Source organism: Sinohyriopsis cumingii, chromosome 18, assembly GCF_028554795.1.
Source record: "Sinohyriopsis cumingii isolate HCF-2022 chromosome 18, ASM2855479v2, whole genome shotgun sequence".
Taxonomy (NCBI): Eukaryota; Metazoa; Mollusca; class Bivalvia; order Unionida; family Unionidae; genus Sinohyriopsis; species Sinohyriopsis cumingii.
This window is the reverse complement of record NC_142978.1, coordinates 54,438,035-54,582,213: the sequence shown is the minus strand read 5'-3', so window position 1 is coordinate 54,582,213 and position 144,179 is coordinate 54,438,035. Positions and strand designations below refer to the sequence as shown.

Below are 144,179 nucleotides of genomic sequence, written 5' to 3'. Positions count from 1 at the left end.
CATCATGTTGGGTTTTAAAGAAAGGCAGTTCATACATGAGAGGGTTACACTTTGTTTGTTGGACTGTGGGAAAAGTAGCCATGTTTAAGATACAGAAATAAGTGTGTTTTTTGTGTGCCAGTAGAAATGTGTTTCTGTGAAACCTTCATCTATCTACTGTGGCTAAAATCTCTGGCGAAAAAGTTCCTCTTTAAGAGATACGAGTAACATACTTTTTTTGGGATTAAGGGTCATTGTTTTTGGAGTGCGAATAGCCGTTTCGTAGTGTCTCTTACTCATCCTAACCTGTCAATCAGTAGCGAAATTAAGTGTTTTGTCATGTTTCATGAAACAAAGATCAGTGATTATTTTAATTTGAGATAATTTATGAGATGGATTAAAAAGTGAGCAGGATACATTAATCTTACGTGGAATAACATTTGGAAGAGAACAATACGTAGATGGATTTTATGAATTTGATGAATAGTGAACGTAAAACAATCTTCATAATGCAATAATAATAATTTTCATCGCAAAGACTTTGCTCAAATATCAGTTTTTAAAGTAAAACATGTGTACAAAGACCAGTTTTGCATTTTCTTCTATGGGTGGCCACTATTATATACATGTATACATATATAGTTTCAAAGTTATGACCCTGAACCAGTGTTTATGGGGTGCGAATGTATCCTGCGGTCATTATCATCTGTATGTATAAATGTATTGTTTCATGCTCAGTAGTTTGTATGGTTTTGTGTGGTATGGTATTGTGTGGTACTGGGTGAGGATCAAATGTTAAAAGTCCTTGTGACAAAAATGGAACCTAAGGGCCAATGCCAGTTCATAGCCTGGGTGAGGATAACAAATTTGCAAAAGCCAATACATTGTGGTAGGGACGGACCTTATGGTCAATTGCAGTTCATAGACTGGGTGAGGATCAGAAGTTTCCAAGGGCCAAGACATTGTGGTAGGGACAGACCTTATGTTTAATGTCAGTTCATAGATTGGGTGAGGATCAAAAATTTCCAAGGGCCAATATATTGTGGTGGGGACAGACCTTATGTTCAATGTCAGTTCATAGATTGGGTGAGGATCAGAAGTTTCCAAGGGCCAATATATTGTGGTAGGGACAGACCTTATGTTCAATGTCAGTTCATAGATTGGGTGAGGATTAGAAGTTTCCAAGGGCCAATATATTGTGGTAGGGACAGACCTTATGTTCAATGTCAGTTCATAGATTGGGTGAGGATCAGAAGTTTCCAAAAGTTGATATCTTACACTGGACAACAAATTTTTACAAAAGTCATGTTACTGAAATAAAATTAGTCAATTCTTATCAATTTTTATGTGCTGAACACGAATATGACAGTCAAATTGCAAAATTGGCTCTAGTTTTTTTGTAATCTGCAAGAAATTAATGTTTACATAACGAAATGCATTCCAATAGTAAAAGGTCAACTGTAATAGCCTACCTATAAAAAATCAAGTCATTGACTACATCTTAGATTTCTTCGCCTGTCTCTTGTACAGCTGTTCGGGAGCATCTCTGAGGAGTGTCCAGCAGTAGTCAGCCAGCATTGTAGTAGACCATTTTCCCTGGTATCTTTGTTCCATTGTTGCGATATCTTGATGAAAACGTTCGCCGTGTTCATCACTAACAATACCACAGTTGCTAGGAAAGAAATCCAAATGGGAATGAAGGAAGTGAATCTTTAGAGACATATTGCAGCCAAGTTTCTTATACTTCATCAACATGTCTTCTACTAGTTCCTTATAGTTTTCTGCCCTAACATTTCCGAGGAAGTTTGTAGAAACTAGGCGAAAAGCATTCCATGCTTGTTTCGCGTCACCTTCCAGCAAGTTGTTGAACCGGTCATCTTTGAAAAGCTCTCGAATCTGAGGACCCACAAAAACTCCCTCTTTAATCTTTGCTTCGCTGAGTCGAGGGAATTTTTCATGCAGGTATCGGAATGCTGGCAAAGTCCGGTCAATGGCTTTCACGAAGTTCTTCATCAAACCTAGTTTGATGTGAAGGGGTGGTAGCAAGATTTTCTGAGCCTCAACCAGAGCTGGGTGTTGGATATTCTTCTCTCCAATGGCTACATTCTGCCTGTGAGTCCATTCCTTCCTCATGTAGTGCATTTCCCTCGCTCGGCTATCCCACTCGCATAAGAAACACATGTATTTTGTATATCCTTGCTGCAGTCCCATTAAAAGGGCAACTACCTTCAAATCACCACAGAGGTGCCAGCTGTACTTGTTATACTCAATGGAATTCAGTAGCTGCCTTAAGTTATCGTATGTCTCTTTCATGTGGACAGCATACGCTACTGGAATAGATGGAAGAATGTTTCCATTGTGCAAAAGCACAGCCTTGAGACTCAGTTTCGAAGAGTCCACAAATAGTCTCCATTCTTGTGGGTCATGAGTGATTTTTAAAGCATTCATGAGGCCCTCAATATCGGAACAGAATATCAGATTACTTTCCTTTCTGAAGAAAGGCTCCAATTGCTGGTGGCGCTTTCGATATGCAGTAATTGTGACATCTTCTTCTAGAAGATTCCATTGTTGGAGTCTTGATCCTAGCAATTCTGCCTTGTTCTTTGATAAGTCCAAATCACGAATCAGGTCATTTAGTTCTTCCTGTGTTATTCTGTGTGGGGTTGATGATGCACCACAGTGAAAATCTGGATCACTGCATGCTGATGGACCAGGAGAAGAACAGGTCGACTCACCTTTGTCTTCGTCAGATGAATCAAGAGAATATTCTGCTGGAGGTTCTGGAATAGGAAGTCCCTCACCATGTGGAACTGGTCTCAATGCAGACGGAATGTTTGGGTAGACTATTCTCGACTTCTTTCGCTTCGTTATTCCGCCGGAAAGAGGAGGAACCAAGCAGAAGTAACAGTCATTTAGGTGGTTGCTTGGCTCTCTCCACACCATTGGGACTGCAAACGGCATTGATGACCTTTTGCAATTCAACCACTGTGAAAGCTGTGTTGTACATGTAGCACAGCATATATGCGGAGCCCAAGGCTTGTCTTGGTCACCAACCTTGCATCCGAAGTAAAGATGATATGCCTTCTTCACTTGAGAATTGATACTTTTCTTCTGGTTGGCAAATGTCACTTCCCCACAAATATAGCAAAAATTGTCCGCGGTATTAACACACTTTCGAGGCATTACTGTTCTTTATTGTACGTAAATGGATAAAATAATAAGTTTTATGTAACAGTAGCTTGAACTGTCTCGCACAACGTCTAAAATATTTTAAATGCTGAACCTATCTGATTGGGCTTTATATAGTACACTGCTTACGTCAGCTTCAGCAGCCGCCTGGCATTAGTATAATAGGCCTACACATGTATAGTACACTGCTGACGTCAACTTACTTCAGCAGCCGCATGGCATTAGTATTGCATTGCATCAGAAAATGATGCAATCAACTGTGGATGATGTGAGCATGATGGTATTATGCAATGTTACATCATTATTCCGGATGTTGCTGCAGTCCTACTGGAGAAATTTACACAGTGAAACATAGAAAATGAGGTATATGAATATCTTCAAAACGAGAGCCAATACAAATTTTTCACGGTTATATTCGTGTTCGGCACACCAAAATACTACAGATTAGGGCCTTTTCAAGTCAGTAATGATTTCACTGTTGACCAGTGTTATTGCAGTGGTGGACCTTAGGGTCAATATCAGTACAAACATTCTTTTCTTTCCATGACCAGAAAGTGTCTTGCTTAACAGTGCAATGAGTATATGACACATTTTTTTTTCAAAAGCCTTGGGATGATCAGGTGGTCAGGTTCTGTGAAAGACACACTGAACCCTTCATGCCATTATCAGGGACTTGTGCAGATCATTTTTAAATTACAGATTAATTTGGGGATAGCCATGCTATGATTGAAGTATATAAAAACATAGTATATAAAGTGTAGTTGTTGGTGTTGTTGTTGTAGTGTTTAACGCCATTTTTCAGCACACGATAGGCTATACATGACGGCCAGTATTAATGGTGGAGGAAGAACCCGGGAAAACCCCGGAAAGAACCACCGACTCACGAGTAGCTATAGCAAACTTTCTCACATACCGACATTTGCTGAATCGGAGACTAGAACCCACGTAGGCAGAGGTGAGATGGCAGTGATCCGTAAAGGAGAGAGCTTTAGACCACTCGCGGCCCCTATACGAAGTGTAAGCCTTGTACACACATTATGTAATTGCAATTTTAAGTAATAGGTATCATATTATTGCGTTCAATAAGTGATCTATTAATGTCATTTCTCAAATAAATGATATAGCTATATTGATGTGTGTCCTTGTTGACAATGAGAAAGGAATTTGTTTGCTTGGGCAAGATACAATGTTTGGCTAAATTTACAGGTAAAAAGAGAAGAGGAAGTTATATGGTAGAATGCTATGCCTAACGTATTGATGCGTAAAAAAATGTCCAATAGAAAAACATTGTCATAACTTAAATACAAAACTTCTTCCTTGTCAGGAATGACGAAAAGATCCTGAAAAGTAAAGGATTACGCACCAATTCTGTAAACATGATACGTCCAAAAGATTACCCATCAATTCTTTAAAATGATATATTCAACATGATACGTCATAACATATACGTCTGTACAATTACCCATCAATTCTTTAAAATGATACGATCCATATGATATGTCTAAAAGGATAACAAACCAATTCTTAAAAAGTATATATTCAACATGATAGTCTGAAGGATTACCCATCAATAAAATCAGCATGATAGTTTCAACGTGATACGTTTAACGTCTAAAGGATTACCCATCAATAAAGTCAGCATGATAGTTTCAACGTGATACGTTTAACGTCTAAAGGATTACCCATCAATAAAGTCAGCATGATAGTTTCAACATGATACGTTTAACGTCTAAAGGATTACACATCAATAAAGTCAGCATGATAGTTTCAACGTGATACGTTTAACGTCTAAAGGATTACCTATCAATTCTGTCAGCATGTTTTGTTTGACATAGTACGTCTAAGCCACTACCCATGAATTCTGTAAACATGATACATTCATAATGATATGTACAAAGGATTAATCATCAATTCTGAAAACGTGATCGTTCTACATCAGTATTTAAGAAATATGCACGTGTGTCACGTGATGGCCGTCTTTTGAATACGTACTGAAAAAAGTGAAAACCCTATCTGGCATGGTAGTTTAAGCGCACCTACCTTGTGACGTTTGCACGCATTGGGGTGGGGTTCTTCCAATATAATTTAATTAAATTATGATGAAAGTTCCACCCTGGCTCGTGAGGTTAGAAAGTTAAATTAGTGACGAGGTAGATTTACAGCTCTGAGTCCCCAGTCAGCAATGCCGACGGTTAAATTATAGAGAACAAGAAGATGAAAATTCAATCAATAACAATTTAATAAATTCGATAAATTAAAACGATAACTTCCAATCACTCGTCTTTCCCTCGACCAAGTGACAGCCTAATTCATCCCGTGATTTACAGTGTGAGTTCGATTTTACCCCTGTCCTTGCATCTACTCATCTCTTTCTTTCCCGCTAATTCCTGCCTACTTTCCGTTTCTCTAACTCCTCCTTCGTCTCCGTTTCCCTCTCTACTATCTCCTCCTCCAATTTCGCTCCCAGACTTCAACTTCTCCTGACTTCTCTTCTTTCTTCTCCCTTCCTCCGTCTCTCTATCTGAGACTACGGGACCAAACTGTAACTGGTCTGTCCCTCAAAGCTTCCTGTGAAAAACCACAAGGCGTTAACATATGCTTTATCGAATCTCACCTCACACTATATCGACAATTAATCATCAGATAAGGCCATCACGGTTTCTGTCACGCATGCGTACACATCGAAATTCCCACACACTTCTTGCAGGGTAAACAATGGCGTAATAACACGGTATCAGCGAATTGTCATACAGACATCAATACATTGCGTTACGCCAGTATATACACATATATATTTAATCTCATTGTACTACAATCTGACAACAATCAGACGTATGTCTGTACATTACACAAATATTCAACAATGGCAAAATCTATAATCACATGAACACATGTGTTAGTCTACAATAAAATACCCACATAGCGAATTACAATATTAAATCTTACGACGGCTAGCAAGCTATATAATTCTTTACAAATATCAACTCATTTCTTCAAAATATGCAAACATATTAACAAAACAAAGTAATTATTCGTACTAGGATTCTAGTAATAATAAAGTATACATACGACCTACAATTAAAATGCAGTCGCATTCCACAAAGACCGAACAAATAGCTCACTGACCTTATTTGAAGCTCTCTGTACTTAGAATTTCCTGCTCTAAGATTTTCCCGCCAATAACGAATGGCTATTCTGAGTTACGCTAACCTCTCCTCTGGGTAATTTCTCTCAGCGAACTAATTCTTGCCGGAAGACGCGGAGATATCATTCTACCCAAATCATGGTCTCTCCTCTATCTCGATTTTGATTGGGTGGCGCTGTGACCCTGTCCAATTGTTTTAGCCGCCAGTTCAACCTGTCTGTCTGTCTGCAGGGAAAAGAAGTTAAGACACTCCCACTTCTTCAGGCAACTTCTTTTGATCTTGGAAAAACATTTCCACACCTAGGTGATAATTGGCTATCTGTGGCTTCGCAACTCCTAGGTCCGGCTCTCCACTTCTAACCAAGGCAATCTTACGTAATGGATTAGTGGTAGCCTGCGGCAATGTTTAACATCAAACAATGGCTTGTCAGAATTACTTTGATTATACATGTTTCAACTGGGCTACTCTGGGTCGGGGTAAACATGACATACACTGGACAACAAATTTTTACAAAAGTCATGTTACTGAAATAAAATTAGTCAATTCTTATCAATTTTTATGTGCTGAACACGAATATGACAGTCAAATTGCAAAATTGGCTCTAGTTTTTTTTGTAATCTGCAAGAAATTAATGTTTACATAACGAAATGCATTCCAATAGTAAAAGGTCAACTGTAATAGCCTACCTATAAAAAATCAAGTCATTGACTACATCTTAGATTTCTTCGCCTGTCTCTTGTACAGCTGTTCGGGAGCATCTCTGAGGAGTGTCCAGCAGTAGTCAGCCAGCATTGTAGTGGACCATTTTCCCTGGTATCTTTGTTCCATTGTTGCGATATCTTGATGAAAACGTTCGCCGTGTTCATCACTAACAATACCACAGTTGCTAGGAAAGAAATCCAAATGGGAATGAAGGAAGTGAATCTTTAGAGACATATTGCAGCCAAGTTTCTTATACTTCATCAACATGTCTTCTACTAGTTCCTTATAGTTTTCTGCCCTAACATTTCCGAGGAAGTTTGTAGAAACTAGGCGAAAAGCATTCCATGCTTGTTTCGCGTCACCTTCCAGCAAGTTGTTGAACCGGTCATCTTTGAAAAGCTCTCGAATCTGAGGACCCACAAAAACTCCCTCTTTAATCTTTGCTTCGCTGAGTCGAGGGAATTTTTCATGCAGGTATCGGAATGCTGGCAAAGTCCGGTCAATGGCTTTCACGAAGTTCTTCATCAAACCTAGTTTGATGTGAAGGGGTGGTAGCAAGATTTTCTGAGCCTCAACCAGAGCTGGATGTTGGATATTCTTCTCTCCAATGGCTACATTCTGCCTGTGAGTCCATTCCTTCCTCATGTAGTGCATTTCCCTTGCTCGGCTATCCCACTCGCATAAGAAACACATGTATTTTGTATATCCTTGCTGCAGTCCCATTAAAAGGGCAACTACCTTCAAATCACCACAGAGGTGCCAGCTGTACTTGTTATACTCAATGGAATTCAGTAGCTGCCTTAAGTTATCGTATGTCTCTTTCATGTGGACAGCATACGCTACTGGAATAGATGGAAGAATGTTTCCATTGTGCAAAAGCACAGCCTTGAGACTCAGTTTCGAAGAGTCCACAAATAGTCTCCATTCTTGTGGGTCATGAGTGATTTTTAAAGCATTCATGAGGCCCTCAATATCGGAACAGAATATCAGATTACTTTCCTTTCTGAAGAAAGGCTCCAATTGCTGGTGGCGCTTTCGATATGCAGTAATTGTGACATCTTCTTCTAGAAGATTCCATTGTTGGAGTCTTGATCCTAGCAATTCTGCCTTGTTCTTTGATAAGTCCAAATCACGAATCAGGTCATTTAGTTCTTCCTGTGTTATTCTGTGTGGGGTTGATGATGCACCACAGTGAAAATCTGGATCACTGCATGCTGATGGACCAGGAGAAGAACAGGTCGACTCACCTTTGTCTTCGTCAGATGAATCAAGAGAATATTCTGCTGGAGATTCTGGAATAGGAAGTCCCTCACCATGTGGAACTGGTCTCAATGCAGACGGAATGTTTGGGTAGACTATTCTCGACTTCTTTCGCTTCGTTATTCCGCCGGAAAGAGGAGGAACCAAGCAGAAGTAACAGTCATTTAGGTGGTTGCTTGGCTCTCTCCACACCATTGGGACTGCAAACGGCATTGATGACCTTTTGCAATTCAACCACTGTGAAAGCTGTGTTGTACATGTAGCACAGCATATATGCGGAGCCCAAGGCTTGTCTTGGTCACCAACCTTGCATCCGAAGTAAAGATGATATGCCTTCTTCACTTGAGAATTGATACTTTTCTTCTGGTTGGCAAATGTCACTTCCCCACAAATATAGCAAAAATTGTCCGCGGTATTAACACACTTTCGAGGCATTACTGTTCTTTATTGTACGTAAATGGATAAAATAATAAGTTTTATGTAACAGTAGCTTGAACTGTCTCGCACAACGTCTAAAATATTTTAAATGCTGAACCTATCTGACTGGGCTTTATATAGTACACTGCTTACGTCAGCTTCAGCAGCCGCCTGGCATTAGTATAATAGGCCTACACATGTATAGTACACTGCTGACGTCAACTTACTTCAGCAGCCGCATGGCATTAGTATTGCATTGCATCAGAAAATGATGCAATCAACTGTGGATGATGTGAGCATGATGGTATTATGCAATGTTACATCATTATTCCGGATGTTGCTGCAGTCCTACTGGAGAAATTTACACAGTGAAACATAGAAAATGAGGTATATGAATATCTTCAAAACGAGAGCCAATACAAATTTTTCACGGTTATATTCGTGTTCGGCACACCAAAATACTACAGATTAGGGCCTTTTCAAGTCAGTAATGATTTCACTGTTGACCAGTGTTATCAGCACCCATGTAGCCACTTTGACCAATCCAGATGATATCAATGACAAATTGTTACGAACGTCTAGAATCTCTTATTGCGGAAGTACTAAAGGCAGACAAGCCTTATGTGACTTCATTGCTCTATTTGGCACAGATCATCAGACATTGTCATAGGTCATTTGCAAATGCAAGAACAAAGGACTCGTTATACTGTGGAAATGCGCAGACACGACCTCCTAATCACCAGCACAGTGTTCCGCCTGCCTAACCACAACAAGACGCACTGGATGCATCCACGCTTCAACGCACCGAAATCTTATTGACTACGTTATCGTCAGGAGAAGAGAGAAACAGGATGTCCGAGTGACGAAGGACATGATAAGTACAAAATTCTGTACTGACTGCAAGCCCAAAATCTCCAGACTCAATATCCGGGCAATAGCATGATTTATTTTCTTGGCGTGGCGCCTGCATCCTGCCCTATTTCGTAGGCATTCAGCAGGGTCGGGACCACAAAGCCTTTGAATGATTTAAGTTTCACCATACACACGAACGGTGGAAATCTCAGAACTACAACATGTCCTCTATTAATCCTTTAAATACACTCAACATCTGTCAAGTGCGCCACAGATAATTCAGAACACAGATTGTCTTGTTTAGTTATTCATGTACTCGCAGAAGAAGGACCGCTCCGGTGGCCTAGTGGTTAGAGCGTCCGCCTCGGATGCGGGAGGTCGTGGGTTCGATCCCCGGCCGAGTCATACCAAAGACTTACAAAAACGATACTAACAGCTGCCTCGCTTGGCGCTCAGCATTAAGAGGTTAGTGTTAGGACTGGTCGGCCCGGTGTCAGGATAATGTGACTGGGTGGGACATCATGCTACATGTCTTTGGCATGATGCCCCAGTGCTAGACATCACTATAAACTGCCACATTGCAGACATCGTAGCGATATGACTGAAAAATTGTTAAAGCTACGTTAAAAATCCAAATCACATCACATCACATTACAGAAGAAGGATTGGCATTCTTCAATTACACATTTACTCCAAGAGCTAATTGGTTAATCATAAAACTTTACACACATTTACCACAAGACCTATTGGATTCATCATGAAACTGTACACACATTTACCCCAGTACCTATTTGATTCATCATAAAACTGTACACACACTTACCCAAAGAACTAATTGATTCATCATGAAGCCTTACACAAACATTCACCCCAAGAACTAATTGATTCAGCATGAAAATGGTGTCCCGCGAACATTTATTTTGGCCACTATTCCATTCACGAAAATACCATTATCACTGTCCCTCCTGAATCTAGGTTCACATCGTCGTACGGTTTTCACTAAAATACTTCTTATGATGTCTAGTTGTCGCTAAATGAAAATGGTGCTGTTCTGAGGTCAAATAACAGTCTCTTTGAAAAGAGTGTTATAGCTCCTCCTCCTGAACTGATGGGGTTTTCACTTTCACTAAAACAATTCTTAATGGTATCGTTGGTCTTAAATGACAGTGATCGATGATGTGTCACGAAAAATGCTTCCTATGACGCGTAGTAAAGCCTTAAGGAGATGCATAAAAGTTTGTTGGTTTGTTGTGACTGATTCTTGTAAAGAGATGGTCATATGTTACCAATACGTTTTCGTGTTATTCTGATAACTTCCTTTTGTCACATATATGGATATTTAATTTTACAAGTGGAAAATCTCCAGTCATCGTGAAGGATTCACATATCAAGAAAGAATTTTGCAAAATGCACATTCTACATAAAGCGAGTGCAGCGCATTGAGTATAATTTTAAATTTATAACTGTTATAAGATTTTATGTTTTATCGACGGTATGTGTCTATGTTACTATGCAATTAATTATTAAGATATCACTGGTCAACAGTGAAATCATTACTGACTTGAAAAGGCCCTAATCTGTAGTATTTTGGTGTGCCGAACACGAATATAACCGTGAAAAATTTGTATTGGCTCTCGTTTTGAAGATATTCATATACCTCATTTTCTATGTTTCACTGTGTAAATTTCTCCAGTAGGACTGCAGCAACATCCGGAATAATGATGTAACATTGCATAATACCATCATGCTCACATCATCCACAGTTGATTGCATCATTTTCTGATGCAATGCAATACTAATGCCATGCGGCTGCTGAAGTAAGTTGACGTCAGCAGTGTACTATACATGTGTAGGCCTATTATACTAATGCCAGGCGGCTGCTGAAGCTGACGTAAGCAGTGTACTATATAAAGCCCAATCAGATAGGTTCAGCATTTAAAATATTTTAGACGTTGTGCGAGACAGTTCAAGCTACTGTTACATAAAACTTATTATTTTATCCATTTACGTACAATAAAGAACAGTAATGCCTCGAAAGTGTGTTAATACCGCGGACAATTTTTGCTATATTTGTGGGGAAGTGACATTTGCCAACCAGAAGAAAAGTATCAATTCTCAAGTGAAGAAGGCATATCATCTTTACTTCGGATGCAAGGTTGGTGACCAAGACAAGCCTTGGGCTCCGCATATATGCTGTGCTACATGTACAACACAGCTTTCACAGTGGTTGAATTGCAAAAGGTCATCAATGCCGTTTGCAGTCCCAATGGTGTGGAGAGAGCCAAGCAACCACCTAAATGACTGTTACTTCTGCTTGGTTCCTCCTCTTTCCGGCGGAATAACGAAGCGAAAGAAGTCGAGAATAGTCTACCCAAACATTCCGTCTGCATTGAGACCAGTTCCACATGGTGAGGGACTTCCTATTCCAGAACCTCCAGCAGAATATTCTCTTGATTCATCTGACGAAGACAAAGGTGAGTCGACCTGTTCTTCTCCTGGTCCATCAGCATGCAGTGATCCAGATTTTCACTGTGGTGCATCATCAACCCCACACAGAATAACACAGGAAGAACTAAATGACCTGATTCGTGATTTGGACTTATCAAAGAACAAGGCAGAATTGCTAGGATCAAGACTCCAACAATGGAATCTTCTAGAAGAAGATGTCACAATTACTGCATATCGAAAGCGCCACCAGCAATTGGAGCCTTTCTTCAGAAAGGAAAGTAATCTGATATTCTGTTCCGATATTGAGGGCCTCATGAATGCTTTAAAAATCACTCATGACCCACAAGAATGGAGACTATTTGTGGACTCTTCGAAACTGAGTCTCAAGGCTGTGCTTTTGCACAATGGAAACATTCTTCCATCTATTCCAGTAGCGTATGCTGTCCACATGAAAGAGACATACGATAACTTAAGGCAGCTACTGAATTCCATTGAGTATAACAAGTACAGCTGGCACCTCTGTGGTGATTTGAAGGTAGTTGCCCTTTTAATGGGACTGCAGCAAGGATATACAAAATACATGTGTTTCTTATGCGAGTGGGATAGCCGAGCAAGGGAAATGCACTACATGAGGAAGGAATGGACTCACAGGCAGAATGTAGCCATTGGAGAGAAGAATATCCAACACCCAGCTCTGGTTGAGGCTCAGAAAATCTTGCTACCACCCCTTCACATCAAACGAGGTTTGATGAAGAACTTCGTGAAAGCCATTGACCGGACTTTGCCAGCATTCCGATACCTGCATGAAAAATTCCCTCGACTCAGCGAAGCAAAGATTAAAGAGGGAGTTTTTGTGGGTCCTCAGATTCGAGAGCTTTTCAAAGATGACCGGTTCAACAACTTGCTGGAAGGTGACGCGAAACAAGCATGGAATGCTTTTCGCCTAGTTTCTACAAACTTCCTCGGAAATGTTAGGGCAGAAAACTATAAGGAACTAGTAGAAGACATGTTGATGAAGTATAAGAAACTTGGCTGCAATATGTCTCTAAAGATTCACTTCCTTCATTCCCATTTGGATTTCTTTCCTAGCAACTGTGGTATTGTTAGTGATGAACACGGCGAACGTTTTCATCAAGATATCGCAACAATGGAACAAAGATACCAGGGAAAATGGTCCACTACAATGCTGGCTGACTACTGCTGGACACTCCTCAGAGATGCTCCCGAACAGCTGTACAAGAGACAGGCGAAGAAATCTAAGATGTAGTCAATGACTTGATTTTTTATAGGTAGGCTATTACAGTTGACCTTTTACTATTGGAATGCATTTCGTTATGTAAACATTAATTTCTTGCAGATTACAAAAAAACTAGAGCCAATTTTGCAATTTGACTGTCATATTCGTGTTCAGCACATAAAAATTGATAAGAATTGACTAATTTTATTTCAGTAACATGACTTTTGTAAAAATTTGTTGTCCAGTGTAAGATATCAACTTTTGGAAACTTCTGATCCTCACCCAATCTATGAACTGACATTGAACATAAGGTCTGTCCCTACCACAATATATTGGCCCTTGGAAACTTCTAATCCTCACCCAATCTATGAACTGACATTGAACATAAGGTCTGTCCCTACCACAATATATTGGCCCTTGGAAACTTCTGATCCTCACCCAATCTATGAACTGACATTGAACATAAGGTCTGTCCCCACCACAATATATTGGCCCTTGGAAATTTTTGATCCTCACCCAATCTATGAACTGACATTAAACATAAGGTCTGTCCCTACCACAATGTCTTGGCCCTTGGAAACTTCTGATCCTCACCCAGTCTATGAACTGCAATTGACCATAAGGTCCGTCCCTACCACAATGTATTGGCTTTTGCAAATTTGTTATCCTCACCCAGGCTATGAACTGGCATTGGCCCTTAGGTTCCATTTTTGTCACAAGGACTTTTAACATTTGATCCTCACCCAGTACCACACAATACCATACCACACAAAACCATACAAACTACTGAGCATGAAACAATACATTTATACATACAGATGATAATGACCGCAGGATACATTCGCACCCCATAAACACTGGTTCAGGGTCATAACTTTGAAACTATATATGTATACATGTATATAATAGTGGCCACCCATAGAAGAAAATGCAAAACTGGTCTTTGTACACATGTTTTACTTTAAAAACTGATATTTGAGCAAAGTCTTTGCGATGAAAATTATTATTATTGCATTATGAAGATTGTTTTACGTTCACTATTCATCAAATTCATAAAATCCATCTACGTATTGTTCTCTTCCAAATGTTATTCCACGTAAGATTAATGTATCCTGCTCACTTTTTAATCCATCTCATAAATTATCTCAAATTAAAATAATCACTGATCTTTGTTTCATGAAACATGACAAAACACTTAATTTCGCTACTGATTGACAGGTTAGGATGAGTAAGAGACACTACGAAACGGCTATTCGCACTCCAAAAACAATGACCCTTAATCCCAAAAAAAGTATGTTACTCGTATCTCTTAAAGAGGAACTTTTTCGCCAGAGATTTTAGCCACAGTAGATAGATGAAGGTTTCACAGAAACACATTTCTACTGGCACACAAAAAACACACTTATTTCTGTATCTTAAACATGGCTACTTTTCCCACAGTCCAACAAACAAAGTGTAACCCTCTCATGTATGAACTGCCTTTCTTTAAAACCCAACATGATGCCCTAGAGTTGTACCGAGTGTCACTGGAGAATAGTGCAAACAGGATATGAAATGTTTACACATCGGTATATATGGTGCGCCATTATGTAAACAATACCCTGCTTATCAAGCAAAAGTGTAATTTGCATGCATAGAGCACCCTTTTGATGTGTTCCAGTGACCAACTTAAGACATGGAGATGTTACTACTGTTTAGGACAATGGCCACTAGGAAAGCATGTGATAATTACACTGGACATTATAAAGGAAATTCGTTGTTTGCGGGGCAGGGGGGAAGAGAATTGTAATTGTGACCACTAAATTCATGTGACCATTAGGACAGGATTGACTATCGATCTATCTATCTATCTATCTATCTGTCTGTCCGTCTCTCTCTGTATATTTATACATCTATCTATGTATCTATCTGTATGTCTGTCTGTCTGTATATCTATCTATATATCTGTCTATCTATCTATCTATATGTATGACTCTCTCAATATCTATATTCCACACAATAGCTTTATTTTTGCACCATGAACCTTTATAAAACAATTGTTGGATGGCTCACACATGAGTCTATTGACTTGAGGTATAAAAAGAAAACAAGTTCATTGTGAATGAAAGAAGACTGTGTGTTATGTACAGTAAATTTAGTTAAGGACCACATATCTCTTACAAAGGTACAGGTCAAAGAAACCGTTTGGACAATAATCTCCAGAGCCAACCATTCCTTAAAAATGCCTACATAGATGCCTATTAAATATGAAGTAGGCGTATGATTCACTATTCACGTCATTCTTGGAGGGGTTGTTAAGAACTTTAGGAGGGGCAGTTGTGTTCATGACTAATTTTACTAAAATGCACTTCACTTGAAATTTGTCAATGCTATTAAGAAATACTTAAATATTCATAAAGAGCAACATTACGAGCTCAATGCTATGCTCTACCCGTCATAAACAAGTATAATTTGTGGGATGTCATGTCATTCATAATACATCTGATGTTGGTTTTGCCATCAAGTCTCAGCTAGTTAGCAAGCTCCCAAATCTCCCTAATGGCTTACATGATAGGCAAATGCAAACGAGATTCTGTCTGTCAAGAAAAGGACATGCAACTATTGCAGTGGTGGACCTTAGGGTCAATATCAGTACAAACATTCTTTTCTTTCCATGACCAGAAAGTGTCTTGCTTAACAGTGCAATGAGTATATGACACATTTTTTTTTCAAAAGCCTTGGGATGATCAGGTGGTCAGGTTCTGTGAAAGACACACTGAACCCTTCATGCCATTATCAGGGACTTGTGCAGATCATTTTTAAATTACAGATTAATTTGGGGATAGCCATGCTATGATTGAAGTATATAAAAACATAGTATATAAAGTGTAGTTGTTGGTGTTGTTGTTGTAGTGTTTAACGCCATTTTTCAGCACACGATAGGCTATACATGACGGCCAGTATTAATGGTGGAGGAAGAACCCGGGAAAACCCCGGAAAGAACCACCGACTCACGAGTAGCTATAGCAAACTTTCTCACATACCGACATTTGCTGAATCGGAGACTAGAACCCACGTAGGCAGAGGTGAGATGGCAGTGATCCGTAAAGGAGAGAGCTTTAGACCACTCGCGGCCCCTATACGAAGTGTAAGCCTTGTACACACATTATGTAATTGCAATTTTAAGTAATAGGTATCATATTATTGCGTTCAATAAGTGATCTATTAATGTCATTTCTCAAATAAATGATATAGCTATATTGATGTGTGTCCTTGTTGACAATGAGAAAGGAATTTGTTTGCTTGGGCAAGATACAATGTTTGGCTAAATTTACAGGTAAAAAGAGAAGAGGAAGTTATATGGTAGAATGCTATGCCTAACGTATTGATGCGTAAAAAAATGTCCAATAGAAAAACATTGTCATAACTTAAATACAAAACTTCTTCCTTGTCAGGAATGACGAAAAGATCCTGAAAAGTAAAGGATTACGCACCAATTCTGTAAACATGATACGTCCAAAAGATTACCCATCAATTCTTTAAAATGATATATTCAACATGATACGTCATAACATATACGTCTGTACAATTACCCATCAATTCTTTAAAATGATACGATCCATATGATATGTCTAAAAGGATAACAAACCAATTCTTAAAAAGTATATATTCAACATGATAGTCTGAAGGATTACCCATCAATAAAATCAGCATGATAGTTTCAACGTGATACGTTTAACGTCTAAAGGATTACCCATCAATAAAGTCAGCATGATAGTTTCAACGTGATACGTTTAACGTCTAAAGGATTACCCATCAATAAAGTCAGCATGATAGTTTCAACATGATACGTTTAACGTCTAAAGGATTACACATCAATAAAGTCAGCATGATAGTTTCAACGTGATACGTTTAACGTCTAAAGGATTACCTATCAATTCTGTCAGCATGTTTTGTTTGACATAGTACGTCTAAGCCACTACCCATGAATTCTGTAAACATGATACATTCATAATGATATGTACAAAGGATTAATCATCAATTCTGAAAACGTGATCGTTCTACATCAGTATTTAAGAAATATGCACGTGTGTCACGTGATGGCCGTCTTTTGAATACGTACTGAAAAAAGTGAAAACCCTATCTGGCATGGTAGTTTAAGCGCACCTACCTTGTGACGTTTGCACGCATTGGGGTGGGGTTCTTCCAATATAATTTAATTAAATTATGATGAAAGTTCCACCCTGGCTCGTGAGGTTAGAAAGTTAAATTAGTGACGAGGTAGATTTACAGCTCTGAGTCCCCAGTCAGCAATGCCGACGGTTAAATTATAGAGAACAAGAAGATGAAAATTCAATCAATAACAATTTAATAAATTCGATAAATTAAAACGATAACTTCCAATCACTCGTCTTTCCCTCGACCAAGTGACAGCCTAATTCATCCCGTGATTTACAGTGTGAGTTCGATTTTACCCCTGTCCTTGCATCTACTCATCTCTTTCTTTCCCGCTAATTCCTGCCTACTTTCCGTTTCTCTAACTCCTCCTTCGTCTCCGTTTCCCTCTCTACTATCTCCTCCTCCAATTTCGCTCCCAGACTTCAACTTCTCCTGACTTCTCTTCTTTCTTCTCCCTTCCTCCGTCTCTCTATCTGAGACTACGGGACCAAACTGTAACTGGTCTGTCCCTCAAAGCTTCCTGTGAAAAACCACAAGGCGTTAACATATGCTTTATCGAATCTCACCTCACACTATATCGACAATTAATCATCAGATAAGGCCATCACGGTTTCTGTCACGCATGCGTACACATCGAAATTCCCACACACTTCTTGCAGGGTAAACAATGGCGTAATAACACGGTATCAGCGAATTGTCATACAGACATCAATACATTGCGTTACGCCAGTATATACACATATATATTTAATCTCATTGTACTACAATCTGACAACAATCAGACGTATGTCTGTACATTACACAAATATTCAACAATGGCAAAATCTATAATCACATGAACACATGTGTTAGTCTACAATAAAATACCCACATAGCGAATTACAATATTAAATCTTACGACGGCTAGCAAGCTATATAATTCTTTACAAATATCAACTCATTTCTTCAAAATATGCAAACATATTAACAAAACAAAGTAATTATTCGTACTAGGATTCTAGTAATAATAAAGTATACATACGACCTACAATTAAAATGCAGTCGCATTCCACAAAGACCGAACAAATAGCTCACTGACCTTATTTGAAGCTCTCTGTACTTAGAATTTCCTGCTCTAAGATTTTCCCGCCAATAACGAATGGCTATTCTGAGTTACGCTAACCTCTCCTCTGGGTAATTTCTCTCAGCGAACTAATTCTTGCCGGAAGACGCGGAGATATCATTCTACCCAAATCATGGTCTCTCCTCTATCTCGATTTTGATTGGGTGGCGCTGTGACCCTGTCCAATTGTTTTAGCCGCCAGTTCAACCTGTCTGTCTGTCTGCAGGGAAAAGAAGTTAAGACACTCCCACTTCTTCAGGCAACTTCTTTTGATCTTGGAAAAACATTTCCACACCTAGGTGATAATTGGCTATCTGTGGCTTCGCAACTCCTAGGTCCGGCTCTCCACTTCTAACCAAGGCAATCTTACGTAATGGATTAGTGGTAGCCTGCGGCAATGTTTAACATCAAACAATGGCTTGTCAGAATTACTTTGATTATACATGTTTCAACTGGGCTACTCTGGGTCGGGGTAAACATGACATATCTTAATAATTAATTGCATAGTAACATAGACACATACCGTCGATAAAACATAAAATCTTATAACAGTTATAAATTTAAAATTATACTCAATGCGCTGCACTCGCTTTATGTAGAATGTGCATTTTGCAAAATTCTTTCTTGATATGTGAATCCTTCACGATGACTGGAGATTTTCCACTTGTAAAATTAAATATCCATATATGTGACAAAAGGAAGTTATCAGAATAACACGAAAACGTATTGGTAACATATGACCATCTCTTTACAAGAATCAGTCACAACAAACCAACAAACTTTTATGCATCTCCTTAAGGCTTTACTACGCGTCATAGGAAGCATTTTTCGTGACACCCCATCGATCACTGTCATTTAAGACCAACGATACCATTAAGAATTGTTTTAGTGAAAGTGAAAACCCCATCAGTTCAGGAGGAGGAGCTATAACACTCTTTTCAAAGAGACTGTTATTTGACCTCAGAACAGCACCATTTTCATTTAGCGACAACTAGACATCATAAGAAGTATTTTAGTGAAAACCGTACGACGATGTGAACCTAGATTCAGGAGGGACAGTGATAATGGTATTTTCGTGAATGGAATAGTGGCCAAAATAAATGTTCGCGGGACACCATTTTCATGCTGAATCAATTAGTTCTTGGGGTGAATGTTTGTGTAAGGCTTCATGATGAATCAATTAGTTCTTTGGGTAAGTGTGTGTACAGTTTTATGATGAATCAAATAGGTACTGGGGTAAATGTGTGTACAGTTTCATGATGAATCCAATAGGTCTTGTGGTAAATGTGTGTAAAGTTTTATGATTAACCAATTAGCTCTTGGAGTAAATGTGTAATTGAAGAATGCCAATCCTTCTTCTGTAATGTGATGTGATGTGATTTGGATTTTTAACGTAGCTTTAACAATTTTTCAGTCATATCGCTACGATGTCTGCAATGTGGCAGTTTATAGTGATGTCTAGCACTGGGGCATCATGCCAAAGACATGTAGCATGATGTCCCACTCAGTCACATTATCCTGACACCGGGCCGACCAGTCCTAACACTAACCTCTTAATGCTGAGCGCCAAGCGAGGCAGCTGTTAGTATCGTTTTTGTAAGTCTTTGGTATGACTCGGCCGGGGATCGAACCCACGACCTCCCGCATCCGAGGCGGACGCTCTAACCACTAGGCCACCGGAGCGGTCCTTCTTCTGCGAGTACATGAATAACTAAACAAGACAATCTGTGTTCTGAATTATCTGTGGCGCACTTGACAGATGTTGAGTGTATTTAAAGGATTAATAGAGGACATGTTGTAGTTCTGAGATTTCCACCGTTCGTGTGTATGGTGAAACTTAAATCATTCAAAGGCTTTGTGGTCCCGACCCTGCTGAATGCCTACGAAATAGGGCAGGATGCAGGCGCCACGCCAAGAAAATAAATCATGCTATTGCCCGGATATTGAGTCTGGAGATTTTGGGCTTGCAGTCAGTACAGAATTTTGTACTTATCATGTCCTTCGTCACTCGGACATCCTGTTTCTCTCTTCTCCTGACGATAACGTAGTCAATAAGATTTCGGTGCGTTGAAGCGTGGATGCATCCAGTGCGTCTTGTTGTGGTTAGGCAGGCGGAACACTGTGCTGGTGATTAGGAGGTCGTGTCTGCGCATTTCCACAGTATAACGAGTCCTTTGTTCTTGCATTTGCAAATGACCTATGACAATGTCTGATGATCTGTGCCAAATAGAGCAATGAAGTCACATAAGGCTTGTCTGCCTTTAGTACTTCCGCAATAAGAGATTCTAGACGTTCGTAACAATTTGTCATTGATATCATCTGGATTGGTCAAAGTGGCTACATGGGTGCTGATAACACTGGTCAACAGTGAAATCATTACTGACTTGAAAAGGCCCTAATCTGTAGTATTTTGGTGTGCCGAACACGAATATAACCGTGAAAAATTTGTATTGGCTCTCGTTTTGAAGATATTCATATACCTCATTTTCTATGTTTCACTGTGTAAATTTCTCCAGTAGGACTGCAGCAACATCCGGAATAATGATGTAACATTGCATAATACCATCATGCTCACATCATCCACAGTTGATTGCATCATTTTCTGATGCAATGCAATACTAATGCCATGCGGCTGCTGAAGTAAGTTGACGTCAGCAGTGTACTATACATGTGTAGGCCTATTATACTAATGCCAGGCGGCTGCTGAAGCTGACGTAAGCAGTGTACTATATAAAGCCCAGTCAGATAGGTTCAGCATTTAAAATATTTTAGACGTTGTGCGAGACAGTTCAAGCTACTGTTACATAAAACTTATTATTTTATCCATTTACGTACAATAAAGAACAGTAATGCCTCGAAAGTGTGTTAATACCGCGGACAATTTTTGCTATATTTGTGGGGAAGTGACATTTGCCAACCAGAAGAAAAGTATCAATTCTCAAGTGAAGAAGGCATATCATCTTTACTTCGGATGCAAGGTTGGTGACCAAGACAAGCCTTGGGCTCCGCATATATGCTGTGCTACATGTACAACACAGCTTTCACAGTGGTTGAATTGCAAAAGGTCATCAATGCCGTTTGCAGTCCCAATGGTGTGGAGAGAGCCAAGCAACCACCTAAATGACTGTTACTTCTGCTTGGTTCCTCCTCTTTCCGGCGGAATAACGAAGCGAAAGAAGTCGAGAATAGTCTACCCAAACATTCCGTCTGCATTGAGACCAGTTCCACATGGTGAGGGACTTCCTATTCCAGAATCTCCAGCAGAATATTCTCTTGATTCATCTGACGAAGACAAAGGTGAGTCGACCTGTTCTTCTCCTGGTCCATCAGCATGCAGTGATCCAGATTTTCACTGTGGTGCATCATCAACCCCACACAGAATAACACAGGAAGAACTAAATGACCTGATTCGTGATTTGGACTTATCAAAGAACAAGGCAGAATTGCTAGGATCAAGACTCCAACAATGGAATCTTCTAGAAGAAGATGTCACAATTACTGCATATCGAAAGCGCCACCAGCAATTGGAGCCTTTCTTCAGAAAGGAAAGTAATCTGATATTCTGTTCCGATATTGAGGGCCTCATGAATGCTTTAAAAATCACTCATGACCCACAAGAATGGAGACTATTTGTGGACTCTTCGAAACTGAGTCTCAAGGCTGTGCTTTTGCACAATGGAAACATTCTTCCATCTATTCCAGTAGCGTATGCTGTCCACATGAAAGAGACATACGATAACTTAAGGCAGCTACTGAATTCCATTGAGTATAACAAGTACAGCTGGCACCTCTGTGGTGATTTGAAGGTAGTTGCCCTTTTAATGGGACTGCAGCAAGGATATACAAAATACATGTGTTTCTTATGCGAGTGGGATAGCCGAGCAAGGGAAATGCACTACATGAGGAAGGAATGGACTCACAGGCAGAATGTAGCCATTGGAGAGAAGAATATCCAACACCCAGCTCTGGTTGAGGCTCAGAAAATCTTGCTACCACCCCTTCACATCAAACTAGGTTTGATGAAGAACTTCGTGAAAGCCATTGACCGGACTTTGCCAGCATTCCGATACCTGCATGAAAAATTCCCTCGACTCAGCGAAGCAAAGATTAAAGAGGGAGTTTTTGTGGGTCCTCAGATTCGAGAGCTTTTCAAAGATGACCGGTTCAACAACTTGCTGGAAGGTGACGCGAAACAAGCATGGAATGCTTTTCGCCTAGTTTCTACAAACTTCCTCGGAAATGTTAGGGCAGAAAACTATAAGGAACTAGTAGAAGACATGTTGATGAAGTATAAGAAACTTGGCTGCAATATGTCTCTAAAGATTCACTTCCTTCATTCCCATTTGGATTTCTTTCCTAGCAACTGTGGTATTGTTAGTGATGAACACGGCGAACGTTTTCATCAAGATATCGCAACAATGGAACAAAGATACCAGGGAAAATGGTCCACTACAATGCTGGCTGACTACTGCTGGACACTCCTCAGAGATGCTCCCGAACAGCTGTACAAGAGACAGGCGAAGAAATCTAAGATGTAGTCAATGACTTGATTTTTTATAGGTAGGCTATTACAGTTGACCTTTTACTATTGGAATGCATTTCGTTATGTAAACATTAATTTCTTGCAGATTACAAAAAAAACTAGAGCCAATTTTGCAATTTGACTGTCATATTCGTGTTCAGCACATAAAAATTGATAAGAATTGACTAATTTTATTTCAGTAACATGACTTTTGTAAAAATTTGTTGTCCAGTGTAATAGTTGCATGTCCTTTTCTTGACAGACAGAATCTCGTTTGCATTTGCCTATCATGTAAGCCATTAGGGAGATTTGGGAGCTTGCTAACTAGCTGAGTCTTGATGGCAAAACCAACATCAGATGTATTATGAATGACATGACATCCCACAAATTATACTTGTTTATGACGGGTAGAGCATAGCATTGAGCTCGTAATGTTGCTCTTTATGAATATTTAAGTATTTCTTAATAGCATTGACAAATTTCAAGTGAAGTGCATTTTAGTAAAATTAGTCATGAACACAACTGCCCCTCCTAAAGTTCTTAACAACCCCTCCAAGAATGACGTGAATAGTGAATCATACGCCTACTTCATATTTAATAGGCATCTATGTAGGCATTTTTAAGGAATGGTTGGCTCTGGAGATTATTGTCCAAACGGTTTCTTTGACCTGTACCTTTGTAAGAGATATGTGGTCCTTAACTAAATTTACTGTACATAACACACAGTCTTCTTTCATTCACAATGAACTTGTTTTCTTTTTATACCTCAAGTCAATAGACTCATGTGTGAGCCATCCAACAATTGTTTTATAAAGGTTCATGGTGCAAAAATAAAGCTATTGTATGGAATATAGATATTGAGAGAGTCATACATATAGATAGATAGATAGACAGATATATAGATAGATATACAGACAGACAGACATACAGATAGATACATAGATAGATGTATAAATATACAGAGAGAGACGGACAGACAGATAGATAGATAGATAGATAGATCGATAGTCAATCCTGTCCTAATGGTCACATGAATTTAGTGGTCACAATTACCATTCTCTTCCCCCCTGCCCCGCAAACAACGAATTTCCTTTATAATGTCCAGTGTAATTATCACATGCTTTCCTAGTGGCCATTGTCCTAAACAGTAGTAACATCTCCATGTCTTAAGTTGGTCACTGGAACACATCAAAAGGGTGCTCTATGCATGCAAATTACACTTTTGCTTGATAAGCAGGGTATTGTTTACATAATGGCGCACCATATATACCGATGTGTAAACATTTCATATCCTGTTTGCACTATTCTCCAGTGACACTCGGTACAACTCTAGGGCATCATGTTGGGTTCCAAAGAAAGGCAGTTCATACACGAGAGGGTTACACTTTGTTTGTTGGACTGTGGGAAAAGTAGCCATGTTTAAGATACAGAAATAAGTGTGTTTTTTGTGTGCCAGTAGAAATGTGTTTCTGTGAAACCTTCATCTATCTATTGTGGCTAAAATCTCTGGCGAAAAAGTTCCTCTTTAAGAGATACGAGTAACATACTTTTTTTGGGATTAAGGGTCATTGTTTTTGGAGTGCGAATAGCCGTTTCGTAGTGTCTCTTACTCATCCTAACCTGTCAATCAGTAGCGAAATTAAGTGTTTTGTCATGTTTCATGAAACAAAGATCAGTGATTATTTTAATTTGAGATAATTTATGAGATGGATTAAAAAGTGAGCAGGATACATTAATCTTACGTGGAATAACATTTGGAAGAGAACAATACGTAGATGGATTTTATGAATTTGATGAATAGTGAACGTAAAACAATCTTCATAATGCAATAATAATAATTTTCATCGCAAAGACTTTGCTCAAATATCAGTTTTTAAAGTAAAACGTGTACAAAGACCAGTTTTGCATTTTCTTCTATGGGTGGCCACTATTATATACATGTATACATATATAGTTTCAAAGCTATGACCCTGAACCAGTGTTTATGGGGTGCGAATGTATCCTGCGGTCATTATCATCTGTATGTATAAATGTATTGTTTCATGCTCAGTAGTTTGTATGGTTTTGTGTGGTATGGTATTGTGTGGTACTGGGTGAGGATCAAATGTTAAAAGTCCTTGTGACAAAAATGGAACCTAAGGGCCAATGCCAGTTCATAGCCTGGGTGAGGATAACAAATTTGCAAAAGCCAATACATTGTGGTAGGGACGGACCTTATGGTCAATTGCAGTTCATAGACTGGGTGAGGATCAGAAGTTTCCAAGGGCCAAGACATTGTGGTAGGGACAGACCTTATGTTTAATGTCAGTTCATAGATTGGGTGAGGATCAAAAATTTCCAAGGGCCAATATATTGTGGTGGGGACAGACCTTATGTTCAATGTCAGTTCATAGATTGGGTGAGGATCAGAAGTGTCCAAGGGCCAAGACATTGTGGTAGGGACAGACCTCATCTTCAATGTCAGTTCATAGATTGGGTGAGGATCAGAAGTTTCCAAAAGTTGATATCGTATTGCAGTGATGGACCTTAGGGTCAATGACAGTACAAACATTCATTGCTTTTCATGACCAAAAAGTTTCTTGTTTAACAGTGCAAAGAGTACATGAATTTTGTTTCTCAAAAGCCTTGGGATGATCAGGTGGTCAGGGTCTGTGAAAGACACACTGAACTCTTCATGCTATTATCAGGGACTTGTGCAGATCATTTTTAAATTACAGATTAATTTGGGGATAGCCATGCTGTGATTGAAGTATATAATAATAAAGTATATGAAATGTAAGCCTTGTACACACATATATAAAACAAAGTGAAACCCAGTCTTAAAATAAACTTTATTATTTAATGTGCATGCATAAAATCTAAATATGAGAATGAACTGTGAATAAATATTAAAAGTATATGTAATTGTGTATTTTTAAAAATTACAGTTGAGCTCTTAATTTTTGCTGTTATATTTTGGTATTATATAAAGAACTATTTTTCAATTCATGGCACATTTCAATAATGAAAAGATAATGTATACAATTTTGTCTTGACAAATTATTTACTCATGAATCCCTGTGCCAACAGATTTGGAGTAGGTATAGAAAGTATACCGAAGTCTCTGGTCTGAAAATTATGTCACAATGACCTAATTGTGGTATAAAACTGCTCATGATGCAAGACACTAAGGATATAATGTACAGGCTGCAAACATTATTTACTCAAGCATGATACTTAGGTTATGGTGTCACCAAGTTACCCTTCAGTTCCTTCCACCTGCCATGCATCACGAGTGACCCAAGTTGTATTTAAAATCAACATGAATGTTACAATCATTGAATCATTACAAGTAGATGTGAAGGTAACTTTTGGGGATGTATATATATTCCATCCTTAATAGCCAGGACTGTGCTGATGTGCCTATTAATTCTATACCTGCATACATTCCTGACGGTTATATGTTAAAGAAATAAATACACTGCATTGATAACAGGGCTCATGGGAAATTACCTGTACTTGACTAATCAATTTACCCTCCATGATCGTATTATCATCATTAGCTTTATTCAAAGTACATGAAGTATACATGATTTTCAGCTTTTGCTTCCATTTTTTGTCGAGAATGTTTAAGAGTATATCAGGCCTGGAATTCATACAAGAAATTGCAGTAGGTCAAAGGTTAGCACACTGGACGCGCAATCAAAAAGGTGAGTCAGAATCCTAACATCGGATTAGCTTGACTCATTTCTCATGACATGTCCATGTTCAAAGCACTTTACCTCGATTCTTTCTGTTCTAAATGTTTTTCGACGTGCTGTAAAATTCAACCAAACCATTAATTTATACAGAATTGGAAGCAAGTATTCATTGAAATGAATGCAGATTAAAAAAATTTGTTCGTTGTACATAAGAGAATAATTGTGAAGAAATTTGGTCTAATGATGATAGAACTAAAATATCACATATACAATGATGACAAAATTAAAATTCCCCAAATACATACGTACAAGAACAAAACTAAAATACCCCACATGCACTTATACAATGATGATAAAATATACATACACACAATGAAGATAAAATCTAATATTTAATGTGAATTTCAATAAAGTACATGTAAAAGCAACTTCAACAGCTCTATGTTGGTAAATAACATTCTCTATGGTGGAAAATCATACATAAATTTTATAGATTGTCTTTTTCCTTGTGGTAAGACATTTAGAGTTTCACATGTCACATTCCGATACACTTTCTGAATAAGCAATACCTGAAGCAATTTATGTGTAAAATTCAAAAATGTAATTTTATTTTCCAACAACTAACACTCATTGTTGAAGACAATTTTAGTTTCACACAACATGCAGAGATGCCACCAAAACAAGCAACATTTCGGCAAATTAGTGAACAAAACCAAAAAATGGATATGATGCATTCATGAATAAATATTCTTCAACGTGCTGTTGTAGACCATTTGTAACAACCGTATATACTCACTAATTGTTCCTTTCACACATTTAGGGGAAAAATTTAAACAAATTAACGAGGTACTTTTCTCCCTAGAACAATATAAATTCTGGAAAATGTATATACTAAAAATAAAAAAACACACGGTAAAGACAATGTAAACCGGGGTTTTAAAAGTGACCCTTTGAACCATTTTGTGATCCTGAAACAACAGATTCACAAATGTGCCATTTATTTTTGCATTTCACAGGTACTTTGTACAATTATAAAACAAAATTTTATTTAAATTTAATCTATTATTACTACTCTGAATTCCCACCCATTTATTTTCACGAATTTGCTTTTGTTGTGGGTTCAATGCCATTTTTCAATGCATGGCAGCCAGTATATCTGGTGGAGAAAGATCACAAAAAACCCCATGTAGAATCTCTGACCCATGGCAAGCTAGTGGCACACATTCACAATGATCAAGCCTGAGAATTGAAATCATGCAGACACAGGTTAGATGTCAGTGATGTGTAAAGGCAAGCACCTTAGACCACTTGGCCATCCCAGGGCCCCTTCAAGGATGTAACAGTTGCTAATAACCATGAATTCAAATTGCAAAATAAAAGATTTCTCATAGAGGTAGAATCCGGATTTTAAATACTGACACAAGTAATTGTTCGGAAGATGGGTCCAACTGCAAACTTAAACCCTGATCTGCAAACTTAAACCCTGATCTACCATCACAATACTGTGTGTGCATACCAAAACGGCTTTAAAATAATATACGGGAAGATAAAGTTTAGAGTAGACATTACACTTACATGATGAAATGTTAACGTGAATTTCAACTTCCCTTTAATGTTCAACCATGCATTCCAAAGACAGATAACATTTAACCTAGTTGATTTTAAAGAATGACAACACCATACCACCACCTTTTCTTGTGCAAAAAAAGACTGAACCTGAAACTAAATCTAATGTGGGGAAATAAGATGTGCTTTTCATCAGCTGAGTGAAACTTAAAAGTTCATAAATTAAAACGTTGGTTACATTTTGTAAATGATTACACTAAACTGGTGAAATGAAGATATGGACCAATTCCCATGCAGAACTGCCTGAACTGTCATGGGAAAATGTGTTCTCAACAAGTAACACAGACATTTCAGCATAAAAACTGATGTACATTTGTAGATCTTTCCATTTTCACACCTGCAGGTTAAAAAAACTTGACAAAACGTTTTTAATACTTGATATTTTACTTGCCATACACAGAAACAAAGAAAAATTGTCTCCCTTGACCAATCAATTGCTTCCTTAATACTTAGACCTCAAGTTTCACATAAAGAGACCAAGCAGCTTCCATCTTCTGATGCTGTGACCAGAAACTTGTCTAATTTCATCTTTATTCTCTTCCAAGTCCCTTGAATTGTCCTCACTGTCCACCAAGACATAGTCCAGGTAGATACTGGGCTGTAACAGGGTTCATACAGAATTCGGAATGATAAATTCAAAGACTTTTTCCAAACTTTCAAAGACCAGACACATAGATTTCCATGACCTATTTTTGCTAACATTTTGTATAAAAGTTATATTATATGAGAAAACAATGAATGCAAAATACTACAATATTGTTTAATGGCGAAATGAAACTGAAAGGGTCATCAAAAGAAAGAAACCTTGAAATTTCATCTATTTCCAAATCTAACAACCTTGGACAATTTTATCTGTGATTATGGAATGAAATTAAAATGTTTAGGTTCATTTCAATTTTCAAAGACTAACTAAAGACCTCAGGGTAATCTGCTCAATTTTCCCAAACCTTCAAGGCCTTGAATATGCTACCTTATTTTTCCCAAAACTGTCAAAGACCTTCAAATATCGTATGAACCTAGTGTAAAGAACTGTAGTCCCCCAAAACAGTATTCTCTCGTCACAACTTTTCTGACGTCTGAAAATCTGTTGTTCCTGATAAACTGTCGAGGTTCGTTTAGGATCCAGAAATTTATTTTCTGGAAAAGCTGGAATAAAGTGAGATTAGGTCTATCATTTTAGACAAACCTTCATGCATGATTGTGTTGTTATTGTTGTGGGGTTTAACGCCATTTTTCAGCACATGATAGGCTATACATGGCAGCCAGTATTAAGGGTGGAGGAAGTGCATGAAAGTGATACCTTATTTCTTTATATCCTCTCTCAAGCAAACATCACTACATTGATAAAAGTAGTAATTTCCATCAGTAAAACTATTTTCCATCCAATTTACTTCAGACCAGACTTGAGTTACCCAGCCTTCTTTAACACGTCTAGAGCAAAATGAAAATGCCACACAGAAATTTGCTTGGGATCAAAATTACAGAAAGCAATCACCTATATCCTACTCGTTCTATTTTGCTAGCCATCTCAAAGGTCTGCAAAAATATCAGGTTCTTGAACTAAAGAGGTGGAATGAACTGAATCAAATCAGTCTTAATTTTCTAGAACAATCTCTTGGTGTTTCAATCCCATCATGCTTGGAGGCATTTTTTTCTTTATGCTTTAATTAGCCTTCTGACTCCAAGACTTATGTTGACATAAGACATACATGAAGAATGATCACTGTCTTGGGCTGATACAGAAGGTTTGTCTGAATCAGTGGATTTAATGGTTATGCAAACAGACACTGTAGCAGCTGTGGGCTGCAGTGCACTCTGGGCCATGATGGTAACTGTCAAGAGTATCTGTCAATGGAACTTCATTATCCAAAACTTTGGTTATGAAAGCAGGTAAGGTAAGGGGGTTGGGGTTAAGTTTGTCTACCATAACATTGCCTTCCACAACACTTCTGTTTTCTATGGTCAAAACCCAGATCAACTGTGGGTAGCCCCAGTGAGCAAAGAGCTGATGAGCAACCAGCTTTAAGATTGTTGTTTTTGCTGAATTTTGATTCCTGACATTCTCTGCTAGGATATTCTGCCTTGTTTCTCACATTGTGATTTATGATAAATCCATTTTCCAGGTCATTTGGGAACTGAACATAATGTAGTAAGTAGTCTAACAAAACCTCTTTATTTTTAAATCTTTATTCCAATGAGCTTCTCATATTTCCACATGTTGTTTGGCTTTTAGTACACCATGATTCTGCCAATACGACAAAGTTACTGTCATAATTTTGGATTGAATCTGATGCAAACAGCTTTTTTGAGTTAAATTGTAGCTTCCACAATAAAGGATATACGTCACACTCCATTATGACATTAGAATAAAGAAATCGAACCCAAGGAAGCATATAATAAAAGGAATGATGCAACTGTCAAATATCTTTGTTACAGAAGTAAAATTGGAAATGCGGTAAAAGATTGTCCGTTTTCAGAATCTGAGGTGAGACAAATAAAGGGAAGTAAATCTACATGTACATTTCATCAGACAAGTGTAATCATTTACAAAATGAAATAATAAAGTATACAAACTATTATAAGGGTGTTATTATTTAAAGTAGTTACTATTTTAATGAGAACACACAGCCAAGTTCACTCTGGCAACATCTTAAAATATTTGAAAGGAAAGTAATTACCAAGTAAACAAGCAACATAAAAGTAGCTAATTGTTAAAGTTCTGTTTGCTGATAACGAAGATGTGTTCTAGTGAACATGGCCATGAAAAAAAAAAAAAAAAAAAAAAAGAAGAAAGCCCAAGTAAAAAGATTACCTGTGTTCCATACGTCAACAATATTTACTTCTTAATCCCTAGTATACAGTATTTACTGGAGATTCTGCTAAAAAGTAAATTCACTGCTTAATCCACAGATATTTACTAGTTATCCATCTGCACACCTACAAACCCAACCGTCGTCTATATGCAAGGTATTTAGTTGCCATGATTGGATGTGACTTTTGCCCTTCACTTTAGTGGAATTATTTTAATCGGGGAAACAATTTCAAGAGCAAACTACTAAGCAGTGATTACAATACAAGCCATCATCTTTCATTATAGTAATATTCAATGCAAAAGAATGAGTGTTGACGACATTATTACGGGAACAAATGCATTAATGGTAATTATGATCTTTAGCAGCCTTATCATGGCTACAGATTGCAAAGACAATTCTCCATGGAAACTGTGGCTTGCAGATTATGGTTTACCATATATACTCGCTTCTAAATCAAGCTCAACGGCAAACAGCACAGACCCAAATCTGCTGAAACATAATGTACCAGCAGATTGGGAACTATGCTGTATGTTATAAGCAATCAGTAGAACAAACACTGATCTGCCACAGCATTGTGTAATGGAAGATCAGGGTCTATGTTGTTTGCAGTTGGCCTTGACTCTTAAGAGAGAATATATGGTATGGGAGCATTTTACAGTGGGTATTTTCAAAAAATCATATTTTTATTTATGAAAACATTTTCTTTTGAAGTACAAGAATATACATAAGAAGATTTTAAAAAGAATTAAGTTGGCATCAATTAAGATGTAAATATGTTTATTTCTCACTCATTTACATGTTTGTTTGGCAACCTAAAGACAAGAGCAATAATTATATGAATTGAAATAAAAAGATTTATCTTTATAATGACAAAGTTGTTAAACTGACATGATTGGCTTGAATATAATTTTTAATTAAAAAAAGAGCAGATATTTTGGGGACTCATTCACACCACAACTTTGGGCCTACATTGGCCTTGGATGACCCCCCACCTATCTCCATCTATTTACCAATGAGAAAGAACAAGCGTATAGTCATGGAGATCTACCTAAAGGCTAATGGCACCGATATTAGACTAGACAATATGGCTACACAAACACTGTGCTGTAATCAAATACATTCATATTTCATATTATAAATAACAACAGATTGTGATGGTTCTTCTACTGAAGATATTGCTGGTGGCAACAGTTAATCTTCAGATTTATTCACAGAACACTGGTGGCAATTGTTATTCTCGGGAACTTTTCGTTGAACACATTGGTGGTGATGATAGCTATGCCTGTACTTGTATCTTCATTAATTCCTTAAACTGAAAGAAAATAAAATTAAAAAAAGCAAGAATATACTGAAGAATGAAGAGAAGAAAACATGGGGGGGGGGGATTGTTTCTAAATAGCGGAAAAAATCAATATATAGTCAACTCAAATGATTTGCTAATAACACTTCATACAGACATGCACATATAATGATCAACTCCATAGACATCACACAAAATGTTATATGTAGTGTGCATACTGTCAATATGCAAACTCTTACATTTTCTAAGCACTGTATTTAAACATTTATAATTTTCAAAAGTATGTACAATTTGTAGACATTATAGACATATTCAGAGTGGACAAAAAAATAAACAAGTACAGGTACTGTGAATGATACATTACACACCTGCCCCATGTTTAAACTTTTTTTTAGGCACTAGAAGGGCAATGTTGTCTCTCAAGATTGTTTATCAATGGGTCTCGATATACCTAAACATAATGTACATAACAAATTATTTTCTTACATGCGCTTACCCTGACTTTTGTATGTTTGACCCCAAAATCAAGAGATTTCTTGATTTCTCTTGGTCAAAGTCATCACGAATTTGGTCAATGAAATTATCAGTGTATCCCCTAGGGCTGCAAGACAGATTCAAGAATCTCCTTGGTGTGAGAACTGGGGTCAGACTGAGTAAAAAAAAAAAAAAAAAACAACTTTGGTATCAAAACTGGGGGTCAAATACAAAAGTTGGGGGTCTCTTAAGCGCAAATGAGGGTAAAGGGAAACACTGATTATTGCAAAACAAACATTAATCTGTACAATACCATTTTCCTTTAGAATCACAACTGGTCTGACGTATGCTTTTTCTACTCCAAAATCAACAATTAGACTGACCTATGCCTCTTCTACTCCAAAATCAACAAGCATCTTCAATATCTTAGGTGCAAGCCCTCCATATACTATGAGCAATGCACCTGGCATAGAGCCCTCCACAATCTTTGAGCAATGTACCTGGCATAAAGCCCTCCACAAACTTTAAGCAATGTACCTGTCATAGAATTAAATTTGTTATGCAGATACCAATTTTCTTTTAATCAGTGACCCTAACCTTTGGCTTTTGGCAAGTCAAACACAAACATTAGAGAAAGTACATTACCAAGAATAAAAAAAGACTTCTTGACAGCTACAGAACAGAATCATGACCATACAATAATTAGGTCATGGTGCCTTATGGCCAGGCTAGTTAAAAACCAGTTTTTATTTTTTGGGCATTTTTTCTTCTTTCAAAAAACTTCATAAAATGTTTCAGATGTGCCAGTTAAACTTGGTTTGAGTCATCGTATAGCAACTATTTCAAGCAAAGTTAATTTATTAATACAAATGCCTTGACTAGCAACTGCGGTGAAGGCCTTGCCTGAAATGTAGCAGTCCCCTCAATGGAGGCCTTGCCTGAAATGTGGCAGTCCCCTCAATGGAGGCCTTGCCTGAAATGTGGCAGTCCCCTCAATGGAGACCTTGCCTGAAATTTGGCAGTCCCCTCAATGGAGGCCTTGCCTGAAATGTGGCAGTCCCCTCAATGGAGGTCACTCCTGAAATGTCCCATGAATGACCTCAAATGTGGCAGTCCCCACAACCAATTCCCACCATTCACATGCACAATAAGCAGTGAAGCTGCCAAGGATTGCATATCACAATATATAATATACTGTCATTTTAATTTAATATGCTTTATCTATGAATAAACTAGTAGGGTAAAAGTCTGTTTTGATCAAAAAGGTATGGTTGCCATGTCAAGGCCCTAGTTTTTCCCATACAGCAGCATGACAGATGGGTTGAGGAAGAACTATCATTATTAAAGTCATGAAAACATATTTGTCTCCAAACTATAAAATGTTTGCAGCCTTAGACTTGGTAACCATACCCTAATGACCAACTACCTCCTGTTTTCTTACTACCTGTCCAAGTAATGCACCAGACTGGCACACACTAGTTAATTCCCTTGATTACAAATCTTGTTTTAGGTGCACAAATATGACAATTTGCATACACATATTGAATATAAAACCCAACATGTGTTTCAAAACTCCCCAAACAAGAGGTCACGAGTTTGATCCTTGCAGCATTGTCCACATTTTTCAATGCTTTCTTTTGTACCTTTATGCCCAGACTTTCTTTTCAACTCCTTCATCGCAATTTTGTTTGGTACTTTATTTATTTTTATTCTGACACTTTTTAAAAAAAATATTATTGATTTCATACTTTAGGTATAGCAGCTGATGTGAACACAGCTTCTTTAGTCACTGGAAGGTAAAATGTTATGGATGAACACATGATTTAAACAAGTCCAAGCCTGCCTCCGAAGCCATTCACACTAGTGACGTGGTGCAAGTGGATTAGCGATTCCAATCTGCTATGTACCTGCCGAGGAATTAAAATATTTAACAGAGCCATTATCCAGTTTGTGACCTGGGTTTTGGAAAAAACGTTTCACACTCAAATAGCTGCATCAGAAGAAGAAAAAAAAAAAAACAGTAGTGTTGCCAATAGCCACCTTTGCATATACTACCTGAGCATGTCTGCATATTTATGTTGTCTCTATTAGAATTTTCATAATGAGAGAAAAATAGACTTTAATATCATGGAATGGAGAGAGCATCCAATCTAATCTACAGTCTGTATGAATCTAAAGAAAAAATGTTTGACATCTTATGGCATAAAATCCTTACCCCCCAAAAATTAATGGCTGGATACTTATTGCAGTTGCCGACATAGAGCTGTCAAAAAGCGCACAGGTTTGTTTTCGAGTCTTTCAATGGTATCATACAGCAAACATTATTAATGATCACATGAATGGCAACAAGCCCGAAAACAAAACTGAAAACTTAGGGAGGCTATAGAGCTGACAAATAATTGGCACAGCATAGTTAGCAAGCATGAGAATACAGTCATGCTCGATATAAACAATACTGATTTTGGCCAACAAAAAGTTTTTAGTTCAAAGTTTAAGGATAAGAACTGTCAAGGTACTAGCAGTCTTTATATTTTATTTTGTTGTCATGAGATACAAATTAACTCTTATTTGCCAATCTCTGACTTTGACTATTCTCCTTCTTAACAGAAGCAGCACAAGGTTTTGTTGTTGCCTTGTATTATATCTGTGTTCTTTGTTTCAGCAAAAGGTTTTGTTGTTGCCTTGTATAATATATTTGTCCTTTGGTTTTTGGCCCCAGATCTGGTTCAGCTCAGCAAAAACATTTGGCACCATAACTTGTGCAATAACATTATCATCCTATATTTTGTTGTTGTATGCAGATAGCCCAATATTATTTAGTGATATTGTATTTAGAACTTGGCAATCAGACCTGAAATATTCACTTTGGCATATTGTTTTTCTTTGTTTATGGTGTAGGCAAATTTACAAAGTCCACTTCCACTAGCATTTACCAGTAACACGATTTGCTGACAAATATGTTTTCATGACCATGATCATGATTTTTCTTCATCATCTTGTCTACCCTGATGATATATGAGAAAATCAAAAGCTTTGATTTAATACCCATACCCTTGTGGCTAGAGCTGCCTTTTACCTTTTTACAAACATATGCATTCCTACTTTCAGTTGCATTTATCGAAAATGTCATTCTGTTTAGATTTTGATGCTTTGAGCATGGAATTATCTATTTACTGGCTTAAAATAAATATTAAATTTTAAAATTCCAGTCTTTTAAAAGTTTCTTTTGCTCTCAAGGTTTACATTTTATTTTGAGGTTCAAGACACAATACAGTTACAAGATCAACTCCTGATATAATAATATGTACACTGATGCGGTAAACAGAGAATGCCTCTTTGGTTTCAAAAATGTATTTAAAACAGAAAATTCAACTAAGTGAGTGAAGCATGGAATCTAAAGTTAAAGAAAGTGACATACTGTACTCGTCAAGATTCACTAATAAAAACTGATGAATTCCTGATGTAAAAGTAGGCATAAATGGTGCCTGTTGTCGTATGCTGATGCAAAAACTGTAACCTCAGCCAGGAAAACATGAAATGAAGGCCACAATGAATTCTTTTGCCGCATATACTTGAAAATAAAACACAAAATTTAACCAATGAAGCATGAAATATGGGTCACAGGGACCAACTATTATGATGAGCATATACTACTCATCAAGATGCATTCCCTCACCAACTTTCACGATTCCTGGTGTAACAGTATACACACGCAGGATACAAAACCTACAAGGTATTTAGATAAACTGGCCCAACACCAATAAAATGTGAAATGTTCCTAGCAGTGACCTTTTTTGTTGGTACTAACAGAGATGCATACAATCATCATCCATGAACAATGCTTGAGAAATAAAAATAAAAGGTAACAAAAATTAGTTAAATATGAAATATGGGCCAGTGTAACCCATATTGCAATGAGGGTGTAGTACTCAAGATGAATCCCATAAGCAAATTTCATAAATACAGGTATAACAATTTGCATACACTACTGCAAAAGACAACCAGGAATATAGGGGGTTTCACGGTTAGTATCTCCCCTTGAAAACACCCGAGGGCATCTCGGTGCAATTCACTTCCGGATAGTTCAGTCATGTAAGATGGCAGATGTAGATCAAGAAAATGTGACAGACTGCTATCTCACTATCTTAACAAGAAATTATATCAATATTTGATCAATTGTTTTTACATCTTTTATTTTTTTCTCACTAACTTGTGCTGCTCCCAGCTTTCAAATAAATATTCTCTGCCCATTTCAGAACTTCATTATCTTTCCATTACTACTTTATGTTCTAGTTTGTATTATTTGATTGTGCAAAAATGTATCGCTGCATAGAAAGTTACTGCAATTTATCTCGCTTGAAGAATAATGAAAATATGTTTATTTTTTACAGCTTCAATCATAGCAGTTAATGAAGGTTGATTGACGAGTCAAAAAGGAAATGAAACAAAAAAAAAGTCATGGACATGTTATTTAATCTGAAAATTGTACGATATTTACACCCAAATATGAATAAATATTCTGTCTGCATTAATTACACTCCTTTATTGTTACGATAGCTAATGTAAATATTGCTTTAACTTCTTCTGACTACATTAAAATACTGTGTTCCATATATTTTTTTAAAATTCTGGTTTAAAATATTCATCAATACAAATCAACTGACATATCAAATTCGTGTATTAATTTTCTTATCGAACTTGTATTATAATTTTCTTAACTACTGTTATAAACAAACTATTAGCCATGCGAAATTAACTGAGAAAGATGGATATATCAACATATGAAAAATGTAAATCGTTGAGATAGTTTTCATTAAAGAAATATGGCCAGAAATGTGCAATAAACGTTTAAAGTCGGAGAGCAAGGTGAAATGTTCCTACAAATGTATCTGAAATTATGGATAATGAATCTATATTATCAGGTATGGACAGTGTATTTAATTAAATTATTTGATATCATTTAAGTATGGAAAGTAAATATTATTTATTTATCTGATATAATGTAAGTATCGACACTGAATCTAATTATCTGATGTAATGTCTGTAATTATTCACCTAGTATGAACAAAAGATGGTAGACACATAATAATTGATTCATTGGTTTAATCATAATGATCTGTAGTATAGCTAAGATTCTTTCCTTTGTTGACTTTATGGTTCGCTAACCAAGTGTAGAATGGTGAACTATCTGGCACTGGAAATTTTTTGTGGGCATGCGCATTGGAGCTAAGGGAGGTAATTTTAGGCGCTACGCTCAGTAACTCCATTGCAACCATGAAACCCCCTACACAAATACTGTATATGTTCAAAGCAGCCTTAGCCCCTCTCCAGGGACTTGGGCTCTACAAAACCACACCATACTTCTGCCCAAAACGTGGGATCTACAAACCCACACCATACTTCTGACCAGGACCTTGGAAGAAAGAATGGTTGTAATGCACGTCGACTTTGCATATATGTATGCTTAAGATGTGCAGACATGGACAATAAGATAGTCCACTAGTTCTAATCAACTAGTGTGTGTGTGTGATTTGGATTTTTCACATAGCTTTAAAAAAAAATTCAGTCATATCGCTATGATGTCTTCAGTGTGGCAGTTTATAGTGATGTCTAAGCACTGGGACATGATGCCGCAGACATGTAGCATTATGTCTCACCCACTCACATTATCCTGACACCAGGTTGACCAGTCCTAACACTAACCTTTTAATGCTGAACGCCAAGCAAGGTAGCAGTTAGTACCATTTTTACAAGTCTTTGGTATGACTCAGACGGGGATCGAACCTAAGACCTCCCACATCCAAGGTGGATGCTCTAACCATTAGGCCACCGGAGAGGTCTCTAATCTACTTGGAAAAGGCAAGATAAATTACCTCTGCAGGTAAGAATTGACATCTGGAAATCCATGCTCCCTGGCAATATGAATAAGAATTCCAGTGCAGGTCTTTCCTTTTCTCTTCCTACAAAAACTGCAGTTACAGACACCTCGGCATGGTGGACAAATCCAATTCTGAAATATGAAAAGAAACTATATAAAGCTGTTCACAGTATTCTTGAAGAAATTTAAAAGAACTGATTATCAACAGCAATTTTATTTTTCCTCAATGGTCTTTTCAAGTAAATGTGATCCTACTAATGTATCATAAATAGAAGACATGTCTTACAAAAAATTTCAGTTGCTTACTTGACTTGCAGAATTTGTTACAAGCACACAACAGCCATCATTGGAGTACAAAAATAATGACTGCTTATGAAAAAGATATTGATTTTCAAGAACAAATACTGATTTTTAAAATTTTAATGTATGAGTAACTATTTACAACATCTACAACTATCTGTAAAGTAGGACATTACCTTAATTAATTATTTAATGTCAAAGATGTACGTGTTGCACTCTTGCACCTTTTGAATGGGCACTGTGTTCCATTTCAGGTGCCCATTTAGAAGGAGCAGGAGTGCAACACACACTCAGACACAGACCGTTTATTGGAGCCTTTTCCACACCTCGTTTCTTGTGTGTTTTTCTCTCAATCATTATCGATTCCAATGTACCATTTTTCATTCATGATCTAAATTCTGTGCGATTTTTTTTACTGAACCATTTTCGTTTTTTTTTTACATGAGTAATCCTTTGCGATTTTACTGTCTGGAAAACGTGTGCAAAATAAATCGCCAGCAACACTAGTAACTGAAAGATGAAGGTTCATTTCAAAACAGAAATTTAATAAGCCAAATTTTGATTGAAATATATCAAGGTTATCTCTGGTTTTTATACATTTCGTAAGTTTAGGCCGAGTTGTTGATGACGAAGCAGCAAGCCGATGTTTATTAGTTTTTTCATGCTCTTGTGATTCATGGGTGCTATGCCCTACAGCGAAATCACATTACACAATCTGCAAAACGTTAAGTTTTCTCCTTTACTAGATGGTTTCACAAATCTAAACAAGACGGCACAATTGCTCAAAGTCAGAGGATAAACATGTATATGTTGATGGATTGATGGTGGATACAGAGCCATATTGATAATTCATTTTGCCTTACTGTCAGGCGAGTTAATATATAACACTGTCCTTTCCAAAGATGGTAAGCATTCATTTCATACATAATTTCTTTATAAAAATGCACCTAGTAAACACATTATTTGCTCACATGGTTGCAAAGTTGTTACTCCAATGTATTTTATTTACCCTTTAAGTACAGCTATAGTGTGAACAGGAAATACATGCAGGTGGTTTTTCTTTCAATTTGATGGGACCAATGTGACTTTGTTTCAGACACTGGCACCAAATCATGCATCAGGAGATATCAAGTCAAGACTGGCATAGGCAGTCAATGTATTAGCCAATTTATTGCAAATTGTTCTGTTAAATGACACAAGCTACTCAGACTGTCGATTCCCAAGCAAGTTGGTTGAGAGGTAAAATTTTTGGCATCAAAGTCTCTTGTATCGGTCGATGTATATGTTGCTGAAAGATTGGCAAATGCAATGTATCTGCATTCGGCTCCCCCAAATCTGCTGGTGTCAAGAGTGGTTGAAGGCATCTTCCTTCTGATTTTATATTCGCTCTCAAACTACAGTTTCAAACCCCATGGAGCTTCATGGCCTCTTGCCATCTCTCAACTTATATTAAAAAAATTCCCACATTCAGGTTATTTGCAATTCTATGAGACATAACTCAAATCAAAACATAATTGATGTCTTTCTGTTTTTTAAAGGATTTCTTTTGTTCTTCTGTACTATTAACACTTTTTAAGACTATTATTTTCCCTTTCATCTTGAAAGCTTGTTGGATGCCATATTTTAGAAGCTACAGCTTGATCATACAGATGTTTTGTATGAAACATATATGTAAAGGTTGTCTGGTTCCCTGACCAACTCCATACGAAAGTCGGTATCTGGATTTCACTGCAAAATGCCAACAGAAACATCAGTGTGTTGATTATTCACTAGCATCCATTAAAAACAGGGTATGCAAACAAAAGACAACAAGTGCAAACATTTGAAAGTCAACATGGATTAATGAGAGCATGTTGTACAAGGCCATCTAAAAGGACCAAGTCTTTAGAAAGTGATAAATTTCACACATATCTGCCAAACGAAGTAAAAATAATTTATACTCCATTTATGAATCAATATTAGTCCAAATAAATTCACCATTTTTCATGAATGGCTGGAACTTCACACAAAGACCTGGATTTATTGGGAGGCTTATTCCACAGAAAGCTAGTGGTGGCAAGAGAAGGTAATGGATAAGAGTTACTGCCCTTTGTCTATATGGGCTGGACAGAAAAGATACATTTTCATCTTTTAGAAGGGTTGGATTTGGAGCTAGCAGGCTTTTATTCCTAATGTCATTCTGATCATGAAATGTATTCAAAGGAGAAATTTCCTTATGTTAGATTTTTCATCTATGACATCATATGTGATGCTGGGAGACCTCTGTCTTGGTAAAAATAAATTGAACCGATTACCAAATCATACTAAAGTCAAAAGCAACTACACTACAGTTATATTTCAAAACTGCACTAGATACAGAAAAATAATCATTTTCTGGTGCTGCTTTTATTGCTTCTTCATTGTATCACAACACTACCTGAACTAATTGGCTGTCATTGCATAATACTGCAGTCCCAAACACAATCATCAATATCTTGTACCTATTTTTCCTTGAATATTTACTAATTACCAGTAATGTTACCCCACATATTTGCTAATCACTCAATAATGTTACTTGCATAGTTACTAATCACTCAAAAAAATGTTACCCGGGTATTTGCTAATCACGCAATAATGCTACCCAGGTATTTACTAATCACTCAATAATGTTACCCGGGTTTGCTAATCACTCAGTAATGTTATCTGCAGTCAGCAGGAATACAGGCACAAATATTATAGCCAGAAGAAAAGAAAGAAAAAAAAACAAAAATGAAAACAGGCCAGGGTGCCCCCAAGGTGCATGGCCATGATATGGAAGGGAACCATCAAATCCCAAAAGTCAAGACACTTATTTGGCATTCCTACCTCTCTCTTTGTAACATAAAAATCCACAAAACATTATGTCATGTTACTTTAAATACATGCAACAGTCAATTCTATTGGTCTATTAAGGAATCCCAACCAATCAATTATACTGATCTATTAAGGTATATTAACCAATCAAGCAAATACTTTGAAAAAGAAACAACTATTATTAGGGTCAATTTGATTTGACCATTCAAACTGCTTCCACCAATAACAAAGAGTCTCTCCAAATGACTGATGCTGTTAGCTGAACGGAGTTTCCAGGAATTCAAGATAAAACCCCTGCGTTTTTAAATTACCGAGTGCTGAAACCATGTCTGATATTTAGAGAAAAAGCGAGATTTTTAAATTAGCCACTGAAGAAGTCATCTTGGAAAAATGATCAACACCAATTTAATTTAGAACCAAGTAGACATCATTGTGGTGAAAAGCCAAAGTAAACAGATAGTAGCAATAACAAAATTTTCAAGATGGGGACTGTGGTACAATTTTCATAACAAAATCTTTTAAAATGTCTCCATGGCAGCCTCAACTGCTTATCATAAATCTTCTGGTAGAATCTCCATGTCACGACTTTCCACTGAACAGGAGCAGTAATACAATTTTCACTCAGACCTAACTAGACATCATGACATCATTTGGTTAAAACCCGATACTGACAAAACCTTCCATCTCGTAGAAGTAGCATTTCAATTTTCAGGACGATCCCTGAGGAATTTATAGTTGAGACCAGATAAGCACCATTTTCACTTGGGAATAACTAGATGTCATATTGATATAACTATCCATTCAAAAGGTGGAGTCTCAGTAACAAATAGTTCCAAGATGGTAGCAATAATGGATGTCGAAGTCCCACCACTTGTCATTTATGGCCAACTAGACACCATATTGTCTCCGGTAATACCTCTTGCTGATATGACCATCCATTCTAAAGTAACAGCAATAACATTTTCAATATAGCTGCTGTGTTGGTTCATGTCCAACTTGTGCCATTTAAGTTTGCAATGAACTAGACGTCTTAATTAGTCTTTACGGGAATAACCCATGTTGATATGACCATCCAATCAAGAGAATCAAGTAGCAAGAACAATATTATAAATGAAGTAAAAGTCCATCACAGTATATTCAATTTCATGGAAAATAATTAAAAACGCAAAAGAACAGTTGTGTCAAATAGCTGGACAAGTGTAGTATTAATCGGAATAAGTAATTTTCAGAAGCCACTTTGCCAGTTTGGTGAGTACTCTGGAGATTTAAGTGTTTCTGTCCTAAATCCCAAATCTTGACGTTGTGCACGCTTTTTTCTCATGTATTAGGGAGAAAATCATAAAATCTACTAAAAACAAATTTGTGCTGAAGAACAATCATGAGAATGAATCTCAGTTGCACTAGAAATCCTCAAAATTGTGGAAGGTAATAAAGATGTTAGACTGCGATTCAAAAGAACAGATCTGTACGGGTGAAATGATAAGCCACATCATGATACACAATCTACAATACAATATCTACACTTGTATAAACTTGAAGGTCTCATCTTCTTTAGAATGACTGTCGATCATAGAATGGGCTGTTTCAGATATGATGACTTACTGACCATACTTCCAGTATGCATAACTAGACATAATCTGTTCAAAAATACTATTATCATCCTAGATGATAAATACTTCCAATAAGATGAATGGATAGTTTACTGACACAAACTGATAATAAATACCCAAAAAATAAATACTTCCAATAAGATTCAGGCAATCTGTTAAGCCATTTCAAGCAGCTTGATTTTATCCAATGCAAGGCTCATTTTGGTCACCATGTCATTTGTTTTGACTTGCATATCATGAAACCAAATCTGGAAGGCATTATCTTTAAAAACTGAAGAAATAAAGTAATTTCCTCATACAAGAAAAATCTCGTCTAGAACAATCCTAGGTGAGAAAGTGGTGATGAATGCCAACCAAATCCCTTACATATGACTTTCTGCATATGCCAAAAAGCTGCCCCAACCACATGCAATCATTTCTGTCAGTGAAATGGGAAAACTATGGGCACTTCAGGAAAAGATGCTGTGAAGTCGTCGTGCTACATCTGGGTATCCCACAATGTGCAAGTCAACAATCAATATAGCTGAGAGTAAATATGAGTAAATATTGCCACGATGAGGCGAAAGTACTGAAGGACCAGTTGACAGTGTAATCAGCAAAGCATAATTACAATTTGATTTTGCTACCATCTGTCACAGAATCGTGTAAATCCCTTTATTTGTTAAAGACATGTACTCAGGTTTTGTTTTTTGTGTACAACAAACCCTCGAGGGTGATTTAAGTATATTGTACAATACTTGGAAATAGTGAGGTCAGTTCATCCTATGCCACACATGCGAAGTGCTTTTGATGTGAAAAACATATATTCATCAAGCACACAGACAATGTAGGGCTACATTGTCTGTGTATAAATACCTCACCGTAGGATGAAATCTTTACGTTATGGATGTCTAGTCAGTGAGCAGTCTACTTAAAGACTTGCACATCTTTAGCTGTAGAGATATGTGAGTTACTTATTAATTTCTTATGTACAAGTTATAACTATTGTACTACCACATTTTATTTTTGTACATTTTCTACGTAACTCCGGCTTGCGTAGTACAATGCAAATATTTTGTACGTGACTTAACAGGATATCTACATTTAGCAATAGCGTTTTATTTTATTAAGGAACGTTTGGTACCATAAGAAACTTACCAGACACAGGTAGGTTCACTTATGAACCTGTTTCTTACTTTGTAATGTGATTTGTACAGCTTATTGTATATAACATCATTATATGTTATTGTATATGACCAGAGTGTTGTAACTTGACAGATGCAATCTTTTAGCCTATACCCAGCATTTTGGGACTGTAAAGATATATTGTATATCTGTCCCATTGTTTTCATCATTTAATATTTGAGTCAAGTACCTCATTTTTCACTATTTGGGTGAATACATTTTATTATACGAGTAAAACACATCATTTTTACTATTTGAGTAAAACACAATGTACTTTGTCATGTGAAATTATTGTGAATCATTAATCTTTGTCCTTGTACTGAATAAGGTCATATGCTTGTCTTCACATTTATGTTACCGTAATAGATTTGTGCAGATTGTGTCAATTTGTCCAATATTTGGATCTTATCCACACACATATTAATCATAATTCTTTTTTCATTTAAGTCATTCATCAACATTGTATTTGCATCACCATCAAAAGTGTCCTGTTATAAAACCGAAATCCAACCCGGTTATCTTGTTACACCATCTTCATCATTATCATCATCATAACCATCAATATTATAATGATGTTGCTGAAGCAAACAATCAGTAATGTCAGAGATCAACCATTTACGTTTCTGATGAAAAAATGTAAACTAAATAGAGCCTGAGAAAAGTACTCTTGCTTTGATTTGTCAGAAATTTAAATCCATGATATTATGTTGAAATTTTTATTATCTTGAGATAAAGGAAAAACACATCTTTGTCTCATCATTAAATAGTTGGTCCTTTTCTTAGTACTTAGTCGAAATTAAGGGTATGCATATTCCTTTATGGAGGTTAATAATAATATGGAAATTAAAAAGAAACAATATAAATATAATGCAATTCTTTTCAACTTACCAGTATGTATAACTTCCTGTAAAAGAAAATGCCCGTTCACTTGTTACGATACCGAAACTTGTGGATGAGCTGATGTAATGGCTATCTGTACACTCTAAATGCAACGAAAAACAAATATCATCCCTCAACTTAAGTCCACATTTCAATGCATCTTTTTCTGAAGCCATGGGCTATGCTAATGTGGTTTTTCTGAAAGGCATGTGCTATCCTTATAGGAGATTTTTCAGAAAGCAAGGGCTGTACTTAAGGTTTTTTTCCAGAAGGCAAGGGCTGTACTTATGGGTTTTTTCAGAAGGCAAGGGCTATACTTACGGGGTTTTTCAGAACTTCCTTAGCATCTTCTCCATATCTGTTTCTCAAGCAAGGTCCACAAAACTGTAAACAAGAAAAATCATGAAAGCAAATCTGCAATCCTCTGTTAGATATCCCTATCTTGTGGACATCTTTTAACTTATTAAAATGGGTAGCAACATCTGACTTGTTGGGCGACATTTCTCATTCTTGTTTTTCTTGCCATGACATGAAAAACATTGTCCATGAATATTGTTTTAGTGCAGAGAATTCACACTAGCTCAAAATGGAAGTGAACACAAATAAAGACGGAGGAATTGTGATGCACTGTCCTGGTTGTCCTTGAGATAAACTCTAGTTGTTCCAGTGATATTAAATGTGCCAAGGTCATTGGGATTTAGCATGAACTCTCCTGTATCTTGTACAGGTGAGATAAAAATTATATAAAATATTCTACATACAGAGGTAAGAACATGAAACATGTCAGCTCCCATTTCACAAAACTCAAACCCTGAAACTTAAAATCCATCTCAAAACTAATTTCTTAATTTTTTTTTACGTAAATGGTTCAATCATATACCTTTCAGGAATTGCTTAATTCTGCTTTCTCTACTAGGATGCTAATTATTAATGGTATTGATTTGCACCAGGATTAGTCTTTTCTTATATTTAAATACAGTTTTGCAATCAAAATGTTTGTAGAATGTAGGTACTGAGAATCAAATTATTTCACTCCGAGAAATGTCCGACTTAAAATGTTACCAGTGTATAATTATACCCCACCTGGCCTCGCACTCCAAAGCAATTTCCAGATCTGCAGACTGTCTTCATGTCATCTGTTTTCTGTCGACACTGATGACAAGTGGTACCCTGCAATAGGAAACAATTTAACAAAAGTCTTCAAAAGTTACACACAGTTGAACCCTGGTAATTTGGCATGAACTGGACCAATTTGGTGGCATGCAGTGTTCTAACAAATTCAAAATCATAACATGGAACATGGCAGGAATATTACCTAGCAAGTATAAAAACCATCCATTCTAACAAAGTCAAAACCATAACATGGAATTTTACCAAGCAAGTATAAAAACCATCCATTTTAACAAAGTCAAACCGTAACATGGAATTTTACCAAGCAAGTATAAAAACCATCCATTCTAACAAAGTCAAAACCATAACATGGAATTTTACCTAGCAAGTATAAAAACCATCCATTCTAACGAAGTCAAAAACATAACATGGAATTTTACCAAGCAAGTATAAAAACCATCCATTCTAACAAAGTCAAAACCATAACATGGAATTTTACCAAGCAAGTATAAAAACCATTCAAGAATAACCATAACCAGATTCTACAGATGGTCGCATGTGGCACCAATGTTCAAAATCTTCATCGGGGCCAGAGTGGTCTACAGCGCTCTCTGTTACGGATCACTGCCATCTCACCTCTGTCAGTGTGGATTTGAGTCTCGGATTCAACCAATGTGGGTATGTGAGAAAGCTTGCCAGTAGCTTCTCGTGGGTCGGTGGTTCTTTCAGGGGTTTTCTCGGTTTCTTCATCCACCATTATTACTGGCCACCATGTATAGCCTATCGTGTGCTGAAAAATGGCGTTAAACCCTACAACAACAACAAAATCTTCATCCACATATACATTTCTTGTCTTGAATTACAAGGACAAAATAGATAATAATCCGTTTCTTTTACCAAGAAGCGTCTTTTCCCCTAAAAACAGCATCACTCTACCTGTTCTAACTATATTCTTAAAAAGTTTAAATCCTCTTCTGTCTGGAAATACTGTCTTTAAATCCCAATCAGTTGTAACTTCACCAACAGCTGATTTATCATCACTTCAACACTGATAATGTTCATTTCCACAGTCAGACATTGTACCTTAAAGAACGAGGAATGTATCATTTCGGCCCATTCCAAGTGGGATTTGCACTCAACACGTCTCTTTATGTCGTTTCTACCACTATATGTGGCAAAAAAATCCAATTAACACACACCACAGATAACAATGAAATCCTTTGTAAAACTGTTTTATAAATTACCAATATCTGTACAAATCTTTAGAAACTTCTGGCTAGTACTGGACTTTTTGACTTTTTCCAATTTTGTTTCCACATGTAGTTGATACCCTGTTTTCAAACACAAATGTCAATTGCTCCCTTTGATGTCTGCAGCCGACTTAAGGTTTGAGCAGGACCCATTGAATAGCCATTTCTCTGACAATGATCAAATAATGTTTTTAACCAAAAATAATTCTCAAAGTGGAACAAAACGTTAAGATGTATTTTTTTGCTGATTCTGCCATTTTCCATAGTCTTACCATAAAGATCCATCATATTTTTCAGGTTTCATCCATACAAAATATGGAGAATCCATAGGGGTAAATAGGTATGCTACAATATTGTACATCAGATCAGCATTTTTTAAGCACAACTAGATATCATAATAAGCCTTTGTGAGAAAACCCATGCACACATGACATGACCACGTATTCATCTGGCAGCCATTCTAAGGTTAGAGAAATCCACTGGCCGTATTGTCCAAGTCAGAAATTTGTTCTTTCAGATGAGTAAATTTGCAAGGTTACTTGTCCAAGTACAAGTAAACTGTGGTCTATAACTTGAAAAGGCAGTACATGTAGAGTGATGTTTACACAAGTGTCATTATTACTTACAAGTGAGTACAATAATGACAGTGTTTTATCTACCCATGCGTCAAATACGCAGACTTTTCCAATTTGACGCAAAAAAGTTGTTGACGGTACGTAAATTGACGCACCCCAATGTTATTCTTTGCTGATTAACATAAAAACAAAGATTTGGTCTAAAAATCATTGCTGATACAGAAATCACAGCTGCCAACTTTCCAGGCTCACAATTAGTGAAAATAGGGATAAAAATGAGTGAATTTAGACATGAACTGATGAAAAATACCGTAAGAATAACTCCATCCACTCTGACCATCAATACTACACTTTATCAAGATCGCAATATAAAACTAAAACACTATATATATGCAGAAATATACCTGCATTTCTATTTATTACGGTATTCATAAACTACACTTGTTCTTGTGATTATTTATCAAGACATGATACTGTGGCAGGTTTGAACTTCAACTGCTTGATCGTAAATTTGTTTTCTAAACAGTTCAGACTTTTGCCTGCTGGTTGATCTTGGGGACTAAAATTGCTGACAAATTTTTTGCAGCTAAGGAGGCCCCAAAGTTTGTCTTATTTCTCCTCACTAGACAAAATACTCTTTCGCTGTCAATGTTGCCGTGAGGAATGCGCAGGAGCTGCAGTACTTTTTGTTCTTCCACAGGAAAATTTGGAAGTGATCTTAGAGTCTGGGAATATTTGTTGGAACAAATGTTTAGCATAGTCTCCAGCTGATAAATGTAGATTGTGTTCAACAAGAAAACTCACAGATAACGCTTCAGCATTGGTAGCTTGCAGGTCTTCTGCCGATGGCTTAAAATATTATAGAGCTGAAATCAGCAAATTCTTAATTTTCCCAAGTTCTATGTGATTATTGCAACCAATGTGCTTCCTCACATTGTCTCTGCCACCATGCCCAATACTAAAATTTGTGGCACACTGTGTGCAAAAAGCATGATGTATATCAATGTTCAATGGCAGAATGCACAGCCACATTTTGATATATTCCAAATTAAACTTCACTTTTTTAGAAATACATTTCTTTTTCCATGGTGGTGAAGACATTTTCAAGATCTTACATGCAATGCCGAACGGTAACTAAAATCAGTGCTGGTGACGCATGCGCTGAGCAAAATTCCGGTTAGGCCCCAGTTTCTCTCAAAAGCATTTGTAAAACTACTCTTATACATATAGATTAAAATAGGTTAAAATGCTTGCTTTCAGGCCAATTGTACCAACTGGCTGTAGTTCTACTAATATCGCTACCAGCAGTACCGGACCATTTCAGCAACTGTCAATATCACGACTAGCGCTTAATGGGAAATCAGTTATTTTATTAAAGATTTATAATAATTGCGAATTGGAGAATTCATGAATTTTTGGATTGCAGTATGAATCCGTGAAAAAGTCGTGAAATTCTCGCCAAATTCGTGAGGGTTGGCAGCTAAACATAAATTGACGAACCCCAATGTTATGTTTTGCTGATTAACACAAAATCAAGTTTTGCTGTAACTACTTTATTGGCTAGATTACAACTCTGCCAAACATGGAAAACATGTTTCTTTGCTGATGTTATAATACATAGCGTTACAGGTGAGTGTGGAGCCTGGAGCTGATCTTATCTCACTTGTAACTCTCACATTATTTGTAGCAACAGGATGTTAGTGTTTGTGTGATTTGGATTTTTAACATAACTTTTAAAAAAAATTCAGTTATATCACTACGATGTCTGCAGTGTGACAGTTTATAATGATGTCTAGTACTGGGGCATCATGCTGCAGACATATAGCATGATGTCCAGTACTGGGGCATCATGCTGCAGACATATAGCATGATGTCCCACCCAGTCAAATTATCCTGACACCAGGCCGACCAGTCCCTAACACTAACCTCTTAATGGCTGAGCACAAAGGGAGGCAGCTGTTAGTACCATTTTTGCAAGTCTCTGGTATGACTCGAGCTGTGATCGAACCCATGACCTCTTGCATCCGAACAGGATGTTAAAACTGTATAATCACCACACACAAGAGGCAGAAAAAACCCACCAGATTTTAAAGTGATTCTCACGAGGAACTATTACTGCATGCATATCCTTGTCACGCAACGAAGCATCAGTTTCCATTTGCTCAATTTTATGCATTGCACTGTTCCAAGATACTATCAGCATTCAACTGCAAATGGCATCCAAGGCAAAAAAAAATTGAAATGATCATTTCTACCACATTGCTATACAGGGTGGCCGGTATTAATAGTGGAGGAAGAATCCAGACCCCCCCCCAAACTGAAAGAACCACCTACCCACGAGAAGCTACTGGCAAGCTTTCTCACATACCAACATTGGCTGAATCTGAGACTCGAACCTACATAGACCAAGGTGAGAGATGGGAGTAATCCGTAACAGAGAGTGCTTTAGACCACTCTGCCACTCGGGGCCCCCTCAACCCTTATTTTTTTTTTACTAATGGCTGTCAATAAAATTATTGGTATTGAGCCAGTGGAGCCCTCATCATCTAAAGATGAGGTACCAGTTACTCATAAGAGAAAACGTAAAAATTTTTGCAGCAATAGTTGAAAACACAGCTGGCTACATTTTCAAAAAGTTAAGTCTAGTGAAGAATGTAACAGTAAAGATGCCTTTATGTTTTCCCATATATGTACACAGGCTAAAAATAAAACTCCATGACAAAATGTGTACAAAAATAAACTTTCAGAACAGCACACTGGCAAGGCATGCTTGGTTACCAGAACACAAACTGCTGATTGAAGGTCCACAACACCAGGCAGACTTTAATGCAGTTTTACAAACTAGACATAGCAGTGAAAGTGCTACTTCTGTGTGTACATTGGCAGAGTGTAGAAGACATTCTTTTTCTGAAATACAGATCTCTTCCTAATTTAATACACGATTATACGGCTGAAAAAATGAATGCCATTGGCACTTTTAAGAATTCCAACATTCAGTATGACTTGGCTACTTTCTGTTCAGAGTACTGGAGAGCCTATCAAATGTTATTGAGGATAGCCTGCAAAATTCGTCATTTGTGACAACAGTGGCAGATGAAAGCACTGACATAGCCAACAATAAATGGCTTGTCATATGAGCTCAGATTATTTCTGATGACATGAAATCATCAACAAGATTTTTAACAAGTACAGAATGTTCAGATGCTTCTGGCAAGGGAATTGCTGTTGTTGTTGTTGTTGTTGTGGGGTTTAACGCCATTTTTCAGCACACGATAGGCTATACATGGTGGCCAGTATTAATGGTGGAGGAAGAACCCGGAAAAGCCCGGAAAGAACCACCGACCCACGAGAAGCTACTGGCAAGCTTTCTCACATGCCCACATTGGCTGAATCTTAGACTCGAACCACCGCAGACAGAGGTGAGATGGCAGTGATCCGTAACGAAGAGCGCTTTAGACCACTCGGCCACTCGGGGCCCCCGCAAGGGAATTGCCTTATTGGCTTTAGTCACATTACATAAATATTTTTGTTGTGTATTTAAACAATATAATTATTTTTGAAAACTACTGAAGACTGATCATCGGCTTGAATAAGACTCGCTGTTTTTTGCCCAGATGTGTCAAATGACTTGCATGAAGCCATTTGTCGATAAAACACTAGTGTGTGCTGAAACTTTCACTCAAGAGTAAAACCAACCATAGCTGCGACAGAAACAATCACTAGAACCTGACAGTACTGGCTTAGGTAAAATCTTTTGGTGGCTGGATGGTAGGGTTTAAGCGAGGAATCTGTTGCTCTGACTCCTTGAAACTATTATGCAATGATGAATTTTCCCAGGAATGGATCAGGATGGATTGTTTTCTTATAAAGCATGGGGCAAATGGTGAAATATTTATTGAAAAGCCCACAAAATGGGCTAAAAGTAAACTTGACTATGACAGAAAATATGGTAAAAAAAGAAAATGGGAGTTCAAAAATTCTTGGCAGCAGGATCTTCCTTGGTTCCAGGCCAATGAAGACTGAAGAATCACATCTTGTAATATATGTAAGAGATACCCCTCAACTGCAGACAAACCAAATGATTATTTGCAGGACAGGTTATCACAAGGAGACGCACTGTTAACACACCAAAAAAGTGCAAAGCACAATATATATTGGTTTTACAAAAGTCCTGGAACAAGGCATCTAATGCATAAAGCCAAGCAGCCAAGTTCTCAGCTCGAAGCACAAACTTGTAAAAGCCTGTCTGAGCATGAATCAATTCATATAAACTTTCTGCACAATGTCTTTGATAAAACTTGGGACAGTAGGTCTAAGCAAAAGTGAAGCAGGCCTTAGCTTTTGATCAGTGTGCTCGTCAATAATCACTGTTGACTTGCGTTTGTGACCATTTAATTTTTTGCACAGTTTATTTTCTCCTTAATTTAATTGCCAGCATAATGACTAAACAAAATGACAACACTTACCTCAAATTTGCAAAAACTTTATTATTTTCTCATGTCTGAAATCTAAGTATACCTTTTCTGCAAAAAGTTGAAATATCAGGTATATTTTACATGTCACAGATCCACGATGCATGCACTGAAATGGCTCAGCTTAAAAAAAGTAAATGTCAACAGTCCTGACTATTCGTTTGAACTCTGAAAATATGGACATATGAGTCGTTTATATGGATAACTTTTTAATTTGCTTGTTTGTGGACAGCTTGATTTTCACAAAATTTCTGCACCCTTGCATGCTAGACATAAGACTAGCACATTTCAATTTTGACCAACTAGACATCATACAAAATCTTTCTGTGACAACCTAATACCAATAGGACTTTCCATTCTGATGGAGGGGCCCTGAGTGGCCGAGTGGTCTAAAGCGCTCTCCGTTACAGATCACTGCCATCTCACCTCTGTCTTGCGGCGGTTCGAGTCTCGGATTCAGCGAATGTGGGTATGTGAGAAAGCTTTCTGGGGATTTCCCGGGTTCTTCCTCCACCATTAATACTGGCCGCCATGTATAGCCTATCGTGTGCTGAAAAATGGCATTAAACCCCACAACAACAACAACCATTCTGATGGAGTAGTGATACAAATGTGGCTGTTGTTGTGACCATACTGAATGTTTCAGAATGGCACCTTTTTAATTTTTTACCTACTGGACTATGAGATTAATGTGTGTGTATATAGTTTTGTAGCAATCCTACAAGCAGTTTAGGAGTGGTGATAATAAACTTGTATGAATGGATGGATGAACAACATACCACCATCCCATAAACTCTTCAGTTGTATGACAAGAAGTGCTAAATCTAACAGGTGCTAGAGAGGATTTCATTAAGAAGGGACATGCTCAATTTAGTTTGCTAAGCACTGCCTTAAAGCTAAGAATTTTGTTTTGGGACACACAAAGGAAAGAAAATGGGCAATCCGAAGACACAATACCTGTAAATCAAGGACATATGCAGCATCAGTGGAATTTAAAAACATTCAAGGTCTCAAATGTTGGCATACCTATGAGCTACTTTAATGTCATGTGGCTGACATTTCTTTGGATATTGTACTTCTGGAAATTGTACATGATCTAAACACACTGCCAACTAAAATGACTGCTCCCTTGTGCTAAAAAATCAGCCTAAATTAGTCTAAAGTACACTATCCATAGTATCCAATAAAATTGGGAAAATGAATTTTGCAAGACTAGAAAATACCAACTTCTGAAAGTTCAATGAGTGAATTACTAAATATATAAAATGTAAACAAGTTATCTGCTCTTTTTAATACAATTTACCTTTGAATTTCAGGAAGTGAAAATGACCAAGTGGAGCTAGCACATTTTTGAAAGGTGCACATCTGGAGTAAGGCAAAATTGTGTACTCTATAACCCATATTACACCATCAATAATACACCAAAATAAAGGAAATGAAAGGTTCTTTGAAATATACCTAAGATATACAAATAGCCAGTATAACCAGTATAGAAATCCAGGGAAATTCTTTTTCCTTAAAATTCTAACCCATTGCAAGACATGAAACTGTACAGCACCATCTGATGTGGAATACTGGAAAGCCAAATCATTCAAGTCTTGTGCAAATCATGATGTGGAATACTGGAATTCCAAATCATCCAAGGTCTTGTGCAAATCATGACGTGGAATACTGGAAATCTAAATCATTCAATGTCTTGTGTAAATAATGATGTGGAATAGTGGAATTCCAAATCATCCAAGGTCTTGTGTAAATCATGAAGTGGGGATACTGGAAAACCATGTCATTCAAGGTCTCAACAAAATAATGGTGCAGGATAAATTGGGTCAACAAAATAATGGTGCATGATATATTGGGTTGAAATCTAACATCCTCTAGTGAAGTTATGCTGCAGAAACCAAAGGAAGACAGTCACGATGGCATGGAATGATGACAATTAAACTTGTTCAAAGGCTGCATTCCAAATTTCTTCGAAATCCAGCAAGAAATGGAGTGATCTACATCCCTCAATCTCAAACCCAAAATATGTTTCAAAATGGAATGAATTTTCAAAGATTTCAAACACAATAAGTTTGTTTTTACAAAGTATGTACGCATGGTATAAGCATCTCCAGAAACAAAAAGTGGATGAAAGCAGTTCAGTATGTAAAATGAAGTTAATTGTGAATGGCAAAAGGCACATATGCACCATTAGTCTAATATGTATTCCAGATTTCGTTGAGATATCGTAAATGATTTTTCAGTTGAACAATCAGTGAATAGCTGGATAAACAAACTGACAGAAACATGTCCAAGTGGACCTTATTTCACTCATCTGGCATGCACAATTTAAGAGTTGGCAATTTCACAAAGCAAGCTTAAGTAAAATTTTAACAGCATAACCGATGTAATTACTACTGTCAAATACAAATTATTTCCCTTGATAAAGATATCATAACATGCAAAGACTTTTAAAAGTCAAGTTACTGAATGCACTTTAAGTTGTAATCAGCAGAATCAAATGATTTTCAAAAATGTTTTTTTTATAATTCAGTCGTCGTTCTTGCGTGCGTTTTTTTTACTCTCAGTAAATAAATCTACAAGTTTCACATGAGAAAAGAATACAGGGGTATTTTCTAATATTAAAAACCAACCATAAAACAAATTTCAGTTTGAAATATTTTGAGTAATGGCAGTGAGTACTATGAAAGTCACAAAATAACACAAGGACAAAACATGTGATTCCATGCAAGGGCCGTTCCAGTAAAACATGCATCCCCCCATGGACGGCACTTCAATAAAAAACTTCTGCAGGAGGTTGCGTTTCAAACTATTTTAATTCTGACAGTGGAAGGATGGTTAAGAAAATCACTTCTGTTGTGGGTTGTGTTAACAAAATGAGAAATCGCTGGTGAAGTTGTCAGAAGAAAAACCCGAATATATCTTTAAATTTGCATCTAACCCACTCCTAGCGGTCTAGAGTGAATAAAACTTTGGGTCAGAAACTGATGCCAGTACACGAGAGTGCACCTAATTTGTACAAATTCACGTACTTTTAAACCAGTGATTCATGTTCAGCAAATTGTCAATGTCATGGATATAATAAAATCTGCTTTGTGCAGTATGTAATTTTTTTTTATTAAACTTTTAACTTTAAAAGTGCATTTTGCGACTTAATTCGTGCTGCCACAGCTGTCTCACAAAGCTTGATGCGACATCCAGATATCTGGATACTTCGGTTCGACATGAATGGCTGTTAAACTAAATTTGATTGGATCATTGGGTCCTGGAACAAGCATTTTATGGTAGTTTTAGCCTTACTTTCATAATGAAAGTTTTACAAATGCGTGTTTCAAAAAAGGGCCACACAGGAAACCAAAATGGCTGAATCACAACACGGTTTGTCTTCAGACGTTTTCAGTCGGCAAATACTGGCTGGTGATAGCTATGATGACAATGAATTTCATGTATATCGGTCTGTTGGACATTGGGAAAATGTCACTGGAAATACCAGTGTGTGATTTTGAGCCGAAAATTGATGTTGAGTGTGAGTCCGATGTATGTGTTGGATGGACAATATGCCAGTTATATTTATTCAAGATACCCATTTCTAAACAAGCAGACTATGGGAATGTTGGACTTAAAACCCTAATACAGCATTAAGGAAGAGAAAAATCTGGCATAAGAGGCAGCAAAGCACTGATTCAAGGAATTGAATCTTTGGCAGAGTTCATATTAGTGAAAACTGACAGAGGTCTCGGAAACGCTTATAGTCACGTGTATTTGGACGCCAATTTAGTTTTATTTAGGTGGGTGGTAAATTCAGACTTGCCAGTCCTGCTTCAGTCAATGGGAAAATGTGTTGATCTGTTAGCTGTGCTGATATTTACAATGACAGAATTTAGTGGCTGAAAGCCCCCCCCCCCCCAGTCATCACCATTATAGAGTACATCAAAAGAACATGCTGCAATAGCTGAGCAGCAAGATCAAAGGCTGTTTATCCTGTTTCTTTTTCTTACCATCTCCTTTAGTCTTACTGGTACCAGTGCTTTTAATAAAATTGTAGCTTCTATTTTCTTGTACCAGTGCTTTTAATAAAATTGTAACTTATATTTTTTTGCAATCTAAATATTTGTAATGTGTGATTGTCAAAAGGTCAGATGTGCTTAGTGTTGTAAAATTTAAAACTATTAATTTGCAAGGGACTAAAGTAAAAAGTGGGCAGAAATTATTGCTATATCAAAGTGTTGTTAGAAACAATGGAAAGTTGTACAAGATGTATTTTGCAAAGTTGTATAACTAGCATTCATATTGCCACTTTCACGTCATTATTTCTGTATATTCCTATCAGTATTTTCCCAGTGATAGTAATTTTCTGATCTGATGTTTGTTTCTTGTGCAAGTTTTACACATCTAGAATTCTCACCGTATCATTAAAAAACAAAGTAATCTGCACCAAACTGAGTTGTTTGAGAAGAAATTAATTTGTTTAACCCAAAAATCAACGAAGCTACGAGTTCTTGCATTAAAGTCTCACATTAAATAACATTTGAAGTAGCCATGATAGTAGTTTAGGATGTAACTGCACTAGTTTCACCTTTGGTATATCCAAATCTTGAATGTGATGGAGGAACATAGCTCCAAAATAAACATACTGATTTTAGAACTGGTTCACAGACTATGAATCAAATATCTAAGTCCAATTGAATAGTTAGAAATTTTTTAATTCTTTTGACAACATCGTAACTAGCTGTCAAATATGGAGGAAGCCTATGGTCTTTCTGCCATCCCAACCAAGACCCCACCACAACGACGTGACCATGCCCAATGACATCACAGTAATAACAACCTGAGATTACATCTCGTGAATTTTGATTTCAGTAGAGCTTAACAGAATGGAACAGTAAGAAAGAGTGGCAGATATTTAAGTATTAGGGAGATATTTAACAATGGCTATTCCTCTCGCCGCCACTTCCTCATCGGAGATCACACACACACAAAACTTAGAGTAAATCCTGAAATCCTGGCAGCATACCTTCAGGGGAGATAACTTGACTATTTGATTTTGTTTGGCTCTGGTTATCCTATGGTATTTTTGTTACTTGAACACTATCTTACAGTGTGGCCAGTCAGCATGGTCAAAAAAGGCTTACAACCATCAACAGTTGTTAAAGGACTCACATTCCTACAGATATGAAAAAACGAGAACTGTACTATAAATCAGTGAAGATAAAGAAAGAGTATATATGGGTTTGACTGTTCCTGAATGGTTGATAATGAAAGTAAGATTTTAGTAAAAACAATCTTTTGAGAGCTTGTCCTACTTGTAACTGAAAAATAGTGAGGGACATTGTTTTATTAACATAATTTCTGTCCCTTTACATACCCGAGTTTGGACGACTCATTACTGAAATCAGCAGCCGACTCTATGGTACAATATTGAAAGCACACATTCTGAATTTGTATAGATCCAGAAAATGGTGCGGCTGTTATGGTTTTCTTTTCACAAAAGCTGCCATCATAGATGTGTCTATACTGATACAAATTTGATCATGAGCACTCAAAATTTTACGTTACTGAATTTTAATATGGTGTTTGGACAGACTTACAGCTGGAACTGAATTAGTACAGAGAGTCCTGTGCTCTTGAGTTTTGTGCAGAAATATGGATTCTAAGCAGAATACATCTAGAAATGTAGAGGTTTTCAATCTTGATTTAGTCTCCCCATTGCAGTTCACACTGATATGCATATTCACAGAACATTTGTATAGTTGTAGGAAAAGTAAGTGAGAAATTTTGATACATATCATACACAAGACAAACTTTATGTGGGGGGACAAGATCATAAGAACAGGTTGGAATGAAGCAGTATAGTAAAAACATTATCGAGTAGAGGTGTGCCTCTATTTTGAATTGTGCAACATTATTTTCTCAGCTTCAGTAAGAAATTTCATGAAAAGGAAGACAGTAAAGGGTGCACAGTTAACTAAACCAATATGAATTTAGCTACTTAAAAGATGTATCAAATCGATTTTAACCATCTGGTCTGTTTCTGTCCATTCTGGTCATATGTCCATTGAATCGGTATGGTTGGAAAAATATTTGGCAAATTTAAAAACCTTTCGGCAGATTATGAATATACACAACCTCTGCCTGAGAGATGTGAATAAATTTTTTTCTTGGTTTGTTGATTGTGGTTGTTGCTCAATTCAAATGCATCATTGAAAAACACTGATGCGTTCTCTTACTTTGTTACAGATATTTATTACAGATGCATATCTCCAGATATTGGTGAATATAGCTTGAATAAGTTATAACAGTTCAAGTTGGAGCAATGGACATTATGAGAAAATTTAAGTGATATAAAATGTAAACAGTGTGTGATGCAGGAATGCTCAAGACTTTTCCATCTCATGCTCACCATGAAAAATCCACTTGTACCAACTGATGATGACTTTAAGGTACCTGTCAGAAAGGCATAATTGATGATAATCAAAGGTCTACAAAAATTACTTGAGTCACAAATTATAAACTCATACAGCTGTGGCAAAAATGACTGACTAGTACCTTTGCTGCTGTTGCCACAGTTGATTAGTTGGTTGATTTAGTTTGGTTTGATTTGTTTTTTTAATATATTTTTAAACAATATATTAGGTGGAGGAAGAACCCTGAAAGACCACCAACCTAAACTGGTTGATCTGTGACAAACTCACCCTGTGAGATGTGCAATTGATGTAAAAGCAAGCACCTTAGTACACTTAGGCACATGAAGCCTCTGTTGATTTGACGATTATCTCCAACAGCCAAAGTCATTTAGACATGAGATCTCACGTTTCAGTAGATCTTTATGGCCTTTACACCATTTTCAGATAAAGAGAATCTATATATGGCAGCCAGTTTTACTGCTGAAGAAAATCCAAGTCTTTTTGAGACACCAAACACCACTTATGTAGAACCACTGACTTTCCACAAGTAACTGGCAACATTCTCATTTACACATTGGAGGCAAGTAATCACATGACAATCATCTTGAACCACTGCTATGGAAGCCTCTCAGATCTGTATCACAAGACAAGCATCTTATACCACTCTCCTATGAAAGCCCCTCAGGCCATAGGTATAAGTCTCATATGAAAGACTAGAAGTGGGAGATAGAACCTGTGACAACTGGATTGAAAGTGCAGAATGTTACTGCTAGGCCATCAGTGATGACGATGATGCTGTTGACAAAAATGATTCCTTGACTTTTATCCATTTTTTAAAATCTAACTTACGATTTTTTTTGTTGTTGAAGGGTTTAACGCCATTTTTCAGCACAAGATAGGCTATACATGGCGGCTAGTATTAATGGTGGAGGAAGAACCCGGGAAAACCCCAGAAAGAACCACCAACCCACGAGAAGCTACTGACAAGCTTTCTCACATGTCCACATTGGCTGAATCCGAGACTCGAACACAAGCAGACAGAGGTGAGATGGCAGTGATCCTTAACGGAGAGCACATTAGACCACTTGGCCACTCGGGGGTCCCTCTAACTTATGATATAAAAAGGTTTGACTTGCTATATTTTGTTTTAAAATAACTTTATATTAGTCTTGCAACAAGGCATAAAAATAAGACATCGGTAACTGAAAATGATGTTCATACAAGAAATGATATAATGTAAACGTAAATGATATAGTGTAAACGTAGACAGAAATAATGCAACATCACTTCCACAGGCATCAATGGGTATTTTTCGTCAGACAAATCATGTATTATATATTATAAAGTTTACCAAAACATTTATTTAAAAAAAATAATAATAAGGAATCATAACCTCTGACCACACATTTAAATCAATACAAGATTTAACTATTATTCTAATCAAAAGCAGCATGCCTGAGAACAAAGAAAAATAGCAAGACATAGTGATCACTTTAGTAAACACAGTTTAGTTTAGCAAGGATACAAATTCATGATTTCTGTATTAGAAATCCCTATTATAAAATCTATATTCATGGACGTTAAATTAGTAGGTATTAATGGACTGATCAATGACATCTACAAATAAGCCTCCATGAAAATTTATGATTTTACAGTATCAGAGACATACTTGGCTGACAGACAAACAAAAGGACAAATGATTGATTATAATGAATGAATAAAAATAAAAATATGAAGTAGACTATATGATCTATAAGAATTGAAAAGATTACTTCCTGCCAGCTGTCATTTAAATCGCTCCTGTCCCCAACCCAATATTAAAATCGCTTCTACTGCCCACTAACCCATAGCCAGAAATTATGTTTAAAAAATATGCTTCTGTAGGGGGCAGTGTTTTTCAATTAAAACATATCTGACAGTGGATCATAATTCTTTTAAATTGCTTCTGTTGTGGGTTGGTTGAATTTGAAAGTGCCTTCCCCCCCCCTCCCGGGGGTATATGTTTTAATGGAACAGCCCTAAATCACAAATGTTTACCAGGGCAATAGGGGCAACTGTCAAACTCTATTTCAAACTAGCAACAAAAAGTGCAATAATTTTGAATGTGGTAAGAGAAAGAACCCCACAATTACTGCAAACATAATTCCCTAATTAAATTACTATAGTCTGTTGTGCTAGAATGCATATGTACACTAAATCAGCCTATTTAACAATATTTCCATCTGATACTTCTTCAGTTTTAAATTATTTGCGATAATCTGTAAAGTGTATTATTTTGCTCGTATTTAATCTGCTTACTGCATTCAGTAATGGGCCAAAAGGTTGGTGGTGGTGTCTTGCAACTTTAATGGAAATTAAAGTGAAATTAAAAAAATTCAGAACCAGTAAAAAAACATGTACAGAGCAAAAGCATCACCTAGAGATGCATCACACTGGATGAACCTGTCTTGTTTGCACAAGATTTGAATCAAGGTCTTTCTAGTAATAAGAATGTCATGCTAACCTATGAACTATATCAGTCCCCATATTTAGGAAGTAAGGCCCTGACCTTCCACTTTTGAAACCCTACAGAGAGCTCCAATTCAATTTCATAGCTATATAAATAATACAAGCATATGACCTAGAATGACTACCTTTACACTTAGCTTCCAAGTTGCATTAAATATTATGCAACGTATATAAGGGTACTACAATTTTTTTTTATATTGCTACAGAAAAATAATCTCTACTGTTCAATAGTGCTGGAGACTGGAACTACATTACTTACATAAATGCTGTCATATTTTTTGTCGCTAACAAACATTGCTACTAGATTCAGGTCTTCCTCTGTAATCTCGTCAGCAGCCTTTATCTCTCTGTCAACCCTGTGAACACGTTTAGGAAGAAGCAGGTCCTCCTCATCCTGCAACACAAATGAAGCCACAAGGAGTAAAATTCTAATCAATAGTAATTATTTTATGCATTTTCAATACTGACTTACAAAAATAGGAAAATACCAGTTGGTGATAAATATTTTACTACAGTGCAACCCCACCATAACGCACCCCATGATAACGTGAATTCGGATATAACGCAATCGTGGCATGGCTCCCACAATTTTGTATATTCATTCACACATGGAAAAACAATTTTTGTTTAAAGTATGTGAAATGGTGTATAAAAAATGTATTATCATTTTGGGGAAGAGATCACATATGAATTTGAATATAATATGATTGTGGCATGGTTCATGAAATTTTAAATACATGTACGAGTATTTTTCTCATACTGGGATTTTTTTTTTCATGTAAGAGAAATAGTGTGTAAAACATTTGTTATCATTTTGGGGAAGAGTTCGCATATGAATTTTAATATGATTGTGGCGTAGCTTCTGAAATTTAACAATTTCACCAGGTTTGTAAAGTGTTATGCCAAAATAAACATTATCGGATATGTTACTTATTACTGATCCATGAGTAAAGCCAGTGAGTCATCTTTGTGATTGTCTTCAATTAATTCTGTATACAATTGTTGCTCAAACAATAGCCGACATGTGTTTCTTCTTTAACTGCATACACAACCAAGCAGCAGACAATGTGGTGGTTGATAAAAGATTCTTACAATTTAATAAACATCAAAAAGTAAAAGCCACCAACATGTTTGCTGGACTTGGTGTTGTTATTAGACACAATAAGTTGACCAGTAAATAATGTCCACATTATTAGCTAATAATTGAAAGGGTATGAAATTTTATAAAAACATTGTACATAAAAGTGACTCTGACCAGTGAAGGTCTACTGCACGTAGTTCTCGGGTTTTACATGTGTAGGGTGTTTGCTTATGAACTCGTTATTAATTTCCTATTTTTATAAAAATATTTTACCGTTATGGAAAAGCAAGTTTACAAATGCAAGTCGTTCTCTGCGCTTTGCACAGTGATTAGTATAGTGGTTTTCACACGTTTTTTTCTGATATTCACACAATCTGAAGTAAAAGTTATATGCACCCTGAAAGCATGCGTTGATTGTTTATTATTCTTGCTGTAGTCGTTCAAACAAATAGGTACACAAGCGTTAATTATTGGCAATTTGCAATGGATAAATGTATGCAGAAATGCATACGAGAAAACTTTAGCAGTATGAAATTTGTACTGACACTGTTCACAGACCCTGAAACATAATGAACAGTACATGTGCTTCATGTTTCTAAACCTAATTTTGTTGTTAATTTTTCCCACTGAATTCAGACACATAATGATCTAGGACAAAATTATTGAATAGTTTAAATATATATGCAATTTTTGCAATGGAATTACATGTGTTATGGACTAATTACAAGCCCCCATGGTACAATATTAGATGGCAAGTAAACGGTGTCAATACTCTGTTCATGCTATATATTAGATTACTGAATATTGTAAATGCATTATTGATGAACTGCATACCACAATGGCACAATAGTAAAAGGTGTTAATATTCTATTCATCATATACATTATACATACACATATATGTGCCAACGTGGGGTTTCAACCCCAATTATTGCGTTATAGCAGGGTTCCAATGCATTACAAAATTTGACCCTAGAATTGACTTTTTCCTATCTACCCCATAGCTTCAGCCTGCCATGCCTGGAAGAAGCAGCTACACTGCATAAAATATGTAGTCTAGCATGATTCTGTACTAAAGTCCATTCTTACTGTTAGTTGGCATAATGTAACCAGTATCAGACCTGCCAAAACTAAAGTTTCTCAGTAAGGCAGTCAATATGTTTAGACAAGTTTGACCAATTCTGAGTAGGACATAATGAAACAGTATGTACTACTATTGTCAACTTTGAAGAAATGAATGTTCCGAAATGAGATCTGATGCAGTGAAGGCATTTTGTTCAACTAAAATGTTAATTAAGTATATATGACCTCCAATTCTGATTAAAAAACCTGGTCTCAAATGTTCCAAAAACACCATGAAGGTCAACTACTTCTTAGCAGATCTCTAAACTCGACCTGATGTTTTTAATTTCACATGGCGGTGGCAATTAAACTCGCCAGCTGTGAAATATACTCAATCAACACCACCTGATGCCCAATAAATGCAGCTGATACCCTTTACAGTCTTTTATCCTAAGAACAGCCAAAAGTCTGAATACTTATTCCTTTTATTCTACTGTTTTGATTCTCTGAAAGTTTTACAAGGCTGGTTATAACTTTTACCTGCAATATATTTTTATTTGTTGGATCATGTTTCTGGATAAAGCGTTTTGTATGAAAATCATGGGCGGCTGAGGTACTCATTGTTACTAGGTAAAGATTCCATAGTAAAATTACACAGACTTTCCCCCTGTAGTTATGCTAGCCTACAAGTTATCTTCATACCTACCTGCTCATCATCATTTGACTCATCATCTGGGGCAACAGATCTCTTGCCAAAAAATCCAAATCTTACTACCAGTTTCTGAAACAACAAAAAGAAGTTTGGTACAAGGTTTTTGTAGAATGCTATATGCAACCTGAGAATAGTATTACGATGAAGACAATGCCATCTGAGTATAAACTGAACATATACTGTTAATAGCCACCCAGCAGGACATTTTTTACACATGGTAGGGCAAGAGGAGCAAATTTAATGTTTGAAGCTCTATTTTCATTCCAAAAACAGCTTTCGCTTGTAGCTACTGGCAATTTGTACCCCCATCCCACCAGTTTTTAAAAATGAAAAGCCTCACATACATAAAACACCTTGTTGATGTGACTGTCCATTCAGGCTTAGCAATAACAAGATTTTATAATGGCCAATGTGGCACCATTTTCATTTGACCAGTGAATTAAAAACACCATAATCTGATTACATTTTCCCCATACTTTCAAGCACGTCGATTCTCAAATTTTGAAGAAAGAATGAAAATTTGAACATTGCTATAAATATGAGAAAAATTGAAATTACTGTATTTGCCATGACCGTTCCAGTCAGGATCATTAAATGTAAGTAAAAGTACCTAATTTGCATCACAAGAAGCATTTTAAATGTACTAGCTACGTATAATGATGATGACCTGAAAATTTATTGAGTTACAGATAGGATAATGCTTGCAATGCTGTGTAGAAATTCAATTATAATAACTTCTGGTTTCATAAATATTAAAGGTATCACTGTATGATATTTCAGATTACCAGCGATAGGGAAATTGCATCATTGATACTAATATGCATTTTCTTCAGGTGGGGGTGGAGCGGGATGAGAGATACAGAGAGAAGGATGCATATATATTCCATCACATATTTTTCATTTTTGCACCTAATGATCAAAATAAAATATGATCTGATCTATGAGAGAAAGCGAGAGGGAGGGAAAGTTCAGCTCAGCATGGACTGTTTTTGTTCTTTTTTTAATACTTTACTGCCCTGTGATGCTGAAGCTATTGTCAAACAGAGAAACCACTATCAAAAAACAGTAAATGTAAACTATGAAAATACATAATATTCTCCTTCAGGGTTTAAATATTCACAATTGTTATATCCATATCCATATAGTCTCCATTAGGTTAAATCCCAAGAATGACCATTTTGCATTCTAATTTTCTTTGCAAGCATAACAACCTCTCCTTTCCCAACAATTAAGATTTTGTTTAAAGTGCATGTACTCTTTCTGTACTTAGGCAGCAACTGCTTTTATCTTTGCTCATGCTAGATGTACTTTAAATTGTTGTTGGTTCCGTAGTCAAGTTAAAAAATGTCACTGACTGAGCAATTTACAATAGTAACCACCTGGCATTTCCTTTAACTATATGGTAAAGTATTCAATTACATATATGTTAATTTTTAACACTGAGGATCATGTAATTGTTTAAAATACTCAGTGTTGGATCCTATATTTGTTCGTACATGATCTCTTCCCCAAAATGAAATATTTTTTACACAATATCTTTCATACTCTTGGAGAATATTGTTCCATAAGAAAAATATGATAAAGCAAGTTGGATGACATGATCCATATATAAGTCAATTCAGAGTATAAGACAAAGCGAAGATTTTCTGCTCAAAAAGTATCATTCTATAGGATGACAAATAATGTAACAATCTCCACAAACATCCAGTACACACAGTATCACAAGGAATTTGAGTTAAAAACATGCTGCTGAACATCATGTATGATGTACTAGCATTACTGTAATTACTGAAATTATCAAATGAAAAGAATGGTGCAGATTAAGATCTGAAATCTGCTAACAACATAAATAATTGTTTAGTTGGGCTTTTTGTTTTATTTGGAGGGGGTGACACCTCAGTGTCAACAATCAGTGTGATTTGTGAGTGATTTGGAATTATAATGTAGCTTTAAAAAAATTTCAGTCATATCACTACAATGTCTGCAGAGTGGCAGTTTAAAATCATGACTAAAACTGGGGCATCATGCTGCAGACATGTAGCATGATGTCCCACCTGGTCACATTATCCTGACACCAGGCCGACCAGTACTAACACTAACCTGCTAATGATGAGAGCCAAGCGAGGCTGCTGTTAGTACCATTTTTGTAAGTCTTTGGTATGACTCGGCCGGGGATCAAACCCACGACCTCCTGCATCCGAGGTGGACAGACTAACCACTAGGCCACCAGAGCGGTAGATATACAGGTAGACAGCTAGATACCTGGGTGTACATACTACTTGAAAGCAAAACCATAACAAATTACTGTAGAAACACTATTCCAATTCCTTACAACGCCAAGTGAGGCAAATTTTAGTACCATCTTTATAAGTCTTTGGTATATCTCAGCCTGGAATTAAATCTACGACCGCTTGCATCCATGGCAGACACTCTAACCACTAGGCCACCAGAGCGGTCTCAACAATCAGTGATGTTTAGTTCTGTTTTCTTAACGCAAATAGGGGTACTTCTGAAAAATTTTAAACAAATATCTGACATACTTGGCAATTGATAATGATACAGTGTCACATGGCTTAGAATCTAATTGATTTTATTTGTGCTATACTTATTGCAACACCATTTTCCTTGTTCAAGTAAATGCTGGCACAAGCACATGGTTTCATTTGTCAAACTATCAGTTTGTTTGAAAAGTGAAGGGATCTAAGGTATACCAATGTCTGTTGAATTAAGGGTGAAATATCTTTAATAAAATGAAGGCGCCATAATAAATTCAGCTGAATGTAATTACATATTTCTTTGTTTAAAACTAAACCGTAACTTCAACCATAATTAGGCATTCTTTGGCTGCTACCAGTGTTCAACCAACCAGTCTGCAATAGCAACAATATACAGTAACAAAAGCATGTACTTTCCACATCTCTTGGAAACAAAGCACGCATGAAGCATTAAAACTCAGTCTTTATTTTTTGTATGCTCATTTTCACGGATTCAATAAATTTGCTACAAGTTTCAATCTAAGCAGGATATTGACAATGTGACATTCTAGATACAAACCTGTGATAATATTTCAACATCATCCTTTACAAATAAAGTGCTGCATTTCAGGCATCTGATTTTCTTTTTGTCTTTAAAACTACAATGGTCTGTTACATGCACAGTTGCTGATAACTCTCACTAGAAAACTGTCTATGAATATGACCTAGTTCCAATATTGATATTGTTCCAAGGCATGAAGATTCTCTTTGACAACAGAACGTATCACAGATACAATGTACATCTACTAATGTTAACTTACCTATGAGAAACTGAAAGATAATCCATAATTTTCTTCAAACCTGCTAGAAGCAATCATGACACTAAAACTCCAAACCAGGCAATCAATGCCTTAAGTATGTAATGCAGCCAATCACTCAGACTGTGGAAAACCATTATCTGTACTTCTGTTCTAAGTATGAAGACTGAACCATGTCCAAATGGAGGTTATCCAGGAGAAATGAGTCAATGAATAAAACCAAGATTACAAGAACTTGTAAAGCTTGCATGTCAAATATGATGAACACGTTGTCACAAAGTAATGTAAAGCCAGTTTAGTTTATCGTAAAAGGGAAAACAAAGATAATAACCCAATTACATGCTTAAACACTTTCTAACACAACAAATATTTTCATTTAAATGAGAATAAGAATATTTATAAATATTGCTTTGTCTGTTTTGTATGCTCTTCAGCAGTGAATATAAGATTAAATGGGAATATATATATATACAGTGGAACCCCGCTATAACGCGCCCCGCCATAACGCGAATTCGGATATAACGCGGTCGTAGCATGGCTCCCGAAATTTCGTATATTCATTCACACATGGAGAAAAAATTTTTGGAGAAAAGTAAAAAAAAAACAAAACAAGAAATTAACTTCATTTTGGGCATGAGATTAGTTGTGACTTTTAAAATAATATGATCGTGGCATGGTTCCTGAAATTTGAAATTCATTTACGTGTATTTTTATCGGACCGTGAAAATATTTGTTTAACGTACGAGAAATAGTGTGTAAAACGTTTATTATAATTTGGTGGAAGAATTCGCGTATGACTTTTAATAATAAACGATCGGAACTTAACAATTTATCCAGGTTCTTTAAGTGATTTTGGAGAAGTGATCGTGTATGAATTCTAAAATAATACGATATATATAACGTACGAGAAATAGTGTGTACAACGCTTGGCTTCTGAAATTTATCAATTTGAACAGGTTGTGGTGAAGCTCCGTATTCTACTCTAGAAGAAAAAACTGGTTTCATTAGTTTTTTGAATTGTTAAGCCGAAGTAAACATTATTGGAAGTGTTACTTATTACGGATCCATGAGTAAAGCCAGTAAATCGTCTTTGTGATTGTCTTCCATGAATTCTGTATACAGTCGTTGCTCAAACAATAGCCGACATGGGCTTCTTATTTAACTGCAATCACAGCCAAAGCTGTGGTTGATACAAGAGTTGCACAATTTAATAAACATCAAAGGACGAAAGCCGCCAACATGTATGCTGTGCTTGGCGGTGTGATCAAACAACAAACAGTTGAAAGTAAATAATATCCACTTTATTATCTGTAAATTAAAAGGGTATGAAATTGTACATCCGTTCAGCTTAATTTTGTTTTATATAAAAAGTGATTCGTAACCATTGCAGGCCTTCATTACTTAGTTATCGAGCTTTATCTGTGTACGTTGTTTGCTTATATAAAAAAATATTTTACTGTTATGGAAAAGCAAGTTCAAAAACGCAAGTCGTTTTCTGCTAAAGAGAAACTGTATGCCCTAGATCAACTAAAGAAGGGCAAACAACAAACTCAGCTTGCCAGAGATCTAGGAATCAGCGAGTCCACTTTGCGAGGGTGGAAAACAGATGAAGGAAAGCTCCGTAGTCTACCCAACATTCTTGAAGAGGAAACTGGTTTACAGCGTAAAAGGGTTAAGTTAGCTAATGACAATGTCCTAGATTCAGCTTTGTACCAATGGTTTGTACAAGCTCGCTCAGAAGGTGTTCCAATTTCTGGCCCAATTCTGAAAGCCCAAGCAGAGAAATTTGATCGCCGTATCAATGGAGATGATTCCAAATTTAAGGCGAGTAATGGCTGGCTAGACAGATTCAAGAAAAGGCACGCTATCAGCCAAGTTCTTGTGTCTGGGGAAATCCGCTCCGCTGACAAAGAGGCTGCCAATTCCTACCCGATTGGGCTTAAAAAGTTGCTGGAGGACGGTTGCTACACAGCCGACCAAGTTTACAACTGCGATGAGACTGGTTTATGTTATAAAATGTTACCCGATCGCACCCTTGCAACCAAGACTGACAGTCACAAACGAGAAGGTTTCAAGAAGAGGAAGGACAGAGTGACTCTCTTATTTTGTGTTAACAAGTCTGGCAGCCACAAAGTCAGACCTCTGATGATTGGAAAATCGAAAGCTCCCAGATGTTTTCATCATGTAAATATGAAGGCACTTCCATTTCAGTACACTAACAGCAAGAATGCTTGGATGAATAGCTCCATATTTGACGACTGGTTTCACAAAACATTCGTTCCAGATGTTCGGGCTCATTTACGAAAACTCAAGCTGGAGGAAAAAGCTCTCCTCCTGCTGGATAATTGCCCTGCCCACCCCCCAGCGGAAAATCTTGTCAGCAGTGATGGCAAGATCAAAGTTTCGTACCTCCCGAAAAACACTACGTCAGAAATCCAGCCACTTGACCAAGGCATAATTTCCGTATTTAAACAAAATTATCGCCGTGAAATGATAAAGGGAATGGTAGCAGATAATAACGCATCCGTCGACACATCATTGGCATTACTCAACTTAAAAGAAGTATGTCACTTTGGAGGTAAAGCCTGGGATGCTATCACTGCACGCTGTATTGAACGATGCTGGATAAAGGGTCTTGGGCCAGCTTTTACGCCCTCGACACAAAATGATAGTGACGATGAGCTTGAATTTACAGGATTCACTGAAGACGACGTACGTTTAGCAGAAGAAGCACTCAAAAAATACGAGCACAGTCATCATGATATCCTTAACTGGTATTCAGTAGATGACATCTGCCCTATATACGAACACATATCAGATGACGAAATTGCTACAAATGTCAGCAGGAAGAATGAAGCTGCACAATCAGAACCTGAAACCAGTGACGATAATGATAACGATGACGATGGCACCCCAACTCCCCCACCAAAAGTGTCTGAAGCAGTAGTACATTTAGAAGCAAGTTTAAGGTGGCTGGAAACACAAGATGTTGACAGCGTCAAAGTCCTTCAATTAAGAAACATTCTTGACTTTGCTAGAACCCAACAGTTCACGGCAAAGAAGCAAACGTCATTGGATATATTTTTCAAGAAATGATGAAATTTAAATTTGGAACCACACTGACTTTGCACTTTGCGCAACGATTAATTTAGCAGTTTTCACATGTTTCTTTTGAGGTTTACAAAATCTGAAATAAAAGTTATTTGCACGCTGAAATCATGCGTTGATTGTTAATTATTCTTGCAGTTGTCGCATATGATAAAATTTTAGCGGTATGAAATTTGTACAGACACCGTATGTAGACCCGGGAATAGCTGCATGCAATGACCGTACGATATCAGACGGCAAGTAAATGGTTTCAATATTTTGTTCATCCTATATTTTACACGACGAATTCAGACTATTACAAAATTATTGAATATTTTAAATCTGTACGATTTTCAATGAAATTACATCCATTATGGATGAACTGCATGCCACGACGGCACGGTAGCATACGGTGTTGATACACTTTTCACGATATAGCGATAGTCTGGTATTATCGGTCAATCTGTATTATCGTTCAAACAAATAAAAATTAGTAAATGTTTTTAATGCACAGTAATAACCTATAAATATATTAGCCATCGATTATTTTGAATATATCTTAATTAATGCATTCCAGTTAATATTCATCTGATGATAAGCCGACTTTTGATCATTGTACATGTATACACGTATATGTTCTCGGAAAAAAAGTTAAATATTGTAAAACCCCGCATTAACGCGACCCCGCTTTTAATGCGATCCGATTTTATGGACCCCGATCATCGCGTTATAGCGGGGTTCCACTATATATATATATATATATATATATATATATATATATATATATATATATATATAGATAGAGAGAGAGAGAGAGAGACTGCCTTACATTATCTGGAGATGAGGAGGAGGAGGATGAGATGGATGAAGACACCGATCCCCTTCTGCCCCTCGTCCTGGGTGGACTATTTGCTTCAGGATTAAAGCGTGCACTTCGGGATGGATTTCTTCTCACCTCCAAGTCATCAGCAAACTTTTTCTTGTACTCCTTGGGTTTCTACAGATTGAATTAAAAAGTTGTTTTCATTCACAGCCAACATTATAGTACAATTATAAAAATGCCTCAAAAGCCATTTGATACAATGTAACTTTGTCAAAGCTGCAAACAAGTACAATTAAACATTTACAAAATATATTCATCCACATGTATGTATGTATGTGTGTGTATGCTCTTACGTTACGTGTTTTCATTAATTTTAATTTTTAATTTGCCAAAACAGTGTAATCCTTGAGAAAATAAAATGTAACTTGTTCAAAAAAAGCATAATGAATATGACAGAAGCATAATGGTTAGCATTTATTCGTTAAACTCCCAAAATACTTATCCAGATTTGCAAACGACATTTTGTCCAAGTCTTGATGCAAAAGCAACAAATGGTAGTTATATTTATTATCACAGGGTTTATCTTCTAATTTAATTTTAATCCTAAGAGTGTTCTCCTTTTGAGTTCACGTACACTATACTTATTTGGCTACACTCGGAAATAGTCAGCAATTTTAAGTACACCCTACTGTCCCTGAGGCTGGAGCTTTGATGTTTTATCTACCCATGCGCCATGACTCAAATACGCAAACTTTTTCGATTTGATGCAAAAGAAATTGTTGCCTGTACATAAATTGACACACTTCAATGTTGTTTCTCTGATTAACACAAAACAAAGGTTTGGTCTAACTACTTCAATGACTAGGTCACAACTCTCCCAAACAAAGAAAATGTGCACACATGTTTCTTATGATAATGTTATCATAAGACACAGGGTTATAACCGAGTGTAGAGCCTGGAGTTGACATTATGTGACCTGTAACTGTCAGATCATTTGTTTTAAAGTGTTTCTCACGAGAAACTACTATTTTATGTGCACATTTGTCACACAATGAAATAACATTTTCCCTTCGCTCAATTGTATGCCCTGCATTGTTCCATGATACCATAGCATTCAACTGAAAATGGCATCAAAGGCAAAAAAGAAATTAAAATATATCTGAAAGAAATGAAATTTTCTTTCGGACCCCGTTTACGACCGACCAATGATAACAGTAATGTTACTGAACCAGTGGAGCCATCGTCATCCAAAGATAAGACAACAGTTACTTGTAAGATAAAACAAAATTTTGTGCCGATATGGTTGAAAACATAGAGTTGGCTACATTTTCAAAAAGAAGTAAAGTCGATTCTTCGTCCAGAACAGGATCTTAACCACCTTTAGGAATAGGCTTGTGATTGAGAAACAGAGAAATCTGATGCTTATCAAGATTGATGGGGAAGACAAAAGTACCTTCAATTTTGAGGAAGCTTTGAAGAAATGGAAGAAAAGAGGAGAGAGAAGAATCTATGAATTTAAAAACATGAAATTATTTGTTATATTTTTAACAGTTTACTGAGTCAGAGTTACATTCAGAAGACTTCCTTATTGAAAACACGGCATCATGTGTGGGATAAGCTTTTCTCTGCCAGTCAGATCAATACATTCTAGTCATGACTACCTAGTTTAATGTTTTCTTGTATAAAAATATTTAGAAAACATGCCTTATATAACTAGTATTTTTTGTCATGTATTTAAACATAATTATTTTTAAAAACTACTGAAGACTGATCATCAGCTTGAATAAGACTTACAGGTTTGGATTTCAACTTGCTATTTTATGCCTTGAGTCAAATGACTTGCATGAAGCCATTATGTAGATAAAACACTGAATGCTTCATTTGTAATTTTATTTCATCAAGATGCACATTTGTGCATTATCAGCAGCCTCGACATAAATATATTCTTCACAAATCACTGGATTCTTCACTTTGTGATCTTAGTTTGATATATAAAATATGTATCACAAAACAGATTAAGTGGGATGACTACTTCAAAAGTAACTTTGGAACTTTTTAACAGCACCAAGTACATGGTATAGATGACAGCTTGAATATTTTAACGACATTTGAAAACAAATGCTCCTAACCAGTAGTTTATCAATAAATTTTCACAATTTATTCATGCCCTATGGCTATCAAATAAAACAATCTAAATTTATTTGCAGAATTTATGGATACACTTTTAATGCAGTTTGCAAATTCACTGAGACGCACTCATTCTTCAGATACAACCATTTGAAATAAGATGTTGGTTTTTCAATTAAAATCTAATTATTTCCTAGTCAAGTACTATTAATTTTTACAGTTAACCTATTCAGTTAAAATTAAAATATTATAATGATTATAAATTGTGAATTACAATAATAGTTTTAAATATTCTTGTATGTAAGCTATGAAAATTACACAGCCATTAAATTGTATTTATAAATGGTGCAGTACAGTACAGCACTTTAAATTAGCAATTTTAATCTTGCTTTAGTTGTTCAAAATGTAAAATGATTAAAAAGTAAATAACAAAAACCGATTTTGAGTAAACAATTACAATAGCCCCTTAAAAAAAAATTCAGTAAGTTTTATGTGTAACTGCCATACTTACATATAGTATGATAGTATGTCCTTTCTTGTAGATTAATATCTAGGAGAAATGGTAAGATTTCAATATGCCAATGTGGCAGCCAAATCCAATTGGCATCATTTTCATTGACAGCCAGCTAGACAAATTTTTGAGTGAAAAACCCCATGGTGATATGACCATTCATTCTGGATGAGCAGCAATAACCGTACCGTATGAAATTTCGAGCAGCACAGATTTGATTTTGAACAAACAAATTTTTCAGCTGAAAACCTCATTCCATTCAGAAACAGGAGCAATAACATATTTGTAAGATTCCTAATGTGGCTGCAAAGGACATGGACACAATTTTCATTCAGGACCAACTATGCATCAGAGGTCTTACGCCATAAACCCTACGTCAGTTTGATTTGCCATTTAAGATTAATCACAATAACAATATTTTCAAAGAAACTGCCACATTTGATTTCTGATCAGCACCATGTTTATTTAGAACCAACTAGAAGTCATAAGAAGTCTTGTGTTGAAAACCAGCAATCAATCTCTCCAGGAGGAGTAGCAGTAAGAATTTGAAGATGACCGCTGTAACAGCCATATTGGACTTTCTAAGCCGCAGGATTTTAATTTAGGACCAGCTAGATCAATGACTGAATGTGCGTGTCAAGTTTTATAGCAACTTTTTTTTTACGTAGTAGGAGTAACAAAACTGTGCTATGGGACGGTCGGAAGACAGACCACAGACAATAACAAAAACAAAATTTGCAGAAATTGCACAGAGTTTATATTAAAATGACAAGAAATTTCTAAATTGCATCTATGGGTGAGTAACCCACTTTAAAAGGGCCTTCCCTGGGTCCCATGTATGTTTTAATGGAACAGCTCTAAGTATAATCAAATTCCGACTTTCACACTATGCTTGTCAGTATAATTAGTATCCAACTTTCATACTTGTCAGTATAATGTTTTTCACTTTCACACTATGTCAGTATTGATCAGTATTTGACTTTTACACTATGCTTGCCATTATCATCAGTTTTTCGACTTTCACACTATGCTTGTCAGTACAATCAGTTTTTGACTTTCACACTATGTCAGTATAATGAGTTTTTGACTTTCACACTACGCTTGTCAGTATAATCAGTTTTCGACTTTTACACTATGCTTGTCAGTATAATCAGTTTCCAACTTTCACACTTGCTTTTGACTATAAGTTCCCAGCTTTCACACAGTGTTGTCAGTATAATCAGTTTCCGACTTTCACACTGTGCTTGTCAGTATAATTAATTTCCAACTTTCACTCTGTGCTTGTCAGTATAATTAATTTCCAACTCTCATACTGTGCTTGTCAGTATAATTAACTTCCAATTTTAATACTGTGCTTGTCAGTATAATTAATTTCCAACTTTCACTCTGTGTTGTCAGTATAATCAGTTTCCAATTTTCACACTGTTCTTGTCAGTATAATTAATTTCCAACTTTCACACAGTGTTGTCAGTATAATCAGTTCCCAACTTTCACACAGTGCTTGTCAATATAATCAGTTTTTGACTTTCATAATATGCTTGTTAGCATAATCAGTTTCCAACTTTCACTCTGCTTGTCAGTATAATTAGTTTCCAACTTTCACTCTGCTTGTCAGTATAACTAATTTCCAACTTTCACTCTGCTTGTCAGTATAATTAATTTCCAACTTTCATACTGTGTTTGTCAGTATAATTAATTTCCAACTTTCATACTGTGCTTGTCAGTATAATTAATCTCCAACTTTTACACTGTTTGTCAGTATATCAGTTTCCAAGTTTCACACAGTGCTTGTCAGTATAATTAGTTTCTGACTATAACACTGTGCTCGTCAGTAAAATCAGTTTCTGACTTTCACACTGCTTTTCAGTATAATCAGTTTCTGACTTTCACAAACTTCTAATGGAAAACTTTAACACTACTGATGCTAATGACACTTAGAACCTATTATATCTCACCAAGCTTATGCAGACAAGTAAAAAAAATAATAAAAAATCCAAGAATGTGGTTGAATGAAAGCATGAAACATAGAATTTCTACTTACTCTTAGTGGAACTATCTTATTCGGCAGATGATCTTTGATCTCACTCATCAACTTCTCCAACTGAAATAGTTTGAAGTATTTTCATTACAAATGTAGGACTCTTTAGTTTGAAGTATTTTCATTACAAATGTAGGACTCTTTTCACTGAAAGTATGTATGGTCCAGGCCTTAAATTTGTAAGTATCAATGATAGTAGCTCTTACTCTATATACTAATTATGCTACACACTGTTTCCATGATGACAAAAAAATATACTGAATGCTGAAAATGAAAAATAATAAATACAATCACATATCTGACAGGTGTATCAAGTTTGCTCACAATATCTAGACGGTTTCAGAACTGTACTCCAGAAACAAATTTGTTTATCGATGGATAGGTTGATGATCATTGAAATAGCAACACTTGCCACATTACATAAGGGGTGGGCTGTGGGTAAATTAAAAAGAATGCAATGGAGTCTTCTCCAGAATTACAACACTGAAAATAGGGATCTATTACAAAAATCAAGTTGGACGCACAAATCATTACCTGAACATACAGATAAGAACCCCAACGTACAAATGGAAAAACTTCAATGTTTATCAAAACACTTATTTTATGTAGTAAAAATAACATGAAAATGAATTTTGAGCATAAGTATCTTGCTGGTGTGTACACATGGGTGAGGTCGGATAGGTATGCTGGACAAGAGCGTCAGTGAAACGTAGCAGAGAACAAATTTTGTGTTTGATGCTGAATCGAATGGATAGCCAGTGTAGGGTACAGAGCATCGGGGAGGTGTGCTCTGATCATGGCACTCCAAGTATGATCCGAGCAGCTGTGTTTTTAACTTTTTGAAGTCTGGAGTAGATATTGAAATGAACCAGTCAGATTGAGTTACAATAGTCTAGTCTTGAAAGTACTAACGAACACAAGTGTTTTAGTGGCATCAACTGAAAGATATTTGCGAATGGAGCTGATGCGTCTCGGCTCAAGATATGCAGCCCTGCACATGTTCATGACATGTTGGTGCAATGTGAGAGTACTGTCCAGAGCAACACCTAGGTTTTGTACTGATTGTGTGAATTTAATGTTGGTGTTGCTGGTATTTATTGTTTCAGGTAAAAGATGTGAATGAGAATGTCTTTGTGCTGTGATCAGAATGGCCTCAGTTTTATAATCATTCATTTTGCAGCTTGTTACATGTCATCCATGATTTCACATCAGAATTTTTTATTTTTTTTTTACATATGAAATTATACTTCTGTTCTCATTATTGCTGGTATGAGGTACTGGTAGTAGCGGAAACACTGGATAATTGCTTGTAAAATTTCTCAGAGACAGACATTAAAAATCGCACTTTGTCAATTTAAGAAGGTCCACCTGTTTGTTCAGGCTGAAACTTACACCCAACATAAAGGATTTATCTACTTCATGGGGGTATAGACAAGTGGGGAAAATTTAGCATAACAAAGGTTGTCTTTTTGACGAGACCAAAATGCTCGATATACATGGGTTCTCAAGATAACAGAGGCCAAGATAAGCGGGTTTGCCTGCAGTCAGATTTTCTCTTGTATTTACATCATCAAGTTTCTAAACTTAGCTTGCATAACAAAATTCTTGTCTCACGGGATGGAAGTTTTAATAGCAAGGGAAGCCAATGCCGTATGGGCAAGATGTTGCATTTGTATACATATAGGTGTTTGTGTGTATGTGTATGTGTGTGTAAAGGACCTGTTAAGCACGTCTTATTTATATGAAAAAAAACCCACTAGTTACCTATATATCAGAGTACCTGTTTATAAAAACTACAGCTAACCAGTTCCAGCCTTCAAATCCCTTATAACAGTTCTTCCACTTAAATTGTTTCTGATATGATATTACTTACAATAACTTTATTGTCTGCAATGTTCTTCTGGCGCAACTCCTCATACAGGCTGGTTTTCTGAAGGAAGAAAGGAAAATGCCATCAGGGTAATAAATTTTCTTACTACATAAACATAACCCAAACCCCAAAACAACTTTAGACCTCTGTATTTTGGAAATATGGAGGTACATTCAAATTGCCCCATTCAAACTACCTAAGTGTATTTAGAATTACCAACAATATAGAGACTATCTCAAGATGTAAACATGAGAAGCTCTTTCTCCCTCAAGGCATAACATATAAAACAACAATTACTGATCTTATCATGTGCTTGAAATTTACTTTTTTTTCAGTACTAGCAGTACTGTGATGGTAAGCATCATCCCACTTCAATGCCCATTAGATATAACTAGAAGGAAGATGATTCATCGTTTTATTAATTTCCAATTTACTGGCATAGAATTTAGAGGTGCAGTTTTTCTGGTGGCACATACCATGGTACTTTTTCACTGTAGCAGTATGTCGGTAGTTTCTGCCAGTAAGAAATTAATGTATGGAAATTCCCAAGGGATCTTGTTACAATTTAAATTATATTAACAGCATGTTATCATTGTTCGTATGAAAATAATTTTTAAAAAAACAAATTTTTACAAAATGTATGAGTCACAAATTAAAGGTGATTTATGATCCCTCAATCTCGCATGAAATCAGTGATCAACAGAAATGTTGTGATATATTCCCACAAAATCCAACCGTCAGAAGTATTTCATATTTTAAAAATAAGTCATATTTTAGTTATTTACTAATATATGTGAATTTGGTAAGTATTTGTATTCATTTATAAAACTGTGAATCATCTAAAACTATTCAGGGGGCAAACTTGTTTTCCATCTGAACTTTATGTATTTTCTTGGTTCCACTAAATATTTTTGTTTGCTGAGAAAGCATGTTTAATGTTTACTGGCCCTCTGAGACAAATATTTTAAACAAGTACTGATAACCTGCTCAAAGTTGCCTTACATATTATACCAATATCTTATACAGAAATCTGTAGGCTTCACTATTAACAATTCTTATTTTTATCAACAGGCTCTCTAATACATCAAGATGTCTTTCACAGTATCAGCTACGGGGTAACTTTAGTTACAGCTATTGGATTGCAACTTGTAGAACACTTTACACACACATAGCAAATCCACCTACAGTAAGGCGGGATGGGGTAGGTTACTGGCTGTGATTTTCTTTGAGCTGAACTATTTTCTTTTCTTTTATCTAAAGACGATTATTCTTTTTCTAATAGTTTTAAGGATACAACAATATGTTATTTTGTTATAAATCAGAGCAAGTTACTTTTCACAGCCGTTGACAGATGGTAAATAATATAAAGATGTCAGGCTACCGCCCCAGAAATGTTTTACATTGAACTGTTGGTCCCTAATATAGCAGCAACCAGCGAGGCAGCTGCTAGTACCGATCTATAATGACAAATTCTCTATTAATGTAAGACATATTGGTCACTCGAGTTGGCCTACATCAAATGCGCATGACCATACCTAATGCGGATATGGGATACATTTGGCCAGCTACAAATATCAGTAAAAGATCAATAGCGATCTGACAATCGGAAAGAAAAGAAAATATTAAAATACCAATAGTTCACTCTGCAATATTTATATCCCTAAACGACATTCTTTTCTCCACTCAGAACATCCCTCACTCCAGAGTCCAACAAGTGTAATAGCATGCACCACTAAGAATGCAGCCTATATTATTCTTCCGACCCAGAATTAAAATTATTGCCAACCACCACAGAATAAAAGAAATGCAACTAAGCCATCACATACTTGTGTATCTGCTTGGAATATTTAATGTTCATTACTTTAATTGTATACATTTATATGATTAAAATTCATAAAAACAAAATATGGCACAAGGAGACATGAAGTGTTTGTAGTCAATACGAAACATCAAATGTAAATAAAAACGTCATTTGATAAATAGGATTCCTGACATTCTAAGGGATGTTAAGTCATGATCGTGAAAAGTTGATGAAATAATAAAAAGTAAAATGGATAGTCGCAAATTAGCCAGTCCACATGCGGTTATGGAACATAAAGCTAATTTAAAACGTGTTCCAAATAATCTACTTAAAAAAATAAGTAGCTAACAAGTATGAATCTCAAAGTATATCAAACGATTCCCCCCCCCCAAAAAAAATATTCCAATTGTTTTTGGTTGTTGCTGTTGTGAAACAAGCTTTTTAAGAAGTACGTCTCAAGCCAAGCCGTAACAGATGGGGAAATTTGTTCTACATTCATGCATCTCTGTTTGAATTAAAAAGAATAACACTCGTTTGCTTCCGTCATGAAATAAACCTGCTTGTTAGACATGATGGTCGTAAAAACTGAAGAAGAACAGGTGAATATTGAGGGATGCTGAAAAGTTGAAATCCACGCCAATTCTAACCCACGTGAGTTAATTTCCCCGGGAAATTTAATTGACTGGTTTATATTATACAATGTGTATCATGGGATTGAATTTAAGAGTAAGTGAAGGTATCAGTCTACACTAGGCGTTTCAAAACATCCGGTATAAGACTTCCCGAATGTCGCGCGTGCCGATTCCCAGAAAAGTCACAATATCTTTCACTTGGCTGTTAACACGGGCACTATTTCCTCGATTGTTTTCTCAAATGGCCGATCTTTCAGGTGCATCTACTTTGAAATACTGACCCAGATAGATTAGGATAATGGGGTCCGCCTCATAACTAGATTGTTCGACGGACATGATTTTTCCAGAATTATATATCAAAGTGAAATGTTTTCTGCATAATTTAAACACCTCGCAGCAGTGGAAATAAGTTTCCAGGAAAACATCCAAACACGATTTGCAATATTTGTCTTTTGTAATTGTTTAAAATTCTGACCTAGTGGTATTTCATATTGAAGTATGCATATTTCTTACATAAGGTTATATGGAAATGTTTTGTAATAATTCATCTTTAAAAAGTAATTCATTTCTTTTTTCAGGATACATGTGAGGTTTTGCTGTGCATTTTTGCAGAGCGACCACGAACATATTTTCGCATGAAAAAGTATTGAGTCATTCACAAGTTAAAATTTAGACCAACACTAATGCAATATCAAGTTCATTACAGTATTTTTGTACATTATGAATGTAGCATCCAGGAATCGGAATTTTAAATCAGGTTATGAAATAATTTATTTTTTAGTTAGTTTTCATTACTTCATAAAAAGAAAAACAACCAGTAACGACAAATTCAAAAAAACATAATTACTTATTTTGAGTATTTCCACAGTTCTACTTCTATTTATCAAGTGTATCTTCCCATTTTCACAACAAGACACCATCAGGACTTTTAGTGTGTAAAATTTAGATGTCTGAACATTACATTTTGGAAGTCCCATATTTATAATAGTCATAATTTTGAGCATTACACAGTTCATGAATGAGCAAATGGAGGCAGGTTTTAAGATGTGGAATCAAAGAAGGAACTGGCAATGACGATTTATTTATGATGATGTTTAAATAGAGGAGCATTAGAATATGAATTACTTTTTTGCTCATATTCTTATTCACAAGGTCATAATTAGTTTTCACTGACTTTTCTTCAAACTTTTCTATCATGGTTTAATGTTTACCTATTGTTTGTCCTTGTTAAATATGAAAATTTTAATTTATATCACTTCCTTTGATGTTCTTCTAATTTAATTCATATTTATATTGAATTGGTCCAATTTTAGGTATCCTTCAGTGAGATATCACATCCATGCTAGCCATGACAATTTTAATTTCACTTTCTTTTATTTGGCAATATAATTAATTTGATACTGAATTGGTTACATTTTATGTAGCTTCCTATGAGATATGGTATCACAGCCATCTATATGACATTTCTAACTTTATAAATATATTACTCAAAAAATGTGATACCAAACTTTTGTAACAGATTTAGTATAAAAGCATGCTTTTATAATTGGATCACTTGGTATAAACAGTGGTGTTTTCAGAAAACAAAGTGTTTTTGAACCTAGTTATGACATGCTGTCATGTTTGTAAGACTTTGTTTACATTTTGCATATGCATGGGATTGCAAGAGTTATCTCTCTTGCAGTCATGAGTGAACTTCACAAATAGACATGGTGAGACTAGAGTGGCAGAGTTGTTGAAGGAGGTCTACTTTATAAACCACTCATAACTCACCTTTGTCTGCGTGGGTATGAGTCATATAGGTATATGAGAAAGCTTGCCTGTAATTTTCCATGGGATGGGTCGGTGGTTCTTCTTATATACTGGCCTATTATGAACGGGGGTCATTAAACCACACAGAAAAGAAGACATAATTTGGGAGCTTCATGCAAACATTCAAACACATCGCATATTTTGTGTAAAAACAACTCCAAAGTATTTAAAAAGCAGGAATTGATGAGTGTTATCAGTTTGTTTACTTTGTTTTTATGTTTAGTGAAAAATTCAATTGATGTTTATTACCACAAAATATGTTGTGGGAAATCCCCAGATCTCATATATTTCAAATATGAACAATTGACTTTTTACCCACAAATACATTTGGATGTAGAACTGTCAGAATTTTAAAAATGAAAGCAGAGAAAATACCAGATATAAAGAGCTTGCCATTTTGAGAAGATTGATATTTATGACCACCAGTACTTTCTAATTATGGTGCCTGTTGTGACATAACTTTTTAGAATGTTGTTTATGCTTCATTGGTCATTGCAAATGCAGTGAAATACATCATACTCTTGGTCACTGGTCATTGCAAATGATGTGAAGTAAATGGTGTTGTTACGACTTAAGGTCTTAAAATTAGTACAACATGTAAAAGAAAATGAAACCATCAATTTAAGTAAATTCAAGTTATTTATTTTTCTGTGTTAATAAGTGTTGATTTGAGAAACACTTTGTGAATTAAATTCCAAATAATCTTAAATGTAATATGACACATCCAAAAGCATAGAAAGTTTCGAATGAACTCCAATAGTCCTGACTGTCCTGATGTGACACAATGACTTAATCCAGAATGTCTTTGAATGAGTCCTCAATAACCCAATTTAGTAGTGTGTATAAATCCAGGCAGTGAATGGGTACTTTTTTAATTCCAGTGAATAATTCCTCTCAAATTATATCTGAACACAACTGCAAACTCTGATCATAGGTTCCCAAAGACTGATATGAAACAAGAATGAGTGTGTGTGTGATTTAGATTTTTAACATAGCTTTAACTATTTTTCAGCCATATCACTATGATGTCTGCAGTGTGGCAGTTTAAAGTGATGCCTAGTACTGGGGCATCATGCCGCAGACATGTAGCATGATGTCCCACCCAGTCACATTATCCTGACACCAGGTCTACCAGTCCTAACACTAACCTCTTAATGCTGAGCACCTAATGAGACAGCTTTTAGTACCATTATTTAGAAGTCTTTGTTATGACTTAGCCTGGGTTTGAACCCATGGCCTCCTGCATCCAGGGTGGATGCTGTAATGAAACAAGAATGAATACTTTGTTTAAAAAGCATCTGTTTATATAGATTGTTATTCAGGTATTCCATAGATGTAAGTGATTTTTAATTGGAAACTTCTGTCAATTCTTTTGAAAATATTCTGATCTCAAAATGCTATATCAGCATCTTATTTACAACTTACAATCATGGATAATGGTTAGCAATGTAAACAAGATTATGTTACCCACAAATGACCATTCTCTTACAGCACAATATACAGTCATAGACAAAAATAAGCATAAAATATAGATATTCATAACAGTGTAACCAAAACAGATTGTTTTACAGCTTTAGAAATATCGTTAATTTGATTTCTACATGCCTATTTGTTCTATCACATTTGTGCATGTAACTGATTGTTTATTGTTACTCCTTTATCCATTAGCAGAATCTGTCTTCTCCTTAAACAGTAATAAACGAGTTAGCCTTAGAACATATCTTGTTTTAAGAGAAGAGGAATGTAATGGCAGTCCTGGCAAGTGTCCTAAATTTAAAGAAAAATTTGGCCCTGAACTAGATGCTGATATTGCAAGTTGCTATGTAATTTAACTAAAGAAAATGCCTGAGGTGTTTTCAGTTAACAGTTAGCTCTGATTGAATAGTCAGAGAATAACTCTAACAAAGTTTTGAAAAATATCATTTGACCTGTGTTTCCAGTATAGATCTAATATTGTGCCATAGTTTGTAGTTAAAAACACAATTGCAATGAATCAGTTGGTACTGTATCTATTCAAATGTCAAAACCCCAAAATTTGCATATTTTGCTTTATTATAACTTTAGCATGCATTTTGAAGTGAGTAAAGGAAGATGAAGTGTCCAGACTGTACTGGATCCTCTTAATCTGTAAAATACATACTTAGCACATCAATAAATAGAAAAAGCAACATTTGAATCTTATTTACAACAATTTTCAAGATTGTAACAGGTGTACCTTTTATGAAAGTGATTGGCCATTCATGTTATCAAAACTGGAAGTACAGTATAGTGTGCATGAAACTGATTGGTCATTTATGTCATCCATACTGGAAGTACAGTATAGTTTGCCTGAAATTGATTGGTCATTCATGTCATCCAAACTGAAAAACTGGAAGTACAGTATATTGTGCCTGAAATTGATTGGTCATTCATGTCATCCAAACTGGAAGTACAATATAGTGTGCCTGAGATTGATTGGTCATTCACGTCAGCCAGACTGGATGTACGTTATAGTGTGCCTGAGACTGATTGGTCACTCTTGTCATCCATACTGGAAATACAGTATAGTTTGCCTGAAATTAATTGGTCATTCATGTCATCCAAACTGGAAGTACAGTATTTTGTGCCTGAAATTGATTGGTCATTCATGTTATCCAAACTGGAAGTACAGTATATTGTGCCTGAGATTGATTGGTTTTTCATGTCATCCAAAACTGGAAGTACAGTATAGTGTGCCTGAGATTGATTGGTCATTCATGTCATCTATACTGGAAGTACAGTATAGTTTGTCTGAAACTGATTGGTCACTCATATCATCCAAACTGGAAAACTGGAAGTACAGTATAATGTGCATGAAATTGATTGGTCATTCATGTCATCCAAACTGGAAGTACAGTATATTGTGCCTGAGACTGATTGGTCATTCACGTCAACCAAACTGGATGTACATTATAGTGTGCCTGAGACTGATTGGTCATTCATGTCATCCAAACTGGAAGTACATTATTTTGTGCCTGAAATTGATTGGTCATTCATGTCAACCAAACTGGATGTACAGTATAGTGTGCCTGAGACTGATTGGTCATTCATGTCATCCATACTGGAAGTACAGTATAGTTTGCCTGAAACTGATTGGTCATTCATGTCATCCAAACTGGAAGTACAGTATTTTGTGCCTGAAATTGATTGGTCATTCATGTCATCCATGCTGGAAGTACAGTATATTGTGCCTGAGATTGATTGGTTTTTCATGTCATCCAAAACTGGAAGTACAGTATAGTGTGCCTGAGATTGATTGGTCATTCATGTCATCCAAACTGAAAAACTGGAAGTACAGTATATTGTGCCAGAAATTGATTGGTCATTCATGTCATCCAAACTGGAAGTACAATATAGTGTGCCTGAGATTGATTGGTCATTCACGTCAGCCAGACTGGATGTATGTTATAGTGTGCCTGAGACTGATTGGTCACTCTTCTCATCCATACTGGAAATACAGTATAGTTTGCCTGAAATTAATTGGTCATTCATGTCACCCAAACTGGAAGTACAGTATTTTGTGCCTGAAATTGATTGGTCATTCATGTTATCCAAACTGGAAGTACAGTATATTGTGCCTGAGATTGATTGGTTTTTCATGTCATCCAAAACTGGAAGTACAGTATAGTGTGCCTGAGATTGATTGGTCATTCATGTCATCTATACTGGAAGTACAGTATAGTTTGTCTGAAATTGATTGGTCACTCATATCATCCAAACTGGAAAACTGGAAGTACAGTATAATGTGCATGAAATTGATTGGTCATTCATGTCATCCAAACTGGAAGTACAGTATATTGTGCCTGAGACTGATTGGTCATTCACGTCAACCAAACTGGATGTACATTATAGTGTGCCTGAGACTGATTGGTCATTCATGTCATCCAAACTGGAAGTACATTATTTTGTGCCTGAAATTGATTGGTCATTCATGTCAACCAAACTGGATGTACAGTATAGTGTGCCTGAGACTGATTGGTCATTCATGTCATCCATACTGGAAGTACAGTATAGTTTGCCTGAAACTGATTGGTCATTCATGTCATCCAAACTGGAAGTACAGTATTTTGTGCCTGAAATTGTTTGGTCATTCATGTCATCCATATTGGAAGTACAGTATATTGTGCCTGAGATTGATTGGTTTTTCATGTCATCCAAAACTGGAAGTACAGTATAGTGTGCCTGAGATTGATTGGTCATTCATGTCATCCATCCTGGAAGTACAGTATAGTTTGTCTGAAATTGATTGGTCGCTCATATCATCCAAACTGGAAAACTGGAAGTACAGTATATTGTGCATGAAATTGATTGGTCATTCATGTCATCCAAACTGGAAGTACAGTATATTGTCCCTGAGACTGATTGGTCATTCATGTCAACCAAACTGGATGTACAGTATAGTGTGCCTGAGACTGATTGGTCATTCATGTCATCCATACTGGAAGTACAGTATAGTTTGCCTGAAACTGATTGGTCATTCATGTCATCCAAACTGGAAGTACAGTATTTTGTGCCTGAAATTGATTGGTCATTCATGTCATCCAAACTGGAAGTACAGTATATTGTGCCTGAGATTGACTGGTTTTTCATGTCATCCAAAACTGGAAGTACAGTATAGTGTGCTTGAGATTGATTGGTCATTCATGTCATCTATACTGGAAGTACAGTATAGTTTGCCTGAAATTGATTGGTCATTTATGTCATCTAAATGGGAAAATTGGAAGTACAGTATATTGTGCCTGAGATTGATTGGTCATTCATGTCATCCAGACTGGAAGTACAGTATAGTTTGTCTGAAATTATTGGTCACTCATATCATCCAAACTGGAAAACTGGAAGTACAGTATGTTGTACATGAAATTGATTGGTCATTCATGTCATCCAAACTGGAAGTACAGTATATTGTGCCTGAGACTGATTGGTCATTCATGTCATCCAAACTGGAAGTACAGTATAGTTTGCCTGAAATTGATTGGTCAATCATGTCATCCAGACTGGAAAACTGGAAGTACAGTATATTGTGCCTGAGATTGATTGGTCATTCATGTCATCCAAACTGGAAGTACAGTATAGTGTGCATGAGATTGATTGATCATTCCTGTCATCCAGACTAGAAGTACAATATAGTGTGCCTGAGATTGATTGGTCATTCATGTCATCCAAAACAAAAGTACAGTATCTTGTGCTTGAGATTGATTGGTCAGTCATGTCATCTAAACTGGAAGTACAGTATAATATGCCTGAGATTGATTGGTCATTCATGTCATCCAAACTGGAAGTACAGTATAGTGCGTGAAATTGATTGATCATTCCTGTCATCCAAACTGAAAGTACAATATAGTGTGCCTGAGATTGATTGGTCATTCATGTCATCCAAAACAAAAGTACAGTATAGTGTGCCTGAGATTGATTGGTCATTCATGTCATCTAAACTGGAAGTACATTATTTTGTGCCTGAAATTGATTGGTCATTCATGTCAACCAAACTGGATGTACAGTATAGTGTGCCTGAGACTGATTGGTCATTCATGTCATCCATACTGGAAGTACAGTATAGTTTGCCTGAAACTGATTGGTCATTCATGTCATCCAAACTGGAAGTACAGTATTTTGTGCCTGAAATTGATTGGTCATTCATGTCATCCATACAGGAAGTACAGTATATTGTGCCTGAGATTGATTGGTTTTTCATGTCATCCAAAACTGGAAGTACAGTATAGTGTGCCTGAGATTGATTGGTCATTCATGTCATCCATCCTGGAAGTACAGTATAGTTTGTCTGAAATTGATTGGTCGCTCATATCATCCAAACTGGAAAACTGGAAGTACAGTATATTGTGCATGAAATTGATTGGTCATTCATGTCATCCAAACTGGAAGTACAGTATATTGTCCCTGAGACTGATTGGTCATTCATGTCAACCAAACTGGATGTACAGTATAGTGTGCCTGAGACTGATTGGTCATTCATGTCATCCATACTGGAAGTACAGTATAGTTTGCCTGAAACTGATTGGTCATTCATGTCATCCAAACTGGAAGTACAGTATAGTTTGCCTGAGATTGACTGGTTTTTCATGTCATCCAAAACTGGAAGTACAGTATAGTGTGCTTGAGATTGATTGGTCATTCATGTCATCTATACTGGAAGTACAGTATAGTTTGCCTGAAATTGATTGGTCATTTATGTCATCTAAATGGGAAAACTGGAAGTACAGTATATTGTGCCTGAGATTGATTGGTCATTCATGTCATCCAGACTGGAAGTACAGTATAGTTTGTCTGAAATTATTGGTCACTCATATCATCCAAACTGGAAAACTGGAAGTACAGTATATTGTGCCTGAGACTGATTGGTCATTCATGTCATCCAAACTGGAAGTACAGTATAGTTTGCCTGAAATTGATTGGTCATTCATGTCATCCAAAACAAAAGTACAGTATCTTGTGCCTGAGATTGATTGGTCAGTCATGTCATTTAAACTGGAAGAACAGTATAATATGCTTGAGATTGATTGGTCATTCATGTCATCCAAACTGGAAGTACAGTATAGTGCGTGAAATTGATTGATCATTCCTGTCATCCAAACTGAAAGTACAATATAGTGTGCCTGAGATTGATTGGTCATTCATGTCATCCAAAACAAAAGTACAGTATAGTGTGCCTGAGATTGATTGGTCAGTCATGTCATCTAAACTGGAAGTACAGTATAATATGCCTGAGATTAATTGGTCATTCATGTCATCCAAACTTGAAGTACAATATATTGTTTCTTAGATTGATTGCTCATTCATGTCATCCATACTGGAAGTACAGTATATTGTGCCTGAGACTGATTGGTCATTCATGTCATCCAAACTGGAAGTACAGTATAGTGTGCCTGAGACTGATTGATCATTCATGTCATCCAAACTAGAAGTACAGTATAGTGTGCCTGAAATTGATTGGTCATTCATGTCATCCAAACTGGAAGTACAGTATAGTGTGCCTGAAATTGATTGGTCATTCATGTCATCCAAACTGGAAGTACATTATAGTGTGCCTGAGATTGATTGGTCATTCATGTCATCCAGAACAAAGGTACAGTGCATTGCCAACATATCATTGGCAGCAAGCAAAACAATCTGTACAGTTTTTATTTGACAGACAATAGTACTCGTTACCCATCACCAAACATAATTAACCACGATCTTAGTAGTCAAACTTGTTAGCTGCTTCTTTCATGATTTTGTTCCATGGCTAGTTCCTCCAACAAAGTGTTGAACACAAAACAATTTTTGGCAGGTATTGTGAAGGATTTTTACCAAATTTAGTTCAGTGTGTTTCTAGAGATAATAATGCTTGTAATTATAAAACTGAAAATTATAACATGTTTAATATTTTCACCTGAATTATGCTTATGCTAACATAACATTGAGGATGGTGGGTCAGACAGGGAAGAATTAAGAATGTTTTGTTTGTATATTTTATTAATGTTTCAAATGCCTGAATATCATATTGCTATTTTAAGCTTTAATAAAAAAATATTTTTATATTGTGTGAATTTATTAAGGTGCTGATGAGAAAACTGCTGATAACCAGATTTTATAAATAGTTTATCCTTGTTATTTTGAGATATGTACTGTTGAGTTCCAGCTACTGTAATATACTAGGGGTCGAGGAAAATGTTTCAAAGAAGTGATATTAAGGCTGCAATAAATACAAGAAAATGTTAAGATTACCCATTGAAACGAAACATTTCAAATTACCTTCATAGCTAGGTCTCATCAGGCAGTTACTGTTGATGTGTGATTGGTCAGTTATTGTGGCAGACTGGTGGGTGGAATGGTAGTAAGGTCAGTATTGTTGCAAATAAGGGCGATATGCTCAAGACAATAATGTATCAATATTGACTAATATATATATAGAGTTGTCGATAATGACAAGTGTCGATGTACCACCAGACTTGCAAAATTGCATCCATTAGGATAAGTGTGTCACCATATATTGAATTCATAGACCTCCACCCATGTCCTGGTCGTGAATGATTTGGTATTGTGTGCTTGGCACATCACTTTATTCAAATGAATCTCAGGTCAATATAATTAGCATAACTGTTAATTGTGTTTTTTTTTTTAAATTATTCAACAAAAATATGTGATAAAAACTAGTTATTAAGCACGTGAAATGATTTCATTACATGCTGGCATTTTAAAGTGATCCTTCCTTCAACTGAGATGAAAACTCTGTCACAGTGGCGTCACTAGGGTTGGTGTCACCCAGTGCGGTAACTCATGATGTCACCCCCATGGAACACTTCCTGCACAAAAATTCTAAATTTTTTATAGACATTCATGTACAGTAACTCATGGTCTCACCCCCATGGAACACTTCCTGCACAAAAGTCGAAAATTTTATAGACAGTCATTTGGGTGTCATCCCTTCTGATGGTGTCACCCGGTGCGGTCCGCACCCCCACAGTGACGCCACTGCTCTGTCATCAGCCCTATAATAGTCATTATAATGCAGGCTGAGAAAAATGATGATGGTACTTCCAACATACTGTGACCTTTAGACTTATTTTGGCGCTCAGCTTTAAGAGGTTAGTGTTGTCAGGATAATGTGACTGGGTGGGACATCATGCTACATCTCTGCGGTATGATGCCCAAGTGTTCAACATCACTATAAACTGTTACACTGCAGACATGGTGGCGATATGACTGAAAAATTGTTAAAGCTACATTTAGAATCCAAATCAGGCAAACACACTCTTGAAATCCTTCAATTTATATCATATATATATATATATATATATATATATATATATATATATATAGTGTATATAATCCTACAGGTATGAGAACACCTTACCATAGTACAGAGGATGCCTTTGATATAGATCATCTTGTCTCATTAAATCCAATGCAGCAGTTTAAGGCATGGTTGGATGAAGCATGTAAAGAGAAGACCATCTTGGAACCAAATGCAATGGCTCTTGCAACAGCAACAAAGTAAGTTGTCTTATGTAAGTCCATATTTCCCTGTAACATACAAATGTCTCAAAAGATAAGACACGTATACGATGTCATATTGCAGCAGCGACAGAGTAAGTTATGTAAGTCCATATTTTCCTGCAGAATGCAAATGACTCAAAAAATAATACACATATGCGATGTCATATTGCAGCAGCGACGGAGTAAGTTATCTTATGCAAGTCCATATTTTCCTGTACAATACAAATGTCTCAAAAGATAAGACACGTATATGATGTCATATTGCAGCAGTGACAGAGTATTAAGTTATTTTATGTAAGTCCATATTTTCCTGTAGGATACATAAGCCTCAGAGGTAAGACACACATACGATGTTTTCTTGCAACAAACAGCTTACAAATTTTAATTTACGTACAGTCAGATCTGATAGCAACTATAATGAAACAATGGTTGGTTGATGGTTATAGGCAACATAAGACATCTTCACTAGCCAGTGGTTAGTTGTTGGTGATGGTAAAAATAGTGGAAATATACTGATTTATCCAAAGTAATTTGACATTATTTTGTGACATTATTTAGTGGAACTATTAATGAATCTTGATGTTGAAGAGTTAGATAACATTTACATCCCATGTGACATTAAATTATATTTCATCCAAAACTGAACTTGAGATTGATCAGCTGTCCATTGAATCTCAAAACAACAGTGACAGACTTTTAGATCTCAGTCAAATATCAAAACAACAGTGACAGACTGGCAAACTGTCCATCAAATCTCAAAACAACAGTGACAGACTGGCAGCTGTCCATCAAATCTCAAAATGATAGTGACAGACTGGCAGCTGTCCATCAAATCTCAAAACAACAGTGACAGACTGGCAGCTGTTCATCAAATCTCAAAACAACAGTGACAGACTGGCAGCTGTCCATAAAAACTCAAAATGATGATGACAGATTGGCAGCTCTCTGTCAAATCTCAAAACAACAGTGACAGACTGGCAACTGTCCACCAAATCTCAAAATGATAGTGACAGACTGGCAGCTGTCTGTCAAATGTCAAATCAACAGTGATAATCTGGCAGGTGTCCATCAAATCTCAAAACAACAGTGACAGACTGGCAGCTGTTCATCAAATCTCAAAACAACAGTGACAGACTGGCAGCTGTCCATAAAAACTCAAAATGATGATGACAGATTGGCAGCTCTCTGTCAAATCTCAAAACAACAGTGACAGACTGGCAACTGTCCACCAAATCTCAAAATGATAGTGACAGACTGGCAGCTGTCTGTCAAATGTCAAATCAACAGTGATAAACTGGCAGGTGTCCATCAAATCTCAAGACAACAGTGACAGACTGGCAGCTGTCCATCAAATCTCAAAACAATAGTGACAGACAGGCAGCTGGTGATATGTATAAGAAGGATAACCATTCCTCAATTGACAAATCCTGATAAAAGTTCCACCTCACTTCCACCAACTGTCAGTAAATTGACAAATCCCCATACATGATCCACCTCATTTCCACCAACTATTAGTCATTTGACATACCACCATGCAAGTTCCACCTCACTTCACCAACTGTAAGTCAATTGACAAATCCCCGTACAGGTTCCACCTCACTTCAAGCAATTGTCAGTCATTGCACTAGTTTAGCTTGTGTTTACTAGTAATATTAGAATCAATATATCATTTGCTGTCCATTCATATTGAATGAAATTTGGTTCATTTGTATCACTTAGTATACCATGTTTAGACTTGGAATGATACAACAATGTACAAGGAAGCGTACTTAAAAAAGCAAAATTCCCATAATGAATTTATAAGCAAACTGTCAAGTTAAACAGGTCATGGTCAAAAGGATACAGTTCTTCAATTTAAATCAGTAAATTTGTATTTTATTGTTTTTGTTTCAGAGATGGCGTTCCCTCAGTCAGGATGATTCTGATGAAAGGATTTGATGCTTCTGGTTTTAGATTCTTCACCAATTACAACAGCAAGAAGGCCGTGGAGCTTGTAAGAGTTTGAAATATTACACTACACTGAAATGTTTGAAGACTGAATAAACAATGCACCACACTGAAACCTTTCAAGACTGAATAAACAATACACTACACTCAAACATGTCAAGACTGTATAAACAATACACCACACTGAAACCTTTCATGACTGAATAAACAATACACTATGCTCAAACATGTCAAGACTGAATAAACAGTACACTGAACTCAAATATGTCAAGACTGAATAAACAATACACTACACCAAAACATTTGAAGACTGAATAAACAATACACCACACTGAAACCTTTTAACAATGAATAAACAGTACACTAAAATGAAAACTTTTAAGACCAAATAACAGGACACCACACTGAAACCTTTATGAGACTGAATAAACAGTACACTACATTGAAACCTTTTAAGACTGAATAAACAGTACACTACACTGAAACCTTTTAAGACTGAATAAACAGTACACTACACTGAAACCTTTTTAGACTGAATAAACAATACACCTCACTGAAACCTTCTATGACTGAATAAACAGTACACTACACTGAAACATTTTAAAACTGAAGAAACAATACACTACTTTGAAACCTTTCAAGACTGAATAAACAATGCACTACATTGAAACCTTTCAAAACTGAATAAGCAATACACTACTTTGAAACCTTTCAAGACTGAAAAGACAATACACTACATTGAAACCTTTCAAGACTGAATAAACAATACACTACACTGAAACCATGTAAGACTGAATAAACAGTACACAACACTGAAACCTTTCAAAACTAAATAAACAATACGCTAAATTGAAACCTTTCAAGACTGAGTAAACATATAATCATGGAGAGAAAAACTCACAAAACAATACAAATTAAATATACATAACGATCAACATATGGTTTTCAGCAAATTGTCTTCTCTTGAACTTCTGGAACTTATGTTCACCCAGTAGAGGTTCTGTATCCTTGATGAAGTCTTGTTTATTTTATGTAGTGGCAATTGAAATTTAATGTAAAAAGATATATATATATATATATATATATATATATATATATATATATATATATATATATATATATATATATATATATATATATCAGCTTGATGTAGTCAATGATATACCAGTGCATAGAGCGAGGGTGCATCCATGACATCTGGTTATGGGTAGGGAGGCGGAAGACTGCATTGGTGATCAGCAGTTCATGCTTCATGCAAGTCTGGAGCAAAAGGAGACCATTGTCGCTACAGTGACCCACTCCATGCTTTCCAAGCACTCCATCCCAGGCAACATGATCACAGCCTACTCTTGCATCAAATTCGTCAAGAATGATGAGAATGATGAACTTATCTTCCATTGGAATGTCAGTAATGACAGAGTGAAGATCCTCATAGAACTTGACCTTTACTTCATCCGGGTTGGTCATGGTTGGAGCGTAGCAACTGATTATGGTAATGTGCTTTCTTCCAGACAAGAGGGGGAGTTTCATGGTCTTGAGTCTGTCATTTACTCCCTTGTGAGGTCCAGCCAATTTGCCAATCAGTGCTGTCTTCACTGCAAAGCGGATACCAGCCTCATGGCACTCTTCACTTTCTTGACAGCTCCAAATGAAATTGTATCCAGAGCTCCTTTCACAGAGTTTGCCTTCTTCTGCAAGCCAGGTCTCACTCAAGGCTGCAATGTCCACATTGTATCTGGTGAGTTCCTTTCCAGTTCGGATGGTTCTCCTCTGGGGTCTTTCCACGTCATCTCTGTCTAGTAAGGTGCACACATTGCATGCACCAAGTGTGAGAGGAACAATGCTCATTTTCTTCTTTGTATTTTGACTGCTGGAGTAGGGTCCTTAACAGCCACAGTAAGCTGGTTAAGTGGTTAAAAGCAGGCAGTGTTTAGAGCACCTTTTCTAGCCCCTTCCTAATGCCAAGGAGATGAGTAATGCATTCCTGAAGAGCACTGCTCAGTTGCTCAGGGGGCTGCCAGATTCCACTGCTGCTCCATGTCAGTGATGAATGACCTGAGGTGCCTTCATGCAGGTTTGCAGCTACGGCTGCCAGTGTACCCACACCTGCCACTTCTTCGCTTGCCTGTCACCACAGGACTTTAGTGAGTGATGAAATGGCATGGGTGGATGATGAGAATGACTTGCGTGGTGACTTTATTTTTATGTGAGGAAGAGTTGCGCAGTTCGTCGACCTCACTCTCTCACCCCAAACCATCTGAGTCCAGCAGCATGACAAAGTCGAGAGGGCTGGTGATGGAGTTGAGTGCAGTGGATGACCAGGACGTCCTCTGTGTCTTGTTGAGCTCTTAGCACTCCACGTTGCTTTGCTGGGAATCGCCTTTCTGCCCATTGACCAGCTGGTGGTTCCTCTACGCAGGTGACAGATCCAGTCTTCACATGCTAGGTAGACAAAGCCTAACTCAGTGAGGGTTTAAGACCTATCAGCTACCCTCCGCCTGGTTTATCCGGCCAGTTGATGCCATTTTCCGGGATGTGGCTGCTGCGCATGCCACAGCTTCTTGGAGCCACAGGCGAGAGCTGAGTTCCAAGTGGGGACCAAAGGTGGGTAAGCTACCCTCAAAGGAGTATGACTGCTTCCCCCCAACCAGAGGTGCTACCCCTCCCCAGACACCTCATACACCCCTAACAGTCTCTTGTGGATGCCCTGGGTGAACATCTGAAATTCACCCCTCTGGACAATCAGAAAGTGGAGACTGACTGAGCAGCATTCAGGGAGCTGGTCTACAGCACAGCTTCGGAAATCCAAGGACCCTCAACCAGAAAGCACCAAGACTGGTTGGAGGAGATCAGGCAGTTGCTGGATGAGAAACACCACCTCAACATCCCCAAGTCCACCTCCAGGAAAGATGCATACAATAATATACGCAGAACTGTACAGCAGAAACTCTGTCAGATGCGATAGATGGCTGAGCAACAAAGCTGATGAGATCCAATGCTACTCAGACAGGTATGACATGAAGCACTTCTACGACATCCTGAAAGAAGCATATGGACCTACATCCTCTGGATCATCCCCCCCTTCTCAGCACAGACAGGAACACACTAATTGCTGACAAAGAGAGGATTCTTCAACGATGGGCTGAACATCCTGAATTGACCTTCATCCATCAATGATGAAGCCATCAGTTGTCTCCCCCAATTACTCATCCGAAGCACTGGATGATCCTCCAACCTTGCTTGAGACACAGAAAGCGATATATCTGCTCTCCAGTGGCAGCTGAAGTCTACAAGGAAGGGGCACAGCCCTGATAGAAAGTCTCCACCAACCGTTTTTACTGATGTGGCACTTCCAGAAGGTGGTACCATCAACATTGTGTTTGCTGTGAGGCAGCTACAAGATAAATGTCAAGAGCAAAATGCCAACCTTTTCTCCATCTACGTTGACTTGACAAAGGCCTTTGATACTGTTAGCAGAGAAGGCTTTGGAAGATAATGACCAAGTATGGATGCCCGAGAAAATTTACATCGATGTGCAGCATTTCCATGATGGCATGCAGGCATGAGTCCATGACAATATAGAGATATCTGAGCCATTCCCAGTAACCAATGGTGTCAAGCAGGGTTGTGTTCTGGCACCGACACTGTCCAGTCTATTGTTCTCCGCCATGCTGACTAATGCTTTCAGAGATGGAGATGTTGGAGTCAGCATCAGGTACTGTACAGATGGAAAACTGTTCAACCCCAGGAGGTTTCAAGTGAAAACCAAGGTTATGATAGACACATCAGGGAATTTTTATTTGCTGATGACTGTACCCTCAACACTGGCTTAGAAGCTGACTTGCAATGCATTGTGGACAAGTTCTCCATCTCCTGCACAAGCTTCGGTCTCACCATCAGTACCAAGAAGACTGAAGTCCTGCATCAGCCTGCCCCTGGAAAGCCCTATGTTGAATCCAAAGTCACCATCAATGGCCAAACACTCAACGTAGTGAACCACTTCACCTACCTTGGCAGCACACTGTCACAGAGGATCACTATAAACAACGAGATGAACCTCCATATTGCCAAAGCCAGCGCATCTTTAAGCAGACTGTATGCCAACGTCTGGAATAGAAAAGGTATCAGCATCCAAACCAAGCTAAAGGTCTACAAGGCAGTTGTGCTCCCCACACTACTTTATGCATGTGAAATGTGGACAGTGTACCAGCACCATGCCAGGAAGCTGAACCACTTTCACACCACAAGTCTCATGAAAATCCTCAATTTCAAGTGGCAGGACAAGGTTCAAGGCACTGAGGTACTCGCTCCAAGCAGGTCTCCCCAGCATCCACACCATCCTGATGCAATCCCAGCTACGCTAGGTGGGACAAGTTGTACGCATGCCAGACCACCAGCTGCCTAAGAGACTCTTCTATGGCGAGCTACAGCAAGAACAGCTATCCCACAGAGGTTAGAAGAAACACTTCAGAGACAATCTGAAAGCTGCATTGAAAGCGTTCAACATAAACCCTGATTCCTGGGAGCAGACAGCAAGTGATTGAATTGCTTGGCATTCCTCTGTGCACAAAGGCACCAAGTTGTGCGAATCTAGCAGGACAGCAGCTGCAGAGCTGAAGAGGCAAGCCATAAAAGTGCGTGCCATTAACCCTTCTGGAGATGTCCCTCTCATCCCTTGTCGCTTATGCAAACGAACATTCCGTGGATAGATTCACCTCATCAGCCACCTGTGCATGCACAAAACAGAACCAGCCCCTCCCTTGGATGACTAGAGTGGTCCTAGTTGACTTGACGGACAAACAACAACACACACACACACACACACACATATATATATATACATGTCAGACCTTAACTTTGAATATACGCTATATAATGTAGTTACCATTTTGCTGACATGTCACTAAATTCTATAAATACAAACATACCAATATGCACACAAGTTTCTAATCATTAATGAAGGTTTGTATATTTGTAATATCTATCTTTTTATATCTGTAATATCTACAGTGACTTGGTTGTTGTTGTTGTTGTGGGGTTTAATGCCATTTTTCAGCACACAATATGCTATACATGGCGGCCAGTATTAATGGTGGAGGAAGAACCCTGGAAAACACCGGAAAGAACCACCGACCCTCGAGAAGCTACTGGCAAGCTTTCTCACATACCCACATTGGCTGAATCTTAGACTCGAACCACTGCAGACAGAGGTGAGATGGCAGTGATCCGTAATGAAGAGCGCTTTAGACCACTCGGCCACTCGGGGCCCCTACAGTGACTTGGAGAAACTGGTGGATTAAAAGTGTTTCTGTAAGATTGAACCAGGTTACTCAGTTTCTGTTAAGAAAACACTTTTTCAATGGTCAGTAATGTTCTCTAAAGAATTATTTTTCTGCAAGGTTAGTAAATTGTCCTGATGTATAATGTCTTTTAATGTGCGGTATAAACTTCAGCTTTTCTCATGCAGTAGAACATTTTATGTGAAAATTATCCATATTTTAGAAACAAAATCAACAAAAATCATACTAAGCAGTTGTCTTTAATAGAGATATGGAAATATTGAATTGATATTCACATATCTGTTCATTTACATGCTTACCAAGCTTGTAAACATTTGCAGACAAAGTTAAACTAATTCATTCACACTTGTAAGTTTTATTTGGTAAAGCATTGGAATTGCAATCCAAGGGTCATGAGTTTGATTCATACCCGTGTCAGCCTAAGTCATCTGCCATGGTGTATATTAGGGAATGGCACTTAGTTCACATTTAATCAACCAACCAGTCAACTGGTGCCAATCTAAAATCGTTGAAATCTCATTATTGCTATTCTTTCTGAATAGATGTTGTTCATATAAATACATTTTGCTGAACGATTCTTGGACATCTAGATGGTCCAGATCTGAATGGCACTGATCTGATATCTTGAAAAGTCCAACAGGGACACTGTAGTAGCCATCAATATTTAAAATCTTGTCTCTTCTAATTTGTTCTGCAGATGGCTAGATTACCATGGTGTTTCCATTAAAAGGCTTAATATTACATGTAGATGTTCCAAATATGAACATGGTACAAATCTAAGTCCAGCTGTGGCAGCCATCTTGAAAATCATGTTATTCCTACATCTCCTGATCTGATGGTCATATCAGGTAGCATGAAACAGTTGTTAACTCTGGCTGTTGTCAAGGATGTACTCTCTCAACCTTGTAGCCATCCACTTTCAGAATAAAGCTGCTTAAACCATTGATATATACAATCAGATTCTTTAGTGAATGCTGTAGTGAAGTATGGACCTTATCAACTTTGAAGCCACTCACTTTGGAAATAAAATTCCGTAACCACCACCATGAATGTATTCTAATTCTTTAGGCAGTGGGAAAACTGAATCAGTAAAAAAGACTGGCACAGCATAATTGATCTTCTGTGATTACTCCCTTTTATAGTTGCACCAACACCCATACCTACAACATGTTAAGATCCCCAAAATCTTGCAATTTTAGCCCCAAAGGAGCTCACACTTAAAAACCTGGAGATATTTCATATGTAAGGTTTTGACTATGGCATAGCAAATATAACTTTAAAGACAAAGAATGTGGACCATGAATGGACCAATGTTCATAAAAATAACTTACACCGAATTTGAGAAAACTCTGTGAAACAGAGATTGACGAAAATAGCTGCTCTTGCATATTATTGAGGAAAACTTATTCTCGTGCCCTGCTAGCACACATGTTTGTACATTAGACTCATATTATCATGCTCTACTAGCACAAGTGTTTGTACACTAGAATCGTATACTCATGCCCTGTTAGCACACATGTTTGTACTGTAACTGTTACACTAGAATCACATTCTTGTGTCTGGCTAGCACATGTGTTTGCATACTAGAATCACATTCTTGTGTCTGGCTAGTACATGTGTTTGCATACTAGAATCACATTCTTGTGACTGGCTAGCACATGTGTTTGCATACTAGAATCACATTCTCGTGTCTGGGTAGCACATGTTTGTACACTAGAATCACATTCTTGTGTCTGGCTACCACACATGTTTGTACATTAGACTCATATTATCATGCTCTACTAGCACAAGTGTTTGTACACTAGAATCATATACTCATGCCCTGTTAGCACACATGTTTGTACTGTAACTGTTACACTAGAATCACATTCTCATGTCTGGGTAGCACATGTTTGTACACTAGAATCACATTCTTGTGTCTGGCTAGCACATGTGTTTGCATACTAGAATCATATTCTCATGCCCTGTTAGCACATTTATTTGTACACTAGAATCATATTGTCATGCCTTGCTAGCACACATGTTTGTAAACTAGATTTGTATTCTTGTACCTGCCTAATGCATGTGGTTCTTCACTAGTTTCATTACTTTGTGCATATTACATGAAATTATGTATCTTTGACACATCAGGATAAAAAACAAGGGAAAACCCTGGAGATAAATGATGGATGTTACTTTGAATTGCTTTTACTAGTCCTTGTGAACTGAGAATGTCTGAGAATATTTTGCACCTTTTGTTATAACTTTATTCCATTATTGGCAGTTTGTCATTATTACATGAGATGTTCAGTGCTCACAAAGTGAAGTGAACTTGTCACATGATTGACTTGTTTTAGTCTGGTACTCTTTCAAGCATATTTCATATTCTGTGAGAGAGAAGCCACAAAAGCAAATATACTATTTTAACTTTCTATAGGACGGCTCTGAGTGGCCGAGTGGTTTGAAGTGCTTTCATCTCACCTCTGTCAGTGTTGGTTTGAATCTGAGGCACAGCCAATGTAGGTGCTTGGGAAAGCTTGTCAGTAGCTTCCTGTGGGACTCTTTGGTTTTGTTTTCCTTCAGGTTCTTCCTCCACAAGGTATACTGACTGCCTTGTATAACCTATCTTGCACTGATAAATGGCATAAAACACCTAACAACAATGACAACAACCACATCTTTCTGTCATTCTGAGCTGAATATTACTGTGATTCTTAGCAGTTCACTTTTGTCATCTTGATAACTGTTGGTAGTAATAATAGACAGTAATTATCAAAAGGTCAAATCTTAACATGTAAGGAACATACAGCAGTTAAGATAATCAGAATACATACCTGTTTGCATGGATTAAGGCTATATTTTTTCAGCATGTTGGAACAAATGTCAGTGTGATGAATTTAGAAATTAACAAATATTCTTGAGATTTCTGTCTGTAAACTGCATTTCATGGTTGCTCATGATGGGTAAATTTGAAAGTTTTTGCACTTTTTTGCTAGCCACTGGCTGCAGTAGACATGTAACTTTAATTCTGAAATATCGTTTGCTGGTGCCATGCGATTTAGGCTATGTAAAGCAAGTGGCTTCTGGTTGGGGGTGGGGTGGGGAGCTGTTCAAGTGGAAGACGACTGTGGGGGCACTCACCAGTTATTATATACTTTTGAGAGAGTGACGTATGTAAGGTGAAGTTGTTTGCATTTGAAACCTGCACAGTGGAGGGAATGTTGGCATACCTCTATGCTGCTTTGGTGTAATGTGGCTGACATTTCTTTGGATATTGTACTTATTATGGAAATTGTACATGGTCTAAGCACACTAGTAACTAAAATGACTGCTCCCTTATGCTAAAAAAACCCAGCCTGAATTAGTTTAAAGTTAGCAACTATTAAATTAGGGAAAATTAATTTTGCCCATCTAGACAATATCAGCTTCTGAAAATGCAGTGGATGAATTGCTACATATATTAAATGTAAAAAAATGTCCAGGAAGTGAAAATGACCAAACAGAGCTATTCTAGCAGTTTTTGAAAGATGCACATCTGGAATAAGGCCAAGCTGTAAACTCTATAACCCATATTACACCCATCAGTCACACACCAACATAACTGTAAAATTTATTGGTGACATCTCAGGAATAATTCTGGCAAGTTTCATGTTCCTGTCCTGTCTTTCAGCATAACATTGATTGCTATGTTGACAAAATGTAATTTGCTTTTTCAAAATAGCTCACTTTTCTTCATAATGGTGGGGGCTCCGAGTGTCCAAGTAGTCTAAAGCGCTCTCCATTATGGATCACTGCCATCTCACCTCTGTCTGCACCGGTTCAAGTCTCGGATTCAGCCAGTGTGGATATGTAACAATGCTTGCCGGTAGCTTCTCGTGGGTCGGTGGTTCTTTCCAGGCTTTTCCTGGGTTCTCACTCCACCATTAATAGTGGCTGCCATGTATAGCCTATCGTGTGCTGAAAAATGGCGTTAAACCCCACATAAACAACAACAAATTCTTCATAAGAGGGGAGTGGGCTGGGCTAGTGTGAGACTCTGACATTAATAAATATTGTTCTGTGGAAGTAAATACAGGAGAATTATTTAATAGGACTGTTTTTATGCTTGCGACTTCAACCTTTCAATCAAAAATAAATCATACAATAATAATACTTGTGTGCTCATTAAGGGAGCACTCATTAGTTATTATGTACTTTTGAGAGAATGACATATGTAAGGTGAAGTTATTTTCATTTGAAACATGCTTTGGAGAGATGGTTGGCATACCTCTATGCTGCTTTGATGTAATGTGGCTGACATTTCTTTGGATATTGTACTTTTGGAAATTGTAAATAATCTAAGCACCCTGCTAACTAAAATAACTGCTCCCTTTTGCTAAAAAAGTCTAAGTACACTATCCATAGCACCTATTAAATTAGGGAAAATGAATTTTGCCCAACTAGACAAATCCAGCTTCTGAAAGTGCAATGGATGAATTATTACATACATAAAATGTAAAAAAAGTTATTGCTCTTTTTTAAAAATACAATTTACCTCTGAAGTTCAGGAAGTAAATATGACCAAGTGGAGCTAGCAGTTTTGAAAGATGCACATCTGGAATAACCCATATTACACCCATCACTTATACACCAACATAAAAGGAATTATAGGTTCTTTGAACAATACGTAAGATATACAGGGTCTTTTTTAAATAGCCAGTAAAACCAGTGAGGAAACCTGGGGAAATTCTTTTTCTTTAAAATGCTAACCCTATGCAAATATAAAACTATAGAGTGCCACCTGTATGGATGAAAATGTGTCTGGCAAAACCTTGAAATTTGATGCTTGTAATAAAACTTAGTTTCACTTTAATTATCATTTTCTGTATTAGGCTGGTTACACTAGACAACAAATTTTTACAAAAGTCATGTTACTGAAATAAAATTAGTCAATTCTTATCAATTTTTATGTGCTGAACACGAATATGACAGTCAAATTGCAAAATTGGCTCTAGTTTTTTTGTAATCTGCAAGAAATTAATGTTTACATAACGAAATGCATTCCAATAGTAAAAGGTCAACTGTAATAGCCTACCTATAAAAAATCAAGTCATTGACTACATCTTAGATTTCTTCGCCTGTCTCTTGTACAGCTGTTCGGGAGCATCTCTGAGGAGTGTCCAGCAGTAGTCAGCCAGCATTGTAGTGGACCATTTTCCCTGGTATCTTTGTTCCATTGTTGCGATATCTTGATGAAAACGTTCGCCGTGTTCATCACTAACAATACCACAGTTGCTAGGAAAGAAATCCAAATGGGAATGAAGGAAGTGAATCTTTAGAGACATATTGCAGCCAAGTTTCTTATACTTCATCAACATGTCTTCTACTAGTTCCTTATAGTTTTCTGCCCTAACATTTCCGAGGAGGTTTGTAGAAACTAGGCGAAAAGCATTCCATGCTTGTTTCGCGTCACCTTCCAGCAAGTTGTTGAACCGGTCATCTTTGAAAAGCTCTCGAATCTGAGGACCCACAAAAACTCCCTCTTTAATCTTTGCTTCGCTGAGTCGAGGGAATTTTTCATGCAGGTATCGGAATGCTGGCAAAGTCCGGTCAATGGCTTTCACGAAGTTCTTCATCAAACCTAGTTTGATGTGAAGGGGTGGTAGCAAGATTTTCTGAGCCTCAACCAGAGCTGGGTGTTGGATATTCTTCTCTCCAATGGCTACATTCTGCCTGTGAGTCCATTCCTTCCTCATGTAGTGCATTTCCCTTGCTCGGCTATCCCACTCGCATAAGAAACACATGTATTTTGTATATCCTTGCTGCAGTCCCATTAAAAGGGCAACTACCTTCAAATCACCACAGAGGTGCCAGCTGTACTTGTTATACTCAATGGAATTCAGTAGCTGCCTTAAGTTATCGTATGTCTCTTTCATGTGGACAGCATACGCTACTGGAATAGATGGAAGAATGTTTCCATTGTGCAAAAGCACAGCCTTGAGACTCAGTTTCGAAGAGTCCACAAATAGTCTCCATTCTTGTGGGTCATGAGTGATTTTTAAAGCATTCATGAGGCCCTCAATATCGGAACAGAATATCAGATTACTTTCCTTTCTGAAGAAAGGCTCCAATTGCTGGTGGCGCTTTCGATATGCAGTAATTGTGACATCTTCTTCTAGAAGATTCCATTGTTGGAGTCTTGATCCTAGCAATTCTGCCTTGTTCTTTGATAAGTCCAAATCACGAATCAGGTCATTTAGTTCTTCCTGTGTTATTCTGTGTGGGGTTGATGATGCACCACAGTGAAAATCTGGATCACTGCATGCTGATGGACCAGGAGAAGAACAGGTCGACTCACCTTTGTCTTCGTCAGATGAATCAAGAGAATATTCTGCTGGAGGTTCTGGAATAGGAAGTCCCTCACCATGTGGAACTGGTCTCAATGCAGACGGAATGTTTGGGTAGACTATTCTCGACTTCTTTCGCTTCGTTATTCCGCCGGAAAGAGGAGGAACCAAGCAGAAGTAACAGTCATTTAGGTGGTTGCTTGGCTCTCTCCACACCACTGGGACTGCAAACGGCATTGATGACCTTTTGCAATTCAACCACTGTGAAAGCTGTGTTGTACATGTAGCACAGCATATATGCGGAGCCCAAGGCTTGTCTTGGTCACCAACCTTGCATCCGAAGTAAAGATGATATGCCTTCTTCACTTGAGAATTGATACTTTTCTTCTGGTTGGCAAATGTCACTTCCCCACAAATATAGCAAAAATTGTCCGCGGTATTAACACACTTTCGAGGCATTACTGTTCTTTATTGTACGTAAATGGATAAAATAATAAGTTTTATGTAACAGTAGCTTGAACTGTCTCGCACAACGTCTAAAATATTTTAAATGCTGAACCTATCTGATTGGGCTTTATATAGTACACTGCTTACGTCAGCTTCAGCAGCCGCCTGGCATTAGTATAATAGGCCTACACATGTATAGTACACTGCTGACGTCAACTTACTTCAGCAGCCGCATGGCATTAGTATTGCATTGCATCAGAAAATGATGCAATCAACTGTGGATGATGTGAGCATGATGGTATTATGCAATGTTACATCATTATTCCGGATGTTGCTGCAGTCCTACTGGAGAAATTTACACAGTGAAACATAGAAAATGAGGTATATGAATATCTTCAAAACGAGAGCCAATACAAATTTTTCACGGTTATATTCGTGTTCGGCACACCAAAATACTACAGATTAGGGCCTTTTCAAGTCAGTAATGATTTCACTGTTGACCAGTGTTATAATTGTCATGTCATTAGTCTGGTTGTTATTGAAAACTAAGCTGTATTTTGTTTTATGCCATTTTCTGTATTTTTTCAGGATAGCAATCCAAGGGTTAGCTTGATGTTTTACTGGGAACCATTGAAAAAATCAGTAAGTGAGTTGCAAAGGTTTTAGCACATTATATATTTTTTGTAAATTCCTTTGTATATGAAAAAGGAGACATTAATTTATAAACATGGATTTTTAATACAGCTCACATCAGCTCAGCTTTCCTGCAGTGTTGTGAAATGAAGGTACAAATTTATACCAGCTTTCAAGATTTGGGTGTACTACTGTTAATACATCCTTGCTTTTGACTTAAGCAGTACATGAAAAACCAAAAACAGCCTGTGTTGTGCTTACTCATGTATTTTGAAGCTTTTTTTCAGCCTGTGTTGTCCTTACCCATGTGTTTTGAAACCTGTGTTAGCAGCCTGTGTTTTGCTTACCCACATGTTTTGAAGCATGTGTTAGCAGCCTGTGTCATGCTTACTCTTGTGTTTTGAAACCTGTGTTAGCAGCCATGTCATTATCTTGTGAAGGAGCTGGCTGAAAATTAAATTGACAATGCCATGTCATTGCAAAAACAATATAATACAAAATATTACAGTGTCATTTAAATAAACTGCTGAGCTGCAAAATGAGATGGTAATTTAGCTGGCATTCAGTTAATAATTGGAAGTTGTTGTTATTCTAGGGTTTAATGCCATTTTTCAGCACAAGATAGGCTATACATGGCGGCCAGTATAACTGGTGGAGGAAGAACCCTGGAAAACCCAGGGAAGAACCACTAACCCACAAGAAGGTACTGGCAGGCTTTCCCATGTACACACGGACTTGGACTTGAACCCACGCAGACAGAGAGATGATAGGGATCCTGAACGGTGAGCACTTTAGATCACTCAGCCACTCTGGGCCCCCATAATTGGAAGTCTATAACTGTTAGATAGCAAGATGTTGCACACAACACCTGCATTTGCTTGCAGTATTTATATGCCTTCATTTATCACAGTATACATGTTGCAGTATTTGCCAAATTTTGAACCATGCTTGAAGTTTGGTGGTTACCTTGAATCTGAGGTTGGTTCCAAAAAGCCTTAAAATGTACTTTTAAATGGTCTGTAGTCCTTGACAATTGCTTGACTTCTTCAAAGCAAAAGCAATTCATTTCAAAACAATTATTCAGTAATATTGAACAACCATATTAGGGCAGAAACTCAAATCTTCCTAGAAATGTATATCAGTGTTGGTCTGAAACTCAAATCTCCCTAGAATTGCAAATCCGTGTTGGGTCCAAAACTCAACCTCCCTAGGCTTGTAAATCCATGTTGGATCCAAAACTCAAATCTCCCTAGAATTGTACTTCAGTGTTGGTCTGAAACTCAAATCACCCTAGAATTGTACATCAATGTTGGGTCTGAAACTTGATCTCCTTAGAATTGTAAATCCATGTTGGGTCTGAAACTCAATTTCCCTTGAATTGTAAATCCATGTTGGGTCCAAAACTCAAATCTCCCTAGAATTGTACTTCAGTGTTGGTCTGAAACTCAAATCTCCCTAGAATTGTACATCAATGTTGGGTCTGAAACTCAATTTCCCTTGAATTGTAAATCCATGTTGGGTCTGAAACTCGATCTCCCTAGAATTGTAAATCCATACTCAGTCCAGTCTCTCTAGAATTACAAATCCATGTTGGGTCCAAAACTCAACCTCCCTATGCTTGTAAATCCATGTTGGGTCAAAACTCAATCACCATGGAATTGTACATCAGTGTGGATCTAAAACCCAGTCTCCTGGAACTGTAATATCCATGTTGAGTCAGAATCTCACTTCCCTTGGAAAATTTGCCGTGTTGGTCTGAAACTCAATCCTCCTGGAATTGTACATCCATGTTGGGTCTGAAACTCAATCACCATGGAATTGTATATCCATGTCTGATGACTTGTCTGCTTATTGTTATTACATAGCCTCAAAAATTGTAATGACCTCATGATGTTTAAATGAATGGATGCTGTGTTGATTGAGATTGTAATGACATCATGATTAAAAATGAATCAATACTTTGTCAGTGGAGCCATTAGGGCTGATAAAAAGTCAGTCATCCACCTTGTGATGGAAAATGTATTTTTAAATTGCTGTAAATGGGACTAAATTTAAGAGCTATGTGCTTTTTATTTTGTCCATTGGAAATTGATTTTGGATCAGTTGGTAGAAAGAATCAAAGCACAAAAGGAACAAATTTTTAACAATAATAAATATGGTGAATTTAAAAAAGGTTTTTCTTAAACATGAAAAACTTGAGAATGAGTCAGATACCAGAGCAAATTAGGCTGTTAAACCCAAACTAAGATGATTACACAATTGCTCCAACATGCCCAATTCTTTTTGATTACAGTGTCTTCACCTGTGTCTACTTCGTCAAAACTTATTATAAAGTTATTGTCTAAGAATGAAATGCATAATTAGGAAGTATTGTGCACACTACATAAATCAGCATTATTTCTAAGTTTGCATGAAGTTATATTGCTTGAAAACTTAGTTTTTTTCTTCGCTTAAGTGGCTTCAGTTTTCTGATGAAATATTAGCCTTTGTTCCAACTCATTCCTGCACTTTCTACAAAGGATGGATATGTTGTGATACAGTCCAGTTGCCCAAATGTTTGTTCGATTGTGCATGTTTAAATACAGTCCAACTGCCCAAATGTTTGTTCGATTGTGCATGTTTAAATACAGTCCAACTGCCCACATGTTTGTTCGATTGTGCATGTTTAAATACAGTCCAACTGCCCACATGTTTGTTCAGTTGTGCATGTTTAGTACAGTACAACTGCCCACATGTTTGTTTGATTGTGCATGTTTAGCACAGTCCAACTGCCCACATGTTTGTTCGATTGTGCATGTTTAGTACAGTCCAACTGCCCACATGTTTGTTTGATTGCACATGTTTAGTACAGTCCAACTGCCCACATATTTGTTCGACTATGCATGTTTAAATACAGTCCAACTGCCCACATGTTTGTTCGATTGTGCATGTTTAAATACATTCCAACTGCCCACATGTTTGTTCAATTGTGCATGTTTAAATACAGTCCAACTGCCCACATGTTTGTTCAATTGTGCATGTTTAGTACAGTCCAACTGCCCACATGTTTGTTTGATTGTGCATGTCTAGTACAGTCCAACTGCCCACATGTTTGTTTGATTGTGCATGTTTAGTACAGTCCAACTGCCCACATGTTTTTTCGACTATGCATGTTTAAATACAGTCCAACGGCCCACGTTTGTTTGATTGTGCATGTTTAAATACAGTCCAACTGCCCACATGTTTGTTTGATTGTGCATGTTTAAATACAGTCCAACTGCCCACATGTTTGTTCAGTTGTGCATGTTTAGTACATTCCAACTGCTCACAATGTTTGTTCGATTGTGCATGTTTAGTACATTCCAACTGCCCACATGTTTGTTCGATTGTGCATGTTTAGTACATTCCAACTGCCTACATGTTTATTTGTTTGTGCATGTCTAAATACAGTCCAACTGCCCACATGTTTGTTTGATTGTGCATGTTTAGTACAGTCCAACTGTGCACATTGCACATGTTTGTTTGATTGTGCATGTTTAAATACAGTCCAACTGCCCACATGTTTGTTTGATTGTGCATGTTTAAATACAGTCCAACTGCCCACATGTTTGTTCGATTGTGCATGTTTAGTACAGTCCAACTGCCCACATGTTTGTTCGATTGTGCATGTTTAAGTACAGTCCAACTGCCCACATGTTTGTTCAATTGTGCATGTTTAGTACAGTCCAACTGCCCACATGTTTGTTCGATTGTGCATGTTTAGTACAGTCCAACTGCCCATGTTTGTTCGGTTGTGCATGTTTAAATACAGTCCAACTCCCACATGTTTGTTTAATTGTGCATGTTTAGCACAGTCCAACTGCCCACATGTTTGTTCGATTGTGCATGTTTAGTACAGTCCAACTGCCACATGTTTGTTTGATTGTGCATGTTTAGTACAGTCCAACTGCCCACATATTTGTTTGACTATGCATGTTTAAATACAGTCCAACTGCCCACATGTTTGTTCGATTGTGCATGTTTAAATACAGTCCAACTGCCCATGTTTGTTCAAGTGTGCATGTTTAGTACAGTCCAACTGCCCACATGTTTGTTTGATTGTGCATGTTTAGTACAGTCCAACTGCCCACATGTTTGTTCAATTGTGCATGTTTAGTACAGTCCAACTGCCCACATGTTTGTTTGATTGTGCATGTTTAGTACAGTCCAACTGCCCACATGTTTGTTTGATTGTGCATGTTTAGTACAGTCCAACTGCCCACATGTTTGTTTGATTGTGCATGTTTAGTACAGTCCAACTGCCCACATGTTTGTTCGACTATTCATGTTTAAATACAGTCCAACAGCCCACGTTTGTTTGATTGTGCATGTTTAAGTACAGTCCAACTGCCCACATGTTTGTTTGATTGTGCATGTTTAAATACAGTCCAACTGCCCACATGTTTGTTCGATTGTGCATGTTTAGTACATTCCAACTGCCTACATGTTTATTTGTTTGTGCATGTCTAAATGCAGTCTAACTACCCACATGTTTGTTCAGTTGTGCATGTTTAGTACAGTCCAACTGCCCACATGTTTGTTTGATTGTGCATGTTTAAATACAGTCCAACTGCCCACATGTTTGTTTGATTGTGCATGTTTAAATACAGTCCAACTGACCACATGTTTGTTCAATTGTGCATGTTTAGTACATTCCAACTGCCCACAATGTTTGTTCGATTGTGCATGTTTAAATACAGTCCAACTGACCACATATTTGTTCGATTGTGCATGTTTAAATACAGTCCAACTGCCCACATGTTTGTTCGATTGTGCATGTTTAAGTACAGTCCAACTGCCCATATGTTTGTTTGATTGTGCATGTTGAAATACAGTAAAACTGCCCAAATGTTTGTTCGATTGTGCATGTTTAGTACAGTCCAACTGCCCACATGTTTGTTCGATTGTGCATGTTTAAGTACAGTCCAACTGCCCACATGTTTGTTCAATTGTGCATGTTTAGTACAGTCCAACTGCCCACGTTTGTTCGATTGTGCATGTTTAGTACAGTCCAACTGCCCACATTTGTTCGATTGTGCATGTTTAAATACAGTCCAACTGCCCACATGTTTGTTCAGTTGTGCATGTTTAGTACAGTCCAACTGCGCACATGTTTGTTTGATTGTGCATGTTTAAATACAGTCCAACTGCCCACATGTTTGTTTGATTGTGCGTGTTTAAATACAGTCCAACTGCCCACATGTCTGTTCGATTGTGCATGTTTAAGTACAGTCCAACTGCCCATATGTTTGTTTGATTGTGCATGTTGAAATACAGTCCAACTGCCCACATGTTTGTTTGATTGTGCATGTTTAGTACAGACCAACTGCCCACATGTTTGTTCGATTGTGCATGTTTAAATACAGTCCAACTGCCCACATGTTTGTTTGATTGTGCATGTTTAGTACAGACCAACTGCCCACATGTTTGTTCGATTGTGCATGTTTAAATACAGTCCAACTGCCCATATGTTTGTTTGATTGTGCATGTTTAGTACAGTCCAACTGCGCACATGTTTGTTTGATTGTGCATGTTTAAATACAGTCCAACTGCCCACATGTTTGTTTGATTGTGCATGTTTAGTACAGACCAACTGCCCACATGTTTGTTCGATTGTGCATGTTTAAGTACAGTCCAACGGCCCATATGTTTGTTTGATTGTGCATGTTGAAATACAGTAAAACTGCCCAAATGTTTGTTCGATTGTGCATGTTTAGTACAGTCCAACTGCCCACATGTTTGTTCGATTGTGCATGTTTAAGTACAGTCCAACTGCCCATATGTTTGTTTGATTGTGCATGTTGAAATACAGTAAAACTGCCCAAATGTTTGTTCAATTGTGCATGTTTAGTACAGTCCAACTGCCCACATGTTTGTTCAATTGTGCATGTTTAGTACAGTCCAACTGCCCACGTTTGTTCGATTGTGCATGTTTAGTACAGTCCAACTGCCCACATTTGTTCGATTGTGCATGTTTAAATACAGTCCAACTGCCCACATGTTTGTTCAGTTGTGCATGTTTAAATACAGTCCAACTGCCCACATGTTTGTTCAGTTGTGCATGTTTAGTACAGTTCAACTGCCCACATGTTTGTTCAGTTGTGCATGTTTAAATACAGTCCAACTGCCCACATGTTTGTTCGATTGTGCATGTTTAATACATTCCATTTGTCCACATGTTGGTTGAGACTCTGGAACCATATATGCACTTACTGAACACTGGAAGACAAATTTATTCATTCTCCTCACATTAATTGTGGAATTCATTTTTAAACCCAAAAGGACTTATAACCTGGAGTGTAGTTTAAATATGACTGTGGTCCCCACCCTGTAGCCATGTACACACTAGCTGGGTTATAGCTTTAAATCTGTTGAGGTCTCCACCCTGTAACCACATACTTTCTTGCTGGACATGATAAGAAATATGCATATATCCAACTAACATTTGGCCCTGGGTCAGGCCTTAGCCTCAGTGACCAACCCAAGAGGCACAAGTTGAGCATTGGAGGTCAAATCAGAAAGCATGAGGATACATGTTTTATACACACATAATTCTAGTTTTGTTTTGCCTTGTTGAGCCTCTATTGGAACTAGAATTTTACAGGTAGTTACCAGATCTTGAATTTTACGGTTAGTTAACCAAATTTAGAATTTTAGAGGTAGTTACCAGATCAAGAATTTTAGAGGTAGTTACCAGATTTAGAATTTTACGAGTAGTTACCAGAATCAGAATTTTACAGGAAGTTACCAGATCTAAAATTTTATAGGTAGTTACCAGATTTGGAATTTTACAGGTAGTTACCAGATTTTTCCATAGACAAATAGACAGTCATGTTTGAATTATTATTGTTCAACAAAAATAGAAATGTGAAACTGGTATGATTATTATTGTTCTTCTAGAAAAACAGAGATGTTTGTATGATTATTATTCTTTCAAAAAATAGACATGTTTATATGATTATATTTGTTCTAGAAAAAGACTGCACTTTTAAAACACTTAAGGCTGTCACAGCATCTTCAAGACCAATTAAAAATGTAAAAATCTTATTTGAAAGGCAGAGCTAAACCAGATTTTGCTAGCACCATGTGCCTGTCTGAAGTAAAGCCTGCTAATACAGCCATCTTTTTCAGTCATGTGACTTGATATTAATGATACTCTTTCATACAGGGTAGAATGCCAGACTCATAATCATGGGTCATGGGTTCTCTACCTGCCCAGTTGACCCAAGGTCAGCTGTCCTTGTGTGGTCTTAGCAAAGACACTTGACTCCCAGTACCTCTACATGATGTATTCAGGAATGTATGAAAAGTGCCCTTAAAGCCAGGAATATATCCAAAGTGCCATTAAAGCCAGAAATGTATGAAAAGTGCCCTTAAAGCCAGGATTGTAGTAAAATGTCCTTAAGGTTATGAATATATCCAAAGTGCCCTTAAAATCAGGAATGTATGAAAAGTGCCCTCAAAGCCAGGAATGTATTAAAATGACCTTAAAGCTAGGAATATATCCAAAATGCCATTAAAGCCAGGAATGTATGAAAAGTGCCCTTAAAGCCAGGAATATACTAAAATTGCCATTAAAGTCAGGAAAATATGAAAAGTGCCCTTAAAGCCATGAATGTAGTAAAAGTGCCCAGGAATGTATTAAAATGCCCTTAAGGCCAGGAATGTATTTAAAGTGCCTCTAAAGCCAGGAATGTATTAAAAGTTTCCTTAAAGCTAGGAATGTATTTCAAGTGCCATTAAAGCCATGAAAATAGGAGAAGGATGCATGATTACTATTCTTACACAAAACCTTTGAAATTTAAGATGAAATTAAACATTTCCCTAGTGATGGCACTGATCCAATTTCCTTAATTTGTTCATTTTTGGGATGATGTGTGTGCACCCTTTCAGCTGTTGAGGCACCTGCAATAGTGTACATGAGAATCTTGTAGAGGAGCCAGCTGTAAAGTTCTGTGACAAAATTGCCCATTTTAGCAGGTTGTTCATTGTAATATGTTTATATGGGTAAATAATATCTTACAAATGTTGGAGAAATAATTATGTTAGATTTCACAGATTCTGTACTGTCGTTTGATATGCAGTTCATAATACACAGTGATTGCTGTTGGAGTAGATACGTTGATAATGTCATATTGTTATGTGTCTAGACTCTTACAAAAAGTAACAGGAAAAAGTGAAGACAACAAGCTTTGTAAAATTTAAGAAATAATTTATTTCCCTAGAATATCAAGTGAAAAATGAGAAAAAGGAACTTACAATTTTACAAATCAAATTAAAAAATAATCCAAGAATAAAGAAAAAAGAAGTCCTAGTAATAAATAGTCCTGAATGAAACTGAGTTTGAATTGTGATGAAATCCGAAATGGAAAATGATGACATCTGTTGTAACCTTCGAAGTGCTGCAGTGTCAACAGTCTTTTGTTGAATCACAGAAAATATTTTTCCAGTTTTTGACTTCTGTATAAATTTCAATAAATGTCCTTGTCCAAGAATTAATTTAGAGCACTAGTATTTCCAGGGAAAACAATCACTTGAAATTCAATAATTTGAAGAAAATAAAATGATTAGCCCAAACTGGACACAACATAAACAAATTGATGTCTCAAGTGTTAAGGCACAACTGACAGTTCTTTATCAATACATCAGTAATAAATCTAACTAAGATGCAAAACTGATGCTGTGATGGGGGTCAACGTTCTAGAAATGGAAGTTTGTTACATGATAAATATCATGTAATTCTGGGATGGCCTTGACTTAATAATTCTTGCTCTGAGAAAGATTGAATTTTTTTTTTTTAAGTTGTTTTCTAAAACTGTCACTGGTTCTGAATCAAGGTCAGAAACTAGATAACAGTGTTTCTATTATTAGTTGTTTATAAAAAAAATACTAACATCGGGTCAAACAGAACTGAACTGAATCTCTGGACAATGTCAAATCCAGTACATAAAGTTAATTTACAGTAACATGTGATGGAATAAAAAAATATTTTAAAACTAACAAATAAACAATTAAATTAAATATACATAACAAGATTGCTTGTACATTTATCATTATTTGTATTGCTTTCAATAATATTTAGAAAACACAGTGGTTGCTTTAGAGTAGACAAGTTGATGATCTCACATCACTTGTACATTCTCATCATTGCTATAATTGCTTTAAATTACATGAATTTGACTGTGTATTTATTTCTCGCCTGCAAAATTTCTTGCTTCATTTGCAACTGGAGAATGTTAGATGATTGCATGTTTTAGTCAATACACATAAGCTGTGGGATGCAGTGTCATTTGTTTTGCTTGCATATATAAAAAAAATTCTGTCCTATATTTTAAGGACATTAACTTTGTTTTCTTTAAAATTCTCTTACACAGCTTTGGCATCATTGACTTTTTTTATCTTGGAAGAGAATAATTTTTTTTGGAATGGATGTCATTTGAAGATTTTAGTAATGTTTTAACCTTTATAATTTTCAACCTTTTTTAAGATCTTTGCTTTTTATCTAGCATATTTATGTTCCTCTTTCTTAGAATTTTAGCAACTCTAGCTTTTATGTTTTTATAACTGTACTTTTGATCAGCAGTGTCCAACCATTATTGTCAGAGATCAGGAAGATTGTTTCCAATCACTTGTCCCTAGTGAGTCTCAACAGACGATCATCCCTTTCATGACTTACTGAACACAGCACACATATCTTCTGTATTGAGTGAGCATAACACTGTAAACAGATTTTAAAAAATCTATAAAAAATTTTGAAATACAATGGATTTTATGATAGGTCTATCTCATGAAGATAGGTGATAGCATATTGAAAAGGAAAATTTCTTTACATTAAAATGATGCCAGGATTACTGAAAAGTGTCACTGTAAAGATGAATACATTTAAGAAACTAGGTTACTAGTCTAATGTTGGATGGGAATTTAAAAAAATGAAAAAAATATTGGGATGAATGAGTAAAAAGGATGTTTGAACATAAAATTATAAAAAAAGTATTTTAAAAATTGGGATGCCACTATGAGTTTCAAGCCCGTGACTTCTGGTATGGCAGGCATGACACACAGAAAGATAAATATGGGTGTTTATATGTAAGATGGAAGACAAGGTGTGAAACTGTAATTTCTTCATTTATTATACAAAGAGAAGGAATCATATATTAGAAGGGTTTTTGACTTGCTGTCTTTACTAGGAACATAATATTTTCATGATTTGGACCCTTATTTATCTGCAGCAAGTACCTGTTTTAAAAAAAATTGACTTTGCAGCATGTATTTAGCTGAAAGACAATAATGAAAAATTATCAATAATTGATGCACACTTGCTGTAAAGGAACATTGAACTTGGCTACTTATCTAGGGTAGAAATTTCACACAGATTTATTCTCAAAGTGTGAATATGCATCTTTATTTTGCTGAGAGATGAGTAGGAAGTAAAGTTTTCCTCAGCTCAGGGAACTTTTACCAGGATAAGAGTAATGGTGGTCCTCCAGATTGTGCCAGTGGATCCCCGTTCTTGCATATATGCATTGGTCTTGCTTGTAGCCCATGAAACGCTTAACTGTAATAAAACACATGGACATGAATGATGCCAGAAATGCCACATAGATGCATGGAGACAGTCTTATTTATACACCTCTTCCATCAATATTGTGCATTATATATTTATTCAAGAATTTATGATACATTGTTTTTCTCCCTTGCTTGACTGCTATGAACTGGTTTTACTTCAGACAGGGCTTACTGTATTAGTCCGTTTAGAAGTTGTCTATTTTTGTTGGTGTTGATGGTAGTTATCTAATGAAAATTCACTTTCCTGATCTTCAGAACTAAGTATATACTACAGTGACAATGTATGCATTCACATTCCTCATCTTCAGCGCTGACTATATACTACAATGACAATGTATGCATTCACTTTTCTCATTGTCATAGCTAAGTATATATTACAGTGATGATGATGTATGTTTCAAGGAGTAATATTTTTTTTCAATGCTTTCCATGGTTGAAATACTGATTAATTTGATTCAGGTTAGAATAGACGGGACAGTGGAGAAGCTGCCAGAGGAAAAGAGCACAGAATATTTCAGCGTTAGGCCAAAAGACAGTCAACTGGGGGCTTTGGCCAGTAATCAGAGTTCTGTCATATCAGGAAGAGATGTAAGATATTACACTGTATATAATAAGGTTGTACACTATATAATAAGGTTGTACTCTGCATATCATAGCTTTTGTGAAGGTTTTATTTTTCCATATGTTTACAATGCATCAGTCGTCTGCTGTATTAAAATATCCATGAAAATGTCATAAAATACTGAATAATCGTAGCTTTCTGGCATGAGTATGCAAAATCTGATTAAATTATTTTTTAAAAATTGTGAGATTTCTTCTTTTAATTTATGGGTTCCTTGGATTTCGATTCCTTTTGAGTAATTTTTCATGAACTTGTGGCTTTTGAATTTTCCATCTTTGTTATTTTCAAATAAAAAAATTTCAACATTTGACAAGCTCCTTTGTTAGAATTCCATTTTGAGCTTCACACACAGAATACAGTTTGATGTAGTTATGCCCCTTGACAAACTTGGTATTCAGTGTACATTGATCATAAAACAGACTCAGTGCCTAAACTTTTGGTTCTTTTATGAACTATTCTGGTACAGAGAAGTTTGGTTACTAAGATATTGGCTTTAGTAGTACAAAAACATGTGGCCATTTGGGGGAGAGAGGGTGAGCATGTTACATAAAGTCCCCTTTAGGAAGTTCCACTGTTTAAATACTACGTTTGTGGTAGGTTCATAGTGTATGTTATCATTTCAGTTAAAGACATTATCAACCAAAACTGATGCTGACAGTCATTAGTATGGCTATACACAACATTTCCTTGTTGATATTTTTTATTTGGGTAACAGTGAAGAGTTTTAAATTCAGATTTTAAGAAATCTATAACTGAGGTAAAATAATTTTTAATGGCACCTTTATGATATGTGGGGCACAGATGTTTTAAAAAGAAATTTCTACTTTGTATTTTCTGTCTCCATATTTAACTATGCTATATATTTCAAGTAGGATGTGAATTGGGGAGGTGAAGTCTTTATACTGCTTTTTTGAAACAAGTTACTAGAATAATTAGTTACTTTTATACTGAGGTACCATAAAATGATCCATCCATCCATCATGATCATAAAGAAATATTGCTAACTTAAACAGATTATGGGATTGGGTCCCATCCAGCCCCAGACCACTCCAGTGGCCTAGTGGTTAGAGTGTCCGCCTTGGATGCGGGAGGGCATGGGTTTGATCCCTGTCCAAGTCAAACCAAAGACTTATAAAATTGGTACTTACAGCTGCCTTGCTTGGCACATAGCATTAAGAGGTTAGTGTTAGGACTGGTCGGCCTGGTGTTTTAAATTTTAAGTAATCTTCCTGGTTCTTCTTAGCAAACTAACACTTCATTAAAAATGGGGACCACTCCAATGGCCTATCCACCTGTGATTTGGGAGGTGTGGGTTGAACCCCTGTTGAGTCATAACAAAGATTTATAAAAATGGTACTAGCATCTGCCTCACTTGGCGCTCAGCATTAAGAGGTTAGTGCTAGGACTGGTAGGCTTAGTGTCAGGATAATGTGACTGGGTGGGACATCATGCTTCATATCTGCGGCATTATGCCACGGTGCTAGACATCACTATAAACTGCCACACTGCAAACATTGTAGCGATATGACTGAAAAATTGTTAAAGCTAGGTTAAAAATCCAAATCACACACACACACACACACACACACTCCATCCACCCCTCTGTCCAACCATCCATCATTCACACTGTTTTTCCAGATCAAAGCCTCAAAACCTTTGAAGATATCTATATGAAATTATATACATATATTAGATTTGTGATATAGATCTGCCTTTTGTTGCTCTGATTTCATCAGTTTTTAAATATTTTTTTTCCATTGGTTTGTCCATCCATCATTCACGATTTGTTTCTGGATCAAAACTTAGAACTAGTCAGCACAGTGTATAGTTGCTTATAAGTCGACCTCCCACCCCTGATAGGGCCACAAAAAGCCAATTTCTGTTTCACCCTCCTATAAGTCGGGGTGTATTTTACAAGTCAGATCTATCAGAAGCGGTGACTTGTCATCATTGAGTCATAGTTACACATAGATAAATAACGACAAAACCATTGTAAAATATAATGATATTCTTGAGTGGAATATGTCACAAATAAATTAACAACTTACAGTTTGTCATAATTAAATCCATTTCAATCCATAATGCTTGCCGTTTTAAATCAATTTATATATAGTAAATCCAAGCATTCTGTTAAAGCTCACATGCCAGTATAACAATAGTTAAAAATAATCTGATTCACAATATTCCATCATGTGTTCATTCTATGCATCTTACAAAAAAATCTGTGAAAGTTGTTTCCACATTTTTATGATTCACAGTATCCTGATTAATATCACTATCTAATATCTGGTACAAAGTCCAAGAATTCATCCTTTTTGTCTGATAAAGTTCTGAAATCCTCCATCATCCAGTCATTGTAAATCATTGTTTGGTCATCATAAATATCATCTGACTCTGTTTCTTAGGCTTCACTATCATTTGCAGTTGCTTACGTAGAGACCGAGGTTGTGCTCTGTAACTGACACTTTTTGATTATACGGTGTGTGAAATCTGTTTAATGCTGCAACTGAACATGTGATTTGTAGGCATAATCACTTGGGTTCAAATACCCACCCTCTGTTACTCAGAAGTGAGTGAGTATCATACTCGCAGCTCAATCAAAGGGTTGTCACATGGGCAAACAAAGAGTGTGCTGCCTTTAGAAGCTAAAGGATTAAAGTCAGATATTCACTGGAAGATGTAGAAGTCTACTGGGCACTAAATTTGCAGCTTTATCAAAAGAACTGCCAGTATGAAAACAGAGTGCTGCCTTATAAGCCCTTTTAAGCCAAGGGCTTATCGAGTCATGTTCACTGGCAGAAACATGGGAAAATATCACTTGTGAATTAAATTTAACTTGTGGAACATCAAACACAGACTTTATTCAGCAAAACACAAATATTAATGCAACAGGTTGTTAGGACTTCCATGAAAATGGAAGCACACTGCTCGCTAGTGGACATCCATGGTAAACAACATTGATGGATACATCATTTTACGGTGGATAACACTTAATTTGTACACAATATTTTCAAGTTATTAAAATCCAAATAACAATAGATACAAATATTTTTTAAAGAAAACCATCATGAAGCAGATAAAGATAATACACATTTCTAAAAGTGGCATAGTAATGTAAAAATATTTTAAATTGGCAGTATTTTTGTGTACATCGAAACATCTTGAGTGTAAAAATTACTCAATGATTTATAAAAATGTTTGTATGTTCCACTTGTACAATGACCCTTAATGTGCACAAATCAGAGTTTTATTAATAACTCCACATAAGGTTGACTTATAAGTGTGTATATACATACATGTCTGTGACACTTTTTGTGAGTATGGATATATATATATATATATATATATATATATATATATATATATATATATATATATATATATATATATATATATATATATATGCATATGTGTATATGTATGCACATGTGTATATATATGTGTGTATATATGTGTGTATGTGTACACCACTCCCTCGATAACTTGCACCCTGATAACTTGCGAACCCGCTTATAACGCAGTGTCAGATGTGGATCCCATTTTTTAAACCTGAAAATATCCCCAAAATTTATCCCTGTTTGTTGAACTTAAAGAAAATCGCGATCAAAATTGGTAACAGAAATTTTGATGTATTGTTTGTTTTATCATTGAAAACGGTAGATAGGACCTGGAAATTTTAATCAGCACTATGAAATATCAAATTTAAAAATAGCTCATACAATTTTTTACATTTTCTTTCCAAATGACATTCCTAGTACACTACAATTAACGATATGTAAGGAAATTTCGGTCACTGAAAATGTCACGCCGAGTGAAGGCAGTTCTTTAATAAATAAATACAAATTAAATACATTTTTTATCAATTGAAATTTGTGTTCTAGTTCGATCTTTTAGTTCCTTTTAAGTGTAATCGTCATAAATGCAATGTGTCCTCTTATAATTAAACATAAAATGCGTCAATCTACTGTAACAGCTATGTCCATGAGCGGTTTCTCTGAGAACCTAATTAAGTGCCACCGGTGTTTTATAACTGAATTATGGAAGTATTTGTTGTATTGTTGCACTGAATTAAAAGCTGGCTTCCTTTGTATTATCATGTTAATTATGTCTTTTGAATCAAAAAAAGGATGTAGAATAAAAGAAAAGTTAAAAGGCACAAAAATCGAACTAACTTAAAATCTAGCGGCCTCGGTCGTATGTCGGGTGAACTCACTTCATTTGATCGATCGAACACTGTAATAAACGTTATTGTGTATGTAACAGAAACTACCTTATATTAACTGTCTCTTTCATAACTGTGATCAAAGAAAACAATGCAGCCGAGCAAAATGAATACTTCGTAAAATATCGAGCTTGATTTCATAGATACAGACCTTTGTGGGCAAGTGAGGTTCAGAAAATTCTTGAACTGGCATTTAGAGATATCCTCAGGGATGATAAGAAATTTCATTATTACTTCCACTGAAATCACGACATTAACATTGTACTAACTGAACAATAAAAATTGAGTTTCGACGTAGACGTGTCATGAAATAAATGTCACGTGTTTTTGAAAAAAAGGGATCTTGTTTGGTGGTGTATCAACAGTTAGTCTAGTTCCTAAATTGTGGACTACCAATTTGGCAAGATACTATTAAACACCACTACGGGAACCAGACTCGTCAAGAAAACAAAAACCAGTGACGTAATACACAGATTTTTTGTGTACACTTGATGGTTGTTCAAACCAGTTGGAACGATCTTTCATATGTTGGATATTTTGAGAGAAAAAAATGTTATTTAAACAGAATAATGAGCAACTTCATTAGAAAAAGCGCATTATCAAAAATTATTATCGACGTGATTGTAAAATGAGGATTCAGTCATTAAACAGCCCAGTTCCCTAACGCCGCTCCCCCCCACGGTTTTCTCAATGTCAAAGCAATTTTTTAATAATTTTTGGAGGTCCCTTGGTAACTCACATCTCGCTTATAGTGCGGTCTATGTTTTTGGACCCCGATGTGTGCGAGTTATTGAGGGAGAGGTGTATGAGCATATGTATATGTATGTATGTATGTATGTATGTATGTATGTATGTATGTATGTATGTATGTATGTATGCATGCATGCATGCATGCATGTATGTATGCATATGTGTGTATGTATGCATGTGTGCATGTATATATGCATATTTGTGTATGTATGTATGCATATGTATGTATGTATGCATATGTGTGTACATATGTTTGCAGATGTATGTATATACATATGTGTGTGTATGTATGTATGTATACATACATATGTCTGTGCATGTATGTATGCATATGTTGTTGTTGGGTTTAACGCCATTTTTCAGCACGCAATTGGCTATACATGGCGGCAAGTATTAATGGCGGAGGAAGAACCCGGGAAAACCCGGGAAAGAACCACCGACCCATGAGAAGCTACTGGCAAGCTTTCTGACATACCCACATTAGCCGAATCCGAGACTCGAACCCACGCAGACAGCGGTGAGATGGCAGTGATCCGTAACAGAGAACGCTTTAGACCACTCGGCCACTCGGGGCTCCATGTATGCATATATGTGTATGTATGCATATGTATATGTATGTCTGCTTAAGTATGTATGCATATGTATGTATTTATGAATGTTCGTATGTATGCATATGTGTGTATATAGCTATATATGTGTGTGTATATATGTATGTGTGTGTGTGTGTATATATATATATATATATATATACATGCATCGTTGTGTACCGTGTTTGCCAGTCTATAAGACAATACTTTTTGACCAGAAAATCTTAGCTTCGTCTTTTACTCCCAGTCGACTTATATATGGATTATGTCATCCAAATCGCTTTATCATATTTTTCGTAGGGAAAATAATTCTCCAAGAGTACAAAAGATAATGTGTAAAAATATTTTGTTTTGGGGAAGAGATAGTGTATGAACAAATATAGGTTCCCACATTTAGTATTTTAAACAATCACATGATTGTCAGTATTAAAAATTAACATAGAGCAGATGTAATTGCACTAAAGCAGCATGCACTTGTAATGTACGTTGTTTGTAATATACATTGTTTAAATTTAATTACATATATGTGTGTTAGAATTTACATGTTAGAAGATAAATAACCATGACATAGTCCATCACAATTTTCTTCTTGAACCTAATGATCAGATATTATGTATGCCACATTGAGAGAGACAGACAGACAGACATGTTTTCACCATTGCAAGTCTGTGTTACCTGATGACAGATTTTACTTGTGTACATTGCTTTGTAGTGATATTTACATGCTAATTAAATATGCTATGGCTGTATTCAGTCATTCCAAGATAACACCTGTTTGAGGTCAAGATTCTGCAGACCAGATCAGATTAGTGAGGCTACCAATAGGGAAATGAGACTACCCATGGGTATTATGAATACTGTAACATATAGTTAACGGAAATGACAGGTAGTTACTGTTATAAATTTCACAGCAATTGACATTATTTAAATTGCCTACGGAACTGACACCAATTTAAAGTACATCTAGCATTAGCCAAGATTAAAACAATTACTGCCTAAGTACAGGAAGAGTATATGCACTTTAAACAAAATCTTAATTGTTGGGAATGGAGATATCGTTATACTTGCAAAGAAAATTAGACAGCATGCAAAATGGTCATTCTTGGGATTTAACCTAATGGAGACTATATGGATATAACTATTGTAAATATTTAAACCCTGAAAGAGTATGGTATGTATTTTTATAGTTTACATTTACTGTTTCATTTATTAATGGTTTCTCTCTTCCACAAAAGCTTCAGCAACACAAGGGCAATAATGTTATTTTAAAAAACCAGAACAAAAACATCCATGAAGAGCTGAACTTTCTCACTCTCATGTATTGGACCATATTTTATTTTGATCATGAGGTGCAAAAAGAAAAATGTATTGGAATACATATGCATCCTTCTCTCTGTATCTCTTTTCCCCTCCACCCACACACCCCACCCCCAGAAAATGTATTTTAGCATTAATGATGCGATTTCCCTATTGCTGGTAATCTGAAATAGCATATATTGATATTTTTAATATTTATGAAACGAGAAGTTATTATCATCTAATTATACACATCATCGTGAGTTTTATCATATCTGTAACTCAAAAACTTTTCGGGTCAGCATCATTATAGGTAGCCTAAAGTACATAATACATTTAAAATACTTCTTGTGAAAGAAAAATTAGGTACTTTTAGTTACAGTTAATGATCCTGACTGGAAAGGTTACCGAGTTACCGGTAGGATAAAAATCGCGATGCTGTGTGGAACGAAGTGAAAAACACAATCAGAGGTGTTGATCTGGCCTCATCTTATATTCAGCATTGACTTATATAAGGATGAAGGATGGAAAGTTTGCCAAATTTGCTGATTCGATTTATACTCCACATTGACTTATAGGCTGTCAATACGGTATATAACTTCTATAATTAGACTTTCACTAAGGAGTCAGACACCAGTGAAACATGATAGACCATTTTTCGTAGCTTAGGATGCAACATGGAAGTATGGCATAAGGATTGACCTATCTAAGAGACCATCTCCCTAACTTGATCTCCAATTATTGAAAGATAGAACATTGTAAATTAAGGTTGGCAGTACCAGTTTTCAAAAGTTATCCTTTAGAGATTAGTGTTCATCAGAGCAGCATGTTGACAGTCACCCTTATTCAAAATGAAAATTAACTGCATAGTGAAATGCCTATCTGCTGGAAAGACTGCTTATTGGATTTTGGTGATTTTTTTATATGTGGTTGATCAAGCAATATGCATACTGCAGATGAGCATTTATTAAGTTGTTGTTATTGTTGTTCTTGGGTTAAACGCCATTTTCAGCACAAGATAGGCTATACATGGCGGCCAGTATAACTGGTGGAGGAAGAGCCCTGGAAAACCCAGGGAAGAACCACCGACCCACGAGAAGCTACTGGCATAAATATTAAGTTCAAAAATAAGCAGAAGAAAATGGGATCAAGTTTTTTTTTCTTACCCTCAAAAGATTTCCCCATATTTTGTCCCTTGTGCATTAGAGAGCAAGAGAAAGAGAGATGAAAAGAAATGCAGAGAGGATTTTGATGAAATTGATTACTTTGTTTAATTCATTTGGAATTTGGGATGATTAATATTTTTTTGTTGTTAATTTCTTTTGTCACTAATAACTAATAAGTGGAAATTCATCCCTGATTTAGAGAGCAAAGAAGCCATAACCTAGTGTTGAAACAATGTTTTACTATGCAATATAAATGCACCATGAGCAGATCAGAATTTGATATACTGGTACCAGCAGTATTGGTATATTAAATTTCTTTATATCAATACTATATATAATCAATAATTTACTGCGGCCAGTGTGGGTATGTGAGAAAGCTTGCCAGTAGCTTCTCGTGGGTCGGTGGTTCTTCCCAAGGTTCCCGGGTTCTTCCTCCACCATTAATACTGGCCGCCATGCATAGCCTTTCATGTGCTGAAAAATGGCATTAAACCCCACAACAACAACAACAATAATTTACTGAAGCATAATTAATAGAACTAAAATTATTGTTAAATAGTACTAGCTTCTTTGTCCCCTTCGTCAGAGACACTCGTGAGTTTTTAACTGTATTAAATTACATGATCTGAGATACTTAGTTGTTAGCTGTATAAACTTGTATTACCTTCTGGGTATTTTTTTCACAGGCTTTGCTGTCTAAATACCAGGAACTTCAAGAACAATATGCCCAGGAGGACTCGGTACCAAAACCAGAATACTGGTGAGACTCACTACAAGTATTTTTTTCTTTCCAGCAAAGCATGCATGACAAAACAATATAGCTTTTAAGATGTAGTTGTTGCTGGTTTCCTCCAGATTATTGTTTTTTATGTGGATTCTGTAACTATATATGAATTTTAGTGGGTTCATTCATCTCTGGGTGCTAATCAGGATTGACTTAAAGGTAGGGTTGATAATATGACATTATTGCGATGGTTTCTAATTTTTCCATTACTTAAAGTTTGCACATTCCTTGATGAAACGAAATGGACCTGTTCATTTTGAAAAGCACTACTTTCTCATACCAAAGTATGCCACAGTGATCTGCTTTGTTGTCATACCACAAAATTACCCCAGCTATTGATTTGTTGATGTCTGTACACACATTCTTCTCTCTAGCTGATACCAAGTCTTTGTTATACTTGCACTGAGCTAACTTTCTTCAAGACTCCAAGAGAGATAGAAATATGGAGGGACATAAAGTGAAATCAGATGAAATACTTTGGCCATTGGAGGGGACTCTTATTCATCTAATATGTGTGTGTGTGTTTTCAAAATGATTGAGCCAGGAATCAAAGGATATCCATTGTAGTTTTGAAAGAGATCCCAGGGCCATTTGCTGGAGGCATACATTTGTGGTCCTTGCTTTATAACACACTTTTGGTACCATGCATGCATTTAATGGGCATGGTCCAATCAAATCAGGTTTGCAACTGAGATTGGTCCAAGGGCCAATCCTTACTGCAGTGATTTAGTCCTGGGCCATATTCACTGAGCGGGATAAAACAGGTGAGCACATTTAGTGAGTGGGATGAAACAGGTGAGCACATTTAGTGAGTGGGATGAAACAGCTGAGCACATTTATAGAGTAGGATGAAACAGGTGAACACAATGAGTGAGTAGGATGAAACAGGCAAACACATTTAGTGAGTAGGATGAAACAGGTGAGCACATTTAGTGAGTGGGATGAAACATGTTAACACATTTAGTGAGTAGGATGAAACATGAACACATTTATTGGATGGGATGAAACAGGTAAACACATTTTGTGAGTGGGATCAAACAGGTGAACCCATTTAGTGAGTGGGAAGAAACAGGTTAACACATTTAGTGAGTGGAATGAAACAGGTGAACACATTTAGTGAGTGGGATGAAACAGGTGAGCATATTTTGTGATTGGGATGAAACAGGTAAATACATTTAGTGAGTAGGATTAAACAGGTGAGCACATTTAGTGAGTTAGATGAAACAGGTGAACACATTTAGTGAGTTAGATGAAACAGATGAACACATTTAGTGAGTTAGATGAAACAGATGAACTTGGAATGTGAAAGGTATGTAAAAAGATCTAAATATGTTCTTGTAAGTTTTTGTCTCTTTGAACCTGTCAATAAATTGAATGCCCATCAATCAACAAAACCAACATTCTGTAAAATGATCATCAGCTGCATATACAGCATTTCAGACACCTGTAGCTATATCTGTGTAGCATAATATAATTCAATATCCATGACATAAATAGGTCAGAGAAGGAGAATTTAAGCTACAGATCACACTTAGGATATTCTCTGACTGGTATCAAAGCTAACTTGGATTAAATTTAAGGATGTGGGTCTCTAATATCCTACAGTTTTTAGTGGATTAATTATTTTAAAGATGATCTAAATCCATGGATGATGAATTGAAATTATGGTTCCAGTGTCACATCAGGATTTATTCTCAGAAAATTTCAAAAATAGTTATTATATGACTAAATGTAGTTAATCTCCCCTCTGCCTGCCAGGACTGGAACATCCATCAGTTACTTGCCAGTCCAAGGTTACCATGGGTGCAATTTAACCAGGTTATCAGTATCATGAACATTGGATCAAAGTGCTCGATGCAGTCCCCATTCCAATCATGGACCAAGACCCCATTCCATTCATGGACCAAAAGCCCCATATCAGTCATTGATAAAAGCCCCATTCCAATCATGGACCAAAGCCCCATTCCAATCATGGACCAAAGCTGCATTTCAGTCATTGATAAAAGCCTCATTCCAATCATGGACCAAGACCCCATTCCAATCATTTACAGTGTAGTGTTGTTGAGTGATGCTATATGATGGAGTGCTGGAAAAATGTAAATGGTCTTTGATTTTGCACTGTTTACAGCCAACTACTGGCAATGCAACATGGCATGAAGCAAGTGTAGAAACTAAGTATATTTCAAATTCCATGATAACTATTTGCACTGTTGATGAAAATAATAGCGCCCTACCACACGACCTTGTACTAAATTACCACATTATTGCACTCTACATCACTACCCTGTATCTGCATTACCAAATCATAATACTCAATGACACTATTTTGTACCTGAATTACACCATTATAGCAAATTATTAGACTCTACCACACTACCTTATACCTGAATTACTACATCAGAGCATTCTACCACACTACTTTGTGCCTGAATTAACACATCATTTCACTCTACCACTGTGTGACACTACTATGTACAACACAACTTTGTACCTGAATTAACACATCATTTCACTCTACCACTGTGTGACACTACTTTGTACAACACAACTTTGTACCTGAATTAACACATAATTTCACTCTACCACTGTGTGACACTACTTTGTACCACACAACTTTGTACCTGAATTAACACTTTAAGACACTACTTTGTTCCTGAATTATCACATCATAACATTCTACCAATGTGACACTTCTTTGTACCTGAATTACCACGTCATAACACTCCACCACACTACTTTGTACCACACTAGTATGTACCTGAATTACCACATCATTGCACTCTACCACACTACTTTGTACCTAAATTGCCACATCATAACACTCTACCACACTGCTTTGTACCTGAATTACCACATCATAACACTCTACCACACTAATTTGTACCTGAAATGTTATAACACTCTACCTCACTATTTTGTACCTTGATTATCACATCATTGCCCTCAACCACGCTAGTTTGTACCGAAATTAGCACATGATAACATTCTACCCCACTACTTCGTACCTGAATTACCCCATCATAACATTCTACCACACTACTTTGTACCTGAACTACCATGTCATTGCATACTACCATACTACATTGTACCCCACTACTTTGTACCTGAATTACCACATAACACTCTACCCCACTACTTTGTACCAGGATTACCACATCATAACACTTTATCACATCATAACACTCTACCCCACTACTTTGTACCAGGATTACCACAACATAACACTTTATCACATCATAACACTCTACCACACTACTTTGTACCCCACTACTTTGTACCTGAATTACCACATCATAACACTCTACCACACTATTTTGTACCAGGATTACCACATCATAACACTCTACCCCCCACTTTGTACCAGGATTACCACATCATAACACTCTACCACACTACTTTGTACCCCACTACTTTGTACCTGAATTACCACATCATAACACTCTACCCCACTACTTTGTACCAGGATTACCACATCATAACACTCTACCACACTACTTTGTACCAGGATTACCACCTCATAACACTCTACCCCATTACTTTGTACCAGGATTACCACATCATAACACTCTACCACACTACTTTGTACCCCACTATTTTGTACCTGAATTACCACATCATAACCCTCTACCACACTACTTTGTACCAGGATTACCACATCATAACACTTTACCCCATTACTTTGTACCAGGATTACCACATCATAACACTCTACCACACTACTTTGTACCAGGATTACCACATCATAACACTCTACCACACTACTTTTTACTCCACTATTTTGTACCTGAATTACCACATAATTACCCTCAACCACACTACTTTGTACCCAAATTACCACATCATAACACTCTACCCCATTACTTTGTACTTGAATTACTACATCTTTGCCCTCAACCACACTACATTGTACCCAAATTACCACATCATAGCACTCTACCACATCATAACATTCTACCCGACTATTTTGTACCAGGATTACCACATCATTGCACTCAACCACACTACTTTGTACCCAAATTACCACATCATAGCACTCTACCCCACTACTTTGTACCTGAATTACCACATCATAACACTCTACCACATCATAACACTCTACCCCACTACTTTGTACCTGAATTACAACATCATAACACTCTACCCCACTACTTTGTACCTGAATTACCACATAACACTCTACCACATCATAACACTCTATCACATTACTTTGTACCTGAATTACCACATCATAACACTCTACCCCATTACTTTGTACCTGAATTACCACATCATAACACTACCACATCATAACACTCTACCACATTACTTTGTACCTGAATTACCACATCATAACACTCTATCCCACTACTTTGTACCTGAATTACCACATTAAAACACACTACCACACTACTTCGTACCTGACTTACCACATCATGATCCTAACAGCTGCCTCACTAGCTGCTCAGCATTAAGAGGTTAGTGTTAGGACTGGTCGGCCTGATGTCAGGATAATGTGACAGGGTGGGATATCATGCTACATGTCTGTGGCATGATGCCCTAGTGCTAGACATCACTGTAAGCTGCGACACTGCAGACATCATAGGGATATGACTGAAAAATTGTTAAAGCTGCATTAAAAATGTATATCACACACATACACCACATCATAACACTCTACCACACTACTTTTTACCCAAATTACCACATCATAACACTCTGCCACACTATTTGTACCTGAATTAAAACATCATAGCAAACTTACGAGCAATACATCATGTTGCATGCATTTTATGCATGTTGCTGCATTTCAGCACAACACAGTCATGTCTCTCTCACTTCCTGCATCCTTTGTTTTCTTTATATTTTCAGGGGAGGCTATTTAGTAAAGCCATTTGCTTATGAATTCTGGCAAGGACAGACCAACAGGCTTCATGATCGACTGCGCTTCCGAAAATTAACAGATGGAGAAATGCTTGATGAAGCATTGATGCACAGAGGAGAAGATGGTTGGATTATTGAAAGGCTTTGTCCTTAACATCTGTAGTTGAATTGTGTTACAAGATTGTACATCTGTAGTTGAAATGTGTTACAAGATTGTACATCTGTAGTTGAAATGTGTTAATAGAGTATACATCTGTAGTTGAAATGTGTTAAAAGATTGTACATCTGTAGTTCAAATAAGTCACAAGATTGTACACCTGTAGTTGAATTGTGTTACAAGATTGTACATGTGTTAATAGAGTATACATCTCTAGTTGTAATGTGCATTTAAGGATTATACATCTGTAGTTGAAATGTGTTCAAAGTGTGTACATCTGTAGTTGAAATGTGTTCAAAAATTATATATTTGAGAAATGTAAAAACACATTGTTTAAATTTAGCAAAACATGTACACATATATTTAACTTTTTTACAGTCTGCTTTAGAGTTTACGTTCAGTGGCTCATTTGACTTGCACATATCTAAAATTGAAGAGAAGTTATGAATAAGTAGATTTCGGCATCTAAATCAAAGAAACTTTTGACTTGTCTAAAATATTACAATATGGCTCAGTTCACTACCACAGCTATAAATCAAATACCTCTCAGAGTTCAGTGCTGTGTTACAAAATGGCAACCACCACTACCCCAGTTCTTGATCAAACGCCCCTCTGACTTGGATGCAGTATTACGATAGCCACATGTGTTGATGGTCATCAGTTACATGAGAGATTTGCTAAATTTTGCAATCTGACCAGGATTTTACAGTTTTATTATTAGCTACTCTGGCTTAGTTTGAGAGAATCCAGCTTTTAAAAACTTGTATTTACTGTTAGTCTGGCTTAGTTTGAGATAGGACAAGTTCAAATTTTCCAGCCTTATTTTTTTTTATATTCACCATTCATCATCTATTGAATATTTATAAGAATAGGAAAAAGATGATAAATCGGTTTATTCCTTTGAAATTGAAAATTGAACTGATGACAGATTTCAGACATGCACCAAATTGAAAATTGAACTGATGACAGATTTCAAATACTGTAATATCATTTATTTTTGTTGGGTTCAGTTTTTGTGGTTTTGTTATAAAAAAGGCACTTTTATGGGTACTTATATTCATGGTTTTGCCTGTCGAAATTTGCATATTAGTAGGTATTTAATTTCATGGTTTAACCTCTACAAATACTCAAAATAAAGAATACAAAAGAATAAAGCTATGCTGATGCAAACAGCGGTCACTTTAATGTTTAAGACAACACTACCACCTGTATGAGCACAAATCAAAGACCTGGCAAAAAGTTAAATACTTACACTGTGTTTTCAACCAAGTGAATAACATCAGTTGAAGACAACACAGCCAACAACACTAAAACATTTCCATCTCTATGAGCACAAATAAAACATCTGTCTAGATTAATCACTTTTGCCATGTTTTAGTTTGAATGCTCAATATCAGATGAAGCAGATTGGTTATTAAAGTACATATGAATGATCTTTTATTCAAACCACGGTCCATCAAGTTGCACCATTAGTACTTTCTGATGATCATGGTGTTAACACAGTGGCTTAGGAGTGGTAGAATTGAACTTAGACCCCCCTGCTGAATGGATAATTGCAGCTTACACAACAGTGAGTGAAATATTAGACCAAAGTATTGGTGGTTTTGAGAAATCTGTTTAATTCAACAATTTGGGGATTATTTACCTGAGAAGCATTTGTGAGTACCATGAGACTTGATATGATGTTGATACAGTGGCTTTGTCCAAAAATCTTTGAAGTGTGAACTTTAATATTCTGCTGTGATTAGTGTATATACACAGTGTTTCATTAATAATAGTGTTTCAAGAAATAGTAAATAGTATTTTACAGGATTGTTGTTCTTTTGGATTAAAAATGCATGGATAATATTAAATGTGCTTTCAGAAGGATTTAAGTGTTTCAACAAGTTACAGTTGTACTCAGATGAAGGATTGATTTGAATAAGTATTGAATGTCATTTTCATGTTATTTTGTATTATTTATTCTTTTGTTTTCAGTACAGTAGCCCCCCTCTTGAATGGCCCCCTGACCAGCGGCCATCTGCTCCTTGCTGCCAGAATCCATTGGCACCAACGAGTTTGTGTTCAAAAGTACCCCTCGCAAAAGGCCACCTGGCTAACATGACAGTGGCCAGCATATTAGTGCAATAATATAAAATGTACCCCTCACAAGTGGCAGCATTTTATTTTAATATGTATCCAGAACCAGTATTTGATTCATGACATGTGTTAAGTAATCTGATTTATGTTTCCCGATGTCAGGTTCTCGTTATTGAAAGAAGTGTTGACTATGTACATGTACCACTAAGGTTAATATTATATCATTTACACCTCACGAGAAGCCACATTTATTCCATAAAGCTGAGAAAGACTCAAATTTTAATCGATAAAAAAGGGTAAGTACATGTTATCCAATTAGCTTTACTGCTGTGTTATCATAAGATGTCTGGTTTAGTCACTCTGATAATTGTTAAGATTACAATTATTGAGCAGTAGTAACAGCTGAGAAGTGGCAGTATCAATGTACAATACAAGTCAGCGGGAAAACGGTTTGATAGCCTTTATGGCTTCCTTTAGTAAGATGTTGAGTTTGTCCACTTTGATAATTAGTGGCTATTACTATTGTCAAAATTACAAATCCTAACAGCCGTGAGGTAAAATCTGCGTGTTGTTAATGGTACATATTGAAGCTGTTTTTTCTTCTCTCACTTAGTGTAAAAAAATGTATATAAACAATAGGGTACCAGACTGCGACTAACAAATCACGTGACAAGATCACTTCCTTTAATAAACACACATCAGTTGGTTTAGTTGCATAAAAAAATTGTTTTATCAGTATTGTAGTTGGCCAGATGAATAATATACTGCAGAAAGATCAACATGTCATCGAGGAAAATAAAAATTCTCAGTTTAGAAGAGAGAGTGAAATTAATTCAACTGATCAAGGGGGGGAGGGTTTGATGATCCTTGCAGAAAACTAATGTCGGAAAGACTTGGATAACAATATCTTGACAGATAAGGAAGCAATTCTGCAGAAGTGGGAAGGTGAAATGGCCGGAGAATGGAAGATAGTTTGAGCCAGGAAATGTTTGTGTCCTGATTTGAATGACAAGAAAAAGCAACAGTTTTGTCAGTTGGATTGGGATATGATGACTTAACCGCAAGTAATGGATGGTTGCACAGATTTCAAGTGTGACACAATATTAAGTGTTCTGTCCTTAGTGGAGAATCAGCTGATGTTAATAATGAAGTTGTCAAAGATTGGAACAAAAGACTAAATGATATATGCATGGGATATGACAGCAAAGATATTTTTAATTGTGACGAGACTAGTTTGGTTTTTAGACTGTTACCAAGAAAGTGACAGATGATGTGATTTGTAACATAATTATAAAGACAGTTTTAAAACTGTATCAATGGTTATTCATAACATTCTTTTGAAAATGATGACACAGTTTGTTTTACATTTATTTCACAACATGCATGTGATTTTTTAATGAAAATATGAAATGTTTTAGAATTAAATGTACTTGTGACTTTCTTCATATGTATTTACTATTTGCATTTGTCATCCCCCTCTAGAAAGGCCACCCTCATTATAAGGCCACTTTCCTGCTGCCTTATAAGAGGGGGACTACTGTATTACTATTGTTTGAATACCGGTACCTTATGCTTTTTCTTCCATTTTATCTCTATCCTTACTTACATCACATATCAAATTAAGGAAATGAGTCTAAAATAACAGCTATCAGATACCTTTTCGAATGTGTGCATTGAAACAATATAAAATTATTTATAATTCTTGTTTCAAAAGGTTAAAATAAAAAATAAAACAAACATGTAAAAGCTAATATTTAATTACCATATTACAGTATTGGCCTTCATTTATCAAATAATAGTATCTGTGTCAATCTCTAGGAATGAAACACTGTAAGAAAATGGGGGAAGGGGTCATCATCCTACATGACTCATTTTTCGTTGGGGATTTAAATTCGTGGTTCGGGGCAACAACGAAAACCACGAAAATTGGTCCCCTATGAAAATTGGTGATACTACTACTTAATATTGTGCCGTACAGTGTTAAACTTTTGTTTAGCCAAACCAGAGCTGACATCTGCTGTGAGCCCTTTGGAAGATAATCCATAATATGGCTTCCATCATACATAATTATACAGTATTTCTATTAATAAATGATACTCCGGAATGGAAAATAGTACTCAACTCTGTAAGAAATTTAAAGCTTTTTGATTGGTTTGGATATTTCCTTATAAGATTTATTTGAAGTCTAGTAGGTTTTATGATGCAGGGTGGGGTGAGGGGCAAGCCATATTATCAGGAAACTGAGCATAAAAACTGAATTCCAAATCAATGGTCCAGAATTCAAAGCTATAATTAGTATCTTTTTGTTGCACTGATATTTTACCAAATATGTAGAATTATAGCAAGACATAATCTTGTGAAGTTAATGATTCAAAAACATTGTTCCAAGTAAAGTTATTCAAGGTCAGTTTGAATTTACTTGGTTGATATGGGATTCTTTTTTGCAGAGTCTTTAAATTTATCGTATTTACTATTGGTACACAATTTTGTCATGTAGAAATCATGCTATTTATATTGGTACACAGTTTTATCTTGCATAAATCATGCTGTTTACTACTGTTACACAGTTTTATACTGTAGAAATCGTGCTATTTACTATTAGTACATAGTTTTATCTTGTAGAAATGATATTTACTATTGGTACACAGTTTTGTAGAAATCGTGTTTTTTACTATTGGTACACAGTTTTATCTTGTAGCAATCATGCTATTTACTATTGATACATGATTGTATTTTGTAGCAGTTATGCTATTTACCATTTGTACAGTTTTATCTTGTAGCAGTCATGCTATTTACTATTGATACGCAGTTTTATCTTGTAGAAATCATGCTATTTACTATTGATACATGGTTTTATCTTGTAGCAATCATGCTATTTACTATTGGTACACAGTTTTATCTTGTAGCAATCATGCTATTTACTATTGGTACAGTTTTATCTTGTAGCAATCATGCTAGTTACTAAAGGTACACAGTTTTATCTTGTAGCAATCATGCTATTTACTATTGGTACAGTTTTATCTTGTAACAATCATGCTAGTTACTAAAGGTACACAGTTTATCTTGTAGCAATCATGCTATTCACTATTGACACATGGTTTTATCTTGTAGTGATCATGCTATTTACTATTGGTACTAAGTTTTATATTGTAGCAATCATGCTATTTACTACTGGTACATGGTTGTATCTTGTAGCAATCACGCTATTTACCATTGGTACAGTTTTATCGTGTAGCAATCATGCTATTTACTATTGGTATAGCAATCATTCTATTTATTATTGGGATTAGCAATCATGTTATTTCCTATTGGTACACAATTTTCTTGAAGCAATCGTGATCTTTGCTATTGGTATAGCAATCATGCTATTTACTATTGGTACACAGTTTTATCTTGTAGCATTCATGCTTTTTACTATTGACACATGGTTTCATCTTATAGTGATCATGCTATTTACTATTGGTACTAAGTTTTATATTGTAGCAATCATGCTATTTACTATTGGTACATGGTTGTATCTTGTAGCAAGCATGCTATTTACTATTGGTATAGCAATCATGTTATTTACTATTGGTACACAATTTTCTTGTAGCAATCATGATCTTTGCTATTGGTATAGCAATCATGCTATTTACTATTGGTACACAGTTTTATCTTGTAGCAATCATGCTATTTACTATTGGTACACAGTTTTATCTTGCAGAAATCATGTAATTTACTATTGGTAAACCATGCAAGAAAGTGTTCACCTTATGTGAACTGTACAGATAGTTGATATATGGTATGGTAGTTTACATTACTCCTGTTGAGTGAAACCTGATTTAATCAAGCCTGTCACTAATCTTTAGCTTTATGTCCAGTTCAGATAATTAGTTTTGTGATATGTAAATTATACACAGTTTGATCTTGACTAAGAATGCCAAGACCTAGGATCTGCTTTTCTGTCTTGCCAAAGAATGTCAAGAACTAGGTACTGTTTTTCAGTCTTACCTAAGAATGTCAAGAACTAGGTTCTGTTTTTCTGTCTTGCCAAAGAATGTCAAGAACTAGGTACTGTTTTTTTGTCTTGCCAAAGAATGTCAAGAATTAGGTACTGTTTTTCTATCATTCCTAAGAATGTCAAGAACTAGGTTCTGTTTTTCTGTCTTGCCAAAGAATGTCAAGAACTAGGTACTGTTTTTCTGTCTTGCCAAAGAATGTCAAGAACTAGGTACTGTTTTTCTATCTTTCCTAAGAAGGTCAATGACCAGGTATTGTTTTTCTATCTTTCCTAAGAAGGTCAGGAACTGGGTACTGTTTTTTATGTTTCCTAAGAATGTCAGGAACTAGGTACTGTTTTTCTTTTTTTCTAAGAATGTTAGAAACTAGGTACAGTGTGACCCCGCTTTAGTGCGCTCCGCTATAACACGAATTTAGATATAACACGGTCATGGTGTGGCTCCTGAAATTTCATATACATGTATTTTTCTTGTACACAAAAAAAATCTTTGGGGAAGAGATCATGTATGAATAATACAAGATGATCATGGAGTAGATTCTGAAATTTTATATGCATTTATCGCGTACATGAAAAAGTAGTTTTTTCTTCTTAAAAGTACCAAAAAATGCATAAAAAGTTTATTCTGGCATTGCATAGGTCTTCTCCAATGTCACAGACTTGGATTGTTTTTCCTTATTGGCTGCAAAACATACCATGTGGTAATTTTTTATTTATTGGCGACGTTGTTGGCTGTTTAAACTTTTACATACAACCACTGGTTTGGAGTGCAGAAATTCAGAGGCCCCATGAAAGGAAGCCGCAAACTAAATATAAAATGTGCTGAAATTTATTTATTGTTACGTAAACAAATTCTTTGTCCATATTGACAAACCATCTAAACAGTGCATTGTTATATTAAATTCTGCTTATCTTGACATCTAGCATAAGTACTATATGTTGTGAAGTATCCACTTTTTTTGTTGTTGACATTTCTGGTAATGGAGATCAACCAGATGAGGTATTATCTTGTAATCTATCTTTTGTCGGATTTTCAGCAGCTCGCTAGTAATTAATATATTTACAAAGACTGACATTTGTATATGGGTGTTAAGTAAAATTCCTCTTCTTTTCACTCAGAATTAAATCCTTCAGAACACTCACATTTTATGTAATAATCTTTCATCAAACCAGAACACCTGCGTCTCTATCGTCCTTTGACCCTTTGTTAATTTTCAAACACATGCATGGAAGGCAGCATCATGCTGCGACCACAAATGTAAAAAAATATTAAAAAATAAAAAACAAAAACTACATGTTACTTGTTGGTTTATTCAATAGGCATTGATGGACAGTAACTGCGATAGTCCAAAATGATGGCCAATTCCTTTTTAAAAATGTACCCAGATAAAAAGTTTGCTGAAATTTCAAAGGAAACAGATTGCCTTTAAAGCACTGATTGTTATCAACATGTACTCAGCAAATGGAAAAAAAATCAGTCTCAGTCATGCAATACAATTATTTGATGTTGCTGCCATAATAAGAATTGGGCATTTGGTTGGTTCTCCAAAGCTGTCCTTTAGTGGTGACTTCAATAACGCATGCACCCTTCATCACAGAAAGCCAACTACAATCTGTCAATAAAAACAAAGAACTTTTCATCAAAGGAAGTCAGTACCAAACTTAAATAAAAGTGATCAAATCTGATGGATTTTGCATTTTCTAACATGACTGGAACACGTTAACTGTGCCGTGAAAGTTTCCTTTTTGTAGGGAAAAAGTTTATGCTTACAAATGCTACCAACGGCAGCTTAAAACGCAAACTTTTTCTGACTTGGAACATACTGAAAAGTAAATGTGCTTCGTCATTCATTACTTGATTGTACTATGTTTTTCCACTGAATTCAGACCAGTATGACCTGCAACATAATTATTGAATATTTTAAAGCTGTATGTGTGCATATTTTTTTATGGAATCACTTGTATGTGGATTCAGTGTATATCATGAGGTTCGTGGATGAGTACACGGTGTTGATACTATTCATGTTATGCATTAGACATGTATATATAAACAGTATTCACATATATGTACCAATTCGTGGTTCTCTAAATAAAGTAAACTATTATATATGTCTTCTCTGTTTTCACTATAGGTGTATTTCTCATTTAATATGCATCAATTTAAGATGGTAACTGTGCCGATGAAGCATGTATTTTAATAGCTGCGTTTATGACCTACACACACACACACACACACACACACACACACACACACATACACATAATTTTTTTGGGGTACATGCATCATTTTCTTAAGCTAACTGACCTGGTTGCTTATAACATGGTTTAGTCGATAACACGGTCAGGTTCTAAGGCTCGCAACTACCGTGCTATAGCATGGTCACACTGTACTGTTTTTCTGTTTTTCGTAAGAATGTCAGGAACTAGGTACTGTTTTTCTGTTTTTCCTAAGAATGTCAGGAACTAGGTACTGTTTTTCTGCCTTTCCTAAGAATGTCAGGAACTAGGTAGTGTTTTTCTGCCTTTCCTAAGAATGTCAGGAACTAGGTACTGTTTTTGTTTTCTTTCCTAAGAATGTCAGGAACTAGGTACTGTTTTTGTTTTCTTTCCTAAGAATGTCAGGAACTAGGTACTGTTTTTCTGTCTTGCCAAAGAATGTCATGAACTAGGTACTGTTTTTGTTTTCTTTGCTAAGAATGTCAGGAACTAAGTACTGTTTTTCTGTCTTGCCTAAGAATGTTGACACCCAAATCCTGCTTTTCTGTCTTAACTAAGAATGACAAGAACTAGGTACTGCCTTTCAAGTGTCATTATTGGTGTTATTAGTAACAGTTTTTTGATTTTATGTTCAAGGTTTTAAAGTCATGTAATGTCTACCTCAATGCTGTCTTCAACAGGAACTGTGATACGTTACTATTTGATGTCTAATATTTGAAGAGTCATGTGGTAAGACTTCTTTTCTGTTAACATTACTGGCTGTATAATATTTGATGCAGAGATACAGGGAAGACAAAAATCTCGTCATGGCCATATTCAAAAACAATTTTCCAGCTCCTCCAGAATCTTGTAATGCATGTATTCAAGGAAATTGTCCAACATGTATTGAATCTTGTCATGCACAAAATATTCTCAGAAATTGTCCAGCTTTTCCTGAATCCTGTTTTGTCTGTATTGATGGAAATATTTAACTTCTCCAGAATTCTGTCATTCCTGTATTCATAGAAATAGTCGAACTTCTCCTGAATCTCATCAAGAATTTATTCACAAATTTTCCAACTGAATCTAGTCATGCATATACTCATGTCAGATGTTCAACTTCTCCAGAATTTTGTCATGCATACTCATGTCAGATGTCCAACTTCTCCAGACTTTTGTCATGCATATACTCGTGTCAAATGTCCAGCCTCTCCAGACTTTTGTCATGCACATACTCATGTCAAATGTCCAACTTCTTCAGACTTTTGTCATGCATATACTCATGTCAAATGTCCAGCCTCTCCAGACTTTTGTCATGCGCATACTCATGTCAAATGTCCAACTTCTTCAGACTTTTGTCATGCACATATTCATGTCAAATGTCCAACTTCTCCAGAATTGTGGCATGCACATATTCATGGAAATTGTCCAACTTGTCCCGTAAGTCCACAGCTAGTTTCTGTGCCATAGTATTGCATTGTATTATGGAAAGTTCATTTCTTGATCTGAACCAAAAGTATGACTTATTCTGAGTGCTACTTCATCTTTGTTGGATCAGTTATATCAAGGAGAGAAGGTGTACTCATGTGAATGCCTCAAATTAGATACTGGTAACTCAAATATCAATGGACCAATGGCTAAAATGTGATCAGGAAGAATGTAGTATAGAAAAATAGTATTAAAGCAATCAATTATTGGTTTCTTTTTAGGGACAAATGATATGGTTTGCATAAGTATAGTACACTACTTGTCAAAGAAATCGGAAGATACAAGCAAATACAAATGCGTACAAAATAGCAATGAAAATTATGATATAAATGCAGCCATGTTTGCCAGTATTACAGTTTATTGGCATGGTAAGTGAAAACGAATTGGTACATATATGTGACTTGTTGTCGATTTTGCCATTTGTATCTCATAATCATGGTACTACAGGCACTTAAAGCAATTTCAGTGACATAATCAATATGCAAGTCTGTTCAGTGTATGAGATGAAGCCCAAAGTTCCTGGTCAAAAAGTATTGACTTGTACCCTAACAACTATGGTAATATTGCTTATGGAGTCACAAAATTTGATATGTAATTGTGCCATAAGGAAAACTAGTAAGTGAAAACTAGATCACTGTGACCTATATTACCATGATTTGGTGATTGATGTTTACCTTTGGGTTAAGTTCAATTTCTCAAGGTTATGGTGTGCATTTTAGTCATTTTCCCATTATTTTCATTGTCATTTAGATGGGTCATTTTAAGAACAACACATTTAATTGAAAATTAATTCCCTGCAAACTGTTTTTCATGGTCCAATGATTTTGCTTAACCTTTGTATTTAATTCGTTTTCTCATGTGCTGTAGCTTATGAAACCATATAACTTGGTATGTGATTGTGTCATAGGAAAAACTGTCCGTCAATGAAAACTGTATAGGAATTACCACTTTATCATGCACTATTACAGAGAGTCACAAAACTTGAACAGTTGTATTACTTTAAGCACTAAACCATTAAATGAAATGTTTTCATAATGAGATATACTCCACTGACCACTGATTTTGTGGAACCTTTGCACCTTTTAGATAATAAAAAAAATTGGGGGGAGCACCATTGTATACATAGTTGTAGCTTGGTGTGTAAATGCATCATGAGGAGTCCTGCAAACCATCAATGAAAACTAGGTCATTGAACTGTATTTTATGGTTCAGTGATTTGTACCTACCTTTGTATAGAGTTCTGTTTCTTAATGTTAGGGTTTGTTTTTATATCATTTTTAGACTTTTTTGTGCAGAGAGTCATACAAGTTATTAGATATATCATTCAGATTAAACCTTTCCATAAATATTAGATCACAGTAACCTGCATTGTGTAGTCAGTGGCATTGGTAAATCTTTGTACTTAGATAATTTTCTTGGGAACTTTTTCTTGTAGTCACATAACCTTGTATGTCATTGCATCATAAGAACTACAGTCAACAGTGAAATCTAGGTCAATGTAACCTATATTTCTGTGATGAGCAATGTGCATTTATATGTGAGTAGAACTCATTTGTTGAGCCAGAGGAGTTCATATTTAGATGTATCATTTGGAGAACTACGCATTCAGTGAAAATTGTGTCACTGTGTTTAACATTTAGTCTTTTATTCAGCTTTCAGGGTTTTTCAGGTCCTACTGGTTCATTGATTAGTGCATACAGTTGTATTGAGGTCAGTTTCTCAAGATTAAATGTTGGCATTTAGAACATTTTCTCAGACTCTGTTAGCTTTAAAGTGACATAAAGATCAGTTCATCATTTATAGAAACAAAATGTAAAATATTGGTACCAGATGAAATATAATGAATACACATTATACAAGGTTTGTAATAAAGCCATACATCCATTTACATTGTACCATTAAATTGGCAATCAGTAAATGTTATCTAAATGTGTCTGCTTATAGTAATGTGATTCTGTGCATGATTCATTGCATTAGTAATATGATTATGTGCATGATTCATTGCAATAGTAACGTGATTCTGTGCATGATTCATTGCATTTTTGTAACATGATTCTGTGCATGATTCATTGCATTAGTAATGTGATACTGTGCATGATTTCATTGCATTAGTACTATGATATTCTGTGCATGATTCATTGCATTAGTACTATGATATTCTGTGTATGATTCATTGCATTAGTACTATGATATTCTGTGCATGATTCATTGCATTAGTACTATGATATTCTGTGCATGATTCATTGCATTAGTACTATGATATTCTGTGCATGATTCAATGCAACAGCAATGTGATTCTGTGCATGATTCATTGCATTAATACTATGATATTCTGTGCATGATTCATTGCATTAGTACTATGATATTCTGTGCATGATTCAATGCAACAGTAATGTGATTCTGTGCATGATTCATTGCATTAGTAATGTGATTCTGTGCATGATTTCATTGCATTAGTGCTATGATATTCTGTGCATGATTCATTGCATTAGTAATATGATATTCTGTGTATGATTCATTGCATTAGTAATATGATATTCTGTGTATGATTCATTGCATTAGTAATATGATATTCTGTGTATGATTCATTGCATTAGTAATATGATATTCTGTGCATGATTCATTGCAATAGTAATGTGATTCTGTGCATGATTCATTGCATTAGTAATATGATTCTGTGCATGATTTATTGCAATAGTAATGTGATTCTGTGCATGATTCATTGCATTAGTAATATGATATTCTGTGCATGATTCATTGCATTAGTAATATGATATTCTGTGTATGATTCATTGCATTAGTAATATGATATTCTGTGTATGATTCATTGCATTGGCAATATGATATTCTGTGTATGATTCATTGCATTGGCAATATGATATTCTGTGCATGATTCATTGCATTAGTAATATGATATTCTGTGTATGATTCATTGCATTGGCAATATGATATTCTGTGCATGATTCATTGCATTAGTAATATGATATTCTGTGCATGATTCATTGCATGAGTA

The 144,179-nt window shown here is 36.4% G+C and overlaps 2 protein-coding genes across 2 annotated transcripts; one reads left to right on the top strand and one right to left on the bottom strand.

Annotated features, from left to right (window-relative positions):
* Nucleotides 1-25,829: 25,829 nt before the first annotated feature.
* Nucleotides 25,830-80,951, bottom strand: LOC149776674 (cell division cycle-associated protein 7-like). The gene is made up of 10 exons (XM_089941207.1): nucleotides 80,847-80,951; nucleotides 78,493-78,549; nucleotides 76,623-76,682; nucleotides 71,950-72,117; nucleotides 64,736-64,810; nucleotides 62,147-62,281; nucleotides 46,652-46,738; nucleotides 45,890-45,952; nucleotides 38,779-38,915; nucleotides 25,830-32,443 (listed from the first exon to the last, which is right to left on the bottom strand). The coding sequence occupies exons 1-10, from the start codon at nucleotides 80,859-80,861 to the stop codon at nucleotides 32,431-32,433; spliced, it is 810 nt and encodes a 269-aa protein (XP_089797333.1). The 5' UTR covers nucleotides 80,862-80,951; the 3' UTR covers nucleotides 25,830-32,430.
* A 105-nt stretch (nucleotides 80,952-81,056) lies between these two features.
* On the top strand, nucleotides 81,057-139,591 carry LOC149776673 (pyridoxine-5'-phosphate oxidase-like). Its single transcript, XM_089941206.1, has 7 exons — nucleotides 81,057-81,179; nucleotides 91,587-91,743; nucleotides 93,640-93,739; nucleotides 106,334-106,387; nucleotides 117,422-117,550; nucleotides 126,292-126,365; nucleotides 131,238-139,591. Exons 1-7 carry the CDS (start codon nucleotides 81,077-81,079, stop codon nucleotides 131,401-131,403), a joined length of 783 nt encoding a protein of 260 aa, XP_089797332.1. The 5' UTR covers nucleotides 81,057-81,076; the 3' UTR covers nucleotides 131,404-139,591.
* Nucleotides 139,592-144,179: the final 4,588 nt, after the last annotated feature.

Coding starts and splice junctions, on each gene's coding strand:
- LOC149776674 (XM_089941207.1), bottom strand. Junction 76,683..78,492: donor TTGCAGACAATAAAGTTATT/GTAAGTAATATC, acceptor AAACTATTTCAG/TTGGAGAAGTTGATGAGTGA. Junction 38,916..45,889: donor AGGAAGTTCTGAAAAACCCC/GTAAGTATAGCC, acceptor TTCATATTTCAG/AATTGGATTTGTCCACCATG.
- LOC149776673 (XM_089941206.1), top strand. CDS start 81,077: ATGTCGCGCGTGCCGATTCCCAGAAAAGTCACAATATCTTTCACTTGG. Junction 93,740..106,333: donor GCAAGAAGGCCGTGGAGCTT/GTAAGAGTTTGA, acceptor GTATTTTTTCAG/GATAGCAATCCAAGGGTTAG. Junction 106,388..117,421: donor GGGAACCATTGAAAAAATCA/GTAAGTGAGTTG, acceptor AATTTGATTCAG/GTTAGAATAGACGGGACAGT.